This window comes from Cavia porcellus, unplaced genomic scaffold (genome assembly GCF_034190915.1).
Source record: "Cavia porcellus strain 051 isolate PalLab524CR breed Dunkin Hartley unplaced genomic scaffold, mCavPor4.1 scaffold_11, whole genome shotgun sequence".
NCBI classification, from domain to species: domain Eukaryota; kingdom Metazoa; phylum Chordata; class Mammalia; order Rodentia; family Caviidae; genus Cavia; species Cavia porcellus.
In genome coordinates, this window is record NW_026947494.1 from 7,669,600 (window position 1) to 7,812,099 (window position 142,500).

Consider the following 142,500-nt stretch of genomic DNA (forward strand, 5'->3'; position numbering starts at 1 on the left):
GGACTCCCGGGGCTGGTTTAGGGTTCTTTTCTCCAGGCCCCTCACACCCAGAATCCCTGGAAAATAGTAAAAGTCCATGAATTAGCTCAGTGGATGCAGAAAAAAGGCAGGAACCCGATTTTAAGATTTAGAGATCAAGAATGTTTTTAGGCCAAACGTCTTAGACCGCCCATTCTAAATAATAGTAACAAGAGCAGCAGCCTCAGTCCCGTCTTTCTCCTTTAAAATGGGCCATCTTTTCACCTGAAAAATACACTGCTATCTTTCCACCGGGGAACTTTTCTTCCTATAAACTAAGACCAAGACAGAACTATAAAGATTCGCAGATTCCACACAGACCCACTGCCAACAGCCTAAATATCCTCAGCTCAAACTACACAGCATCCTCCCCACGCCCTCTCTCTTCAAAAGTACCTTTAAAATTCTGCCTAATAAATCCCTTCATGCCTATTTTTAAAATGTTCTTTACACACTCCTCTGTGGCTGCCAGCTTTACAGCCATCCGGGCTGCTCCTGAACAAGTCCCCAGACTGGTCTGTCAACCCTGTGCCATGCAGCATGGGGTACCAGCGACCTGTCCCAGCCTAGTGGCTCCTTGAGTGTGACAGCTGAGTCTGCCTCAAAACTGCTGGCTAGCCTTGAGCGAGCGCACTAACCTCTGCTGCCCACAGCTCCTCATCTGGCTGATGAGAGTGGTCATCACAGTCCCTCGGCCTTCACTGGTGACACAGATGGCCTGAGCCCAGGGCTGACACAGAGTGGACACTTGACGATCGTCAGCTACTATCATGTACATGTCGTCTAAAGACACTGTTAGGATATTTTACTGGAATTTTAATTGGGAGATCAGATAGTCTTTGCTCAGTGCTATCCAAGGAACTATTGAGGGGGGGTTGTAAATTATAGAATAAATACAATTTTGTGCTGACTGGGGATGACCAGGCCATCTTGCAGCTCTCTCTCTTGAAGTGGCTGGCGGGCATACGCATCCCTGCCAGCACCCCTGGCTACGGCTGAGAGAGAGAGGCCAGCTCAGGGCTACATTCTGAATCTCCCAGACAATCTCACCATTTCCCAAGCAGTATATCAACATCATGAAATATTTTAAAATCAATAAATATGTATTTGGGAGCAGGAGGCGATTATTCATTATCTGAAAACAATAAAGTAAAATACACCTTCTACTGAAATCTTCAGGATTGCGTATACTCCAGGTAAGCATTTATTTTGGGCTGACTTTCCCATTTTCTGTCTTTTTGCTCCAGTTGTTAGTTCCGGAGGGTCAGAGAGAGTTCAGTTGTAGAGAGAAAGCACTGACTGCGGAATGGCTCTATCAGGCTCCTGTATTTAAGGAGACAGAATTGCATATTACAAGAAAACGATTGTTCAGCTACCTTTTCATTAACAATTTATCTAAAAGGAGACAGACTTAACTGCTTCTATTGAAGTGGGGAAGCAACAAACTGAATGTGCTCCATAAGGATCATGTCGCGCTTCAAACATATGGCGAGCCCTGAACACCAAGACCGCGCGTTTTCGAAATAACAGCAGGTTTGCTATTGTTTGGTGGCTGTTTAATTGAACAGCCATAAATACTACCAAAGAAAAAGGAATCTGTTACATATCTGCACAATCTCACGTGAAAGACTGGGATCATTCTGTTTTATATATATTTTGATCACTGACACATTAAAGATATGTCTTGGGGGGACCTGCCCTAGAGGTTACTGAGGAAATGCCCACCGTGAGATGCACCCTAGGTCAGCTGCTGGTAGAGAGTTTCCACGATGGACCACAGGGAAGGCAGCAAAGGTGAGGATGGAAGAAATCCCGGATGGGTGCAGGGAAATGTGGGAGGCTCTTTGCTGCGCACACCAGGGCCGTGGTCCTGGGCGACAAGATAGCAAGCCCTGGGTCTGCATTCGTCTACACAGAGCAAGGTGTGGGTCTGCGTTCGTCTACACAGAGCATCTGGGCACCTTTACTCCTGCCCCATCTTCTCAGCTCAAGGCTCTGCCTGTTTCAACTCACCAAACGACACTTTAGAAGCTTTCAGAGAGCACTGGCTAGGTGTTGGCTTGTCCCAACTTCTATGGCCAAAAGTCCACAGGGGCTAAGGTCCTAGAACCCCAGTCACAGCTCCAGGGTCCAGGCTGATTTCACTGTGTCCTGGATCAGCGTCCACTAGAGAAGCCACTCCTGCTCCGTGGTGACAGAGGACTCACTAATGCTCACTGGGGACACAGGTCACCTGTGCAGTGCCAAAACAGGAATTCCGCCCTCCTCCTTCAGAGAGAGAGACCTGCGGTCACTAAGGCAGAGGGGGAGGGAGCTGACGCCACACTGAACAAAGGATGCCCCGGGGGCCACTCGGTGAAGCTGGCCACAGGCGCCAGAAGCCCTCTGGAGAGCAAGGCGGGGAGAGTTTGTTCCCTAGCAAAGCACTCAGCATGTTTGTTTCTTTGCAGGGCATCATGCTTGCACTCCTTGTGGGGAGTCTGTCCGTGTGGTAACACGTCTGCGTTCATTCTTCATCCCCTCGCCCTCCTCCTCTCCCCTCCCTCCATTTTTAATCCTCTTCCAACCTGAGGAAGCTCTGTCTCCTTCCTTTCTGCCATCTGTCTTTTCACCTTGCTCTTTATTCTTATTTTGAGTTTCTCATTTTAGAGACTGAGTGATATTTAAACGTGTGTCTGAATTATTTCACTTAATATTACAGTCTCAAGGTGCACCCACTTACCTACAATACCTGAAGTTTGCCCCTCTCTATAGAACAGTGGTGCACCACTGTGTATAAATACATTCTCTTTATCTATTCATCTGTTAATGGACATCTAGAAGGCTTCCAAAACTGAGCTATTATGAACTATGCTGCTATAAACATGGGTGTGCATGGATCATTGTAATATGGTGTCTTTAACTCTTTCGGGGAAGATATCCAGGAAGGGAATGACTGGATCCAACAAAATTTCTAGTTTTAGTTTTTGAAAACTCTCATAGCGGCCACACTGGGGCTGTTGTTAAAGCTGTGATGAAAGGTATTGATTGAGCCGTTGTCTTCAGCACTTGCAAACTGAGGACCCCGTTTTATGAGAAGTGTTTTGTAACCATCTTTTATTCTGTCTGTAAATATAATTCACGTAAACTAAAACAGCACTCGTTAGAATGGCTACTATCAAAAACACAGGAAACAGTAATTTTGGCAAGAATATGCACAAGTTAGAACCATTGTCTACTCCAGGCAGGAATCTCTTTATTATTATTATTATTATTATTATTATTATTTTGAAGAAAACAAGACCACACAAATAAAACAGAATAGAGTCAATCCAAACAAAACACTGAAAGTGATACAGGACTTCAAAACAAGATAGCAGGAAATCAACAATGGCTACCATAATAGATTTTGTTATCTTTGAAATAGTTGCCCATACGATCAGATATGATAAAATCAAACAAAACAAAATGCAACAATGAAAAGAATGTAGAGCTTCAAAACAAGATAACAGGAAATTAACAATAGTTACCACCTTTTTTTAAACACTTCCTCCCCTTTCACTTTCCCAGTATCTGTTGTGCGTTTGGATCCCACTAACTTCTTCAGCTTTTCACACTAGGAAGACAACACGATGTTCACCCGTGGGATTCTGAACCATTTTCCCTGTGAGCATGATCTCAAGTTGCATCCATCTACCTGCTGGAGCCTTTAGGCTTTAGCGTTTTTTAATAGCTTTTTCTATTTATAAATATACCTATCTTTCTTATTCATTCTGTGGTTGATGGGCAAGCTGCCCCTGCTTTTTTTCTGATTCCCTATCACATACAGCATTTTCTTTCCTTTGACTTTCAGTCTATGAATTTCAAGTTAAATGTGTTTCTTGTATAAAACATACTGACAGATTGTTTCTCCTGATCCACTCTGCCTGTGTGCCTTTTTATCGGTGAATTGAGGCCATCTGCATTAATGGTAATGGCCAGCATGCACTGGCTCATCTCTGCCTTCTGTTTTCCTGCCATTGGCTGCCTACTTTTCCCCTCCATTCAATTGCTTGCCCCGCTTGGTGATGGAACTGTGGTCATTTTTGTCTCTCTAGAATGTCCTTCAGTATTCTTTGTAGGGTTGGTTTGGTGGTCATGATCCTGGCAGGAATCACAATGAAGCCACCATGGAAAACAGATGACATTTCCACCAAAAATGTAAAATACGACGGCCACCTGATCCAGGGATCCCACTTCCAGTGTCTGTGCAAAAGAATTCAAAGCATGATCTCAAAAAGATATTTGCCCACTTGTATTAATAGCGGCACCATTCACCACACCCAACAGCCCGAATGCCCATGGATGAATGAAAAGATCAATAAAATGTGATGTATATGTGAAGTGAAATATTATTTATCCTTAAAAAGAAGAACAACCTTGACATATATTACAACATGGGTGAACCTTATAGGCACTATGAAATAAGCCTGTCCAACAAGACAGATACTGTATGATTCTTCTTCTCCGAGGTACCTTACACAGTCAAATTCAGAGTCAGAGGGCAGAGTGCTGGTGGCCAGGGCCTAGGGTTGAGAGGTTGTGGGGACTTGTTTAACAGGTACAGAGTTTCAGACGTACAAGATGAAAACTTCGGGAGGTCTATTTGATAATATAAATACACTTAACACTACTGAATTATACACATAAAAAAGATGGTAAATAAGAAATCTAACACAGATATAATTTTTAAAATAATGTTCACAATGCCTTTGTAGCAGGAAATGCTCTCCCCACGCCCAGCCCACCCCGGCCAGCACACTTCAGCTTCTTAGTTGTCCAGGTAACAGTTCCTGTTCCAGTTCCTGATGCTCCTGTCTCTTAGCAACAGCTGGTCACTATGATACACAATGTTAAACCAATCCCCAAATGGCAAGCCATTCTGCTTTGTGCTTCCGCTTGCTTATCTTGTGTAAGCCCTAGACCATCAGAGATGGGGGCCCGATATCCCACAGGTGATCCCAATCAGTGCCCATCAACGTAAATAAATCTGCCTCCAGATCTTGGGTGTTGTTTCAGCATCTCTGCTTGCTATTGCACCCTTCCTGTGATACAAGGGAAGGAAAGAACATTTGTAGAGTGAGGAACACACATTACAAACTTTCCCAGAGGACCCAACACTGGAGCAGATGACACAGTAGTCAGCTGTGCCCAGTCTCCTCAGAACCTCCAAGAACACACAGCCACAGCAATGGATGAGAGGATCTGTTCACCTCACACACTGCACAACGCACAGTGTCCCAAGCCTGCTTCTCAGAAAGCTGGCAGAGGCTTTTGTCCTCCTCACAACCAAAACTGTCCCCTCTAGATCCCATAATGTGGCAGCCTAGAGGCAGCAGTGAGAAGTGCCCCAGCTGAGGCAGCATGGAAGGGTGGTCGGCATTGGGGAGGATGCTGGCCCTGTCAATCACACAGCTCAGGCCCATCCCGGCCACTGCAGGAGGACAGCCCGCCACACTGGGCTGTCTGGACTACAGGCTGAGGTTCCTCTCAGCAGAGTTGCCTCAGAGCTAAATTTAGATTTGGGCTGTAACTTCTTGGCTACCCAGCTTATCCCCTTCCCACTCACATCCCCTGTTGAAGAATTACAGCATAGAAAGGAGCTGTCCTTCTGGAGTTTTATTTTACTTAGAATTCTTGAAAATAAAGGTTTCAGGCTCTAAGGAGTAGTGGGGAAAGTTGATCTGCTGTTAAACCTTTAAGTGGACTGTCTAAGCTTTTTGAGGACCCCAAAGTTACTCCACACCTGCAGCCACCCCTTCTGCCACCCTCACACTATTCCAGCTTGAAGGCTCATGTCCGAGTATTGTTGCTCTGTGCTTGGTATCTCCTCTGCTGCGCTGTTGAAGGTGCAGCTACACAGAACTGTACAGCCTCCTGCAGCCTCCCTGGCTTCCTCCAGGGCACAGCAACCACAGCGTTCGGAGGAAATGGAGACAGGGAATCAGGTCACGGAGGAAATGAGATTCCCGTGCCAACTGGTGGCCAGTTAGCATAGTACTATGCTCTTTACAGGAGCAGAGGGGGCCCTTGGGCCATATAATAAGAGAGCTTTGCAGGTTCACATGCCTGTCAGTGCTCCTGACACTGACAGGGTTCGTGCATTCAACACACGGTGGTTGAACACCTACAGGTGAAAGCACATACCACAGAGAAAAAGACCTGTGTCCCCAATTCAGGGTGCTGGCTGCTGTCACAGAAGTACACAGACCACCTTCATGGACACTCGAATTGACAGTGAAAATGTCCACAAAGTAAAATGCTCACGCCCCTGAGAGGAGAGGGGCAAAGGGGCTTTTGTTCCTGCATGACAAAAGACATTAAAAACTGTAAGCAAGTTTTGTGTCTAGACAGTGCCAAGTCCAGGAATCATTATTTGTTATGCAATTTTCTACTTAGCAGAGCAGGTACACAGAATTCAATTTGGGAGTGATGTGTATTCTATTCAGTTTCCACAATAGCATCCAAATGGAGGCAGGGACAGGGGAATTTATCTTCCTGCAAATTCACTCCCTAGGGGTGCGCAGGCTCACCAGCCGGCGTCAGTGCTCGCTAGGTGGGTGGCAGAGCAGGGAGGAATTACAGCCACACAGCGCTCTGGGACTGGAGCTGCCAGCTTCTTCTGGCCACTCCTGTAATTGCAGACCAAAACCACTGCCAGGAAAGGGGAAACTAACCTGAAAAAGAAAGAAAACCACCTCCCCAGCTACCACAAGAAGCTGGCCTGGCTCTCATCTAGGGTGGTAAATCTTCTAACACAATCCCTTGGGCTAAAACATTCTACCACTCACCGCATTTCACCATCTCTTAAACTTTGAGATGTGTTTTTGCAGTCAAATTGCGTATATTTAGTGGTAGCAGTTCTCTCCCCACCAAAACCAAAACATACAAGACCGTTATTAAATGGATAATGTGTTTCATGATTAGTAACATCTTGGAATCAAGGAAATTTGGCAATTGCTGTGATTTAAAATGCATTTCCACAGAACGGGAAGCCGGGAGGCTGAGTGTGGTTTCCCGCACACAGCGTGCAGTGAGATGTCTCTAGTTCACAGGTCCTCGGCCACCCAGAGGTTCCGGTTTGCAGAACCCTGTGGGGGGAAGTCTTCCCACTCACTCCTCTCTGCACAGGCCCCACAAAGCAAGCCCCTTGGAGCCAGAGGCATCCAGCCTCTCTTTATTCTTAGAAACATTCAAAGACCAAAGTGATAGAGTCAAAACCCTGAGCTCAACCCTGGCATCCAGTGCTCACCCTTAGGGTGGGTGTAGCCCAGCCACCCCTGACTTGGGCTTCTGATGCCAACAGTCAGGGCAGGGAGTTAGATCTGTAAGGCACCAGTGACTGTCCCAGAGCTGCCTCCTGTACCACGGGAAGCTCAGTAGCAGCTGGGTTTTATGAGTGCGGGAAGATGCTGAGTGTCTTGGGAACGAGCAGCTGAGACTGCTGGTCCTGGAGGGGAATAACCGGGACACATGCCCAGCCACTGTCCTAGCCCTGGACCTCGCTGGCTCAGAGGGAATGGCTCACTGTGGGGTAGGGGTGCACAGAACCTTTCCTCCCCTGGCTCCTCGTGATTTTTAAGTTTGGGACAACTCACCCTGGATAACAAAGGGGGGCCTGGAAAAGAATCAATAATGATAAACTCTAGACATTGCTTTCCATTCTCACAATCCCAGAACACGGTGGAAGTGTTTTCTAACCAGACCATGACTAGACTGCGGAGCAAGGTTCAGAGACATTAAGCAGTACCAGAAGGGGCTGGGGACTTAGCTCAGCAGCATAAGCACCTGCCTGGCAAGCATGAGGTCATGAGTTTGATCCCCGGTACCAATAAAAAAAAAAATAAATAAATAAAAAGAAGTACTAGAGAGGTCACCACCCTGGCGGGGAGATTGAAAGGGCCAGTGGTGGCCGAGCTGGGTCTTGGTGAGGAGTTGAAGGAATCAGGTGGATGGGGACACAGTGTCATGTTTTCATGAACTTGATTGTCCACTGGATGACACTGTATGTGGGATCACGCCTTGTAAACACACTCGGGGTAGGACCTCCAAAGCCATTTTGGCAAGTGAGATGACTGGGATAGGAGTGTCCACAGCAAGCAGGCGGGTTTGAGAGGGGATTCATGGCAATGTGCCTTTCACCGCACGACATTTTCAAAATGGTCATCCTTAGTCTGTATTCCTCAGAGGAAGACAAACATCCAAAATATATCTGAAAATGACAGGGCTCCAGCTCCATATTTCCCCGTCCCTTCCCGGGTTTTATGATCACACACATCTGTGAGTGGTATTACTGCTTTTATTTTGTGGATGAAGCTGTTGGCATCTAAGTTTCTAAGATAATTAGAAAATTTAGGGGATGTGATTTAGATTGTGCATCCATCATGGTGTCGCAGGATGATTATAAAAATATAAATTTCACCCCAATATGTTGATTTAGGGCACTATGGTTTGCATGTAACCCTCTGCCCACGAGGAAGACAAATCTTGCCTTTCTTTACGCTTTTTTGGTGGGAAGTTGTTTTTTCCCAGTACTGGGAATTGAACCCAGGATTTTCTCACTGGGCTACCTCCCAAAGCCCTTTTTGTTTTGAGACCGACTATCCACTAAGTCACTAAGATGCCCGGGCTATGCTTGAATTTAGAATCCTCCTGCCTCGGCCACCCAGAGTCCTGGATCACAGCTGTGCACCACCTCACCCTGCTTCTCCTTACATTTTCTTTTGCTGGCCCCTCCCGGTAGAGAGGAGAACGAGCTGGTCTTTCTGGTTTCCTGCACATCTTCACCTTCCCCAGCCAGGTCTCCACTCAGTCACCCAAGAGAGACGGGCAGGAGGTCGCTCCCAGGCCAGCAGGCTGCCCAAGTCACCAGTGAGGTCGCCAGTGAATCAGCACCCCGGGGCCCCATGTGGGAGGAGTGCTGCCGTAACAGGGCACCTCTGCCGGGTGTCTGCCAGGGACTCAAGCAACCCTGGGGCTCCAGCAGCATGTTCCAAGGGCCAGGGAGGGAGATGGGGATGCATGACTCAAACCTGCTTCCCAGAGGTTTCCATAGCAACCACCTGGGTGTGTGCCAGCGAGAGAGCGAAATCTCACAACCCCAATCTATTCACCATAGTTTGGGTTTTTCTATGACAGAAAATAATATGGGCTTATTATGAATTTTTAAAATTAAATTAAAGTCAAATAAGACAGAAAATGGATAACCTCCAAAATCTGCTCCCTCACACACATCAAAAAAAAAAAAAATATTCCCCCAAAAAATCCCCTGCAGTGTATCCTACAGGCCTTTTTATATCTTAAAAATAGATGAGATTTTCTAATCAGTCACTTAGCCAAGTTACCACTGTGTCTTAATGTCCCAGCAGCACCCTGGCTTGTAACACATTAGAAATGCAAACCAGTTATTGCTATGCATTTATGAGTGGGTACTTTTTTATAATAATACATGCATTCCTATATTTTCCCTCCTATTTTGTTCCTTTGCCTCCGTGTGGAACACTCTCCCTGGTCCTGCATCTCCAAGCACAAGGCAACAGTTCATCAGATGCAACAGATTAAGGGACCAACCAGGCAAAGGCTGAGAATTCGCTCACCTGGTGCTTGCCAAGCACAGTGACAGCTGGGACTCCTCCAGGATGATGGTGCCATGGCTCCAGAGGTCAGATCTAGCTGAGTAGGGCTGAGAGCATCCTAAAATCCTGAGCTCTGGGAAGCTTCACCTGTGCTTATTAAAAATTACACAAGGCTTCAAGGATCCATGCAACAGCCTCCGGCTAACTTGGCTCCAGCCTCACTGGATAATGAGGACCTGCCTGATGGATGGGTGGCTCGGGGACACCACTCCATACAGCCTCGCCATGCATGAAATCTACTGCCACCTTGATCTTGGACACACACACACACACTCAGGGCTGTAACAAGTAATTCCTGCTGCTCACTGGCTGCCCATTTATGGTATCTGTCACAATGGCCAGAGATTAAAATACCAGGCCTGCCAGGGTCCACTGAGCCTCTGCAGAGCCCAGTTGAGGGTGCCTGTCACCTTCAGGATGAGAACCCCAACAGTCCTCTGCCTTCCTGCCCTTCCTTCGTTTCCCAGGCTGTGGATGACCCCATAGGAGGAACTCAAATGAGAAAGGAGACGTTCCCACCCGGAAGACACTCCGTGTGACACAGGCTTCATCTACAGAGCTGCCATTTATTCTTCTGTCACAGGAAATGCACCCTCCCCTTCCCAGTAATCATAAAAGAGAAGTTTTAGCTTCATAATTTCAGGTGAATTGACTGTAGCTGTATTAATCATCAAATTCTCAGGGCAAATCTATTCTGTAGTGATAAATCTCAGAAAAAACAAAGGTAGGAGGATGCATGTATCATTTCTGATTTCCATACTCTTCCTGGCTTAACCTAAGACTTTTATGTCTCTATTAACATTTTTATCTAGATTTGTGGAAACAGATGAAAAAATATCTAGCGTGGCACAAAAGTATAACTGAAATAAAAGCTCTAGGCAAAACCATAAACAGGAATAATCAGCCACAAAATACCTCTCCAGCTGGATAAAATAGTTAAAGTTTTGGCTGAAATATCAATTCTGAATACAATTTCAGCCCAGTAGTTAGCGGATCATTCAGGAATGGATATTTTAGTGTCCTACTTTTCAAATTACAGTGTGGAACGTTTGGCAGGAAAGGGCAGTAGGAAGAAGTGAAAAGCCATCGCAGGAGAAATGTAACATATCCAGCAGGATCTGGGGAGGAAAAGGGAGGAGGAGCCTTAGACTGGCTGACACCGACTGTGGTTTCAGGGGCTGCAGTGGCTCTGATCTTAACATCTCAAGACAGCAAGGAATAGGTGGATGAGGTAAACTTAGAAAAAATGAATCTAGCAGGACATGGGAGTGCACACCTGTAATCCCAGCACTCAGGAGGCTGAAACAGGAGGATCACTGCAAATTTGAAACCAGCCTGGACTACAAAGTGAACCCAAGACCAGCCTGAACTGCTTAGGCAGAACCTGTCTCAAAAAAACAGAACAAAAAAGTTTCTCACCACACAGAGACTGGGAGGAATCTGTGTTCAGGAGAGGGGAAGGAACTCAGAGAGACACTTTCTAACTTCTGGGCTCTGGACAAACCTGCACCGGAAGGAGCCACCATCTTTGTCTTCTGGACCCTCTGATGCTCAGACGTCCTGGAAAGATGGGCTCCAGAGTGAGCCTGCCAGAGCTGATCATGAGACACAAATGATAATTACAGGGGCCGCATTTTCTCTTCAGCAGCAACAGATGTCAGAAGAGAACAGAGCGACATCACTCAATAATGGGAAACAATCTTAGAGTTTCACACCCTCAAAAGTGAAGGCAAAAAAAAAAAAACATTGTCAGATAAATGTAACAGATATAATGGACTCTAGAGATTCTGAAATATAATCATAAAACAACTGAAACTTCCTAAAACTTTGTTTTTCCTCTCTGCTTTTTCTTTAAAGCCGCTAGTCGACCAGTCCTACTCAGCACCATGAAGTTTCTGGGCACAGTTGGAATAAAAAATGCAAGAAGTCCAGCCTAGTGGAGCACACCTGTAATCCCACCACCATGGGAGGCTGAGGCAGGAGGGTTGCAAGTTTGAGCCAGCCTGGGAAACTTGGATCTTAGGGAGACCCTGTAACCAAAAAAACTAAACAGAAGTTTTCTTCAATTTTAAGACCAAAATCACAACACAAAAGACAAGTTCCACATTTTAAGCAACAAAATGTAACCTTTGATGAAGTTGAGGTGCTCTCCTCCCCCCAAGTCGGGCTGTCCTTGCAGTCCGGAAGGAGGTGCCAGCACTGCCGCTCCTGCCCCCTGCTGCCTGTCTCCTCCTCACTAATAAGGGTTTCTGATCCTCCAGGTCAAGAGGCAGAAAGACAGGAAGGGAAGAAGGCCCCAGTGACTCCATTTCCGGAGCTCCCCAGGACTCTGGAGAAGCTGCCCTGTCCTCTACCTCGAATCTTTCTCCTGCGATTCCTGGGTGAGCGTGCTCACCTCCCAGCTGACCTTGAACTGCACCCTGTGAACTGGGAACCAAAATAAACCTCTCCTCCTGTAAGCTGCAGGAGTCCAGTATCATGTTCCACTTACAAGGAAGAAACGAATACAGACCCACAGGACCGAGGCCGTGTGTCATTAACAGAAGTGGATTGCTCTGTAAATGGTGCTACAGAAGTTATTTCTCCATGAAGAAAAATAGAAGTCATTCCTATGTCTCCTACAATAACAAATTTCAAGTAGATTAAAAATCCAACTACAAAAAGCAGTACTTTAAAGTTGTTAGAAGAAAGTATGGGTAAATACTACCTTGAGGTAGAAAGAAAATCTTAAGTTGAACAAAAAAATTGACAAATCATAAAGAAATTGATTGATTCAGTAAATTTCCACATAACAAAATGTGTCATTAAAGTGGGAAAGGAAAAAAATCATAGACTGGGATAAATATCAAATCAAATGATCAAGTCTCAGGATATACAAAAAATCCCTATAGACAATATGAAAAACACAATAGAAATATGTCCAGGTCCCAGGAAGCCCTGAAAACTAAGAAACTCACCCATGTTCATGAAAATTAAAATTTTCCAACTGAAACCCCAATGAAATGCCACCTTACACTCCACAGAGTGGCAAACAATGTGCTTCTGTCACTATGGATAGAGGTGTGAATTGCTGACCTCATTAGAGAGCGACTGACAAACGACTGTTAAAAATTGATAAAAATTACCTCCCACTCCCCCTCCATGCCACTCCTGGGTGTGTACCCAGAGAACTCTCGATGTGTGCCCAGAAATTTTAAACAGGGATATTCTGTACAGCTTTGTCAGAAACAGGGAAAAGAAAACATCACACGTTTTATCAACAGGAGGATAGATTTCTTTCAGTGTGGCTCTTTTGTGTCATAAAATACTACAAGATAGATACAGTGCGTAAACTACCAATGTAAGTGTCAATACGATAACTCCCAACACGCAGTGTTGACAGTGAGACAAGCTGCACAGTGACACTGCAGGGTTTCATTCATTTAAATTTTAAAAATGTACAACATCGCATATTAATTTACAGGTTATCAGGCAAGCATTAAAACGTGAGTAAGCAGGGAAAGGAAAGAGAAACAGCATCAGTGCGGGTGCAGACCACATCCTGCAGCTCTACTACCGCGGTTCCTTTTCCAAAGACAGGGAAGAAAACGTGGGCGAAGAGTAGGTGACACCGCTGCCTGCGGCATTCGGGGGAACCGAGTTCCAGGAATGGGAGCGGGCGGTGTGGTGGGTGGACAGCGGGTGGTCAACTTGTAGCACCCAGCTGAACTGAGTCAGCAGGGTGCTGGGTGTGCAGGGCCACCTGGGGATCGTTGATAACAGCAGAACAGTCGGGGAGCATGGGGGGCTGGGGAGTCTCCAGAAGAGTGTGTCAGGCTGGCTTTCCTCAGAGGAACTCAGCTGTTCTCATCATGGGAGGAGCTCAGGACTTTGATGCTGGGAGTGGCTGCAGTTCAACTTGAGGGAGCTCTGGTTCTTCCTCTGAGCATCACTTCCTGGCTCCGGAGGGGAAGACGGTGCCCTGTTGAATCTCCTGGAGAAGTTTGTGGCACTAGCTGATACGAACTCAGGGGGTCTCTGGTCCCTACTTAAAGTGTCGTTTCCTGACTCCAATGCAGATCCTTTATACCACAGGCACACTTTCTAGCTTCCACCGCTGACCTTGGGGCCTTCCCAGCACAGACCCATGAAACAGACTTGCATGAGTCATTGTCACGGGCTCTAGGTCTTCAAGGGGATTCATGCAGGACACTGACGTGGGATCCCAGCCCTCAGCTGGATTCTTTGGGTCTCTAGTGTGTGGACAGATTTCCTGTTCTCTTCTGTATTTTACTTTTTCAGTAACTATTATGAAATAATCCAATAAATTATGTACGCTGTATTAAATTGTTTCCCTTGCAAAGCCCGACTATAACAGGCAGTGAGAGCTAGTGTTTAATGGGACCAGTGTCAGCTTTACAGGGTAAAAGGTCTGGAGGGGGATGGTAGTTATGCAGGCACAAGAATACCAGTGTACTTAAGGGTGCCAACTCCAACTTGTACACTTAAAGATGGTAAAAACAGGCCAGTGCAATGGCACACACCTGGGATCCCAGCAGCTACTGGGGAGGCTGAGGCAGGAGGTCACAAGTTCAAAGTCATCCTGGCCAACTTAAGAAGATACTGTCTCACAATCAAGTTAAATTTTAAAAAGGGCTTGAGTGTTTGCATAACAGAGGCAAGACCTTGAGCTCTAGTATCAAAAAAGAAAGAAAGAAATTAAAAATGGTTAAAATTTTTTGTTATGAATATTTTGACACAATGAAAATTAATTAATATACAATATAATCTATGATATCAGAGCACACAAGTTTTGAAAGGAGGAGGCAGAGAGAGCAGTCACACATGACACAGAGGAGAAAGTTCTAGGTGTTATAGCTCGGACTCCAGAATAAAACCCAAGGAAGCAAGAAATTAAAATTTGGGGAGCAAAAGCTTTATTTTAGGCCAGGCCTGGTGACACAGCCTCCGGTAGCCAATTTGGAGACTGCACGCCCCAGAGACTGAAGAAGGGGATTTTAAAAGCAGAAGAGGGGGAAAAAAATTAAAAACCTGCAGAGCTGTTAAGCTGTTGACTCGTCTGGAAACTGTAAAGCTGTCCACTTAGTGCTGATAACATCAGGCGCCTTTGGTGCCTTTCAAGTTACTCCCATTCTGCAGATAAGCATTATCTCGGAAGAGCACATCTGCAATAACATTCGGAGAGGAAGGTAGAAAGTTAATTATTTTGGGACAGCTTGTTAGCAATAACATGTGAGAAGGGATCGAAAGTTACAAGAAGCTGAAACTTAAGTTTTTGCAAGGATTTGAAACTTAACCCTTTCAGTGCTTACACAACAAGAGGAGGCACATTGGTTAGGGTTAAGCCATAACATTCTTCCTATAGTTTCTTTGAAGTTAAGATTTCTTAAGAACAGCACAATTAGCACATTTTATAACAGGCACTTTTTATGACAGACCACCACCAGGTAGGGAAGGGGGTTACCAGAAACTAAAACCTAAGGTCTTTATGGCTTTTCAGGAAATTGAAACTTACCTAGATAGATAGGGAGGGGAAGAGGGAAGGGGAGGCAGTACGGTGCATTACAGAACAGAAATACAACGAGATTACTTTTTTTGGGGGGGGGGAGAACAAGGTCAGGTAAGGGTTGGGCTAACAAGCCAGTCTCCCTGCATACAAGCAAGTTACCCTTTAAACAAGTTTAAATTAGGAAAACATCCTGGTTTCCTCAGCAGAGAATAGAGAAGTCAAACAGTAATTAACAACCCCTGTTAGCTTATTTTAGCACCACATCTGTTATTTGTAGAGGGCAACAATGGTTAACATATCAATTAGGTAAGATTTTACAATTCTTTACAGAAGAGAGCATTGATTAACATATCAATTAGGTCTCCCAGAGGGAGAAGGAAAACATATATGGTATGGCCATGTTATAGGTAATTTGCTATAATACAAATATAATGAAGCTATTTTTCTTAGAGTACAACACTGGGCACAGATCCACCTGGGGACCCGCCCCACTGACAGCCAGTACTCATCCGCATAATTTGCAGGACACAGAGCAAAGTGAAAACACAGGCTCCTATTCCAACACTGATAGCCCCGTAAGCAGGGAAAAGGCATTCAGGGCACTTCCTGCTTCAGTGTGGTTTTTCCTGATTTCCTTTAGTTTTGAATCTTCGAGTCATTAAATGCAAACTAATTCTACTAGAATATTTTCCTTAATAATGCATTATTTGGGGATTTTTATTTTTATTCATGTCGGTTTGCAATACATAATAACTACATTCATTTTGGGGACTGGTACCTATACATAGGACATCGTAATCATGTGTATCCTCCCACCCTTCTCTCTCCCTCCTTCCCCCAGTCCCCTTTCCAATCTCCAAAACATCTCTCTCCCAATTTCCTACCTTGTCTCTGAAAGGTTTGGCCCAGACAGGACACTGTAGCCAGGAAAGCCACAACCGGAAGCAGGAAGCCCCATCTTGCCCTGCCCCTAGGATGTTACCTGTGACGCCATCTTCCCGCCCCTGGGAATTTACATATGGCGCCAAACCTAGGACCAATGGGCTACCTGTGTATCCCTAATGCCCGCCTTAGGTTCCACCCCAAACCGAGGTTATTTACAGGCCCCCACGCCGCGTGTCCGCCGGAGAGATCGCCGGACGCCAGCGGTGGGGTGCCGGTCATCTCTCTCCGTGTTCTCAGAATAAAGGCCGCTTTTTATTTTATATTTCTCATCTTTTGTTAATATTTTTCATCTTTTGGAAATAACTCTATCATTTGTTGCCCTGACTCGATCGGCAGGCAACTAACTCTTGGGCCACATACCCAGAGTTTCCTCGCCGATAACCAGATAACATCCTGGATTAATCCCGAGCTTTTTCCTCTCCCGAGACGTTCCTGTCGCCAGCCGCCTGCACTCCGCATCGGCCAGACTGATTTCAGGTGAGCACTCCCCGGGAAACTTTTCGCACTGGGCAGCCCCAGTGGAATGTTCTCCCCGTCTGCGTGGGTCTGTGCATTTTCACGTCCTTAGGACCGCCCAGGGCAGGGTTCTTTCTGGGCAAACCTGCGCCCACAAAATCTCTCACGTTCTTTGGGTTCGGATAGCCCAAAGCAGAGATTTTTGGGACCGCCCACACTGAAAGACCCTCACTTCCCTTAAAGCCTTGCGCTTTCACGGGCAAAATTGTTACTGATCCCACGTAGACTCCATTCTTAAATCTCTCAGTGACGACTGGAGTTTACGGTTTGAAACCATAGCCGCCGCGTGGTACCACAAATAAGTGATGACTTTTTCTGGACCTCCGGTTCTTTTTCTTGCCTGAATCAGTCATGGGAAACGTATTTTCTAACTCCCAAAAGACGCCTTTAAAATGCCTAATTTCCAATTTACGTACTCTAAAAATTAAAGGTACCATAAAAACTAAACAACTAACTTTTTACTGCCAGGAGGTCTGGCCAACCTACCCGCTTATCGGCAAGCCTTGGCCCAAAAAAGGAACATTTGACCCCTGCATTCTCAGGAACTTGTACGATTTTTGTCAAGCTGGTAACAAGTTATTAGAACTCCCTTATGTCCAAGCCTTTCTTATTCTGAGAACACGCCCATCTCTCATTAAGTCTTGTGCTCCCGCTGAGATACTTTTAGCTAAGTCTACTGCGCCGCAAACTTTTCCTTCCTGCCATCCGTTTTCCCGGCCACCGCCTGCCTACCACCAAACTCATTCCCTGCTTTTATCTCCCGCCGGACTGCTCTCTCCTCCCCCTATGCCTGATTCTCTCAGCAGCTCTAATCCCTCTCCGTTGCAGATACCTCCCGCTGTGCGATCATCTCCCTCTCCACCTTCCAGGACCCATAACTCTCCCAGCAGCTCTGCTCCTTCTGTTAGCGCTTCCCCGCAGTCTCTGACTTCTCCTGAGAATTCTCTATCCCCTACAGCATTCTCACCGCCTGCCCACCATACTAGGTCTCGGTCGCTATGTCCTTCCAGCAGGTCGCGTGATTGTTTCAGCTTGCGCGGGGAACAGTCGCCATGTTGCAGCCCTCTGCCACGTGGCATGGCGCCGCCATGTTCCGGAGGGCCACATGGCGACAGGGCGCCGCCATGTTCCCAGGCGCCGCCATGTTTTGGGTCACGTGACAGGGCGCCGCCATGTTTCCAGGGCCTTCACTGTCAACAGGCATCTCCTTGTGGCTCCTCTTGTGAACTACAACAGCCGCCCTGTTGCAGTGCACATGACACTTCATTGTGCTGCCGACAGCAGTCCTCTAGCTGCAAGGCACACAGTGAGATGCCATCTGCCTATGTTTCCCAGGGTGACCGGCAGCAGCTCTGTAGCCGCTCTACAGATGATTGCTCACATGCGCCTACCGGAAGGATGGCTGCTCAAGGGCCCTCTGCTCCAGAATCTCCTCAGGCTCTGCTACCGCTTCGGGAGCAAGCTGGCCCCAAGGAGCTTGTTAACATCCATGTGCCTTTTTCCCTTTCTGATCTATCTCAGATTACCCTTAAATTAGGTAGCTTTTCTGTTGACCCACAGAATTATATCAGGCAATTTAAATTCATTACTAATTGTTATGATTTACATTTTAAGGACATTTATAATGACTCTGGGCCTATAGCTGTGCCAGAGCAGGACAAGCATACTAACTATAACAAACTTTTAAAACAGGTCCAGAAGGCTAATCAAAACCCAGCTGTGTTCCTTTCTAATCCTCGCGCCCTGCAAGCAGTTCCAGCTTTGCTCGCTGTGTCAGGCCGCCTCCCAGCCCCTCCCCCATGCGCCGTCCCAGCCCCTCCCTCCCCTGTGTGTCGCCGTCGCCGCCGCTGCCACCTTACACGTTTCCGGGGGCAGTCCGAGCCCGCCCCTGCGCGCTACATCCCAGCGCTTGCCCCACCCACTGGGCGTGCTCTGCCGGAGTGCCGTGAAACAGCAGCTCAGCGGCTCTGCTCAGGCATGCTTTTTTATTACAATTTGGCTCCGCTCAAAAGATGCTTTTTTATTACAATTCTCAAACCATTTAATCAAGGTTATTGGCCACCTGATAATTTTACCAGCCTTGTTTATCAATCAAAGCCTTCACCAATCTCCTGTTTAACAACTAAGGTTATAAATTCCTTTTTGCTGGGAACCACTAGCTCTATTTCAAGACAAGGGTTTTCTTTAAAGTTTTATTTTATTTGTCTTGGTTCATACTACTGCAAATAACAACTTTAAAAGTAAATGTGTTCAGAATTTGACAGTATTAGATCAGTTTTGATTGATTTATTCATAAGATTGCTAAACCTTTACTGCAAAATGTTTCCATTAAAGCCTTGTTTGGTAGACTAAAGCTTTGTTAATTCTACGTGTCACCCTAAAAAAAAAAGCGATATGCCATCCAGATAAAGCCTGCTCTCTAATCTAAAATGCCAATATTAAATTCCTACATACTTACTTAATTCTACTATAGTCCAAATCCCAAACAAAAAGGCAAAACTTGACCTTCAAACCTTATAGAGATCTTAATATGGTTTTTTATATTTTTAACACTTGTGACACTTGGAGTTCTGAGACAGGTAAACCTACACAAGGTGGAGCTGCCTGCCCCCTCCATGGACCACGCTCAAATGCAGCAGAAGATACTGTGCAAGAAAATGCCCCATCCTGGCATTCTTTGAGACCTTACTCCAGGGCTACTGGACTGTCCTAGCCACCAGAGAGTGGGTAAGCCATCCTAAGTTCTAGCCCTCATAGGAAATGTCGACACTGCCAGATTCGTCACCGACAGAAAACCCGCTGCTGAAGACTGAGAAGACTCAGGGCCAGCAGCCCCCTTTGTGGGTGTCCGTCTCGGATTCCAAGTCGCACTAAAGTCTCAGGTAAGACATTCTCTATATTTGTGGACATAGAGGCCATATATACAGAGTTCTTCCTGAGTATTCAGGCTACTATATTAAGTCCTCAATCTCTATCATGGGGTATTGATGGTCAACCTATGCCATTTATAAATAAAAACAGGGCCTATTTTGTGTAGGTCCCAGTCCTAAATCTTAAAATGCCTTTTATACAGGCTGACTTAGACACACTGAGGCCTCAACAGCTTCCACCTGTTGTTGCTGGTGGACCCTTCCTCAGTGATATAGACCACCCCCTTCCTTTCTTGTTCACCAATTTGTCAGACAACCCTGGTCAAGACTCTCAGATACATTTTTGTCTTCTCACTTGGTTTATACTTTTTCAGGATACATAAAAGCCTTTCTCATACTTGCTAAAGTTCTGTTACAGCAAATCATTCCAAGGACTACAACCAGGTTACAGCGACCCATGCCTAAATCAAAGTTGCTGGACTCCCAGCCCTAAATCTCATCATTCTGAGTGGTCATCTCATCTTCTGTCGCCTACTCGTCTCCGTCTCACAAAGGCCTCGCAGCCACAGTTAACAGGCTAAGTCATGTTTTGTTATCCACTTTGGTTCCTAATTTCTTACATTCTATTAATGATCATTTTTACAGCAGGACTCTTTAGCAGTATTGCCTACAGACTCCAACGTCATGCATACCAGAGACAAGCCTTACCAACATACCGTCTTAACATTTGTGCTTTCAGATGGGGGAGTAATCACCTCTCATAACTCTACTCCTCCTAACCCCACGTTTAATTTTCAGAATTCTGCCTTACCGTGGAAATGTTTCTACCTCAACATGGTCCTGATAGAATGATAAGTCTAAATCAAAGGCACCTTTCCTTCTACCTCACCTGGGTCCTTAAATATGACAGTGCCATGTCTCCTCATAACATTTTGTCTCTTTGTTTTTCCAGTCTGACATACGTGCATTCACCAGTGAAGCTGTCCTGGCCAAAACACCTGGCACCGGCGTCTACCTGGGCATCAACCTTCATCCCGTCGACTCCCTTAGGCTCCAGTACAGCGCCCTTTGCCAGCAGGAAGTAGTTAAAGAGAGAAATCTTCGCCCCTTTTCATAATAATAACCATAAGACGGGATATGAAAGGTTTGGCCCAGACAGGACACTGTAGCCAGGAAAGCCACAACCGGAAGCAGGAAGCCCCATCTTGCCCTGCCCCTAGGAAGTTACCTGTGACGCCATCTTCCCGCCCCTGGGAATTTACATATGGCGCCAAACCTAGGACCAATGGGCTACCTGTGTATCCCTAATGCCCGCCTTAGGTTCCACCCCAAACCGAGGTTATTTACAGGCCCCCACGCCGCGTGTCCGCCGGAGAGATCGCTGGACGCCAGCGGTGGGGTGCCGGTCATCTCTCTCCGTGTTCTCAGAATAAAGGCCGCTTTTTATTTTATATTTCTCATCTTTTGTTAATATTTTTCATCTTTTGGAAATAACTCTATCAGTCTCCTTTATCTTGCTCTTCAAATTATTCATACTCTGAGTTTCTCATGTAAGAGAAACAATGCAATATTTAAACTTCTGTATCAAATTTATTTCACTTTGCATTATGGTTTTGAGATCCACCCACTTTCGTACAAGTGACAAAAATGTATCTTTCTTTATGGCTGAATAGTACTCCAGTGTGCACACAGACCACATTGTCTTTATTTACTTATCTATTGCTGTTGCAAGCCTGTTTTCATAATTTAGCTATTGTGAATTTGGGTATTGCATGTTTCACTGCCATACAATGACTTTAACCCTTTTGAGAAGATCCCCAGGTGAGATACACCTGGGCCAAATGGACTTCCCTCTTCAGTGTTCCAGGGACTCTCTGGGCTTATTTCTATAGCAATTATACTCCCTTACACTCTCACCAGCAGTGTAGAAGAGCTCCTTTCTCCCCAAGTCCTCCCCAGCATCCGCTGAGGCCTTGGTGAAAGCCTTTTTTTCTGCAGGGAGATGGAACCCCAGTGCTCTTTTGATTCAGCTCTCGCCAGTGGTCAGAGACAGAGCCCGAGGCAGGCAGCATGCCCAGCCCACGAGGCCAACGCAGGCTTCCTGAGGATAGGAAGGGCATGCTGTTAGGAGGGGCTGGTATAACAGCAGCTCCCTGCTGAGCAAATTTTTTCCACCCTTCTCCTGGGCCCACAACCTCCCCTGAGGCAATGGTCTCACTCCCCATCTGAAAATGCGTCCGCTTCCTTCCCAGTCCCACCCTTGGGTCCTGGTCCACAGGTGCCCTCAGACCTGGGGGTAGAAGGCTCCGATTTGCAACCTCTGGAGAGCAAGAAAAGGAGTAAAAAGGTAACCCCTGCTTTTGCTTAATTCACATGAAAAGCGCAAGAGGTCACAAACACACACACACACACACACACACACACACACACACACACACCGGCTCTCATCATGCCAGCAAAGAGGGACACTTACTATTCTTCCCCGCTGTGCATGGCGGTGGGGCCCTGTGATGACTGACACCTGTATACACAGCATAGTGATAACATCAGGGTACACAGCATTTCCATCTCCTTCGGATTCCATCTATTTTTTATTAAAATGTAAAACTCATACACAGTTACAAGGTACTGCGTGATATTTAATTACAATGTGCCCTGATTAAATCAGGGAACTGTTTCTTCCTCCCTTTTTTTTTCCTTTTGTTTAATTTGCAATCCTGGGGGGTTGAACGCAGGACCTTTGCACTGAGCTACATGCCCAGCCCCTTTCTATGTTTTATTCTGAGGCAGGGTCTCTCCAAGAGAGCAGAGCTGGGCTTGGATTTGCCGCCCCTGCCTCAGGGCACGGGCGTTACAGACTGATGTTTTCTTTCCCTCTCTGTTTTCTGTTTCCATACTCTCAACCACAGGTGGGATCTAGAAGAGCCGACCTCATTAAAGCTGACAGAGAATGGTGGTTCGTAGGGTCTGGGCAGAGGTGGGAGAAGCTGGCCGGCAGGAGCTGAGTGACAGGGGACAGGAAAGATTTGCGCTGGGGTCCTGCTGCTCAGTACAATGGCTATGAAAGTCATGATATGCTGTAGATTTCAAGCAAGCTCAAGAAAGGGTTCTGGATATTTTTACCACAAAGTAGTAGTAAATATGTGAGGGGAAAGATAACCTCTACTGACCTGAACATAATATAATGTGTGCATGTATTGAAACATCACATGGTGGCCCACAAATATGTACAGTTTGTATTTGTCAATTAAAAATGAATGTTAAAAGATTGCTAACTACTTAATAGGACTGCATACCCATCAGATGATTCTAGTGAGGAAACAGTAAAAAATACAATGTTCTCTCCTCCCTGTTCCTTTCTATTTTTTTAATCTCTTCCTGAAATTTAAAACAAGTTAGAAAAAGGGAATCTGACCTTTCTGTACACTATCTTAGAATAATGTCTGTTAGCCTTTTCAAAGGTGAATTTCTACATCCATTTGTACTACCTAAGCAGACACCCCAGAGGATAAATGTAGAAACTAGATTGAGATCGAAATGCTTCTTTGTCTTATTTTAATATAAGATTACTTAAATTTCAAATCCATTTGTTTTATCTTACCGAAGTGTCTAGTGTCTTGGTTGGTAAATTCTAGAGATTGTTTTAGCTTTTATCATATCTCCTCTCTAATTAAAATAGAATAAAACTAAATGGGAGTCATCGTAGTTTTCTGTTGCTATAACAAAACACCCAAAACTGGTGCTTTATAAAGTAAGACGATAATTTAGTTCATGATTCCAGTGGCTTGAAAGGCCAAACCCCACAGTGCCAGGATCTCAGCAGGACCTCTGGCTTCATCCCAACATGGTGGGTGAGTGGTGCGTGCGGAAGGTGCAGGCAGTGGTTAGGGCTTTCTAGAGGAGCAGAACCCATAGAAAGCACGTGTCTAATTATGCAAGGGGATCTATGATCCTCACAGGATCAGAGGAACAGAATCCCACAGCTTCTTGGCCAAGAATGTGGAAGCTCACAGCAAGAGGCCTGGAGGCTCCCTGAACGGTCACCAGTATCACTCTGCACTAGAAGGACAAGGAAACAGGAGACCTGGAGACTGATGTCCAGAGGTGACAGCAGCCAAGGACGGACCCACTCAGGAAGGAAGAGGGGTGCGCCCCACAACAGGGAGCTCCTCCTCCTTCCCACGTTCATTCCATCCAAGCTGAAAGCCTGTTGCTTGGTGCCATCCACATCCACGGCGAGTCTCCCTTGGCTTTGCTAAAGCACCACACAAACACAGCCAAAACTATCCTCACTCCTCTGCTGGTGACCCTGCCCAGTCAAGTTGACACATTGTGACTCAGTGGCACAGAACATGTGCCCGAGAACCTGCCTTGACAATGAAACCCATTTGAAAACAATCTGTTCTCCAAGAAACAGCAGGCACGTGAGACCTGACCGGCTCCTGAAAGAAAACTCTCACCCCTGTCAGGAGTGGTGCCCCTACACAGTCACCGCCATTGGGCTCCCTTGTGTACAGGCTCTGCCCAACATCACCACACTAGGGACCAAGCTTCTGGTTCAGGACCTTTGGGGACCAACCAGGGGGCTCCATGACCTCCTGGGAATTAGATCTGCTCACTTAAGTGTGCCAAGGTTCTCAACTTTGTCTGGACATGGGGAACCTCTAAGGATGCCCTCCTTGGCAACCACTTGAATTCCAGTGACAGAACCCAAACTGGCTTCAATACCATCAGCTCTAAAAATTCTGTCTTCCACTCTTCACAATCCCAGATTAGTAACAAAACACCGTAACAAGGTTTACCCACACAGCAGGTATTTCAACTCTACCGTAAAACCTTCCGTAATTATTCCAACATGAATTCCCTTCTTCCTCCTTTAAATTGCCATAGTATTAAATATAATTTCAGTGTTTGGCCAGTTTTTAAAGTGTTATGAAACTAACATTCACCAATACATCCAATTGTGTTTGGGAGCCTAGTGTTAATACCACTCCTCTACTAGTCACTAACTGTTACACTGTAATAAAGGGAAATTTCGTGGCTACTTCTGATATGTCCACAAGAAAACACTGGCGATGTTTTACTTTGCCCGTATATAATATTTCTGGCCTTTCCAGTTACATGTGTCAATAATTCTACCCCCCTTTTTTTCCATAAGTAGATGTGAGCTGGGGTTTTTTCTCTGAAAAAGGCAAGAGACCCAAATTCTCCAACTCCCATCTCTGTTCTGTTGAGTCAGTGGTACCAGGAACCTCACACCTCTGTCCTCTGAGCCATTCTCAACTGGAACCCTCATCATCCAGTCTCTCCTGGCCCTGGAGAATCCTTCCATGCTCCTCGTCAGTCCCTCTGCCTTCAAACTCTACCTCAGCAGCTGTTATGGGTTGAGACTGGTGGTCAGCTTAACGCCAGCTGGATTACATCAGCATGCATTAAGCAAACATGCTCCACATGAGGAGGGTTGCAGGATAAACAGGTGGAGAAGAAGGGAGGTGTTAAGGGTTGAGGCATTAAGGAGGCATTGTGGGTTCTCCTCCGAGTTGCTGTCTGAGCTGTTGGTTCTCCTGGAGAAGCTTTGGTCTTCACATCGAGCATTGCTTCCTGGCTCCGGAGGGGAAGACATGTGCTGCTTGGTCTCCAGGATGAACTCATCACGCTGCTTCCTGGCACGTACCCGACTGTGCTTGTCATCGGAGGAGCTCGGGGCCTCCGTGTCACTGACAGCTGTGGTGCCTTTCAGGATAGCCCTGCTCTTTGTTGTGAGTGTGACTTCTTGGCTCCAGCATAGAACACTCATCCCACTAGCACAGCTCCTTCATCCTGCTGGCATAGACTTTCTGGCTTCCACCGCTGACCCTTGGGTCTTCCCAGCACGGATTCGTAAAAGAGACTGGTGTGAGTCCTTCTTGTGGGCTCTGGGCCTCCAGTTGGACTCGTGGAAGGCATTGTCCTGAGCTCTGGATTTTTATCTGGACTCATGTGGGACATTGCTTTGGGGTTTAGGCCCTTGACTAAATAATCTATGTCTTTGGTGGTGTGGATAGATTTCCTGCATTTTCCTGTGTTAACTTCCGGTGACCATTATAAAAATATTATAAACTCCATGTCCGAATCCTAGTTGTTCTCTGTGTATCACCCCTGACTACAACAGCAGCCTTCCCATCTTACTCAAGGACAGTAGCCACTTCTAAGAAGCTTAAGGGAAAAACTGTATTATATGCTATCATAATATGGTTGATTTAAGTTCCCAAAAAGATATATCCAAATATTAACTCCAGACACCAGCTGCCATCTGGGACACTTCCCACTGATAACCACCATGGGCTGGGAAAAAGAGCAGCCATCCCCACGCCAGCACACTCAGTGGCCACCATCTGATACCCGTAACCAGCACTGGCCAGGAGAACCTCATCCTCCAGCCAGTCATCCTCCAGAGAAATTGTAGCCAAACCCAGCAAGTGCCTGAAACCCCACCACTCGCTTGTCCAGAAGAACCCAGGAAAATGTCAAGATGAAGAAGCAAAAGACAGTCTCTGGCCTCCAACCCATGCAGAGAAAGTCCAGGAGATGTAAACACAGAAGAGATTGGGAGTCGCACACCTAAAGTTTCTGAAGTCATGGCAACTGAAGTAAAGACACAGCTTTATGGGGCTATAAAAAAATTAGATCAGAAATACTATCTCAGGTAAAAGAAGGAATGAAAACATAATAAAAGAATTGCTGAGCATCTCTAAAGATTAAAATAGAGGAGCATTTAAAAAATAGAGGAGCATAGGAAAATGAGGGAAACCTTGGATGAACAATATAAGAAAGATTTAGAATGCATGAAATAGATTCAGAGAGATACCCAGGAAATTAAAGGAACCATTGAAAGCTGGCAAAACCACTTGAAAAAACTGAAGATAAATTTTTAGACATTGAAGACTAGTGATTGTGAAAGGAAAGATATCTTTAACAAAGAACCAGGAAATAATAATTCAGCATTTGCAGGAAAATGCAAAGAAAAATAATGTCAGAGGGATGGGTGTCAATGAGGGGGTAGAGGTCAACACAAATGAGATAAAAATCCTATTTACAGAAGTAATGGCAGAAAACTTCCCAAGCATGGGAAAAGGATGTGACATTCAGATAAGTGAGGCTTACAGAACTCCATTAGCCATAACCAAAATGAATCTACACTTACACATATAATAATGAAGACCTCAGAAATTCAGCACAAGAACAGAATATCAAAAACTGTTGGAGAAAAGAAACATATTACTTATAAAGGAAAACCTGTCAGATACACAAAGACTTCTCAGCACAAACCATCAAGACAAGACAAGATAGGAGTGAAGTATTTCAACTCCTGAAACAAAATGACTTCCAACCCAGATCAATGTACCCTGCAAAACTATCTTGCAAAATTAATGGAGAAACAAGATACTACCTTGACAAAAAACAACTGAAGGAATTCATGACCACCAAACCAGTCCTATAAAGAACACAGCAAATACCACCAATAAAAAGAAACACAGGCAGAGTGGATCAGGAGACACTATCTGTCAATATGCTTTACATAAGAAACACATTTAACTTGAAAGGACATTCATACACTGAAAGTCAAAGGAGAGAAAACAATGCTCTATGTGACAGGGAATCAGAAAAAAGTAGGGGTAGCTTACCCACCAACTACAGAATGGACAAGAAAGATATGGCATTTTTATACAATGGAAAGCCACTCAGCTATAAAGCAAGATAACCTCAAGGCTCTTGTGAGTAAATGGATCCAACTTGAGATCATGCTCACAGGTAAAATGGTTCAGAATCCCCTGGGAGAACATCATGTTGTCTCCCTCGTATAAAAAACTATAGGAGTTAGAGGGATCCAAAATGCACAATAGGTATTACGAAGTTGAAAGAGGAAGAAATGTCTAAAAAGGGAATGCAGTAGCCATTGTTAATCTATTATCTTGTTTTGAAGCCCTGTATTGTTTTCATTGTTTTGTTTTATTTTATTCTGTTTTGTTTGACTTTATTACATTTTTGGCACAGGCAACTATTTCAAAGATAACAAAATATATTATGGTAGGCATTATTAATTTCCTATTATTTTATTTTGAAGCCCTGTATTGCTTTCATTGTTTTGTTTTTGATTGATTTTATTGTATTTTGTTTTGTTGGATTTTATCATGTCTGATGGTAGAGGCAGTTACCTTGAAGGAAAAAAGAGGCATTATGGTAGCCATTGTTGATTTCCTATTATTTTGTTTTGAATTCCTGTATCACTTTCACTGTTTTATTTTGATTGGTTTTACTCTGTTTTGTTTTGTTTGATTTTATTAGGTCTGATGGTATGGGCAGTTATCTTGATGATAACAGGAGGCATTATGGAAGCCATTGTTGATTTCCTTTTGTCTTGTTTTGAAGTCCTGTATCACGTCCATTGTTTTGTTTTGATTGACTCGATCCTGTTTTATTTCATTTGGTTTTATTCTCTTCAAAATTAAACAAATATATATTAACACCAGTGTCTATGAATGTGACCTATGTGTAAACTGGGTCTTTACAGAAGGAATCGGGTTAAGATGACATCATTAGAGTGCACACAAACCCATCGTGACTGGTGTCTTAGTAAAGAGAGAAGAGACACAGGGAAATGTCACCTTAGAGCCCAGATGCAGACAGGAGTTGCAGCCCTGCAAGCCAAGGAATGCTGATGGTTACTGATCATCACACAAGTCAGGAGAGAGGTTCAGAGCAAGTTCTCTCCCCAGAGCCCTCAGAAGGCATCAACCCCCAAAACACCATCATTTTGGACTTCCAGCCTCAGGACCGTGAGAGGACGCTCTTCCGCACTTCTGTTACTTAACCACCCCCTCGGTGGCACCTTGTTGTGGAAGCCCTAGGGAATGCATATGCAAGGACAATGGTTGGCTTGTGATTCCCAAAGGTAGTGCAAACTTGTCCTCAAGTGTGACCGAGGTCTGGCACCAGACTCTGGACTCTTTCCCTTACACATCTGCTTCATTCTTCAGTCACTCACCAAGACCCTCCAGGGGGTGAGACATTGCCTGCCACATCAGGTTTGTTTCTTAAACCTTTGCGCCAGAGACAAACTGATTCAGCACTCTAAACCCTAGTTAAAACCCCTAGGGAAGGGCTCAGGACGGCTCATGAGACCCCTTGGGCCAATCAGGGAGGAAGGTGATGCTGTACAAAATGATTGCTCAAGCAAATATGTCAGAGGACATCTTCTAGAAGCTTCCAGAAGAAGAAAGGTTCAACGCTTAGACATCAACTTCATTTTTACTCTCTTCCTCATGTTCAGTTTTTCACAAGTGTCCTCTCTTAGAAATCTCTTTCTCGGGGCTGGGGATTTAGCTCAGCGGCATAAGCACCTGCCTTGCAAGCAGGCGGTCGTGAGTTCGATCCTTGGTACCGATAAAAATGAAAAAGACAAAAAATAAAATAAAAATAAAAATAAAAAGAAATCTCTTTCTCTTACACACATACACACACACTCACATCCTTGAAGTTCTTTGTTTTCTAAGTATTATTAAAAGAAACATCCAACCACACAAGGACAACTGTCCATTCTATAGCATGTTACTAGTCTTAATTTCCTATTAGGACAATGAATACACGCTCAGAGTTTCATCAGTCAGATAGTGGAATTCTATGTGGTAAAAGCCCCTTGCAACCGCACTACTCAGAAGTGTGTGCAGGAGTGTTCCTTCCATCACGATTTGATTCAACAACTTCTGTGAGTTGTGGGCTGCCTGCCCCTGTTCCTGGCTGTGGTCCAGGTCTCAGCTCAGCACCATCAGAGGGTCTGTCGGGACTCGGCCTCTTCGATTCAACTCTTCACGCTCTTTTGTTGCCAGTGGCAGTGAGTGAAGCTGATGCTGTGGCTCTGAGGTCCAGCCTGGTTCTGATCAATCACTGCACACGGTCCTTGACTTGCTTGGGGCAGCCGAGCAGAGAGGCATGAATGGTTTTAAAAGAATCCATCACTGCTCCTGACAAATTAACTTAAAACATGTTCTTCTGGCAGTGGTTCGATAGCATTGCCTTTGAACACAAAGCACAGCTCAGTGATTGATGGGCATCTTGTGAGGTCAGTTCTGCTCCTTTAATTAATGAAGGGCAAACTCCAAAATATTCAATTAATCGATTGCATTCTACAATACTATGCAATCGAATTCTATGACCATTTTGGAAATTTTCCCTACCTTTAGTATTGGTTAGATCCATCAAGACAGACAAATTCCTAAAAATCTTAAGGACCTTAAATGTTATCTCTCATCTATGCTAGTGATCTTTTGTGGAGTGGCTGAGACCCCACTCCATAATATCTGCATTCAAGGACACAGGCTGACAGACTTGCCACCATCCATCCAGATGTCACAGATTATAGTGACAGAGGATGGGAACATTGCAAATTGTGCCTTGGCTCTGAAGAGATTCTGTCTAGAAGAAATACCTGCCACTTCTGCTCAGATCCCATTGGCTAAGCAGCCCACATGATCATGCCCCTATTCAGGACTGGATCAGAGGGGCCAAAAACTCAATTCTACCATGCTGGAATCCTAGTTAAAAGTCTTAATGATAACTACAGTCCACCCCTTCAGGCCACCCAACATCCAGTTTAATTTTCTTCCCTTAAACAAAATTCACTGATTCTCTCCCCAGAAGAGATATCTCAAAAGTGCTGCCCAGACATGGATCAGGTATCTCTTGGTGATGCTCACTAGTGTCTCCATTGTCCCAGGGCAATCATAGAAACAGCTAGGGTTGGGTTGCAGAAACAATGGAAATTGATTTCTTATCATTCTGGAGGCTGGAAGCCTAAGGCCAAGGTTTTCTCCTAAGGCTGGCAGAGGGCCTTCTCCTCACTGGGTCCTCATGGCCTTTCTTCTGTAAGGATGCATCTTGGTGTCTTCTTTTCATGCAGACATCAGTCCTGTCGGACTAGGAACCACTCCTATGATGTATTTATCCCCAATTACCCTGTTAAGGCCCTGTGAGTGCAACCACACCAGAGGGTAAGGCTTCAACACATGAATTTTGAGGGGCACAGTTCAATTCATTCCACAGCAAGAGATGATACACAGTGACCAGAGCGGGCCTGGATATGATTCCTCTCATTCAGAAGGCCAGGAGCTAAGAGGTGAGTTATCTACCCCCACCCACCCAGGCTACAAAGGTAGAATGAGAAACAGACAACTCCAAGAAGTGCCCCTAATTCAGGGAAAGGGAAAATGGCAAATAGACTGTAAACCCTGGTCTGCAGCAGTCCTGAGATCCCTGGGTGAATAATGTGAGGCCTCCTTGGATGAGGACATCTGCCCTTGGTGCGGGAAGCTTCCTTACCCCTAACCCTCCAAGGCCTCTGGCACTCTCTTCCATGATGCAATGTGGCACCTCTAAGGCTGCCATCGGGGACCAGCTTCACCCAGAGGACTGCACAGCTCTCTCACTCCACACCCAGCCCTAATGCGTGGCCCAGGAATCACGTTTAGTCTTTTGGTATTTTTTAGCTCAATTTGGTGACTGTTTTGGAAGCCCCCCCTCATCACATACAACAGGCTTTATATCTACCTCATTCCAGAACACTGCATGTGCTAACAGCCACATACACGATTTTCTTCAAAGACATAGATGATTTAGCTCTTTACTTATGCATGTTAGTCCTTGAAGAAATTTTAATAATAGCGTGATGACCAAGAAAAATAGAATCAGGAAGAAGAGGCAAGAACAACCCATGGACCAACCAAAGCTGTGTGCCACTGCATCTCACATCCAGCACCTGTGTCCCACCACCATGGCACCATGCCCAAGAGAAAGGCTTAAGGGGAAGCTAAGGTGGTAAAGCCAAGGTACGAACCACAGAGATCTGCAAGGTTCTCTGCTGAACCAGCTCCTGCAAAGCCAGAGCCCAAGCCTAAAAAGGCCCTGCACAGAAGGGGGAGAAGGCACCCAAGGGCAGGGAAAGCTGATGGCAGCAAGGATGGGCTAACCCTGCAGAAAGTGGCACAAAAAGCTGAAGGGCTGGAGATGCCGAGTAAGTGTGTGCATTCCTGATAACTGTGTACTTCTGGTGACTGTATGGTCTGAAACACTGTTTTTATCAAGTTTTATAAAAATGAAGAATTTTGTTTTACTTTTTTTAAACTATGTTGTCAGCACACAGAACCCTTCATTGCTGTTTTGGGGGGAAGGAGCATATGTCCCCAGTATAGTGGCCCCCAAAGCTGGATTGATGTGGGTAAAGCACCTTTCCCTGCTAGTTTTGAGACTTCCTCTTGGCTTCTAGGAGGGGGATTCCCTGATGTTGATGCGTGTGGCCATCTTGGCGTAAACGCCCTGTGGTGTGGGGCAACTCCCGGCTCATTTCCTGTCCTCCTTTCCTCTGCCACCAGCATAGACCTCACTCCCTTAAGCCCAGAGATCTATTGGGACTTGATTCCCAAATATTGGTGTTCCCAGTGTGTCATGCAATCTGGATTTGCTGGTGACATTGAGTTGGTGTCCCACAAGAGCACTGATTTCCTTTGCTAGATTATGGATCTTCAGATTGATAATTCTGCCATTTATATTTCCTGGAAGTCAGGAAATGAAAAGTTGTTAAACAACGTGCAAAACGTGAAAGGTCAACTCTCACTCTACACTTTCCCTACTTCTGAGTCTCCAATGAAGACTTCATTGGATTTTACAGTGGCTTTCTGATTTTTCTGGTAGTCCATTCAAGTAGGGAGTTTGAAACTCACTGTATACTGTTAAGGATTTTTTGCTCATGTCCTGCCTGAAGTACCTTGATTGTTTATAAAAAGTGTCTTTAACAAAGCTGGATACAGTTTGGCTTGGAAAAAGAAAACAAAAAAGAATCAGTCAAGTGATTGTTTAAAGTAGATATCAAGATGGTAAGCTTTGTTATAAGGTTCTAGTCTTTTTAAGTATGTTTATTTTTCACACATGTGGAGAATTTCTGAACAGTTTACGGGAACAGGTTATATAATGCACGATGTAATGAACAGATACTCTGAAGAAGGAGAGACACTAAGATAGCCAGTGCTAATTCTATAGCATTATGATATAAAATCTAACAATACCATTATTCAATGTTCAAAGTGATATTAGTCTAGTCTCTTATGTTTAATTTTAGCATATGTAAAGATAAGGACAGCTACTTCAAAGAGAATCAGAGACATTATGGCAGCCATTGTTGACTTCCCTGATGTCAGGTCTTGAAGACCTAAAAAGCCTTCATCATCCTGTTCTGATTAGATTAGTACCATAATGTTCAGTATGTATTCACTGTGTGTGAAGATGGGGACAACTATTTGGAAGAAAACTACAGACAATAAGATAGACAGTGAAGATCTCCAGTGCTCGCTTCGGCAGCACATATACTAAAATTGGAACGATACAGAGAAGATTAGCATGGCCCCTGCGCAAGGATGACACGCAAATTCGTGAAGCGTTCCATATTTTTTACGTGTACCCTTACACCGCTTTGTTTTGATTTGTGTTTTTCTCTTTTTCCTCTTAAATAAAAAAAAAAAAAAAGATCTCCAGTGGACTTGCTCTGAAATCCATGTTTCTTAAAATTGTTTCCTTATGATCTGTTTTGAAATGCTTAATCTTATCCTCTTTAAAATAAAAAAAATTTTAAAGTATTTTTATATTTTACATTGAACACTTCAAGCAAGAGAATAATTATAATGATTTTAAAATGCAAGCATATCGAACCAAGGGAAACAATCATGGGCTTTATTATTATACCTAATCAATATCTAGGAATACAGGTAGACACTAAGCCAGTCAATGAATAAAATAAATAAAATAACTATGTGAATGTATAAGTCTCAGGGTCAGGGGTCATGCATGATCAGTTAAATCACTTTATCATCATGTTTTTAGCAACAAGATTCACATGCATTCCTATCATATATACATCTACTTCAAGAGTTAACTTAGACTGCTGATGCTAATAACATAAAATTATGATTTTGGGGACTTGGGATTTGGCTCAGCTCATGAGTTTGATCCCCAGTACAAAAAAAAAAACTATGATCTTTGTTACCTTAAGAGAAAATTTAGTCTAATGTAAAGAAATTCAAGAAGAAAATTTCAAAACCCTTGATCTGACACCTTCAGTGCATGCAGTACCACTGTGCTGTACACATAGGCTTAAAGAAGGGTTAAAAAGAATGCCTTCTTTACCCACTGAAGACATGAGATCTAAGAAATGGGAACTAGGCTTTCTGCAGAATTCACTAGCCATCGACATGTCCTTTTGGGACTCCTGAGTCTTGTATCTACCACCTTTAGAAAGTCTTAGCCCACGGTGCACGTGCATACACACACACACACACACACACACACACACACACTCACACACACACACACACACACAGAGAGTAATATGTGTAAGTATAAGCATAATTGGGAGTTTTGCTGCCACAAATAATCCTCTGTGGTTTCCGCCTGGCTGGAGAAGCTGTTGGTCCACATGAATGACCTACTGATGGACCTCCTCCAACTACTCTTTGGAGGTTATCAGATTTTTGTTGTCTGCAGAGAATGCGGTGTCCAGTTTGCTGGGCAGACTTCTCCCTGGGCTGACCACACACAGGGTCTTTTTCATGCTTCAGCCGCAGTAGGAGATCACTGGTACTCAGATGCCTGGTGACTGTACTGAATCAGTTACGAAGACACCACCATTCTTCCTTGGTGTCTTGATCTGGGCAAGATGAGTGAAGGGGAAATTCGCTGAATCTGCAACAATTCCACAGTTCACACTATGAAACTTATTAGCTTTGTCACTAAGAGCAACAATTTCTGTGAGACACACAAAGGTGAAATCCAAGGAATAGAAGAAAAGCACCAAGTGTTTTCCCTTCAGGTCATTGTCTTGGTTACATTTCTCTCATTGCTGGGACAAAATACCTGACACCTAGAATGAAGGGGGAAAAGGTTTATTTAGCTCACAGTTGTGGAGGTTTCAGTCCATAATCAGCTGGCTCCAAGAGCGTGACCAGTGAGGGGCAACAACACTTCAAGGCAGCAGAAGACAGAAAAAGGTGCAAGAGCAAAAAGGGAGAGCAGGCCTCTTTTCCTCCTCTATATTGTAAGCAGGCTACACAGCACCTCAGAGCAGAGGTAGCACTCACACCACCTCCACGCCCTCCTCTTGCACAGGATGAGGATGTTTACAAAGTAAGGATGCTGACCCCCACCAAATCACTTCATTAAACTTCTAAACTTCTCAAGTCGAAACAGTGTATCAGCCATTACAATCCACCCCTTGTCAACTTGACAACCAGACACATTGCTTTAAACCAGATTCCAGATACCAAAGATCTTCTTATTCTTATCATTTCACAACTTGAACATTATAACACAGGAACCAGTAGTAAGTCTGTCAACATTATATTACACTAGAACCATAACAGCTTGGACCTCAAAGACTCATCCACATTTCTTTATACAAAAGGCATTTATTTAGTCCATCTGCAAGAGTTGCCAAAGTCCAAACAGTTTCTGCATTGCTGAAACGTCCAAGTCCCAAGTCTCCTCTGCAACATAAGGCAAATTCTTTGCTACAAGCCTCTGTACTGATGCAAACAAAGTTAAACACTTCTAATATCAATGGCACAAGATGAACATTATCATTCCATAAGTTACAAATAGGCAGATACAACGGATTGGGACCAAAGCAAGTCCAAAATCCAGCAGGGCAAACATTAAGTCTTGGAGTTCCATGTGAAGCACCTAAAGCGATCTGTGACAAATTGTGAGTCCCAAAGGGCTTGGATGACACCCCTACAGCACTTCCAGTGGTTATAGCTCCCACGGCTTTTCCCTTAGGCCTGCTTTGCTCACCCCTTGCAGCTTTCTTCAGATGATCCATGTTCATGCATTTCCAAACTTCTGGGGTCTCCACTGCACCTTCGGCTTCACACTCACAGCTTCACACACTGCCCTCTCAGGAGCGCACTGCCGGGCCTCGCAGGCCTTCTGAAATTGGGGCAGAAGCCTTCTTAACCTCACAACTCTTGTATTCTGCATGCATCCAAAACCAGCACCACATGGATGCTGCCATGGCCTCCTACCAGCTGGAGAAGCAGCCAGGCTTCTGTCTCTCTTGACTGTAGAGGCTGAATACCGAGATTGCTGGGCACACTGAACCCAATTCTGAGGAAAAAAATTTCTATGCTGCCACCATTTTGGAACATGGTGCTCTGAAGCTTCCTCTTCAGAGCAAAGTCTCTCACTTTAGAGTTTTGAGGCTGCAAAGAGAGGGGCCTTGCTGCTTCTTGTGATGTCTTTAAGCCATCTCTACTTTCTTGTTCCTTCTCAGCAGTTCAAATCTCCTCTGCTTTACCTCTGTAGCCTACAGCTTTATTGGCACTTCCTTCCTGGCCAAAATCACATTTTATACCATTCTGCTGGGCTCTTTGCTCTTGATTCTCAACATAGGTCTGGCTAAAATCCTCCAACAATAACCATGCCAACTCCTCAACATTAGGCTGCCTTGAAATTTCTTCTGCCAGATTAATTAGTCTGCCATCCTTAATCTCAATTTCAGGCAAAGACTCTGGACATGAGCAAAATACAGAAAATCTCTGCTAAGCCATAACACACATTGTCTGGACTCCAACTACCAGTGCAGTTCTTCTCAGCAAAAACTTCCTATGCCTGGTCTTTACAAGCAGGATTTCTATCAGCCCTCTAGTATTCTATGCTCTGATCAGAATCTCCTATACCAAATAGCCTAAGCTGTTTCAGTGCTATTCTTTTGAGCAACATCTCAGAACCTTTCCAAACTCTTCCCACACCCCATTCCTAAAGGCTCTTGAACCACATGGTCAGATACAGTCAGCAATGACATCACTCCTCTGGTACGAAATTCTGTCTTAGCTACTTTTCTTTCATTGCCGAGACAAAATGCCAGACTACCAAAATTAATAAAGGAAAGGTTTATTGTAGCTTACAGTTTGTGGAGGTTTCAGTCCATACTCAACTGGCTCCAAGGCAGGGTGGCGTGGCACAGGGGCAACAGTTCAAGGCAGCAAAAGACAGAAAAAGCAACAAAAGCAAAAATGTGGAGAGGAGCAAATCTCTTTTACTCCCTTATATTGTAACAGGCTAACCACACACACACACACACACACACACACACACACACACACGAGCAGGTGTGGCACTCACACCATCTCTGTGCCCTCCTCTTACACAAGATGAAGGTATTTGCCAGGTGAGGATCCTAGTCCCCTGCTGGTCACTTCTTTAAACTTCTAAACTTCTCAAGTTGATGCAATATGTTAACCATGATAGTCATCAAACTTAACTCTGAATTCTGTAGTGGCAACAGCTGCACCCTTCAAATAGGGCCCATGCTGGGTGATAGCAGAAGCTTGTTATGAGGAACTGATGCTGAGGGAGAATTTTGCTTGAGGAAAGCAAGATCACGGCACATTTGCCAAGCATTTTCTTCAGGAAGCAACAGGTCTGTGCACGATAGAAGCAGAATTTCCCCAAGCAACTGTGCTCAGATGTGGAGCAACCAAGACCCAGAGCAACCTCCCTGCTGCAGCTGCCAGCCGCAGTGCACAGAGTCCCAGGCTCTGCTTTAATATTCCTTCACTGCCAAAATGTTCTCTCAATTTTATCTGCTGTTTGGGATCTAAAGCTGCTCAGCTTTTCCAACACTGTGAACCCTCAGGTTTCCCATTAATTCCTGCTTAGAATCCAACCATTCTTCTCTGACTTTGTGTCATCAAGTTCACCCACTAAAAGTCCACACTATCAACATTCTGCTTCCCTGCCTCCTTCCCTGGTGCTCCAGAGTCAGCTGGCACACAGGCCACAGTCCAAAGCGCCAAAACTTGTGCCATTGTATCATGTATCATCTTTCCAGACTTCATAACCATTTTTTTCACTGCCTACAGATTGTTCCTAAAATGAGTGATTGTCTGTTCTTGCTACTTACCCTGATCCTGGCAGCAATTTCTGTATTAAAATAAAACTAAATTATGGATAATAGCTGGAAAAATAAAGAATCATGTATCTCTCATGTTCCATGGCCATTAGGCATCAGCTGGTGGGTGACAAGGAGTGGAGTCGGCTCCGTGTCATTGTTACCAGGGGTGCAGTGTGCCAAAGACCTGCCACCTGGCACGGCTGCGGTCAGAAGAAGGGCATGGGTTCTTCAAAATGGCGGCTTGCTAGGGGATCAAGCGAAGAGTCTCTCCGGAGAATACATACTAGAAACTAAAAATGACAACATGGAGAGGGCCAGACAAATCGATAGCGATTCTTATTAACCAAGACAGTATAGCTGGAGGATTTAAAGTCGTGCTGAGACTGTGAATGCTGATAACGGGAGGCTGCAAATCCCGAGCCTTTAAATCAACAAACTGACCCGTGGACCCAGCAGGAAAAGCTGAGTTGCTTTTGGGGACCGCAGGAAACTGAGACCCGGGCCGGGACTCCAAGTAGCAGCCAGGACTGCACCACTGCACCAGAGCGGATGTACAAAGCTCTGGCATTTCAAATCTAAACGGTGCACAGATATCTGACCGGTCAGCACTGTGCCGGGAGCGCACGCTGTGCACCGTTCTGTGCTGTGCCGGGAGTGCGGGAAAGGTGTGCAGTGGTCCCGGAACGAGGACCTGCACCGGACTCTGGTGAGTACTGGGAACCCCGCGGCTGCTGGGGTTGGCCAGAGAACAGCTGGCCCGCCACCACGGGGAAATCAATAACACAGAGTCTGGTGCAGACATTTTAGCCTGGAGGCAGAAACTGCAGCGTGGTGACATCACCAGGTCCCCCTGTAGGGAGGGCTGGTGGAAGACATCTTGAATCCTGGCAGAGCCTGATTACTTGCTGGCTTCAGATCCACACAGAGAACTTAGTGGGAGACATCTTGGTTTTGGGCAGATCTGCTATTCTGGTGCTCCTGTCACAGAGAGGATTGGAAGAGAACGGCTGGGATTTGGGCAGAACCCTGTGCCATAGTGACATTACTCAGCTGCTTCTGGTACAAAGAGAACTGGCAGGAGCTACTGGGGCTAAACCAAGCTTCTGCTTGGGGCCCAATAAGCGGATACAAAATAGTCACAACTCAGTGACAACCAGAAAGTACAGCCTAATTTAGGAACTAACTGGCACAGAGACTAGAGACTAGCCTTTACCGCCCCTGCATCCCAGCCTACCCCAGATAACAGTAAATTGGGGAGGACAGCAAAAACTCAAGCCAGCACGCTTCTGAAAGGCCCTAAGCAATTCGGAGAGGGCCAGAGAACTCCAGGACAGTCTGAAAGAAACCAGAAACATGACAAGAGATAAAAATAAAAAAAAATTTCCAGCTGCCCAACAGGAAAAAATAAGCCCAGGAGAACTAAACACTGAAGAGAACAAGCATAGTAACCATCCACTACTAGACACAGCATCAGCCGAAATTAAAAAGTACCTACATGATCTCATAGAGGAATTTAAAGCTGTACTCCTGATCCAAGTGAGGCAAGATATAAAGAGATTAAAGAAATGACAAGCCCCACCCAAGAGAACACAGATAGAAGAACTGAGTAAATCAGAAAAGAAAGAGAAGCATCTGAAGAAGAATTTAAGCATAACTTAGAATACATGAAACAGATCCAAAGAGAATATCAGGAAACTAAAAACTCCATTGAACATTGGCAAAATGCCTTGACAGAAACTAAAGACAGCCTTCTGAAACTTGAAGAGAGATTTAGGGCATATGAACGTGAAAGAAAAAGCCTCTTAAAAATAACAAGGAACCAGAAAGAAGTAATTCTAAAACTGGAAGATGACAAAAAGATACATAACCTAAGAATAAAGAATGTGAGTGAGGAGGCAGGAACATCCAAAAATGAAATACAAAAAATATTCACAGATATATTAAAGCAAAATTTCCCATGTATAGCAAAAAGAAATGATATCCAGATAAAAGAAGCATACAGAACACCAGCTACCTACAACCAAAACAGATCTACGCCTAGACATATAATAATCGAGATCCCAGAAATCCACCAAAAAAAACAGAATATTAAAAGCAGCCAGAGAAAAGATGCAGGTTACCTATAACGGGAAATCTATCAAAATAACAGCAGACTTATCAACACAAACTCTTAAGTCAAGAAGGGAATGGGGAGAAATATTCCAAGTCCTGAAAGAAAAAAATATGCAACCAAAGTTCATATATCCATCAAAACTCTCTCTAAAAATTAATGAAGAAATAAGATACTTTCAAGACAAGGAGGAACTGTGGGAGTTCGTGGCCACCAATCCAACCCTACAGAGAGCGCTGAAGGACATTACAGAGAAAGAGAGGAAGAGATATCAGGATTCCAGCAACAGTGGCAGAGAGGCCTCAGTGAACGGGACAGACAATGGAATGAGGGAATAAGGTGGACAAATTATAGCAGAAAAGTGGAGTAGCAGACATGAGGCAGAGACGGTAAGCTAGTCTTTAGTATAGACAGCTCTGAAACTATATTTTAAAAAAAAAGCAGAGGTCATTGCTAATGGTGTATACCAATTTAAAAGACACAGTAGTCCTAGTGCCATATTTAGATTGAATTTAATTTGTTCTGGTCTGTCCACTCATGTCAGATTTGAGGACACAGACCTCTAGAACCAAAAATAGCAGGTTATACCATGGTAACTATCCTTACTTTCCTATTGACTTAGGCTGAAATCCTGTATTACTTACATTGTCTTACTATGACTGATCTTAATTGTATCTGAATCATAAGACTATTGGTTGGCCTTGACTGATTCTATTTGAAATTGGTATGCTTGTTAGAATCAACCCTAAAAGTAGAGGAAACCACTCTGAGCATGACAAGATGTAAAGGATATCCATACTGGTATGAATCAGTAACAGCTCTCAAATCCTACAATGCAGTCAAAGTTAAGTTTTTATAAAAATAGGTGATAGTATGTTTAACTATAATAAGCCAGTGTTGTAGACAAATCTATTGAAAATAACAAGAGAAAACATAGTAGCTACAGAAGATCATTTATATTGTAGTTTTATATGTCTTATCCATTGCATGTTTTTCTAGGAAATTGTTTTGCTGTCTTGCTATGACTTGGCTTTCCCTATAATACAGAGAGGATAGATATATAGGTAGAAATTCACACATGGGTTTTTTTTTCTTAAATTATTTACGGAAACAGATTATATAATGCAAGATGTAAGGAACAAATACTCTGAGGAAGAGATGCTGAGAAACCCGAGGCTTATTTTGTAGCATTATAATATAAATTCTAGCAATCTATTGTTTGCTGATTAGAATGACATTGGACTGGTTTCTTCAGTTCAACTTCAGCATATGCAGAGATGGGGACGGCTATCACAAAGAGAATGAGAGATGCGATGGTAGTTGCTATTGTCTTCCCTAATTTGGAACTTGAGGACCTAAAAAGACTTCATCATCCTGTAATGATTTGATTAGTTCTATAATATGCAATAAGTATATATTGGGTGAAGACAGGGACAACTATTTATAAGAAGCTAGAGACAGTTAGATAATGAAGATCTCCAGTGGACTTGCTTTGAAATCTGTATTTCTTTAAATTGTTTTTTATTTTTTTTTAATGTTCTGTTCTGTTTTGATATGGTTAATCTTACCCTCTTTGAGATGTAAAACAAATGTGTAGGACTGATAATCATATTACTGAGCTCTTGTTCGATCATAGAGCAGAATGGTTTGTAGGGTCACCTTTTTGAATGTCATTCTAAATACTTTAATTCTATAACCTGAACACCTATTTTGAAGATGACAATGTGTAACTTATCAACCGGCAATTTCTTACCTTTTGTTTGTCTGTAATTTTGTATTATTTCTACCCTTTTTTTTATCTCCATGTATTTTTTTTCGTTTCCTTTTCTTTAAATAAATTAAAAAAAAAAAAAAGAAGAAGGGCATGGACTGGTGCACTGGGTCCCAAACACTCCTGCCCGTGTCTCATTGGACAAATCAAGTCATATGACCTTGCCTGATTTCAAGGGTGTGGGGAGTACAATCTTACCTTCCCTGGACCGTGCAGTACCAGAGAGAAGTAAACAGTCCTTGCATGCACACCCTCAAGATCTTTGATGAAAGTATTTAGAAGTAAGTTCCAAAGACTGAAAAGAGAAATTCATACTGACTCAGATATATTTCTCCTGCATATATTCCCAGAAACATTTTTTCCCACCAACTATAGCAACAGATGTGTACCCATGTTTACACCAGTGCAGTTCACAACAGCTAAACTCTAGAAACAGTCTAGAGGACTATGGACATATTAATGAATAAAGAAAATGTGACATAGATAATCAAATCAAATGTGACATGTGTAATATGTGACATATATAATACAAATATAACAAACTGTGACATATAGAATATGTGACATATATAATATAAAATGTAACAAAGAAAATGTGATAAAGAAAATGTGACATATATGTTATATATAATATGTAATATTTATATTTATTATTCAGCTGTAAATAAAAATAAAATCATGTCATCTGCAGAAAACATGGCTGGAACTTGAGTCTATAATACTAAATGAAATAAGTCAGACATACTAAGTTAAATGTTGCATGGTTTCTCTTATAAGGAAATCTAAAATATAAATAACTAAAACAGCAAAAGTCCAGACAGACCATAGGAAACAAAAATACTCTTTGGGGATGGGAAAAAGGATCAAGGGAAATGGGGTAGAAGGGAAGGAAGGAAGGAACTGAGAGTGAACAAGACACGCCACATACCTGTGCTGATCCCTTAAAATGAATGTAACTACATGCATTGCAAACATGCACTAATAAACGTACACTGACTTTTTTTGGGAAAAGGGTACTTGGAATCAAACTCAGGAGCTTCCACTTCCCAGACAGGCACTGTGCCGCTGAGCTAAATTCGCTGCCCTGATTCTGTTTTGTTTTGTTCTGTTTTTGAGACAGGGTCTCACTTATAATTCAGGTAGGCCTTACACTCACTATGTAGTCCAGGCTGGCCTCAGACTCACAGCAATCCTCCTGCCTCAGCCTCTTGAGTGTGATTTTAAAAAAGAAAGAAAGAAAGAAAGAAAGAAAGAAAGAAAGAAAGAAAGAAAGAAAGAAAGAAAAGAGAAGAGAAGAAAAAGTTCCAAACAAATTTTCCAGGAGACTATATCTAAGCGGGGCACCAGACTTCATTTCTATGTGTTGAGAATACCTCAGGCCATTTCCCAGAGTGATCCTGAAATGTGAGGGGAAAAAAGAAAAAGAAAAAAAGACTTGTGTGTCCTAACAAAGTTGATAAAAGGTGGGTGAAAAGTGAGACCGCTTTCTTCACTGAAGAACCACGTAGCAGCCGCCCCTCGAGCAAGGAGTGTACCTGAGATATGCTTTAGCAGCCTGGCCTCTACGTCTGAAACCACCAGTCAGTAAGTGAAGGTATACTGTGGTGTGCCTCGGGTCCTGTTTCTCAGGTGAGTTAGCTCTTGTGGAAGCCATGCCGTGGTGCCCAGAGCATTTCCTGCAGCTAGAGAAGGCATCTCAAGTGCCGGAGCCAGACCTCACACGCAGGTGTGGTGCTCTGTGCTCCTTCCAGGAGGGAGGCACCTGCCAGCTGGGGCAGTGCGGAATGGCCCGGTGTTCCTGTGTGGACACTCAGCCCCACAAGCATTTGCCTTGCTTCCTGCTTCTCACCGGTGATCTGGCAAAGGCACGAGGGTCCCTCTTCTACACAGTGCCAAAGTGGCCCTTTTAGAAGCTCTCTTCCTGTAAACACGCCCTATCAGGCACACTGATGTGATTTCTCTATTGAGGACATCTGCTCCTGCACTCCATAACCCCCACAGGCCCGGCCGAACTCACCTGTGCAGTCCCACTCAACCTGCCCTAGGGCACCTCCTCAGCCACCGTGTGACCACCATGCCCTGGTTTTCTCTACAGAGCACGAGGGGGCGCCCTACCCAGGTGCACCTAGTCACCATCGCATTTATGACGTTAGAAATGCAGCCTGGTTTACCCCCTCCCCCCAGCATTAACTGCATCGTGAACAGTTTAGCTCTGGAGACACACTCCAGGATGAGCTTCTCTCTCTGTTCTCTTGCCTTAAGTACTCCAAGAACATTAGGAGCAGGACCGTGCACCGTGGCTGCGCCTGCTCTGGGCCTTGTGAGCGAGACTCAGCCAGCCTGCCAAGCACACACACTCGCGAGGCTGCAGCCCCGCTCATCAGTGAACAGCATGAACCACACCTGCTAACTTCGTGCGGGCTCCAGTCAGAAGTCGCGACTTATGCTGTCTCTACGGGCTGATAAATGCTTCGATTCACGCATGAGCCACCTGGGCCATATGTAGGCAACTCAGCTACAATTGGAACTTTCTATTCCAATTTTATGGAGCCCAGACAAGCAGTGCCCCTGATCTCCATCCATCCCCATTCTCTGCTGATTAGGAGAATAGCAGCTTTTAATCTTCAGAGATATAATGTGACTTATAATTCATGGTAAAATTTGTGGGAAATTGCTAAAAATGATCCTCCCAAGCAAACATCTGTCTCCATCTCTCTTTAAATAAAGGTATCAGTCTCTGGCGGTGCCCTGCCTTGCTTAAACACCCTCAGAAACAGGGCATGGGGCTTGTGCTTCTCAAACATTCTCACCACATCACCCTAAGCAGGAGGATGACAATACCAGAAGGGAATCCAGGAAGTGTTTCTGAAGACGGGTGAAATTCCTGTGAAGAAGCTCCTATTTTCATATGGCAGTGAGGGTGACTAAACTCAGGGCTATCGCACAGGGTTACATCCCACACCCTTTTTTTGAGACAGGCTCTCACTAGTTGCCCAGCCTGAGCTGAAATTTTTAATCCTCCTGCCTCAGCCTCCCAGCGTACTAGGATTACAGATGTGCACCACCACACCCGGAGATTTTCACTTTAAAATGTAAATACAGGGGCTGGGGATTTAGCTCAGTGGCGTAAGTGCCTGCCTTGGAAGCAGGCAGTCGTGAGTTCGATCCCTGGTACCGGTAAAAATGAAAAAGACCAAAAAAAAAAAAAAAAAATGTAAATACATTGTGTCCAACTCTTTAGATACTTATGATTACTTCACTAAAATAGTAAATATGAATTGAAGTACTGACAGCACTCAGGATCTAGTCAAAAACCAGAAACCACACCCCCTATTTTAACAGAGAATGTAACATTAAAAAGTTAGTTAAAATATTGACACCTTAGAAATGTAAAAAGCACAACACACTAGAGCTGGGGAGCCGAGGGATGAGCCCTGGAAGCAGAGAGGAGAGGCCCCCAAGGGCTGGGTCAGTCTCTAAGGTGGGGCCATGGGTGTCTGGGTTGGGGGCTTCTAAAGTGACGGATAAGGCTGGTTGTGACAAGCAGGCACTGCTACTGAAACATCTGATTTTTCCTCTAAGTAAAGATCTGTCACTGGGCCTCAGGCTCAGGCACAGGAAACCGGAAATAAAGCACTTCCGGCTCAGCCTGGCGGGCGCCATCTTGGCAGCGCCTAGGAGGCGGCGCTGGAGAAGCAGACACGTGTGCAGAGTCCCAGCTCCGGCAACACCAAGTGACCGTGAGAGGGGAGGGGTGGGGCTGAGAGGCAGTAACAACACCCAGGGCCCTGAGCCACGTCCTAACCCTTTTTTAATGTTTTTATTTTGAGACAGGGCCTCACTCAGTTACCCTGGCTGGCTTGGCACATGCAATCTGGGGCCGCAGCCTCCTGGAGAGCTGGGGTTACGGGGATGCACCACCCACGCCTGCCTTACTCGCCTGTTTTCGAAGAGCGGTTCTAACTGAGCTGATGCTAGAAGAGGATGTGCCACACTTCATCAGCCCCTGGATTTGTTTACTTATTTTGGTCCCAGAAATCAAACTCACGACCTCATGCTTGCCAGGTAAGGAAGGCACTGTGCCTCTGAGCTATCCACAGCCCACCCCGGCGTTAGATGCCTCTGCCAGCCCAGTGTGAGCTGGCTTAGGAGGCAGTGAGCAAGGTGCAGGAAGCCTGGCGTTCCCACTCCTGGGCTGCAATGCTTCTATGACCAGGACACACCATTTGCTTGGTTACCTGTCATAGAACATGGGGAGGTGGGCCTAGATTCAATTTTCTTAAAAATCCTTCCCACTTTTTTCTTTAATCCCCAGAGATTATTATGAGAAACGTCACCTTTTATAAGTACTGGGGTTTTCTGTTTGTTTTGTCTTTTTGAGATAGGGTGTCACTATGTAGTTCAGGCTGACCTTGACCTCATTTTGCAGCCCAGGCTGGTCTCAAACTCACAAGGATCCTCCTACCTCTGCCTCTCAAGTGCAGAGATTACAGGCATGCGCCACCAAGCCCAGCTCTTTAGAAGTATTGTTTTTACAAAGGAGGACCCCAAAACAAAGATATCGCTAAGACCCTATCAAGAGGGAGACAACATTGAGGAGGGAAAGAAACTAGAATAGATCTGTGCCCAAGAGAAAGCTGTGAGGATGTAGAGATGGGGCAGGCAGGCAGCGTGGGGGAAGTGGCTGGCATGTCTGTCACTCTGACTACTCATCTGTGATTTCTAGTGCTGTGAAATGGAAGTTTGTAGCTCAATAATCCCGTGCAGACCCAGGATGAGATGGGCGCCAGCCAACCCTGGGGAAAGCCAGCCTTTCTTTCGTGGGAAGGAATTAGAGTCGAACACCTAATCCTCTCTTCCCTTCAGGACGATAAGAGACTTGTACATATTGCCACAAAGCATTTCCTGACACCCAACTCCCTTCATATCGATGAAATACTCTGTGCTTCTTGGCAGGGTGATGCTATTTCAATGCATCGTATGTATGACTCCCTCTCTTGCTGAGGGGCGAGTTACTTCTAATCTGATCCCAGGGAAGACAAGTGAGTACCATGCCATAGACAACGCTGCGGCTGGACCTCGTGTGTGTAGCGTTGATGCCAAAACACTTGTGCCCCCATAACTCTTCCAGAAAGGAGTCACAAATCACTTGGTAATTAAATATCCTCTTCACGATAGCATGCATGATTTAACGAGGGCCAGGCCCATCATAGCAGATTGTTAATCTCAGCCGGCAGGGTGTTTTTTTCCTTTGTTTCACTTTCAAAGGTTTTTATTACTCTAAGATATTTGGTAATATTCTTTATTAGGCTGATAAGTTTTGAATTGCTTTTCCTTTTATTATCACATTAGTTCCTTCTTAATGGTTTTACCAGAACTCAGAAGTCTCCCGAGTTTTAATAACCTCTCCTTTTTCAGTACTTATAGTGATGGAATTAATTGTATAAAATCATGATCCTTCACTGAATATGTCACTGGGCCAAAAGAAGAAAATTCAATAAGAAGAATTAGACCTTGAAGAGTGATTAACAATTCATCTTGCTACAGATTTTTCACTTTAAGACTTTGCAGGAGCACAATTTCCTTTCTTTCTAGCTCCAGCAATATTCTTTACACTGAGGAATACTTTGCAGTTGTCTGGACTGAAGGATAGTAAAATTAAACTTTTTAGACATTCATCTGACTTTTTTCATGTATATTACAGGCTTCTTTATTCACAGAATATTCTCTCTGTAGCTATCTTTATTTAAAGTGTAGACAACAATAAAATGAACTAAAGGAAAGTATTCAAGGTATCAATTAACCAAGATTTATTAGTATTTTATTTTCCTTGATCCATGGTGATAATTTTAATAAATGTCTACTAGTTAAAGGATAGTAGTCAAACCTCTATTAATTAACATGAATTAATATTAAAATAGCAAAATACCAGCTATGAGAGAACACAAAACAATAAAAATTTTTAAATTATCTGTTATCTTAGGTATTATCAAACAATGAGACTCTCCAATGGAAATAAATAGTTAAGTTTTCAAAAGGAATAAAGAACTCAATGCCCACTTACAAGAATAAGAATTGGGCACATTAAAATTATAGTAACCAAAAAGAATTATTACCAATTACCAAAAGAATTATTACCAAATGAACAATGATTTTGTATGATCAGAAACTCCCACTTTTATCAATGTATAGCTGGGGAATATATAGATATAATACATTAATGATAGTATTCTTTAGACTGAGGGATACTTTGGAGAGATATATATCAGCTAAACCCTCCACACCAGCAGCAAATTAAACCCTTACCCTCATGTCAGAATTTCCCTTCTAAACCTAACACACAGGGATGTGCCATCAGTGTCTCTTAGCTGAGTGGGTTCCATCAGGTAAAAGAGAACTGAGCCCATCAAACATAAGTCCTTCGTGCTGCAAATTTTTCAACTCATCAGTAATTGGTGGATTTGATCTTTGGGGAGCTGAGTTATTTCTGAAAGTATAAATAAAAAATTATTAAGGCAATAACCAAAGGCACAAACTATTAATAGTCTTCAATGCGTCTAAAACCAAACAGTTTTTAACTTCTTCAAAAGCATCATATAAGTAAATAGCTTCAGGGCTGGGGATTTAGCTCAACGGCATAAGCACCGGCCTTACAAGCAGGCGGTCGTGAGTTCAATCCCCGGTACCGATAAAAAAATTTAAAAAATAAAGTAAATAGCTTCGCTAGTGAACTCTACATTGTTTAAGCAAGAATTAACATCAGTCCTTCATAAACTCTATGAAATAAACTTCAAAAAATCCAAGAGGCAGGAACACTTGGCACTCATTTAGAATCCAGTAATACCCTAATTCCAAAACTAGACAAAGACATGAGAAAAGACAACTGCAGACCCGTCTCTTTTCCGACATAAACACAAGTTCTACAGAGTATCTACTAAAAATGTATATGAGAAAGCAACGTCCAGCAATACATGAAAAATTGTTCACTATAAACAAATACGGTTCATCCTGGAGCACAACTCTGATTCAATATATTAAAAAACTATTGATGTAATATGCCGTACAAATAGAAGGAGGAAAGACCACATGATCATTTCAAAAACCATAAGAAATGAATTTAATAAAATCTGACACTATTTTATTAGAACACTCAACACACTAGGAACAGAGGCACACTTCCCCATACTGATAAATAATATGTGCTCCCAAAAGCCACAGATAGAGAGACTAGGGACTCAGCTCAAGACCACAAGCGCCTGCCTGGCAAGCACAAGCGAGGTGGTGAGTTCGATCCCTGGTACAAAAAAAAAAAAAAAAAAAAAAAAAAAAAAAAAAACAGAATTAAACTTAATGCCACAAGACTGAACCAAAAATAAGACAAAGATTACACTTATCATTTCTATGTAATGTTGTACAAAACACCCTGGCCAGGGAAATAGACAAGAGAAAGGAATAAAAGCATTGAGATTTGGTCATATAATCTTGTGAATAAAAATATCCTAAGGGACCCATAAATAAGACATTAGGGCTGGGCATGGTGGTGCATGGCTATAATCCCAGCGCTCAGAAGGCTGAGGCAGGAGGATCGCTGTGAGTTTGAGGCCTCTCTGGGCTACAAAGTGAGCTCAAGTTCAGCCTGAACTACAGAGCAAGACCCTATCTCAAAAAGCATATATATATATATATATATATATTCCAACAAAATACATACAAGATTTGCATGTTGAAACTATGACACCAACAAAAACTTTAAGACCTAAATAAATATGAAATGTCCCACATCCATGAAGTAGAAGGCTCAAGATTGTTAAGATAGTTTTCCTGTTGAATCTGTAGACTGAATGCAAACTCTGGAAACCCAGCAGACTAGGTTTTTTATGTAATTGACAAGATGGTTCTAAAATTTATGTGGGAAGGCAAAGGAACTGCAATAGCTCAAAGCAATTTGAAAACAATACAAAGCTGAAGATTCATTATCCACTTCAAAGATTTACCAGGAAGCTGCAATTCTGAAGACTGTATAGTATCGAATAAAATACAGATAAGGAACTCGATGGAACATAAGATCCAGACCAGAAATAGACTCAAATATATTTTGTGTGTTGCTCTTCAACACAAGCGCAACAGTAATTCAGTGGAAAAAGAATCATCTTTGTAACAAAAACCACATACAAGGAAATGAAGCTTAATCCATACCCCCGCACTCTAGTGAAAAGTAACCCGAAACAGACCACAAATATCAATGCAAAAGCTAAAATCATAAAACTTCATAATAACATTCAAAAGAAACTTTTGTGACAAAAGTTGACAAAGATATTTTAGATATAACACCAAAGGCACAATTCATAAAGGAAAAAATTGATCATCAAAATTAGAGCATTCTGCTTTGCAAAAGACATTGTAACTCATGAAAAAAAGTCACAGACTGCGAGGAAAGTATTGGAAAAGAACACGCCTGATAAAGGATTTATATTCTAAAGATGTAAAGAAGCATCAAAACTCAACAATAAGTAAATAATGCAATTTTTAAAGCAGGTAAAATTTGAATGGAGGCTTCACCAAGGTGATAGGCAGGTAGCAAACAAGCATATGAAAAGCATCATGCAGGAAATGCAAACTTAGATCCTAATGGGAAAGCAGCAGAATCAGTTAGAAAGGAGAGGAGAAAGCCAGGGCCAGATGAGGACGCAGGGCCCAGGGACCCCGCGTGGGGCTGGCAGGAACCTCAGAAGTACCCATGCGGTGTGGCAGTTCTTGAACAGCTAACACACTCCCCAGCAACCTACTCAGAGGTCTTTACCCAACTTCAACAACAATATGCAGTCACAAAAGAAAACTTGTATGCAAATTTTTATAGGAATCAAACATTATGCAGCCCAGTGTGGTAGTGCACACTGGTAATCCCAGCACTTAAGCGGCTGAGGCAGGAGAAGCATTGCAAGTTCAAAACCAGCCCCGGTTACAAAGTGAACTCAAGGTCAGCCTGAACTGCATAGAGAGACCTTGTCTCAAAAAGACGAAAAAAAAAAAATCACGATTGTTATTCATAATAATCAAAACCTAGGAAAAAGGGAGCAGGCCCTCTGGAGGCCATGTCCTGAGGAGCCCCACAGAGCCGGCACTTGTTGAGCTAGGAGAGCTGGTGCTGTGTCTCAGTGTGCAGACAGGAGGACAGAAGCCTTGTTGTATTCAGTGGGTTCAGGATAAACCCCAGCCGCGGAACAGTCCTGGGTGGCTGCACTGCCAACATCCCCGTGTGGAATGGGGAAGGCAGAGCCACCCAGTCACATGGACACCCGCAGCTGGAGCAGACTGGAGGGAACTCTGCTGAGAGGCAGCAGCTGGGACCACCCCGACTCTGCCGCAGTGGCCACAGCAGCACAAGCAGGCAAGCACCCTCGGCCTGCGGCCTGCAGCGGGACAGGGCACCCCCACCCCACCCTGTGACCAGCAGGTAAAAGGAGTCGGTGGTGTAGAATGGAAAAGGCTGTGCAAGGCCCAGAAGGAGCAAGCCCGGCTCTCCCTGTGAACAAACGGACTTCGAAGATGTCTAGGGAGTGCTCCACTTCACATCACGATACACATCCTTCTCAGCTGCAGCCAGGACGTTCTCCAAAACAGACCAGGCACCAGCCCGTAGAACATGCTTCAGTAAAGGCAGAGGAGCTGGAAGTACCCATGCACATGATCTGTCCATAGCACAATGAAATTGGCAATTAATGGCACAAGAGACCACAGAAACAACATAAACACATGGAAATTAAATAACACCCTCCTGAACAAGCAATGGGTCACAGGTGAAATTAAAGAAGAAATTAAACAGTATCTGCAATTAAATGATAATGCCAGTACAACATACAGAACTTGGGACACAATGAAAGCAGTCCTAGGAGGGAAATTTACAGCGATGAATTCTTACACCAGAAAAACAGAAGGATTTCTAATAGCCAAAGGGTGAATCACAAATTTCTAGAAAAAGAACAAACCAAACCCAAACCTTGTACAAGCAAGGAAATTATAAAGATTAGAGCAGAACTTAATGCAATTGGGGATGGGGATTTAGCTCAGTGGCATAAGCCCCTGCCTGGCAAGCATGAGGTCATGAGTTCAACCCCCGGTACCGAAAATAAAATAAAATAAAATAAAATAAAGAAGATAATGCAATTGAGACTAACAAGACAATACTGAAACTCAATTAATCAAAGAGTTGGTTCTTTTACAGGCTAAATAAAACTGACAAACCCCTAACGAACTTTACCAAAAGAAGAAAGAAAAAGCCCACATTCAAGCAATTAGGAATGAAAAGGTTAGAATCAGATGGATCCTGTGGAAATACAGATCATCTGTACCTACTTCAAGAACATGTTCTCTAATAAGAGTGAAAATACAGAAGAAATGGACCGATTCCAACATACATATGAATTGCCACAGCTGAATCAAAAATATATAAAAATTCTAAATAACCCAGTTATCAGTCAGTGAAGTTGAAAATGTAATTTAAAACTCACCAACAAAGAAAAGCCTAGTTCCTGATGGATCGCTGCTGAATTCTACAAGGAATTGAGAGAAGATCTAATGCCACTACTATGAAATGCTTTAATAAAATTGAAGGAGAAGCAGTACTCCCTAATTCATCCCTGGAAGCAAGTATGACCCTGATACAACACAGATAACCAACAGAACTCCAGGCAATCCCCCTAATAAACACAGACGCAAAAGTCCTCAAAAAGATTCTGGCAAACAATGCAGCAAATCATCAAGAAGATTATTCATCATGGCCAAGTGGAATTCATCCCAGGGATGCAGGGATGGTTCAACATATGCAAATCAATACATTTAATACACTACAGTAAGAAAGCCAAGGACAAAAACCACATGATCGTCTCAATAGACACAGAAAAGGCATTTGAAAAAGTCCAATACGCATTCATGATAAAAACCCTACAGAAAAATTGGAATAGATAGTCTTTATTTCAATTTGATAAAAGCCGTCTATGACAAGCCAACAGCCAACATCGTACTAAATAATAAAAACTGAAAGCTTTTACTCTAAAACCAGGAAAAAAGACAAGGATGTCCACTGTCACTTTTCCTATTTAAAATGTTCTAAAAACATTAGCTAGAACAGTTAGACAAGAGAGCAAAATAAAAGGAATAAAGACAGGAAAGGAACAAATTAAATTGTAATTATTTGTGATGACATTATATTCTCCATAGAAGACCCCAGAAGTCCACCAAATATTTGTAGGCTTACTAATCAAATTTAGTTTCTTAGCTACATTCTAAGTTAACACTCAAAAATCAGCAGCATTGCTGTACCACAATAAAACAAACAAGAGAGAATTTAAGGTAGCAACACCTTTCATAGTAGCTTCCAAAAAACTTAAATACTTAGGAATCAATCTAATGAAGGAAGTAAAAGATCTATACATTGAAAATTACAATACTCTGAAAAAAAGATATCAAAGAGGATATCCAAAAATGGAAAGACATCCCTTGCTTATGAGTAAGAAGAATCAACATAGTGAAAATGGTCGTAATCCCAAAACTATTATACAGGTTTAATGCAATCCTGATCAAAATCCCAGTAACCTACTTCAAGAACGAGAAGAAGCATTCCTAAAATTCATCTGAAAGCAGAATAATTCTGCAAAGGCCATCCTGGGCAACAAAGACAAGACAAGGGGCATCGCAATCCCTGACTTAAATTATACTACAAACCTACTGTGATAAAAACAGTGTGGTACTGGGGAAAATCCCAAACTTAAGGATCAGTGGAGCAGCTTAGAAGATGGACAAACAACTTCAAATACACCCATCCCTTATGTTTGTCAAAGATAAGAGTCAACACCCTCACTGGAAAAAATAAATTCTCCTTAATAAGTGGGCTGCAGCGCTGGGGATGAAGCTTAGGGGTAGAGTGCTTGCTGAGCATGCACACGGTCCTGAGATCAATCCCCAGTACCAACAAAGCAGTGCTGGAAAAACTGGCTTCCCACAGGCCAACACTAAAACTAGACCCATGTCTCTCACCAAGCACTAAACTAATGTGGAAATGGATCCAAAATCTAAACATTAAAATGGAAACTAAACCTCCTGGAAGAGAGCACAGGTGGGACTCTTGGAGACCTAGGTGTAGGCAAAGACTTCATGAGCAAAACCCAGATCACCCAGGAAATAATGCAGAAAATCACCAACTGGGGTCTCGTTCTATTAAAAAGCATTCACACAGCAAAAGCAATTACCATTAGAGTGAAACAACAACCCACAGAGTGGGGAACAATTTTAGTCAGTTTCCCTCGTACAAGGGGCTAATATCTAAAATATATAAAGAATTGAAAAACTCAGACCCCCAAATTTAAAGACTCAATCCAAAAAGGGGCGTCTGAGATGAACATGTACTTCTCAGAGGAAGAAATACAAATGGCACATAAATATATGAAAAAATGTTCAGCATCACTGGTCTTTCAAGAAATGCAAGTCAAAAAAAAAAAAAAAAAGAAAGTCTGAGATTCCAGAAAGAATGGATGTCATCAAGAAACCACCCAATAACAAATGCTCACGGGGCTGAGGGGAAAAAGGAACCCTCCTCCACTGTTGGTGGCAGTGCAGACTGGTGCAACCACTATGGACATCAGTGTGGAGATTCCTCGAAAAACTAGGATTTGAAGTCCCATTTGACTCAGCTTTTCCGTCTCTGAGTATTAACCCAGAAGAACTAAACACATACCACAGCGACATATGAGCATCTGTGTGTATAGCAGCACAGTTTGTAATAGCTAAATCCTGGAAACAACCCAAACGCCCATCAACCAAGAAATGGATTTTTAAATAAAAGATGTGGTTGAAAGCAACGAGCCTTCCTTCCTGGTAACTGGCAGCGGGATCGAGCCTCGGGCACACCAGGGAAAGGACAAGTCGGTGTCTCCCGTGAGCCACCCCCACCCCCATTAGCAACTGGAAGATGTGGAGGTCAGCCAGAGTTGACAGCAACCAAGGGACATAAAGCAACCAAATGCTCATTGATTATGTGACCTGGGGCCAGAAGTCTTAGCCTCTCCTGGGAGGAGACCATATGCAATACAGCAAATGTGGAGGATTTCCTTCTGTCTGCTCTTTGAAGGCCAATATTGTTCTGTTTTGCTTTGTTCTGATTAATTGTTTTGTGCTATGCAATATTCTTTTTTGATTATTTTTATAGCGTTCTGTTTTGGTTTGATTTTGCCATACCTGATTGAATGGACAACTATTGTGAAAATAACGGGATAAACAATGGCACCTATTACTGTTATCCTGGTATCCTGCTCTGAAGTTCTGTACCAATTTCACTGCACTGTCTCAGTTGGCTCTGTTCTGTCTTGCTTTATATATTTTACTATCTTTAAAATTTAAAAAAAGATTTGGTAGTTTTATATAATGGACTACTACTCAGTAATAAAGAAGGATGAACTTGAGACTTTTATAAGAAAATGGACACACCTGGAGACCACACTCTTAAGTGAGGTAAACTGATCACACATATACATTAATTTTCTGGTTTGGGAAACCAAAAGTATAAATAAGGACCAAAGTGCATAATCGCTATCTTGAAATAGGAAGAAATAGTTCAAAAGAGAGGGAATGGGGAAGGGAGGAAGAGGAAAGGAAGGAAGGAAAAGAAAAAAATTATAAAAGAAGGATACAATGGAAGCAAAGCTTTATAAATAAGGAGGGGAAACAGGGCTGAAGAGAGGGGAGGGGATTGGAACAAAAAGGGGATTCAAGATATCATGTAAAGATACAAACTCCCTATGGTGAATATGATCATTATGTATATCTAAACTGGACCAAGAGACTTAATTTTTTTAAAAAAAACTATGCCAGGCACGGTGCACACACCTGTAATCCCAGCACTCAGGAGGCTGAGGCAGGAGGACTGCTGTGAGTTTGAGACCAGCCTGGAATACATAAGCAAGTTCAAGCCCAGCCAGCACTCACAGTGAGACTCATCTCAAAAAAAATAAAAAACCTAGGCATAAGCTTTTCTGCTGATGAATGGATAAATAATCCAGGTCCCTCTATACAACGGGACCCTACTCATTAAAAAGAAAAAAATATTCAATAATATGAATGAATTTCAAACGCATTTCTCCAAGTAAAAATACTTCGGTTCCAGGGCCTGCATCTCTATGACGCCATGCATATAACATTCTGGGAAAGGCCAGACTTCAGGGACAGAAGACGGATGGATGGTCCCCAGGAAGCAAGAGTCGGGGGGCATCTGAGCTCAAAGGGGCCAGGGCATTCTGTGGATAATGAACTTTTTCTATCTTGGTTTTGATGATAGTTATGCCATTTTATGAACTATCAAAACTCCCAGTGCTGTGAACTAAAAAGGGCGAATTTTTCCCTAGGTAAATTATACCTCAGTCTTTATGTGTGTGCCTTTCACTACCCGTCATTAGCACCATAAAATACTAAGTTAAAACGTTTCTATGTAGCACTTACCCATGATGGCATTACCAGACTACACTCAGAATATATTTCCCATTTCTTTGGACAGATTTTGCTTGTTTTTCTGAAGAAAGGATTGAACACTGAAGGAAAACTATCATAAGGCCTGCTTTGAAACTTTCCCCTGCTCAGGGTGAAATATTGTCAGTACATTACAGATCACTCCCTTCAACCTTCCCTTCTCGTACATAAAACCCCCTTCTTGTTTTAATCCCATCAATAGTTCATTTGCTTCTGGGAAAGAATCCATCATAATCAGTCCAAATTATTTCCATGTTTGCTCACAGTTCACAGAATCTGACCCACAAATAATAAAATATTTGTTTGTTGAGAACAGTTTAAACATAATCCATTGTGCTTAACAGCAAAGTAATTCTCTTGAGGCCTGAAATAAAAGTCAGACCCTTCTGTTTTGAATGGAAACTGTCCTTAAATGATTTCAAACGTGCCCATATGAGACAGCATCTAATAAAAGCCAGCCTCACGAAATAACCGCCCAGTGACTGAAGATACAACATCACTGCATGTGGGCAAAACTGGAGAGAATAAACCAGACCTCAGCCGGGCACCGGCCCTCCTCGGAGAAGTGCTGAGCGCTGGAGCTGCTCTTCTTTCGGCCTAAGCAGGAAGAGGGCGGAAGCAAGGAAGCTCTCCTTGCTTTTACTGGAAACAAAAGGGGTGCTGATCAGCAGACAGGCCACAAGACAAAACATGAAACACAGAGTAACACACAGGCGGGGAAGCCTGGTTAAGTGTGGAGGGTCTTCACTGGGGGCTGAGTTTTGCAATTAAATGTTGCATTCAGAAAAAACAGAATGGGGAAAGAAAAGACCTGATGTCCCTTTGGGGACGGGCAGCACACATGGAACACACCAAGGCACAAACCCAAGACGCGGGAAAGAAAAGGCAAGGGACACTGACCTCGAGGGTCAGAGGGAGGAGGAGGGGAGCCGGTGGCTGCAGCCCTGGATGGAAACAGCTGCGGAGCAGAAAAGAATGGACACAAAGCAAAGCACCGATGTGGTGAGTGGGACACGGACAGCTCGATCTGGGAAACCTGTGGCCCCCAGACACACACTGCAACTGAGAAGTGATACATGAAAAACTGTTAGTCCGGGGCAAGGGTCTGCTAACTACTCATGAGAGAAAACTGAACTCTAACTACTCAAAGAGGAAACTTTTTCATTAAAACATCCACATTTTGACCCACTTAGGAAACAACTAACATTACTGAAATTCTAGTTACCAACAGCAAAAGGAAAATTTTTAAAGACAGAACAGGGATGGCCATGCATTCCAGCCAGAGTTTTTCAGTGCACAGGAAGATGGTCCTGCCCATTACCTGCTCTAACACATCGACTCACCCAGCATCCGAGGACCCCACAGTGCCCAGAGATGGGAGTATCTGGGTAAATAAACAAACTCTTCCTGGCCACATAGAGAAACTGTGGAACAGAGAGCCGCTGGCGTCTGAAGTGTGAAAATGTTGTGAGTCTTGAAATGGTGAGAGAGACCCAGCACGAGCCCGGCTGAGAGTCCCGATTGTCTGTCCTAAAAGTGCAGCCAGAAAAATAAACACAGAATCAGTGGCTGGGTGGTCGGCGTCCCCAGATCTGTCCTGGAGCAGAATCCTGGAGGACTCCAGAGGGCGTAGATGATTGTCCGGTAAGAAGCGTCAATCCTAGGTAGGGGGTATTGATAATCCCAAGCCTCCATTTTACCCCACGGGGAAGCATGCAAAATTAGCCATGGTGAATTTGTGGTCCCCGACAGAGGCTGACTCTCAAAACTACAGACAAAAGGGAGTGTGATGCTGACTTGAGGAGACAGCAGAGCCTGGGAGGATTCTTCACGTCCACAAAAAGGGAGCCGTGGCCACAGGAGACAGGGTGGGTCACCGGGGTGGGAGTGAATCACATCAGGGTGATTTGCTTTATTTCTTAAATTTTACATTTATTTACCTACTATTACTTCTATGACTGAGCTGAGGATCAGCCCTAGGGCCTTTGTACTGAGCTGCATTCCTAGTCCTTTATTTGTTATTTTTGAGGCAGGGTCTCACTAAGTCACTAACGTGGCCATCAGTCTGGCCTCCCACGTGTGCTCCTCCTGCTTCGGCCTCCCAGAGAGCTGGGGTCGCAGGCATATCCACCACTCCTAGCAATTAGACTTAAAAAAAATCCTACAACTCCAAGAGCACTAGGCCTAGGATGACGAGGAATGGTGCGGCTGGTGCAGCAGGATGGTGCCCCCCACCCCGGGCGTCTTCCCCTCCCCACGGAGAGTCTGAGATGCCCCCGCTGCTCCCGCAGGCTGCCAACCTGGCTACACCCTCGTCCCGTGACCTCGGAGTCAGACCTGAAAAACAGCAGCGGGAAGGAGCATCGCCCAGTAGAGTCCAAACCTAAGGACAAGTCCTCGGTGGCGTGGACAGGGCACCCTGGATGGCATCTGTGTCTGTCCGGGTGGGGGAGCCCAGCAGGAGGTCTCAGGTGTCCATTCACAGCGCAGTCTCTCTCCAGGTGTGTGGCTGTTCTCCCCAGGGACAAAGCTGAGACGGCTGACACGGAAGGTCCACAGGGGCCATCACCTGTTCCAGGGGCCGCATTACAGTCCAAACGGCCTAAAAAGCCACAGCAGTGGACCAAGCTAACACGATGACCACTTTAAAAGACTTTATTGAGGGCTCTTCACTTCCTTCCACCACGTGAAACCCCGCTGGGTCAGACAACAACTGCACTTCTGTGGTTTGCACAGAGCACGATGTGGGCGTGGGGGCCGAGAGGGAAGGTCCAGGCCTCTCCCAGGATGAGCCAGAGGACCTGGGCTCTGTTCTCCTCAGCACTGAGGGCTGCCTGACTGCAGCAGCCACGGGAGAAAGACAGTTTCCACGCTGGCTGGTCTGGGAGGCAGCGTCTCGTGAAGAATGCACGGGAAAAGGCGACTTACGGGATGAGAGAGGCCCAGAGGCCGGCCCCGTCTCATAGTGAACGTTTTAGATTTGCCCAAAGTGCTCTCAAAGGTGAAATCAGGCCAAGAGATGAAAAGTGCCAAAAATAAATAAATACATAGAACACAGGTTTCACCTGAATACAGGAAGACATTTCTAACAGGAGCCGACGTAAAGCAGGTCACCTTAGGAACCAGGCGGCTGCCTTAGGAACCAGGCGCAAACAGCCAGCCCGGGATACATCTGTGCAGGACTCCAAAGCCACCAAAACTACTCTGCAGACCAGAGCTGAGAACCTGAAAGTTCCAGTCAGTGCCATCTGTGTATGTCACTTGCTCTTCTGCCCAATACATCCTTCGTTAGATAATACAAATAGCAAAAGAGAAATTACTAGTTGGCTTTTTGTTCCTGTCACAAAACACCCAGCGCAAACAAATTCTAAAAGGAAGGGTCGATGTTAACTCACTGTTTTGGGGCTTCAGTCCACGGCCAGCTGGCTGGAGTGCTTGAAGCCTATGGTGAGGGTCAGCATGGCAGAGGACAGCTGCTCACCTCACAGCAGCAAGAAGTGGGGGCAGAACGAGCCTGAGAGGAGGGGTTTGGGACTGGCCATGGTGCCCTCCTGCCCCTGCACACCCCAGGATGCATCCCTCAGCCTGGCCCCAACACTTGCTTCCCCTACCCCAGTAGCATTGCTGTAGTCAGGGGATGTACACAGAGAACAATCAGGATCAAGACATGGAGTTTACAATATTATTTTTATAATGGTCACTGGGAGTTAACACAGGAAAATGCAAGCAATCTATCCACAACACCAAAGATATAGATTTATTTAGTCAAGAGCCTAAACCTCACAGCAATGTCCCACATGAGTCCAGATAAAAACCCAGAGCTCAGGACAATGCCTCCCACGAGTCCATCTGGAGGTCTAGAGCCCACAAGGACTCATGCCAGTCTCTTTTACGGATCCATGCCGGGAAGACCCAAGGGTCAGCAGTGGAAGCTAGAAAGTCTATGCCAGCAGGATGAAGGAGCTGTGCTAGTGGGATGAGGGTTCTACGCTGGAGCCGAGAAGTCACACTCACAAAGACCAGGGCTATCCTGAAAGGCACCACAGCTGTCCTCAGTGACACGGAGGCCCCGAGCTCCTCTGATAACAAGCACAGTTGGGTACATGCCAGAAAGCAGCGTAACGAGTTCATCCTGGAGACCAAGCAGCACGTCTTCCCCTCCGGAACCAGGAAGCAATGCTCGACGTGAGGACCAAAGCTTCTCCAGGAGAACCAACAGCTCAGACAGCAACTCGGAGGAGAATCCACAATGCCTCCTTAACACCTCAACCCTCAACACCTCCCTTCTTCTCCACCTGTTTATGCTGGCAACTTTCCCCAGGTGGAGCATCTTCACTCAATGCCATGCTGATGTAATCCAGCTGGCGTTAAGTTGACCACCAGTTCTTAATCCATAACAAGCATCATCAAACTATGGCCTCACCCATGGATGAATCCCCTTTATGAAGGGAGAGTTCTCACAATCCAGTCACCATCTAAAAGCCAGAAGCCTTCAGACTCTGAGGGGACACTTTATCCTAACCATAACAGAGTGTGTTGGCTTTTATCTGTTGGGCATAACCAGTCCTAAGTTAGCACTGACTTTTCAGGCAAAGCAAAGAAGGACAAATGAAGGGGGAGGGCAGGAGCAGGGACAGCTGGAGAGGGGCCATGGCCAGGAGATGGGGGTGGGCTGAGGGGAAAGTGTCACCCCGGAAGACAGGTGTCGGCCAAAGCTGCTCCTCTTCATCCCACGCCATGTCCTCTCCTGTCCTCTCCCTGTCCCGCCCCCCATCTGTCTGTTTCTCTCTCTGTTTAGTTCTTTGAGCTGCTGACTTAAACCTCACCAAGTATGATTCTGTCTTATTAGAAAGATACAACAGGATGGAGGAGGAGAAGACTTGGAGATCAGACAGCATTTACCTGAGAGGAGCAGCTGAAATTCAGTCCTGCGTCCTGTGTGCACTCAGCTGCACGCTGCATGCAGTGCCCCCAAGCCCTGACTGCCAGAGTACCGGGAACCAGTATCCACAGCACCCCTGCAGTCTCAGCCCCACATCAGTGTGAAATGGTCATCTCTTGCACATGGGCGTTCACTTCTGCATCTTGCATGTGAATCAACGCTAATCTTCCATCTGAATTGCAAATGGTTAAAAAATCAATTATTTTATCAGGAAGTCATGAATACACAGAATAAGAACACAAAAATTACTTTAAAATGTACAATAAAGGAGAAATGCTCTTCTCACCTCTTGCCCTGCCTCCCACCCGTGCTCCCCAGGGGTAAAAGCCAATCACTTTATTATATACTCAAAGATTAATTTTGGTAGAATATGCATGTGTGTGCATATGTGTGTGTGTGTGCTTTTGTCCACATAGGTGTGTGTGCAAGCATGAGCACGTTTTTACATCAGTGGAAGCAGTTGTCATACACCTCTCCCCCTGGGCTTTGCCCTTGATGGCAGCCTGCAGTGCTGTGACCTGTTGCTATGACACCAATTACCTTCCACACCGCCACTGCTCAGAATGACGTCAGCGCAGCGTGGATGCCCTGTTGTCTGTCTGCAGTTTTCCTCAACAAAGGAAGTGTAGCTCTGAATCGTGACAGTAGAATTTGAAGCTTCAGCAGGCAAGTAAGTGGCTCTTGGTGTGTGGGGCCCTTTCTGCTGCATTTTTTTAAGAAAGCAAAACAGAAAGAAAAAGAGTAGATACAGAATTTCAAAATTAAAAAACAGTGGCGTTAGGAAATTAACACTAGCTAATATATTGCAGTGTTATCTTAGCAGTAGTTGCTCAGATTACAAGATCTAGGTATAAAAATAAACAATGACAAGCACACACTGTTCTTTTTGATGAACAGAGGTTGATATTATAGTTATCCATCTTGCATACAAATACATACCTACCTTTCTTTAATATATACATAACTTTATATATGTTTACCAACATACAAACAATCTTTTCCTTGGTCATTTCTCCTTTCCCCATCCCAGCTGTTCTTTCCTTTTTATCACGTTCTTCCCCTTTCATTATCACAATATCTGTTGTACATTTTGGATCTTATTACTCTTTCAGCCATGCAGCAAATCATTAAGATTATATGTCACCATCAAGTGGGATTCATGCCACGAATGCAGCGATGGTTTAACATAAGCAAATCAATAAATGTAATCCACCACATCAACAGAGCCAAAGACCAAAATCACATGATCATCTCTACAGATGCAGAAAAGGCTTTTGACAGAGTCCATCGCCCATTCATGATAAAAATCCTACAAATTGGAATAGATGGTCTTTATGCCAATCTGATAAAAGCCATCTACAACAAACCAACAGCCTGCGTCATACTAAATGGACAAAACCTGAAAGCTTTCACTCTGGATCAGGAAAAAGACAAGGATGTCCACGATCACCACTGCTGGAAACACTAGCCAAAGCAATCTGCTGCTTTTTAAGCAGATACAGAAGGAGTGGCTGATCTCCCCCAGAAGCACCCCTGCCTTGCTCTGTCTTGGGCCTGAGGCACAATGGCATGGATGGCAGGTAAGCTCTGTGGCACTACTTGTGCCCAAGAACCTTGTAGGTCCCTAAAGTGGCATCCCATGCCATGTCACCCTTCTCTCCTGAGGTGCCTCAGTGTCACTGAGCCACCCCGGGCTATCAAAGCACTCCGCCCACTACGGTGATCGTTTCCATTAATGCTCTCATCCCAGGGACTTAACAATACCTAACACCCAGGCTAAAAGAGGAGAGGTTGATTTTGGTCTAGTTTATAGAGGTCTCAGTCCGTGCTGAGCTGGCTCCAAGGCAGGGCCACAGCAAGCAGAGGGGAGCCACTGGGGTGCTGGCAGAGAGCAAAGGGAGGAGGCGGGAGGGAGACAGGCCTGTCTGGGTCAAGGCGCAGTGACAGGTCTTTCTGGTCAGGCCCCACCTCCCAACAGCGGGTCAGTTGTAAGCCCCTGAAATCCAAGCACAGCGGAGGCTTTGGGAGTCGTTTTAGGTCTAATCTAGACGCAGGGATCCCAGTGCTCTTGCATCTGCCCATTTTCAAGTAGGCAGAATAATTCTGGTAAATCTGCTGCTCCTCCATTGCCTCAGGCTTGTGCTTCTAACTCAGAGGCCACTGTGCCCTCCGGAAACCAGCTGAGATTCAGGACACATGCTTGGGAGGTACTCACAGGCTGCTGATACCCAGGCTCACTAAGCAGATGAGGTTAATCCCACAGCAGTGGAGCCCTCGCCATGGCCTGGCCACACAGTGGCACAGAGGACGCTGCCTGGACCTTGGCATCACCAGGAAGGCCTGGGTTCCAATCCCAGCTCCACGACTTCCTAACTGGTGCACATGTCCTGCTAAGCGTATGACTGCCTACCTGACTCAGTTTAGCCAACTAAGAAGTATCTTATCTAGCCTTCAGCTAGTAGGAGAATTTTGAAATGTGTTTAAAGAGCTATAACGTGGTATAAAAACTCAGAATATGAAAGCTAGGCTTATAATTTCTGGACTATGAATTTTCACTCGCCATTAATACTTAGGATCAAGGCAAATCTTACAGTGATTCCAGTTTGTCTTTCTGAGCAGTCAGGGAGATGTCAGAGGGGTGGGTAGACTAGAGTGAGGGCCAGAGAGGAAGCAAAAGCCTGACAATAATTTTCAAATTAATCCTTCAGTCTTTCTAAAATCAAATGCATAGTAAAGGGTTTCTTAAGAAAATGCCAGTGCCCTTGGAAATAGCAATGTCATCTAACACTGAATTCAAAGACTAGCACACATGTGAAAAATGAGGTCGCATGGGACAGTGATCCAGGGGAAGTGCCAGAGGGTGGCGCGGGTGAGCAGCACGGACCACCAGCGAGGGGAAGCTTGGCCTGCCTTGCAGTTTTGCTGACTGCCAGCCAGCTCTGCTTCCCTGGTGTTGTACTCAGGGATTGGGAGAAGAACAATTAGAATCAGGACACAGAATTTATAATATTATTTTATGATGGTCACCCAGAGTTAACACAAGAAAGTGCAAGAAATCTGTCCAGAACAATAAAGACACAGAATATTTAGCTGAAGGCCTGGATCCCACAGCAATATCTTGCATGAGTCCAGATGAAGACCAAGAGCTCATGACAATGCCTCCCACGAGTCCAACTGGAGGTCTAGAGCCCACAAGAAGGACTCACACCAGTTTGTTTTATGGATCTGTGCTGGGAAGGCCCAAAGGTCAGCAGTGGAAGCTAGAAAGTCTATGCCAGCAGGGTGAAGGAGCTGTGCTGGCAGGTTGAGAGTTCTATGCTGGAGCTGAGAAGTCACACTCACAACAAAGACCCAGGCTGTCCTGAAAAGCACCACAGCCGTCCTCAGCAACTCGGAAGTCCCAAGCTCCTCGACAATAAGAACAGTTGAGTGCATGTCAGAAAGCCAGCGTGATGAGTTCATCCTGGAGGTTAAACAGCACAGGTCTTTCCCCTCCAGAGCCAAGAGGCAATGCTCACTGTAAGGACCAGCGCTCCCCCAAAGTGAACCACAGCCCCTCTCACCAACAACGTCCTGAGCTCCTCCGAAGACAGTGGTCGAACTCACACTGGGGAAGCCAGCATGACAAGCTCCTTCAGGAGAACCAATGGCTCCTAACAGCAACACTTAGCAGAACACACAACACCTCAATGCCTCTCTTCTCATTCTCCACGTCTCTATTTATGCAACTTTCCTCAGGTGGGACATCTACACTCAGCACCATGCTTTGATTCCACTGGCTTTAAGTTGACCACCAGTTTTTGATCCATAACACCTGGGATTTAGCCCAATGCGTTCTGCCACCCTGACAGTGTGTGTGTATCACAGCACACCCTGTTGGAGCTCACCGCCCGGACGCAGCCACCAAGTCCAGAATACCCGTGGAGTTTTGTGACACCACTGTGACACTTGGATTCATTCTTGTTATACATGATTTTTCCTGCCGATTTTCCATCCCACAACATGACAGAGAAGAAAACTAACCTGATGTCTCCCCTCCACCCTTGAATGCAGCCTGGTGATCAATGAGCCATCGCTTTATCCATCCTCCCCAGAGAATGTTCCCACTGCAGTATTAAATTAGAAAAATAAGACATCTAATTCCCCTCACCTATAAAAGTTATACGATCTTTTTGCTCATGTTCAATTTGCATCAGTTCATTGAGTCACAAGTGCGCCAATTCCGACATAATCATAATGTGTCATTATGGCAGACAACCCAGCTGGATGGGTGAGGAGTCCTGCTTGGAGGCTCCCCAGCTCCCCGCAGCTTACGCCCTGAGGTGAGGCACTTGGCTGTGCAATTTAGGCCCAGCTACCCTACATTTGTATAAATATTCACTTTTATGCTTAAATATATGGGCCTTAGAAGTCCCTCGTGTTCGGTACCCACTGGAACAAGGAGACTCTTCGGATCACGAAAGTCTGTTTCATGATGGAGTTCTTCAGAACCAGCTCACTCAGCCTGCTCAGGGGAGGCCACGGCAGTGACCCCTGGGCTGTGCCCCTGCTGCCTGGCAGGAGGGGGGTCCGGGAGGAAGGAGGGCCCGCCAGCCTCAGGACCCTCTCACTCTCTTGCCACTGCAGGTCTTCTGGCCTCAACCTCCTGCCCTTAGTTCCTATTTCTCTTTCCCTGTTTAGGTCCCTTTCTCATTGTTGAGACACAAAACCTCACTCTTGCAACTTAGAAGAGAGGTTATTTTGGCTCACATTTCAGTTCGCAGTCAGCAGACTCCAAGGGGCGGGGAGGGGGCGTGGTGAGGGGTGTGTTTGGGGCGTGACTTTGTGGCAGGGGCTTGGTGGGAGTGGGGGGCATGGTGAGGGGGTGGCGGAGAGGTGGAGCGCTAGGAAGAAAAATTGCTCACATCCTGGGCGCTGAGAGAAATTGCAGGAAGGCGTGGGGGCGTCACATAAACCCTTCCAGGTCATGCCTCCAGTTACCCTCCTCTTTGGACTGCACCCACCTCCTGACAGCAAGTCAGCTGTAGCACCTCCAGGACGCGATCACCTTTCCAATGCCCTACCTATGAACACACACGAGCCTTTGAGGAAACATCTAGACAGAAACCATAGCAATCCCCAATCTCTCGGCTTCCTAGTTACAATTCTTCCCTGGCCAGCCCGTAGTGTGTCTTGGGCTCAGACGCCCAAGCCCGGACTGGTCATCTGGGGCAGGGATGGGACACACTGCATGCACATACGGCTCCTCCCTTGACAAGGCCCAAGGGAAGAGAAGTGTCACTTAGAAGCACACCAGGCACCACTCATGCTGTGCCCACCAGGAGCTTCAGGAACAATCCCCTGGCTTCAACCAGTAGAGTTAACAAAACTGAGTTCGCTCCAGCTAAATCCTGTGGGATGTTGTTATAGGCAGTGTTTACAGGGGACTAGATTTAATACAGAACATATAATTCACAGGGTTATTTTATAATATTCACCCAGAGTCAAATGCAGAAATCTGTCCACTAGAGACCCAAAGAATCCAGCTGAGGACCTGGATCCCACAGCAATGTCCTGCACAAGTCCACATAAAGACCTAGAGCCCATGGCAGTGTCCTCCATGAGTCTAGCTAAAGGCCTAGAGCCCATGACAATCTCTCATGCAAGTCTGCACTGGGAAGGCCCAAAGGTTAGCGGTGGAAGCTAGAAAGTCTGCACCAGCAGGATGAAGGATCTGTGCCAGCAGGCTGAGGAATCTGCACTGGAGCCAGGAAGCAATGCTCAAAGTGAGGACCAGGGCTCCCCCAAAGAGAACAGCAGCCATCCTCTGTGACAGCGGAGAACTAAACTCATCCCACAGTGAGAACAGTGAGTTCACATCAGGAGGCCAGTGCAACAAGCTTCCCCAAGAGAACCAACAGCACAGCATCCGGCCCTCCACTTCTGCTTTGATGCAGTTGGCAACAACCCTCAGGTGGGCCTTCCACATCCAGCACCACGCTGATTCAGTTCAGCTGGGCATTACAAGCTGCCCATTAGTTAATCCACCACAGCTGTCATGGACTCCAGCTTTCCTGAAATTGCACCCTTCATGGGTGGAGTTCTGATTGAATTTATCTTCATGCATCAGCTCCCCAATATTTTGACCACCTTGTTTTTGCAAAACCAACATAAACACAGCCAACATCTCCTGTTTGTAGGGTGCTAAATTTGTCTGCGTGGTGTGAGGCACCCTCACAGCTGAAGGCTGCTTCCATACTGCACAGACCCTGCCTGGAAGCCGAGCAGGGGAGCCAGGCGGTCCTGCTACACTGCAGGTCATCTCAGGACTCCAGGCTGCAGCAGACAGCTCCCTTCTGCAACATCTCCACCAAGTGGCCATCTGGCCTCAGCTCTGTCTCCAGGGAGAAGGAAGGCCACACATTCTAACCCGAAATGACTTCACAGAGACTTTACTACCTCATAATCGAGCTTCAACTGCTGCCATCCTCTGAGCATCTACCCCAATGACCCTGGTTTGCTCTCTAAAACCAAGCAGAACAGTCTAATTCCACAGAAGCAAATGAATACAATAAAAATCTCATGTTCCCATGTCAGACTGTCACTCTGAGCAAGATGGCAATGACTCCCTGAACTTAAATTTAAAAAATAAAAAATGGAGACGATACCACCTCCCCAGGATGACGAGGGGAAACAGCACATGGAACCCCTGTTGTTATGGTTTGTGTCTAGCTGTGCCCCCAAAGCCTCATGCAGCTTTAGATGGGGCTGTTTTGGAGGCTGAATCTAGAGTGTGTGACTGATTCATGGTCCAGTGCTAGGATTAAGGGTGGGTGAGTGCTGGCTCAGTCCACTGATTGGACCAGCACCACCCCAATAGAAAGAGGCTAGTCTCACTTCTCTCCGTTGCTGCTTTTGCTCTCTTCCACCATCACAAATTGTTGCCTTCTTCCAAGTGCCCCCTGCCTTGGAGCCAGCCAATTATGGACCTCTGCAAACTATGAGCTAAGTAAACCTTTTCCCCTTTAACTTTGGATGTCAGGTATTTTTATCTCAGCAATGAAAGAAAAATAACTAAGACACCCTAGCACTTCCCTCTCCTCTACATAGTATTAAATTTCAGATTAAACAAGTCCCCCAAAGTCTTGTGTGTGTGTGTGTGTGTGTGTGTGTGTGTGTGTAAGGTGGATGGATCATGGGGTGCTGTACTCATCAATGGATTCATCTACCGATGAGTCTGGTAGCTGACTGTGATAAGGAGGGGCCCTCAGGATGTGACCTGGGAAAGTGTGTTCTGGTCCCTGCTCCTCCCTTCTCTCTCTGCTTCCTGGCTGCTCTGGATTGAGCAGCTTTCCTCCATCACGCTCTTCCACCTTGGAGGCTGTTTCTGCCTTGAAGCCCCCTCACACAACATGGACTGAACCTACTGGAAACCATGAGCCACATAAACTTCCCCTCCTTTAAACTGTGAGTACAATGTAGCAACCAGAGAGCTGACTAATACACAGCAACCCATCAAATACTGACAAACCTTGCCATGCTGCCTTTCAACATCCTTTGCTCCAAAGGGGACAGTTACAACCTCTACAACTGTGCCTCTAAGAATGTCTTCAAAACATCCAGAATTCATTTCCATTTATCCACATGGCTTCTTCTGTTTCCTTTTCCATTTTGTGTCTAAATACCATCCATCAAAGCCATTGTTAGTGTGGGGCTAGAACATGGGAGTCAGGAGCAGGAGCCCAAAGGAGTCTCCTCCCAGGAGGCCTCCCGAGTAAGCACACTGCCGGCTGGAGCCCAGTAGTCACCCACAGGGGCCCAGCGGTGCTTCGGGAGCCAACGAAGCCCAACAACACCGACCACCACATTCACCTCCCTTCCCACAAGCCGCCAAGGAACGCTTCTGCAACAAGGCTTCTGCTGCTCTCTTTCTTCATGAGCGCTGAGGAAACATGGACCAGGGCTGGAGAAGACAGGTCAGAGCTGACTGGCTCCTCTGAGTGGCCAGCTCCTACACACGGAGGTCCTACAGCTGATTTCTCTCCAGTGCGGAGAGCCAACTTCTGCCTAGGCAGACCTCGGCTGAGGCTAGGCTGACACTCACCCCTTCTGCCATGTCCCCAAGAATGGGACACCCTCCCAAGGTGACTGGTGTCCCTAAGGAGCCATTTGTTCAGCTTCAAGAGCCTGGTTCAATGTTAGAGTCCTCTTAACTTGGTGCAACACCCCAAATAACAGTTCTGGGGACTCCTCAATGAATGGCCCCTGGCCCTGAGAACCCCACGCCTCACACTCTCCAGCCATCCCTCCCAGCCTTGCTAGAAAACACTGCCTCCTGCACTCCTGCTGGCTCCCTCACCCCAGGTCAGCCTCCCAACTCTCCTAGCTCCAAAGTCCCTGAAGGTACAAGTAACACACATGGAACAGCAATGTGAAACACTATGGACACACCACGTAACTTTCAGAGAAGTCCTGGGGGGGCGGGGATTCCAGGTTGGTTCAGCAGCTCAGCACCATCATTAGGATTGGGACACAGTCTTCCTGTCTGCTCCATATCTCAGCTTTCAGCTCCGCCTTCCGTCATGGCTACAGAATGACTGCTAAAGCTTCCAGGATAGAGCACATCCAAATCCTGCAAGGCGACACACTTCTGGAGCATATCAGTCTCTTAGCAACAGAGACCCTTCCCAAAGCTCCTGCCAGACTTCCCTCCAATTCCCAGCAGCAGCTGTGCACGTGCCCACTGCCACCCAACCACCCGGGCACCTGGGCACCCATGGCAAAGAGGGAGGGATCAGAAAAGGGGTCGGGCCCATCTTCCTGAACACGCCAATGCCTGGCCTGAAAACCTGAGGATTGTGCTAGCAGGATGGGGCAAATGGCTGCAAGGTCAGAAGCAAGAAGGCTGGCCCACCTTCTTCAGGGTCCATGAGCATCCTCTGCTCCAGGACGGGCTGCCTGGGTCAGAGGCCAGTGAAGCGTCCTGCCCAGCTGGGTGAGGACATGCTACCACCATGGCCCAGATGACGGCTCAGTGAAGCACTGGGTACACGAGGTCAGGTATGGTTCCAAGAGCCACAAGACATGCCACAACCGAGTGTTTCCTGTTTGTGCAACTGTCTGTTGAGATTTAAGCAGACTCCTGTCCTGTGCTCCATGATGATTAAGAGGTCTTTCCCACAATGCATCAGCCAGGGCTAGATCACCCAAGACTGCGCTAAGAACACTTGTCACACCCCAGGCTTACCAGACTCCTGGACTGCACAACGTTTCTGTCTTCACAGACAGGTGGTTCACGGCTTCAGGACCAGGGAAAGGTCTTTGGCAGAGGGATGGTGTCCAGCTGGGTAATTTAAATGTCAAGAATCTTGCTTTTGTCTTCTCTAACTGTGACTTGCCAGGGTGTCCACTGTGTCCCAGCAATGGGAAACAAACACAGTGTATCCGGAGGAGTAACTCATTTCTAAACCTTCAAAAGTGGTTTTATGTGCACTTGGTAGGGCTAAAGATTTGAGGGAGTGTGAACACCAGATCCTGCCAAGGGTCTAATGAGGCCTGCCTGGCACACTGGGGAACACGGGTCATATCCTGGGTACCACACGTTTGGAGAAAGATGCATTTAGAGGCGAGTGCTCCTAAAACATTGGCCCAGGTGTCAATGGGAACCCCAAGATCCAGACTCCTGCTGGGAAAAATGTCTCCTAGACTACCATCCTTCTCCCTTCCTGCCAGCACTTTACAACTGAGCTGTATCACCAGCCCTGTACTGACTCTTATTTGATTTTATCAAGTTAGCACTAGCCTCTGGCTTCAGTCTGTGTGGATATTTATGAATCTAACTTTGGCATCAAACACACTAGCTCTCATTCCCTACCTTGTGTCATAAGCAAATTTCATAAATGTCCTTAATCAAATAATTGATAAAGAAAAAGAAGCCAGAGGGAAACACCTTTATTGCACACATTAATTTACGAACCACAATTTTACAAAGCAATTCCAGATCCCACAGAGTCTGTGAATCACAACACCTCTACAATCTTACTCTGAGGTTGTAGGACAAAGCAACTCCTAGTTCTTGGAAAGCTAAAGGAGAGACTCAAAAGACAGCAAGTTATTAATGACTGCACAAAGCTGTAGGTCTCTACAAACCCACCAGAGAAACTTCTGGAAAACCTGAAATCTCCAGTGCTCCACAAAACCTAGGCTCTACCCACCACACTTGCATGCAGGAGACAACTATGGGGCTTTCTCTAAGTGTGCCCAGGAAACCTACAGGACTGGCTAGAGTGAAGGATGACAAGGAGAGACAGACATTCAGAACTATCCTCCCACCATGGGGGAGGACTCATTTTTTGTGGGATACTGCGGCCATTGGGGAAGAGGTGGACAGTAACAGCCAACCACACAACAAACATCCAAAACAACACAGCTGATCCACGGAACTGCAACTTCTTTCAGAGAACTTCATACGTAGAAACTTGCTTATTTTTTTCCCTTTTAGAACAGGGATTCCATGAGGCCAGTGGCCAGCATGTCCATTCACTGTGGGATGACAAGGCTTGTTACAGGGTGGATACTCAGAACAGTGAGTGGGACGGATGAAGGACTGAGTGGTCTCACACGGATAAAAACCATCAAATTGATCATGTTCTTACCAGTTCAAAGACTCGACCACCTGTTTTTATTGAGTCTCCATTAAACCAGCTTGGTATTCAGGTTATAATGAGCAGGAGTTCCATTCTTTCCTAAGTAAAGATCATCTGAGCCACCACGCCATGTTCATTTTTTAGCTGTATAAAGTTTTTCTCCTCATATACAAAGGGTTCCCTCCTCTTTATTCTAAACCCATCAATTCTCTTCTCATAAAGGAGAATATTAAATGGTTACTCTCATAAAATGAAGAGGCATCTAGCAGAAATAATCTGCCACTTCCAACATCCTTAAGTTTTCCTTAGTGTCTAAAATAATAAATGCCATTTTTACACACCAAAGCACAGACAATGTGCTGTGAGCTTCACCAAGTGGTCCCCAGTTCCCGAGCAGTGTTTCACTGTTCCAGCACAGGATGCTCAGAAGTTGAGATTCAGAGAGAGAAGCCACTGTCCGAGGCTCCTGCTGCTGATGAAGCTGTACCTATGTGGGTTCAAATAAAGCTCACGTTCATTTATTTTATGCTTTCTTTCTTTCGGAAGAGTACTAGGGTTTGAACCCAAGACCCAGGCAAGCTCCTCCTCCATCCCCTAAGTTGCCAGGCTGGACTCAAGCTTGTGACTCTCCTGCCTCAGCCTCCAAAATGGGATTACACACATGTGCTTCCACACTTTGCTTGCTTTACTCCCTAGTCATTACCAGTTGCTCCATCGTACCATGATGCCTCTCTGAATACTGTATTTCATCGTCTATTGTACTTCACATAGAACTGCACCAAGATGTACGGCACTGCCAGTCAAAGCCACGAAATGCCTTCAATCGAAGGTATCTGTTATGGTTGAGTCTAAGTGGCTTCCCAAGCTCATGCAGTCATGGAGGCGGCTCAGTCTAGCGATGTGATTGGCCTATTGTCCAGCACTGGGATTGGTGGTGAGAGTGCTGCCCCTGCCCAGGGCAGAGCCGGCACACAGTGTAAGGGAGGGAAGGAGGCCTGCTTTCTCCTCCTTTGCGCTTTGACTCCTGCCATTTGTGCTGCCATGAACAGCTGCCCCTCAGCTACGTCACTCTGCCTTGGAGGCAGCTGAGTGTGGACTGAAACCTCCAACAGTGTAAGCTAAACAAACCTTTCCTCCCTTCATTTTGGGCATTATGTATTTTGTCTAAGCAATGAGAGAAAAGTAAGTGAGACAGTATGTCACAACCCCAGATGTGTTAAAATTCATGTTTATACACACACATTTGCACACACATACACACACACAAATATACATGTTAGACTCAATAACACACAACAATCTACTATCTTGGAGCAAATGATTTCTAATGAACGTTATACATACAAACACTTCTCTAAATCCTCTAGAAAATTAATTTTTCCATGAAGTACAGAAGCGATAAATCTTAAGTGTGAATAAAGTTATAGGAGTCTGTGGTCATTCACCAATCCGAGCTCTCTTTATAAACTGTCTTGTCAGCTGTGGCATGGGCCACAGTTTACAGTGTCCAAAGCCGTGGATGTCCTCCCAGCCCCTGACCACCACCAGGACTCACTCACATTTCCACACATCCTAGTGCATCGGATGTGCATGCCCTTTTTTTTGGATATTCCATTAAAAGTGGACTTTAAATCTGCCTGTTTTTCTTAATCTCTGTTTGTTTCCTCCAAAAGCGAAGGAAAGCAACAGTCATTTCCAACCCACACCACCACATCTGCACAACCAACTGAAGATGCTGCTTTCAGGGCCGCTTCTCCCTTGACCTGAAAGCGCTCACGTCGTAAGCCCACACGGTGTCCACCCCGTGCCCGGTGACGTGTGCTGGGGTCCAGTGCGGGAACGGGAAGCGGCATGCGATGACGCGCGCGTCGTCCTGGAGTTCAAGTTCCAGTTTCTTCTCCAGCTGTGGCATCTGCGGAGACAGCAGCGTTACTTCTGCAGGTGACCAAGGAGGGGAAGAGAGGCCCAGGGCTCCATGGGGTCAAGAGTCCTGGAACGCACTGATAAGGAGGATGCTTTGGGGCATGGATGCTTCCCCAAACAAGCAGTACCCAACAGAGAAACATCAGCGGCAGTTACAATAATAGCTTCTGGCCGGGCATGGTGGCTCACGCCTGTAATCCCAGCACTCGGGAGGCTGAGGTAGGAGGATCGTTGGGAGTTTGAGACCAGCCTAGGCTACAAAGGGAGCCCAAGACTAGCTTGAATGCACAGCAAGACCCTGTCTCAAAAAGACAAAATAATAATAATAATAATAGCTTCTGGTTCGGGGATAAAACATGCCATTCGTAGCAGGCTTTGAATACAGATTTCCAGTTTCCTGACAAAATCATGATATAGCAGTAATGAAAATAAAACAAAATGTTAGATTATTTATCTACTTTTCTATTTCACCACATCCTGTCTCCTACATGTAAGATCCATTTTTAACACCTCTGAAGTCAGAATACAATGCATACTAGACAGTGTCCTAGAATTATTACAGGCCGTGCTTTCTCATTCTCAGCAGCAATGGTGCATCTTAATATCTAGAGCCCAAATTTTAGTTCATCATCACAAATTAGAACCAGGAAAACAAAGGTTAATTCCAGGAAGGACACAAAAATCTGTATTCTTCTAACAGCCAGTAAAAGGTTCTTTCTATTAGAAAAAAAAGTGTTATTTCTTGAGGAAAAAATTAAGCAAAAAATGAGACAATCTGTGTTCTTCCAAAATGTCAGAGGTTTCTCATGGTAATTTTGTTCATAAAAAAGATAATTGTAAACTTATTCATATTACCATTATTCTTTTCCCTTTTATAGTTTCCTTTATTTCCAAATGATTGTCATATGCTAAGTCAAGATAAACCTAAAAATGAAAGGAGCTATTTCAATCATAAATCTACTGACTATATATAAATATGCAATGAATCTGATTCTTAATATCATACACAAAGAGAAGCAGTGGTGTGTCATGCCTAATGGAACTCAAAATTATTCACACAATCATGGTTTCAAAGTGACACAAACTCATCATGTTCCAATTACAGCTTCAAAACTCTAAACATGAGTTAGAACGGGCTCAAAGGCGTTAGATCAGCCACCCCAGTGTGAACCGAACCCAGAGACCCGTGCACAGAGTACGCATCAGACAAGCGCTCCAGCACCAAGCCACAGCCCCTGGAACCAGACTCCGCCAGGCCCTGCTCACACTTCACCCACCTCAGTTCAAGACAACTCCAAGCATCCTTCCTCCCCGCACCTCTCTCTCTGCCCACTAATCTTCTTGACTAAATCCCACAATGCACTTGGTTTGACCACCTCTTGCCAGCCACCCACCCTGGTCCACAAGGCTTCACCAGATCCACAAGGCTCATAAGCTAACTGCAGCCCCACCACATTCACACAAGGATGCTATCCACACAGGGACACCACCACAAGGCAGACCACGGCCCCTCAGGCCAGCCCGTCTCTGCATGCCTCTGCTCTCCTGTCAGTGGCTGCTGCCCCCACAAAGGCCAGTGATCTTCATGACCACATTTTCCCCCGACTGTCCCCTCCTCTACATCACCCTCACCGGCTCAGTGGTCCCAAAACCCCCCATTCATACCTTGCTCAGCACCTGCCTTCCATTCCTAGCAGAACCCGTAAGGACGATTCCGTCAGCTGTTCTCTGAGGTTATGAAAGTCAACAGCCTGCAGGGACAGTGCCGGGGAAGGGCCTGGTGACGCCTTCCGCACCTGCTCACCACAGGTCACCAACTCATGACTCTGCACCCAGCAAGGTGGCTCTGGGGGTCAGGCAGTCCAGGGGGCCAGAATGGACCTCAGCCACAGCTCCCAGACCTGGCCCACAGCACATTGCCAACCATGGGGATAAGTCCATGCCGCATGACAGGAAGGTGGCCCTGGAGTGATCCTTGGGTGATCAGGGATGGTGACACAGAAGACAGCTGGCCGTGAGTGTCTAGCCAGTGTCACTCCTGTCGGCAATAAGGGCAGCCCAGACTTTGGGTAAAGGGGCCTGGGGTAATGAAGGCCCACAGGACACAGGACTGCCAGAAGCGTAGGCAGGAAGCAGCCAGGGCCACGCTGGGGTGTGGGCATCACAGTCAGGATTTAGCCACAGATCACAGTATGGTCTTTACCAGGTCACGATCAGTCTGCCCCGAGTTCTGCAAAGGGGCTGGTGTCAAGCTGGGTATTTGCAGTCCTGGTACCGGCACTGCAGACCCAAACGGGACTCCTATGCCTCCTGCGCCATGATGTTAGAGGCCCCAGTGCTCTATGCCAGCTCCAGCTCCACCTGCGGCTCCAGCCCCAGAGGGAGGCTCAGTATAGACAGCAATGGTCTAGAGGTGGAGGCACAGACAGCACCGGGGCCTCCGCCACCAGCTACCACAGGAAGCTCGGTGGCACCGAACTGCCCAGGCAGGAGAGACTCTCAGGTCCACGCGGCCCAGAGCGCAGCCCGACGCTGCGCACAGCCTGATGGAGCCTACTCGGCCCTCCCAAGTGCCCGAGGCCATCACAGGGCGTGGACACAGCGGCCAAGTCTCCTGCTCCACGGAAGGTGGCTGCTCCCCGCTGTCCAGGCTCAGGGACGTGCTCCGGGCCCTCAGCTCACGAGACCCGGCCAGAACCCAAAAGCACTTCCGGATCCCTAAGACTCCTGCTGCCCCTGAGCGCATGGCAGGAACCCGGCCTACACTGAAGGCTGGACAGGAAGCCACAGCCCTTCCGAAGGCCGCTGCTGCCCCCCACTGGGGCCAGGCAGCCCTGGCTCCTCCCCAGACCTGGGCTCAGCGTCCAGCACGGGCCTCCCAGGAAACACAAACGGTGCGGTGCATGGGATTCCTGGGAAAATGGTTTCCACGTCAGAAGGAAAGCCCAGACACCGCAGCGCAGTACACCACCACCAAACTGCCACACTGATTCTGTGGCCCCAGGTGTTCAGAACGAGGATCAGTCTCTTCTGCATGTTTTCTCTTCCAGACTAAAGCACAGACAACCTAAATTTGGTCTTAATCTCAAGCCCTGTAAGAATTATAAACACGCAGACAGAGCCCTTCATTTCTAAGAGCAGACAACAAAAGCATTTCTAAATTGTCTTAAACAATGAAAGAAATCGTAGTTGTGCACGCCTGTAATCCCGGCACTCACAAGGCTGAGACAGGAGGATCTCTACACCTCCAAGGCCAGCCTGGGCTTGCAGATGGGCTAGACAGTGAGCTCGACAGCAGCCTGGACTACACAGCAAGATTCTGTCTCAAAAGAAACAAAGGAAAGAAGGAAGAAATGGTAACACACTGAAGATCCTAACAGAATGAATTCCACACGCACTGAAATTCTTACATAAAAATGAAGGCATGAATAAAGCAACATAGAAGTAAATTTCCTTTTCTAAGGTTAAAAACAATCTTGTCGAGCCAACCCAGCAAACATCAACCCCCACCAACACTACTACAGCAATAATTACAGGCTGTGGAAATTACAAAGCCATTTCTCCCTCGGGTCTGCAAACCTGCAGTTTGTTACAGCAGAAGCGTCCCGCCCCGCCCATCCTGCTGATGGCCAAGGGACCGTTTTCAGTACAGTTCCGAGGTTTCTTCATTTGGGAAAGTACATAATCCAAGTTCAATATTCATTCAGCTCCTCCGCAAATCGGTCAGCTGAGGTACAGTGAAACTAGTCAATGCTTATCCACCCCGAAAATTATCTTCCTGCAAAATTGGAGGAAGAGCCATTCAAAGGGAACACACCATAAACCTCCCCAAGTGATATCGGCTGGCTCGGCTGGCTGCGGAGGAGCAAGCAGCTGTGAAAATCACAAGCCACCCACACCTCCTAAAGCAGTTTTTGAACTGGAATTTTTAAGGCTCAGGGACATGGTTGAGATTTTTATCTGAAACAAAAGTTTGAAACTAGGACTCAATCTCCTACCACGGAGCTTGTCAGGCCCTGGAGTATTTACTAAACCGCTGAACTGAAGACCCGCATTCTCAGACCCTCGTCTGCCAGAGGAAGGGAGAGGGGCCACCTGAGGGTGTGGAAGGAGCCCAGAAAGGGTCACACTCACCATCTGAGGCACCCCGAAGACCACGACGTTTGAGTACTGGGAGAAGGAGACCTAGGGGGAAGAGGGAAGTGAGGGGGAGGTTATTCTAGAAACTCAGACTCCAGCTTCCCTCAGCTCACGGAAGTGAGCGGCAGTTCCCCATCTGCCAGGGTGGCTTCTGGAGAAGCAGAAGAGGAAGCACGAAGCACAGAGGCTGCGCTCACACTGCCCTTGGTGCCAGTCCCGTCCGCCCACTTCCAGACACCTCCCTGTAACTCAGCTCCCACCCCAGGTCCCTGTGTCAGAAAGGCCAGCAAGACCCAGTGACCACTCCACTCCACATGCACAGAATCAGCTCAGCAAGGACACGAGGCACAGCTGGGCATGGTGGCGCTCTAATTCCAGCACTGAGGAGGCTGAGGCAGGAGGAACCCTGTGAGTTCAAGGCCAACCTGTGAGTAGTGAGTTCAGAGCCAGCAGGGGATAGGAAGTAAGATTCCACCCCAAAAAGCAAAAGCAAAAACTTCAGAGCTACCTGGGCTTTTTGTCTTAGTTTTTCAGAGCCACCAGTTTCACGTGAACCATCCTTAGAATTCTAATCCTCCCTTCTGCTCTAAGTACTATGTAAAATGTACAATAAAATGGTTGAAAAAGTGGGGGAAGGCTTTGCCAGTCAAAACTCTTATTGCCCAATAAGTCTTATTCACTCTGTAGTGACATCACTCGGTTATAGATTGTATGAAAAACAATACAAGCAAAACTCAAGTGAATTTTCATAAGCTACTGATGACAATATTACAGTGGGAAAGTCTTATTTAAAAATATGTAGTATGGAGCATTTTTAAAACAAAACTACAGGGCTTTAGAGAGCACAGATACATTCTGAAGAATCCCGCTCTTACGAGGACCAGAAGTCACCGGGGCAGCCTGGTTGGTGGACACACTCTCCTCCCATCACCCATCTCAGCCTCTGTCTGAACACACAAGTGTGCACACAGACGACAAGAAAAGAAGAGCTGCATGACTTACACAGAATAATTTACACAGCACCTCCCAGGGAGATGCAAAATCTCATCACTTCATAACAAACAGAATCAGAACATTTCAACTTAGTAAATAACTTGGTGGGATTCACATGACCTATCCCAACGATGGCAAACCTTTCAGAGCTTTCAGTGACATCAACAGCCTACGTCGGCATGCGTGCCACAGGTTCGCCACCACTGCCCCATCCTGTTGAGAGCGCTAAGCTTCAGCCCTAAAGCTGAACCTGCCTGCAAAATCTATCAGGTTAAAATGTAAACACATTTCACCATGGCACAATATTCGCTTGGATTTTTTAAGTATTTTTCTCTTAACAAGTCTTTCAGTGTTTGTGATAATAAAATTCTTGATGACTATTATGAGGGCCATTTTCTACCTTACATACCTTCCACAAATCAGAAATATAAAATGAGGTTGAGCCACGCACGCCTTCTCTCCAAGCCCGGTACCGGGAGTACCAAACCAGCCAGGGATTCAGCTCATAACCCACCGCTGTGAATCCTTCCTTTGCAGCGGCTATCACCTAAGGAGGGGCCAAGACACATCACAAACAAGAAAAATCAATTCCCACGGTCAGGTGGTAAGCTAGTTTCTTACTTATTTACAGTTTATCATCTTAAAATATCCCATTACAAGAGGGGCTGGAGATTTAGCTCAGTGGCAAGGGCACAGTCATGAGTTCGATCCCTGGTACCAATAAAAAAAAAAAAAAATCCCATTACAGAGCACATGTTAGCTGGGTGCGGCAGTGCACACCTGCAATCCCAGCTCAGAAGGCTGAGGCAGGAGGATGACTCCCAACTCGAGGCCAGCTTGGCTACAAAGTGAGTTCAAGGCCAGTCTTCACTGCATAGTGAGACTCTGTCCCAAAAAAGACAGTAAGTAATTAGATAAATAAATAAGCACTAGCGGTTGTCAGAACCGGGGGAGAGAATGGTTTGGGGAACTACTGCTTAACAACTTCAGAGTTTCACCGTGAGATGGAGAGCTCTGGGGAGGAGGGGTAGCGATGGCTGGGAGAGAACTCACCCAAAAATGGGCAAGGTGGTAAGTAGGTGAGACAGAATGCATATGAGTATGTTCCAGCTGGGGTCAAAGGGAAGCAAGTGGCCAAATGTCTGACCCTTCAGCTGAGTGGGGGCTCACCACCACCTCTTCTTCATTTTAATTCTGCAATACCCCACAGGAATCCCAAATATAGAAATACGAGAAATGCAAAAACATGAAACTATCACTGCAGTCCCTTCTAACTACACAACCTCTACTGGCCACGAATCTGAACACTTATTTGATAATTAGTAATGAATTGCCCTTCTTTTACCCAGTATTTTGCATTTTCTCATGTAAGAAAAAATTAAATCAGAGAGGCAAGAATTCCACACATGTGCTGGTGGCCCCCAGCTTGGCCACGCACCCGCGAGATGAAACAGCCCTTCCCAGCCGTGGCTTCCAGCCGGCAGGCCCTCGCGCTCGGTGTTCCTACCAGAAGCTGGGCTCCGGTACCACTCACCACGCGCCCGTCGCCGCTGCCCACGTCCACCAGGGACCCTCGCCTACGCCGCAGCATCTTCACCACGTTTTCGATCTGCTTGGCAGTCGCTGGTACGAAAGGCAAACAGACCTTGCGGAGGGCGGGGGTGAGGAACGGCGTGGCCACGGCGTATAGGGCCACCAGCGCCCCGCCGGCGACGCCCGTGAGCAGGAGCCCCCAGCTGGTCCGCTGGGAGCCGCCAGCCTCCGACCTCGCGGGGAGATCCGGTGCAGGCTGCCTTGATCCCCCGTACCCGTCTCGGGGTGCACCTGCGCGAGGGCAAAGAAAACAGGAGGGGCACAAGCTGAGCAGGGACCAGGACGCTGCGCAACTGACAAACAGATTGTTGAGCAGGTCCGACTGCTCTGGTCTGAGGCAGTCATAATCAAAAGGCAGGATTCCACAGTGAGCCCACACCGGCAAGGCTAAGGTGATGGGGGAATATACTCCGCACTAACAGATGCGCGAAGGCCAGCGTGTGCACACCTGCAATCCCCGCACTCCGGTGGCCAAGGCAGGAGGAGGCCACGAGTGCCAGGCTGGCCTGAGCTTCGCAGTGCGTTCAAGGCCAGCTGAAACTGCACGGTGAGACCATCTCAAAACAATTTTTAAAATAAAAACCTGAAATCTCTTCTTCCCAATATACTGATTTTATGTGTGTCTCAGAGTCATCCTAATAACATAGCACAGTTTATGCAGTGGCTGGGCATAGTGGCACACATCTATAATCCCAGCACTAGGGAGGCTGAGGCAGGAGGATCACCTGAGGCTAGCTTGAGCTACACAGGGCAGCCTGAACTATGTAGTAAGATCCTGTCTCAAGAAACAAAAAATTGATCCAGTAATTTACTAATTCAATGCCCGTTTGTACAAATCATAACCACAAACTCCCCACTTTTATCTTTTGAGTGAAGAAAGCCTCATAGATAAATGAGCATGAAAATGTCTGTTGCCCTATTTCAGTACAGGGAAGGATTCCACATCCATGTGGTCTGACATCTGTAACTGAGTGGCAGAAACACAATTTTGAAGTAACAGAAGGAACAAAAATCAGGCTTACCAAACAAGTACAATAACAAAGAGACCTCCTAGAGCAGATCAAAAAGAACAAAAGATAAGTCACTTCTGCACTATCCCAGGCATGGAATAAAGCACACAGATGCTGGTCACTGACCATAGAGAAATCGATGTCGCCCTACGTCCCCTGCTCTGACTCATCCCCACCCGGGAGAAATAAGGACTTGATACTGATTCCTATGGGGACACAGGAGCAGGGCCACACTGAAGACCACTGCAGCGATGCCAGCTGGGTCACTTTACTCCTGGAGTGACCCCCAAATCCCCTCCCTGCTGAACCCCTACCACCCCCCTGCAAAGCGGGCCCCCCCATGTGAAGATGAAAGGAGTGGGTGGTACAGCATTCAGGACCCGGACAGGTACATGGGAGGCAGAGAAGCTCTCAGCTGTCACCATTTACACACACAACCCCACAGGAGCTTGACCGTCTTCCCCAGAGCAGCAGCCCACCAGCCAGCAAGGGGTGAGGCCAGTCCAGGGGAACAAATGGAGAACCACAGAGCAGGCATCTGCGGCTTCACCATCAGTGAGGCGTTCGGCTCACAGCCCAACTGTGGCGGTTTCATAACTGCTTGAAGAAACTGCCACGTGAGATGTGCAAAACACTCGTGTGTGAGCACACAGTACTGGAGGAGAGAATTACAGCAGGGCAGCAGGGCTGCCGTCCTCCTGGACGCTCTGAGGTATGAGCAGTGCCCTTGTTTTCCAGCAGCTCCTGACCTAGCCTAATGGCCTCAAGATGTGTGTGTGGGTGTGTATTACTGGGGACTGAACCCGGGGACACTCTATCCCTGAGCTACATTCTCAGCCCTTTCTTAAAATTTTATATTGAAACAAGGTCTCAGTAGGTTGCTGAGGCTAGGTTCAAATTTGCCATCCTCCTGCCTCAGCCTCCCAAGTGGCTGGGGTTTACAGACGTGCTGCTGCTGTACCTAGTTCCGCGGTATACCTTCTATCAGCTTGGCATTTCTTTGTATGACTGAATGGTATGTGACTTTTTAAAACCCATTTGTGCAGGGACAGGTTATGAAATTCACACAAGTCAGGTGATCTTAATTTCCCCTGCATAAACATGGACACTTCCACTGAAGCAGACACTGGCTGGCATGCTCTCCTAGGCACAAGACTTGTGGGCGTCAGACCCTGGGGAACAGAGAGGAGAAGGAAGGCTGAGTCCAACAGTGGGACCGGCGAGTATTGGCAGAGACGGAATCTGAGCCAGGGGCAAAAGAAATAAGCCTGGAAACCACAGCCAGGTGGTGGGGAACCCTTTGCTGAGCACAGGAAAGCTTGGCTCTGAATATCAGGATGTGTGTATTTTATTCTGCGTACAAGAGGACAAAACAAAGCTACCTTATTTACATTTTTAAGAAAGATAATACCAGGAACAATGTGTCACCTGACAAAAATCATATTTTCCTTCTTAGGTTCTTATGCCTGCAAGTTTTTCAACCGCACAAAGATTTGTATGCAGAAACCAATAGCCATACCCCTCGGCTTGCTTTTAAAAATGTTACTATGTAAATCCAATGCAACTATACTGGTAGCTCTGTTCAGTGAAAGCTGTATTTTTTAATCAATGAAAACCAGCCCCTGAAAATTCAAACTTAGAATCAAGAGTATTTCTTTTTTTTTTTTTTTTTTTGTCTTTTTCCTTTTTATCAGTACCGGGGATCGAACTCACGAGTGCCTGCTTGCAAGGCAGGCGCTTATGCCGCTGAGCTAAATCCCCAGCCCTGAATCAAGAGTATTTCAACAAATCCTTTCGATGGACCATTGCTTAGATTTGCAAGTTTACTACAATGTAAATAAATGGTAAGAGATTTCTGTCAGATGTGCTCTACTGAACAATGAGCCATTCTATTAAATAAGGGCTGTGGTGCCCACTGACCACGTAGGGACCCACTCTTACAAGTTAAGAACAGCACAAGCTTAACTTGTGCTCTCCTGTCCTCCCCAGGCATTGCCTCTAAGGACAGATTGAGATCAGCTAAAGTTAGAGGCAGATGTACAAGATATATAAAAACTTACACAGGGTTCTTCTCAATTTCAAAAGGAAAAGGCAGGAACGCGGTCACTGGGGACTGTGACCAGGCATATGGTTTAGGTAGGGTTTATATTTGAAGGTCAACATTTAAGGACCATTTGCTGTGCACTTGAATATGCACGCTAGTTTAACAACTACAGAACGTGTGCCTTAAGAAGCCTTCTTATACTGGTCTGGTATCATCTGTGTCCTTTGCTATATTAAGAAAAAACACACACACATGCAGTTTTCTAGAGGTTGTTTTTTTTTTTTGTTTTGTTTTCCTTTTGGCCTCTGGGGCTGGCCCTCAGCGATGTTCCTGCCTTGGTCTCTAGCATGCTAGGATTACAGGCATGCACCACCACACCCAGCACACACACTGTTTTGACAAAAAAAAAAACTGCACATAGGATACCATTAGACATTTTCTATATTTCACAGCATGTGAATGAGTAAATGGTGGCAAGATTTGTTTTTCTGAATAAGGAAATATCAACTCAGCAAAACAGAAATGGGTGAAATGAGTCCCAACTACAAAATCTAAAGTGCCCTTGGACTCATGTGCCAGTATCTCACTATTCTGTGCCAATAACAAATATTCTTTAAGAAATAATACATAATGGGCCAAGGGTTTAGCTCAGTAGCACAAGCGCCTGCCTCCAAGTGCAAGGTCGTGAGTTCCGGCCCCGGTACCAAAATAATAACAACACATAAAATGCTCTTGGAGCCTCCCTCTAACACTAGTGAGGCAGTGGGCCAGATATTTGCAGAGGATAATGGATCACAGATCATCCAGTGACAGATGCAATTCTTGGTCCGCAGGCCAAAGCTAAACAAAACTCAGGCAAACACTTCAAAATTTATTGAGTACCTAATAAGAGCTGGAAATAATATGACAGTAGGGGTGAGGAAACTGTAAACTCACAGTAAATCTAAGTGAGGTACTAACTAGTTGGTTACCTGAAAACACTTCTCTAATGAAACACAACACAGGGGATAAACACCAGCCAAGAATGGTGGCACATGCCCATAAATCCATTCCTCATGAAGCTGAGGCAGGTAGGTCCCTACCAACAAAGACTACAAAGCAAGATCTTGTGTCTAAAAAAAAAAAAAATTCAGTTATGGTGACACACATCTGTAGCCTGTAGCTTCAACATTCTAGGAAACTGAGGCAGGAGAATCACAACCTGGCAACTCAGTGATCTCATCTCAACATTTATAAATACAAAAAGGGCTGAGGATATAGCTTAGTGCAAATACCCTTGGTTCAATCCCTAGCACTGCCACGATTAAGAAAAGAAAAAAGGATTTTAATAGTGGGGCCCGTGGGGATTCAGAGTAAGCTGTTTGTTTTGTGGTCTTTTTAAACACTGCGTCTTCCTTTGTAGTCCGTGTAGTCCATGTCTTAGCTACATCTGCTTCACGAAGAATGGGGGGTATGGTATGTGCCACCATTCGCGGCTGTGTAATCTGTCTCTTAGAATCTGTATAACCTAGGGCACGTTACTGGATGATGTGTGCAAATGAAGGGTTCGACAAATACTTAAAACACTGCGTGTGGAAGACTAGGCACTGTTCTCCCTGGCTCCTTACAACAGCCCTGTAAGAGGACACTCCCTGCTAGTACAGACATTTCTGCACACAAGAAAGCTGAGGCACAAAAAGGCTGACAGTTTCCCGAAGACGCTGTGAGTAGGCGGCCGGGCTGTGTGATGCCCGGCAATGACAGCGATCCCCGCAGGTCACCAGGCGCCTGCGACCTCAGCCAGCCCGCAAGCCTAGAGGGACGTGCCCGATCGTGACGACAGATCCTTCCCGAGAGCCCCCCAATTACGCCTGCACGCCATCCCAAGAAATCCCCTAGTCCCTTCCCCAGGTCTTAAGGGAGCCGCCATGCCGTTCCGGCCTCACCTTCTCCTCCCTCCATCGCGAGATTTCCCTGAGAATAAAATACGGAAGTGGATTCTACCATCTTCTCGGAGCCAGGGCGAGATAAAGGGAGAAAAGGTTTCAAAGTAAAAGAACTTCTCGTGGGGACACACTACTCAAAAACTCGGTAATTAAGCTTTAATGTATGACTAAATTCTAGTTACTCTTGGTTCTGAGAACTAAATGTTCCCTTAGGGTCTTCAAGCTCACCCCCTACAATTTCTTGAATGATGGAAGTTTCCAAAAACCGCTAATTCCAGAAGGTACTGTAGGGCGTTAAACTAGTCTCGGTCGACAAATAAATCTCACAGTGCCTGCACTGCGCATGTGCAAACTGCCGTTTCCTCCGGCGACAGGAAGGCGCTTTCTCAGTTCGGGAGTGATCACCGCGGGTGTGCGGGAAAGTAAATCTTGCAGCTACACCATGACGTCCGTAGGTACCCTTGCTTTCGACGAATATGGACGCCCTTTCCTCATTATCAAGGATCAAGAACGCAAGACTCGTCTTATGGGACTTGAGGCCCTCAAGGTAACGGCCCGGGATCCGTTTGCAGTGGGATGAGGGGAGGCTGCCGGAGCGGTGTTTCTGCGCCTGCGCAAGTTCAGGAGCGGTTTGTTCAGCCACACGTGCTGCCGGGAAAAGTCGAGAACCCTCTCCGCGGCAACCCCGGTTGCAGTCGCGCACCCCTACTCCCCCAGCTCAGCGAAGATCGGCAGATTACCCCCTAGTGGGAAGGCGGAGCTCGGATGGGTCCCCAGCGCCCTTCGGAGCGAGGCCCAGGGGCAGTTTCGTTCCATCCGCCAGCAGGTTTCTTTCCCGCGGTGCTGCAGCCCGGCCGCCCCGCCGGGCTGGGTTTGCGTCAGGCCAAGCAGGAAAGCCGAGCTGGGTCACCTGTCCCACCAGGGCAGCACGTCCTGAAGAAACGCAGGCAGATTTGCTTTGTCATTCATCCAAGTTGTCATTTGCAAGGTAGTTTTTGAGCACGGCACAATCCTAAATCCCGTGTCTTAAAAATAAATAGAACACTTGGACAAGAAAGTAATTTGCAAGCGTGTAAAATGGATACAAGTAATGCTAATCATAGGCGGGGTGAGAGCAGAGGACCACATAGGAAGGGATGCAGGTAAGAGTGGAGAGAACTCTTCCACATTTGATAGCAGATAGATCAGAGTGGAAGTGCCATTAGAGGAAGAAGACAGCTAAGTATTGGGGCAGGAGAAAAATCATTTTTAATTGAACACAATCCGGATAGTGAGTGGTGCAGTGGGAGTCATCTCTGAATTGAGAGAGAAAGGAAGAGCAGAGAATGCAACCATTGAAAGAGTCCAGATGTTGACAGAGATGCAGAGGAGGGGTGCTTTGAGAGGGCCCTTAAGGTTTTGAGACAGGGTCTCACTATGCAGTTTAGGCTGGCCTTGCACTCACTTCATAGTCCAGGCTGGACTCGAACTTTGAGCAATCCTCCTGCCTCAGCCTCCTGAGTGCTGGATTACAAGCCACACCTGATTTATAAGAGGCTAAATGTTTGTAATACATACTATTTTTCACCTAAAGAGATCCACAGTTTCTAAAGTAACATAACTTTCATTTAACACTATAATGAAAAGTGTGTTAATTTGAATTAGCTTTTTTGTGCTAATCTCTTGGATTATTGCATGTAACCCTCACACTGAGATCCTGGTACTGTTACACAGAATGGGAAACTGGGGACCCAAGTAGGTGCAAAATTAACCAGAGTCATGTAGCTGCTAAATAACAGGACCATAGCTGGACGTAGTGATGTACTCAGGAGGATGAGGCAGAAGAACCACAGTGAGCTCAAAGCCAGCCTGCACAACACAGTGAGATCCTGTCTCAAAAAGTACTGGAAGGTAAGTAAATAACAGGACATGATCGAAACCCATCTCTGTCCAGGTCAGAGCCAGTGGTCTAGAGTAGGATTCTCAGCACGTGACCAGCACATTCTTGGCTGTGGAGGCCTCTCCTGTATGGCATGATGAGCAGGGATCCCTTGCACTCTCCCCACTGTGTGCCAGGAGTGGCCATCCCCCTTTCAGCTTTGACAGCCAAGATGTGTCCAGCTACGGAGGTGTCTTTTGGGGACAGACTGTCCCTCCTAGTTAAGAACACCTTTCCTCTGATGAGTATCCTTTTAGATTCCACATAAAAGTGTAACTTTCGAAAGTGTTTAATGGTCATGGGGCCAGGATTTTCATAGCCCGAGTGAACTGTGTGTGCTTTGAAGGTGCCAGCTGAGTGGCCTGAGAAGGCTGCTGGACACGTGCCTTGGAACTGCTTTAAAAAGCAGGTCGGGGTTTTGATGGGTGAAGGCTTTCTGTGCATTGGTACCTCGAGCCCAGAAGACGAGTTTGGTGTCAGAAAGGACCTGGTTGTCAGACTGGAGATGCTTGAAGAGCTGAAGCTCACGGCCTTCGGTGTTGAGGTCTAGGAGTCCCATGCTCTTGGAATTGATCCCAAACATTTCTCTGTCCAGATATGGCAGCAAGACCTATTTCCCATATTTTTTAGTCAGTGATGGCAAACCTTCTAGAGCCGAGTTGCCTGTCGGCAACCTGAAACCCGCTTACCTAACCCAAAACGGCAACACTGCAATGCAACCTAAGTGCCCAGCAGCTAGGGCAGTGGCAGGCAGCGTGGCTCGCGTGCTGACAGGGCCCTGTGTGCCCACGTGTGCCACAGGCTCAACACCACTGTTGCACAGTGTGGACATCAAGATGTCAGGGTTATGGGATGGAACCTGAGCGACCGTGTCATGAGAATTAGATGCTCTGGGGGGCTGCTGCCCAATTTAGGGATGTATGCTTGGTCCCAGCCTCATGGAATTACAGCTGCTTACAGAGAGGACCGAAATGCATGAAAACCTGAGGGCAGCAGAAGGAACTCTGTCATAGCAGTTGACTGTGTCACCCTGAAGTTCCAAAACTTCACCTTATTTTTTTCCAAGAAATACTAGTCTTTCCTTTGGCATTTAGAATCTTAAAGGTAATAATGTGTTGAGAGTCTTCAGTTGTGTGACAGTTCACCGTAATTTGCCTTAAAATGCAGCGTTTAGCTAAGGAAGGAGCTGTGTTCTAAAGTTGTGACCCGAAACGGCAAACTTAAGTTCCTGTTTAGTGCAGTACTCAGTCTACAGCGGCTGGTGCTTCATGCTGAGATTCCTCTCTAGAAACAGAATTCGAATTTCTACCTGCCACTGAGTTTAGTAGCTAGCTGTGGTGAGGAGAAATACCAGCTGTCTTAATTACACTAACAGTAATATTCTTGACAGCACCCTTTGATCTGTAGTTGTATGCAACTGGAACTTCACAGGTTGAAGATTTTTAGAGTGAAAGAATAACCAGGTGAAAACAGTTGTGTACCTGATCATGTGCCTCGAAGAATCCCCATTGCTAAATTCCCAGCCACTGCATAGAACTTTCCATCTTTGGAAACTGATCTTTCTAACAACTTCCATAGGAAAAGTGGCTTCTGTGCTTGAGCTCCATAGTGGCGTATGACTGCATTTCCGCCGTGGGCCATAGTGCGAGAGCTTGAGGTGTTGGGTGTTCACAGTTGGGAGATCCATAGGCGCGCCATGGCTATGTTCCCTGCCATCATAAAATGGAGAGAATCTGCTCGGCCGACATGTACAGGGCTAGGTGAGAACACAAGCAAAATCCTTGGTTCTGTTTGTCTTCCATGAACATTGCCTCCTAAAGCTGGCACAAACCAAATGGAACAAGAACCAAATCACTCTTCCCCGTAAGGTCAGCAGTGAGCCTAACCATTGATTTTCTTTGTTTTTGTAGCCCAGTCTGGTCTCGAACTTGCAGCGATTCCCTTGTGATTCCCTTGCCTCAGCCTCCCAAGTGCTGGGATTACAGGCGAGCACCACCACACCTGGCCTAACCCTTGAGTTTGAGTCAGTTCTCATCGAATTCAATTTGCAGACAAAATAGTGCAAAGATTAAGTTCATGAATTGAGGAACCACTGTAGTTTAAACACATTTGGAGCTAGACCTGTGCATAGTCTCTTAAATGTCGAAGGTTCTGGAGTACAGAAATTCTGTCATAAGTGACTTTTCTAATCATCAGCTGTGTACTCCTAAGTATTTGAAATTATGTGTAATTATTTGCTTTGTTTGTTTCATTTAGTCTCATATAATGGCAGCAAAGGCAGTAGCAAATACAATGAGAACATCACTGGGACCAAATGGTGAGTCTGACAATCCTGGTTTTTTAATAAGTGTCAGATCAGAGCACTCAGTAAAATCTCTACAGAAAAGGACAGGGTGGGGTGACATCCTACTACCTCCCCTAAAATAGCCAGAGTATCAGTATGCATGCATTTGTGGGGGAGACTTTGCCCAGTTAGCATTTTTTTCTTTACCTTTTCTCTGGTCCCATTTAGATGATTACAATATGTGGCTTTAGGTTAGCCTAAACCATCTCTGTGTAGGTATTTCCTGTGTGCTGTAAATTGCACAGATAAGTGCAGGCTCGGCACATTACTGGCTGTGCCCCGGCCCTCATGCGCCTTCTAAATCCTGCTCCTTCTAGGCCTGGATAAGATGATGGTAGACAAGGACGGCGATGTCACTGTGACTAATGATGGGGCCACCATTCTAAGCATGATGGATGTTGACCATCAGATCGCCAAGTTGATGGTCGAGCTGTCCAAATCCCAGGATGATGAAATTGGAGATGGGACCACAGGCGTGGTTGGTAAGCAAAGACCAGTTACCTTTTCCCATTTAGGAAGTGCTGTAAAAAAGGCGCGGGGCTCAGGGGCCTGCTGAGGCTGCCTATGCTGAACAGATCAGGAGAAAACAGACAAACCCAACGTGAAGAGAGTGCTGTGGACCGGTGGCCCAGACTCTCCCTAGCAAGGTGGAAAGGGGGCGGGGGCTTGGGCATGGAGCAAGGATGACCCTCGGGAGGGTGAGATCCTGGAGCAGGCGGTAAGGGGGCTTAGTTGTAAGGTGTGGGTGTCCAGCCAACCTCTGGCTTGCATGGGCCGAGTTAAGGGCAGAGAAATTGTCTTGAGTTATGTATAAACTATATAACAGTGTACTCAGGTAACCAAACTTCTTTCGCTTTTTATATTTTATTACAACACATAGAAGGTGCATCTCAGCGGCAGACAGTCCTCAGTGCTCAGGCTGTTGGGCACAGGGGCCCTGTGTTTCGTGATTGTGGCGGTCAGTGGTCAGGCGCCCAGTGTGGCTGCATGGGAGAACAGAAGTCCTGGTTCTGCACCCCACGCTAAAATACAGAGTGGTGGTGTCATAATTTCATACCTGATTCTCAGACAGCTCAACAGTGACAGAGTTTGGAAGCCTGTGTGGAGAACACTTGGGGCAATGTTAAAGTACTAAGAGTGCTGTGGACATTTTTTCCCGAGTTTGAACTGTTTGTGATAAAGAGTTGGGGAGAACTGAAGGGCTCCATCCCTTTAAGGTTCCCTTTTCTGCAGTAAATGAGGGAAGGCAGCGTTGGCGTGGATGCATGATAACAGATTTTCGAGTCTGCTGATGTCGGGGATTCACTCAGTAGCGGTCCCCGACCCGGAAGTGTGATCATCATCCTCCTCCCCTTGTATGATGTCCTCTTGCCTTACGTCCTTCAGTCGCTGTGGGCTGCACATGGACCTGTAAGGAGAAGCCAAGGCTTCTACTGGACGGGGACGGGGCTCCTGTCGGAGCTCGCAAGCGCAAGCGCCAGGATGCCTAACCTCTGGGGTCGCGGCCGGTTACACTGCCTGGGCTGCACCCAGGGCTGACTCAGGCCGCACTGACTACCGTCTCCTTGCAGTCCTGGCTGGCGCCCTGCTGGAGGAAGCCGAGCAGTTGCTGGACCGGGGCATCCACCCCATCAGAATCGCCGACGGCTATGAGCAGGCCGCCCGCATTGCCATCGAGCACCTGGACAAGATCAGCGCCAGTGTCTTTGTGGACACAAAGGAAACCGAATCTCTCATTCAGACGGCGAAGACCACGCTGGGCTCCAAAGTGTGTGTATCATGTTGGTACAACACTACTGTGAGGGGCCGGGATTTAGCTTAGCAGGATAAGTGCCTGCCTGGTAAGCGTGAGGTCATTAGTTCGATCCCCAGTATAAAAAAAAAAAAAAAACACTACTGCCACACGTCTCCCAGGGTGCCGTTGATTTGCTGGTTCCTAGGGTTAGCGCCATGATCACAGGTGGGTGGTATATAACTGACAAAGTTTGTCACTATGCTTTTGCTTTTCTTAGACCAGGGGAAGATGTGTATGTTTTGTGTTTTTAATCAAAAGCTGATTTTGCTGATTGAGTTACTGTCTCCTTTTGACTGTGTTTATAAAATGTACGCTTAATGTAGCAAGTTAGTCTGATTCGCAGTGGACTAGGTAAGAGTCCGGTTTGGGTGTTTGGAGACAGGCTCTCACTTTGTAGTGCAAGCAGAACTTGAACTTATTGTGTCACCCAGGCTGGTCTTGAACCCCTGATTCTCAGGGAGGTTGAGTGAAGGCCTTGGTGATGCATGTGTGTGCTTGTCTGTCAGTCTGTCCGCATCCCAGCAGGGGTGACTGACCACTGTGCAGTAAGCTCTGGTGCACTGTTGCCTCCCACGCTGGAGTTGCACACAGCAAATCTAGTTTTGTGAGCCGAGACAGCTTGCTTTACATGCCTTCATAGAACAGGTAAAGAGCTTCCCTGCTGCACATGCTCAGTCAGCTGGCAGTGGCCAGGGCGTCCACCCTGAAGCAGAGCACTGTTGTCACCAACATGGGGACTCTCAGTTTTTAGTTTCATGGCTGTCTGTCCTGGGTTCCAAGTGCTAGACTTCCAATTGTAGATTTTTCTAAATGCTGATGAGCTGTCAAGATTATTCACGGCTTTCAGAGAGAAGCGTCATCCTCCATTTGTATTTGGTACATTTCCCATTCTACTTTGAACTGCCAGATGGCCACAGAGGGGTTTTCTGTTTAGTAGTTGTTTTGTTTTTGAGGCACGGTTTTACTACGGAGTCTCGGCTGGCCTTGAATTTAGTGATGTATCCCGGACTGACCTTGAACTAGGTGATCCTCCTGCCTCAACTTCCAAGTACAGAAGTAGTCTTTAAAAGTAGTGCAGTCTTGGAAAAACCCTTGAAGAGTGCTTGCTGAACTGCACAGGTCTTTCTGTACATTCAAATTGGAAAGATCCAGTGAATTTCACAAAACGAAAAGTAAAACGGGGGGGGGGGGACCTTCCCCTCACCCGGGTTGAGAGTCTTGCCACTGTGGAAGGGGCAGCTGATGCTTTTCCTTTCTGGAAAACTTGCATGGCCAGGTGTGGTAGGGTCTGAGTCACATGGTACATCAGGGTCCGCTGCGGTTGCAGTCATTGTGCAAAGTTCTGCTCGTCCCCATCAGGGTCAACAGCTGTCACCGACAAATGGCCGAGATCGCCGTGAACGCTGTCCTCACCGTGGCCGACATGGAGCGCAGAGACGTGGACTTCGAGCTCATCAAAGTGGAAGGCAAAGTGGGCGGGAGGCTGGAGGACACCAAGCTCATCAAGGGCGTGATCGTGGACAAGGACTTCAGCCACCCGCAGATGCCCAAGGCAGGTTCTCACCTTCGCAGCGCCGCACCGTTGGGGCTCGAGGGTCCCCCGATAACACGATAACACGCTTGCTTTCCTTCCCAGAAAGTGGAAAATGCCAAGATCGCCATTCTCACCTGTCCCTTCGAGCCACCTAAGCCCAAGACCAAGCACAAGCTGGATGTGACCTCTGTGGAGGATTACAAGGCCCTTCAGAAGTACGAGAAGGAGAAGTTTGAGGAGATGATCCAGCAGGTGGGTGATGCCAGTCGGGCTTCTCCAAGGAGGCGGGGTGGGGCGGGAGGCAGGATTGCTGAATAAATGCAGGCACTCACCTGGGCTGGCGTCACCCTGACCGCATCATGTGGGTGCAGGTAATGGGCAGGACGGTCCGTGTCGGTCTTAAACCATAAAACATAAAAACAGTAAGACACAGTAAAGCATCAAATGGCACAGGAACAAGAAGTCTGATTTTTGTCCTCAAATAGTCACACATAAAGATGCCCAGAGCCTTCCCGGTGGGTCCCTGATCCATGTCACTGCTGGCGGCTCTGATTTGAATTGATTGTCCCGGGGCTGGGGATTTAGCTCGCTCAGCGGCATAATTGCCTGCCTTGCAAGCTGGCAGTCGTGAGTTCGATCCCTGGTACCGATAAAAAATGAAAAAGACCAAAAAAAAAAAAAAATGAATTGATTGTCTCATCACGGGCTTGTACCACTTCCCGGGGGCGTCGGTGACTACAGTGATGCAGAGACAGGCAGGTTGGTTACCAGCCCCGCTGTCATCATCTCACAGTTCCTTCAGGAAACCATTAAAACGGTATAAAATGCAATGTGGCTAACTTGTGGTCCAGCAGTTGGAAGTGCATATCATATACCCCAGCGTGGGGTCCTTGTAAGACTTCTGGTTAAAATTCAGAATTAAAATATTAAGCCTTGAAGAAATGCCAGAGATGCTTCTTTCAATAAGATAAATTTGGAATAGATGTTAGTATGAATAACAGTATATTTTGGCAGTAATTATTCAGATTCAAGCAACTAACTAGGTACATCTGGTTCATCTATAGATTTACTGTATTAACAGACCAGTGAAAGCGATTAGTAATTCCAGTGGTGCAGCTGCCCTCTGGGCCAGCTCCACATGTGGGTCAGGCCAACAGGAGTGTCATAAGGGCATTGTGTGTGTCCAGCCAGCCCGAGGGGTCAGTGCCAGTGTAGGGCTGAGCACTGTGGGCGGCCATGCCTGTGTTGTAGTTGGTCTCAGGAAAGAGAACAGGATGGTGAGAGGGCTGCAGGGTGACTGGAGAGACTCAGTGCAGGCCACTGCGGGACAGAGCCACCACTGGAGGGAGAGTCTGGGGACAGGAGTTGTCAGGACCCAGCCAGAGTGTGCTCAGTGTGGCCGGCCGGGTCCTCCTGTGGCAGGCTGAGCTGCAGAGGCAGGGTGGAGCCCGGAGGGGTGGCTGAGGTCTCCTGCCCATGAGCAGAGGTGAGCAGTGTTGGTGTCACCCTCACTTTGGTTGTGCTTCAGTCCCACACAAAGGCCTCCCGTGTGTGAGGCTGGCGGGCTCCTACCCCTTCTGCAGGGACACGACTTGCTAATGCTTCTTTGTGCTTTGCTGATGCATTTCACGGCCAGGTCACTGTTCATGGCTTTTTTGAAAATCTGTGGTCCTTACTGGTCAGCGTTTGCTACCTAAACTGACAGAAAAGTAGATACCTGCATTTCTTCCCTTCCCACTCACATCCCACTGTGTCCCCCATGTCACTGACATGCTGGTTTTTCCCAGATCAAAGAAACCGGTGCTAACCTGGCCATCTGCCAGTGGGGCTTTGATGACGAAGCGAATCACCTCCTCTTGCAGAACAGCCTGCCCGCCGTCCGCTGGGTGGGTGGCCCTGAGATCGAGGTAAGCACCCCAAGCAAGGCTTTCCCTAGATCGGTGAGCCTAAGTCAGGACAGGACCCTGTGCAGGTGGGCTCAGTGCTCTCTGAGTGAGTCCACTGGCCACCTGGTCAGGAAGGCCTGCTCCCGGCCCCAGGGGCACCACTGCTTTGTGCCCCTCACTGAGGAGTCTCGGCAGGGTCCTGAGGTGACCGCTTCCCACCAGGGCCCATGGGCCAGAGGTGCTGTACCCAGAACAGTGGTGCAGGTGTAGAGGAGGTCAGGCACACTGTGGTCTGACTGTGGCATTCACCAAAACCACCTTTTGTCCTCCTCAATCCCACCCAGCTGATCGCCATTGCGACAGGAGGCCGGATCGTGCCCCGGTTCTCAGAGCTCACCCCTGAGAAGCTGGGCTTTGCTGGGTTGGTGCAGGAGATCTCCTTCGGCACCACGAAGGACAAGATGCTGGTCATCGAGCAGTGCAAGAACTCACGGGCAGTCACCATCTTCATCAGGGGCGGGAACAAGATGGTGAGGCCCTGCCCTGCCCTGCGTGCTCCGGGCCTGGCTGCCCACAGTGTGCTTGACTCGTTACCGAGTTAGAGGGGGGCACATGGGCGTGGCACGGGCAGGAGCATCCATTTCGTGCTGTCCCTGAGGTGAGAACAGATGCGCAGTTAACCAGCCATTGCCGCTGCCCCGGAGCAGATGGGCTGCAGGTGGTGGGACCCTCCCGCCCCTTGTCCACCTCTGACCAGGGTTCCAGTGGGGCTGTTGGGAATTCCCCTGCCCAGCAAACCTCTGCACTGACCCGGCAGTGTCAGGCACAGGGCCCCACGTGGATCTCGGCCATGCTCAGGTCCCCCGCTTCTCTGCAGATCATCGAGGAGGCGAAGCGTTCCCTTCACGACGCCCTGTGCGTCATCCGGAACCTCATCCGGGACAACCGTGTGGTGTACGGCGGCGGTGCTGCCGAGATCTCCTGCGCGCTGGCCGTGAGCCAAGAGGCCGACAAGGTGAGCGGGTGCAGCCGCCCTGCAGAGGCCGCTCGGCTATCTCTGTCCTGTGTCCACTCCACGTCCCCATAACTGAGCCGGCAGCTCATGGCCCCATGCTCACTGCCATCCCCACCCCGCAGTGCCCGACCCTGGAGCAGTACGCCATGCGCGCATTCGCGGACGCGCTGGAGGTCATACCCATGGCGCTGGCCGAGAACAGTGGCATGAACCCCATCCAGACCATGACCGAGGTCCGTGCCAGGCAGGTGAAGGAGGCTAACCCCGCGCTCGGCATCGACTGTCTGCACAAGGGCACTAACGGTGAGTGTGGGTCCACGCTAGTGACCCCGGGGCCCCGGCAGATTAAAGTGCATTTCAACAGCAGTGACCTGGTCCAGGCAGCATCTCCAGAGACCAGGCGTCCCAACGTCCAGTTTTAGAAAGTGACTCTCTTCTCAGACTATCAGAGTCCCACGACCCGTGATCAGCTCTGAAGCAGGGTCAGCTCCCAGCTGGCAGAGGCCGTGCCCTGGGGAGTCCCCTCCACCTGGGGGGCTGCGGCCTTGCCCTCGGTCTGCGGTTTCTGGCTGATCAGGCTGCCGGGTCTGAGTCCTGGAATCAGCTCCCCGTCCCTGTTGGGAGTCGTGCTCCACTCAGAGGAACAGGTGTGCTTTGTGTGTCATGCACATAACAGGGATGGTGTCAGCATCTCAGGACCCCGCTGCCAGCACAGTTGGGGTGTGGACATTGTGGGGTGCTGTCATGGGTGCTTTTCCCTGTAAACAAGGAACAGGACCCCACCCCGCCATGCACAAACCCCCTCCCAGCAGCTGTCTGTTACCCAGACTGAGGCCAGTGTTCACGGGGAATGAGAGGCAGCTGAGCCCAGGGGCCACGTGGCCCGCAGGGCAGTGTGGTTTCTGAGCTGGGCTCTGGGACCCGGGCCACCCCTGGCGCCCACTCAGCGGCGCTGTAAGGGTTTACTGCAGTTGGGTAAGTAGACGCCTCCTATTGATTCCAAGTGCATGTGCTACTTTGGGCATTTACTTGTGTTTCTTCAGATATGAAGCAACAACACGTCATAGAAACCTTGATTGGCAAAAAGCAGCAGATCTCCCTGGCAACACAAATGGTTAGGATGATTCTGAAGATTGACGACATCCGAAAGCCAGGGGAGTCTGAAGAGTGAGGAGAAGTGGCGAGGTGCGGGAGCGAGATCCACTCCTTGGCGAAACACGTGGGCATCTGTGGCACTGCCGGTTATTTATTACTCTGCGTTTCGGAGGCTGTCGGTGCCATGATAAAAGTAGCCGTTTGGTAACCGTGGTTCCACTTGCTCCGAGCCGTGAGCTTTTGTAGTCATTAAAGTGGTCTCAAGTTTGGGAAGTGTTGGCTATAATGTTGAGTAAATGCTGCCTTCACTGCAGGGGCTCGAGGCGGTGTTTCTCACAATCAGATACATGGGCAGCATTGGGAGGCGAATAGGCTTGATCCATGCCCTGCGGGGTGCCCCTCTGTGTGGACCTGTGTCCAGCACCGGGTCTGAGCTGCAGGGAGCTGGCCAGGACCCCCGATGCCTGTGTGAGGGGACCACGGGTGGTGGAGACAGAGTGGACTGCCTTGGTGATGCTTAGGAGGCCCCTGGGCCATCCTGGGTTTGTTTTCTCCAGTGAGAAGGGCAGGGCAGGGAGGGTGCTTTCCTGTAGCAGTGCAGAAGCGGAATGACCCAGCTCGTGTTTCAGGCCCAGGCACAGGCGCACACCTGTCATCCCAGCACTGGGAGACTGAGGAAGGAGTCACCGTGAGCTCAGCCTGACCTGTGTGGTGGAACGCTTCTCAAAAACAGTTTAATACCATAGCAGACACAGATCTCCCTCCCTTCCCCTGGGCACTGCCCGCCTTGTCCCCAGCAGGTCATCTCCACCCGTCTCAGACCATTCCAGGGGTCTCCACAACCCAGACCAGCCACAGGCAGGGCGAGCGAGGTTCCCCAGGTGTACCTAACTTGTGGTTCATGACCCCCGACTCGCACCTGGTGCTAAGCTACACCACACGCACACTGACTTCCCCAGGCTGTTAGGTGGTGGGCCCAGGGGGCAGCCCAGGCCTGGCTGTGCTGGTGGGGTAAAGCAGAGGGGCGCACACACTAGGGAGACTCAGGTATGGCAAGGCAGGAAGCCCCAGGAGGACTCAGGTGCACAGCAGTGCATTGGCTGGGGCCCTGCCTGGCTTTCAGTCTGTGACAGCTCAGAGCCAGCCCCCCCCCCCAAGCTCAGGTGTAGGTGTCATAAAGTCCAAATGCAATGCCACCCAGCAGCGGGTCTGAGCTGCTGTGTTGTGACCCTGCACTAAGCAGACTGCACTGATGCCTCAGGGCTCTGGCTGCATTCCCAGGGTGCTCATCTGGGCCCCTCCAGCCACCTCCCCAGGAGGAGCCAGCTTTCACGACACCTGGTAACCCTCACACTGCGTGGGATGCAGTGCCACGGCCACCATGTCAGGTAGTGTGATGACCCCTCACCTGCATGCCCTCAATCCACCTGTGGTACAGCCCCTGCCATAAGCCAGCTCGGGGTGACAATCTGTACCCCAGTAAACGCCCCCATTCTCCGTAGCTCCCCACTACCTGTGACACCTGAGTAACTGCCACTCCAGGCTCCCAGAGAGCGCCCCCTCAGTCAGCCCAAAACCACATGATAAGACAGGCCCCAGGATGTCTGCCCATGCACACACATGCTCCTCGTCAGGCTGAGTGCTGCGTGCCGTGGGGTACCCCTGTGGTCCCAGCTGCTCAAGGCTGAGGTGAGAATCACCTCACAGTCACCTGGTGTCAGCCTGAGCAACACCACAAGACAGTGTCTCAGTCCACAAACCAAAGGGTCCTGGGAAAAGCACTGTAAACACGTGTGACCAAACCTGGAGCCTGTCAGGGTGAGAGGGGGACACAACAGCTCAGCAGACTGAGGCAGGACTGGAAGGTCAGGCCGGCCCGGGCACCTCTGCAAGCCTGTCTCAAAGTGGAAATGGCTGGGGATGTAACCGGGTGGCAGTGAGGTCCCCAGTGCCTCGAAGCAGCATCGCCAACCCAGTGGACGCAGCAGCCCAAAGTCTGAGACTCAACACCATGTCTGGGAAAACACCCTGGCAGGGCACTAACCGGGCCATGGTTTTTTTTCTTTTAGCTCAAGGGGAAGAAAAGAGCAACAAAAACCCAGCTCTTAGTTGGTGTCACCAGGTCGGTAGAACCTTTATTTCAGCATCATGGATTGAGAACTTGAGTGTACTTAAGAGCAGGATAACTAGGGAGAGCTGATGGAGGCCTGGGCTTGTCCTGACGGGGTTCTCCACGGGTGGCGAAGGATGCAGCCAGCTCACACAGACAGGCCCTCATAACCCCATTCCTGCTCCCATTCAGGTTCTCCAGAGACTGCTAGCCCCTTAATGTCCACTTAATACACATGCTCAGGGTGATTTCCATGCATTAACATTTTCTTCCCAATTTGTGTTTCAGATGAAACAAACTTCAACATCCTTACATTTTTTTTTTTTTTGTCTTTTTCTTTTTTATTGGTACCAGGGATCAAACTCTTGACCACACACTTGCAAGGCAGGCGCTTATGCCGCTGAGCTAAATCCCCAGCCCCTACATTTTTTTGCAACTAAAAAAGAAAATTCCAATGAACTAAGTACAGAGGCAAATTTCCAAATGAAGCGATTTAGAAGTTTGCACCCAACCGCTGCTACACGTACTTATGCAGCCACTCGACTAGATTCCGCCTGGCCTCGTCGATGTAGGGCTTGTCGGGCGCCTGGCAGTCCTCCTTCTTGCGGTGCACGAAGCCGTGGGTCTGCCCGGTGAAGGTTTTCACTTGGTGTGCCACCTTGCAGTGCTCCTTCAGCTTCTGGGTCAGCAGAGAGACCTGCCAGGCAGAAGGGTTGGTGATGGTGGGATGTGAGTGTGCGTGTGGAATCGTTTTAGTAGAGACATTCGGTACCGTACACAGAACAGTGTTCGTGTACAGAGGCATTATTCTTAACAGATAGATTCAAGTTCACTGTCTGTCGGTTCTAAATGCGTTTATACGGACTGCAGGAGCTGATCAACAGAAAGAGGGGCAAAATAGGCAAGTGCTGTATGTCACCAGATCCCCTTGGTAACGGTGCATCCTGTACATCTGCGGTGGGTGTGTGTTCATGAGGACATCACATCAGCTTTATAGTGTAGACCTACTCCACAGCCACACCAGGTTCTCTACTGCTGACCTCATAACTAACACAGTGCTCAGCACTGACAAAGGACAGCAATATGGAAGTGACAGGACAGCAGTGAAGATGTCCTGCACGTATGCTGCCCTGGCCGGGTGTCCAGGCAACCTGTCACAAGCTGAAAATACTCAAGATCAAACCTGCATCTAGGGCCATGGAGACGCAGCCCAGCTGCAAGACAGCTTTGAATTCAAGAGGCCTGAGTAAGGTTCCCAGAAGCATCGAAAGGAAGAACATGCACCTCCAGTCATGGGCTATGCTCCTGTAAACCCTGCCCCTTGGGCAGCTGGGGCAGGGGGACCAAAAGTTGAGCCTAGGCTGGGCTAGTATCATGCCTCAGAATCAAAAAGTCCCAACAGCCCAGGCATAGCTCAGCACCCACGGGGTTCAGTCCCCAGCACTGCAAGACACTGAGTCCGGGTGAGGGGAGACAGCCTCCCTTGGTCACCCAGCACACCAAGCACTGCCTTTGCCCCTCACGGCCTGGCCTGAGGGCACGGGACCTGGGCTGCCAGGCCGAGCTCAGAGCGAGGTTTTCACTGAGCATGAGTTACTAGTAAGGATTTCCCAGTGACTGGTAGTGTTTTCTTCTGGCCAGTACCGGAGAGCAAGCCCAGGGGCCTCTAGCACGGGCCACACCCAGCCTCCCTGGTTTCCATTCTGAGAAGCAGCCCCTCCACGTGGCCCAGGCCGGCCTTCAGCTTCCAGTCCTCCTGCCCCAGCCTCCGCGTGCAGGGTTACAGGTGTGCACCACTTCACAGCTGGCAAAGGAGCAGAGCCTCGCAGATAGCCTCTGACACTCACCGGAAAGACCGAGAGGTGTTAATGCAAACGCACGGGGTGGGACGGCCTTACCTGCTCCAGGGGAATCACAGGGTCTTTCTCACCAAAAATGAACAGCGTGGGGTTCTTCAGGTCATATACGTCTTCAGAATCCCGGACAATGCCTGGAAAAAGGGGTCCAGGCAGTCACACTCATGTCCCCTGCGTCCAGCTCGGACTTCCTGCCACGGCACAGCACGGTAAATCCCACCTGTCCAGGAGACAGGGTCCCAGGAAAGCCGCCCACGCCCCTGGCCGTGCTGGCAGAGCCGGCGCCCTGCCGCTGGACAGCCTGGCTGCCCTGGGCCCAGTCCCACAACTCCACGGCGCGATTGCACACAGCAGCCAGCAGGTGGCGCCGCTGCCGCGGCCGCTCAAGGGCGCCTCTGCGCTCGCTCACGAAGGGTTGGGTCCGCGGCTTACTTGCTTTTGTGTAGGTAAATATTTAACAGGGCTTTTCAGGTGCTAAAAGTAGGCGAAAGTACCAAAGAGAGAAATCGTTAAGCTATGTAAACATCATGGTACTGCACACATTCGCTAATAAAAAATAAAAAATGGAAGTGTGGCTGGTGAAAGACCAGTGCGTCTGTGAGAGGCAGTGCGGACTGTAAAGCCGTGTTTTGCATTAATTTTTGCAGATGTTGCCTTGAAACATTGAGTTTGAAATAATACTACATTATGTGAGTACACGGCTGTAAAAAATAAGAAGCATAGCTTTGTAATACACTAATATAAAAGCTATGCAGACTGGACATGGTGGCACACACCTATAATCTCTGCACCCAGGAAGCTGGTGCAGAGGGATCCTGTGAGCTTAAGGCCAGCCTGGACTACACAGCTAGATCCTCTCTCCAAACAACCACACATAAATGTTTTAAAAGCTTTGTTCTTTGGGGGAAGTACTGGGGATGGAACTCATGACCTCATGCTTGCCAGGCAGGTGCTTATGCCCCAGACCCCTTTTATTTTACACGCTCAGGAGGCTGAGGCAAGAGCATCGCTGTGAGTGCGAGGCCAGCCTGAACTGCATAAAGAAACTCAAAAAAATAAAAAAAAATTAGTAATAATTTTTAAAGCCAGGTGTGGTGGTGCATGACTATAATGCACTGAGGCAGGAGGATCACCATGAGTTCAAGGCCAGCCTGGGCCACAAAGTGAGCTCCAGGCCAGCATGAACTGCACAGCATGACCCTGTCTCAAAAAGACAAAAAACAAAAAGCAAAACCAAGAAAAACTTCACGAGTATCAGTGTAAAAGCTTCATGATGTCTTCGCTGTCATGAAGGCTCACGCTGCCATTTCTGTGGCAGAGGGGTCTCCTGTCACCGCCGCACCTCTGGCCACCCTGAATGTTACCATGTCTCCAGTGGGTTTTCCTCCCATTTCCGTTGCATGTGTGTGTGCACAGTGGAGCCGCCCCAGCGTTCCCTCAGCTGTCTGCTCAGGGGCGGATGCTGCACATGCAAGAGCCTCCAGAGGAGAGGCCGCCCTGTGTCCCAGCCCCAGACCTGGGACCTCTGCTCTGTGCTCAGATCCCCAAACCCCTTCCCGTGCTGCCCCCAGCAAGCAGCCCGGGTGAGGCCAGCCCTGCCCATCACTGAGAGAGCCCCGAGACTCACCGTAGACAGACACCCCCGCCCTGATCTCGGGGTACTTGGTCATCACGTGGTGCACCACGATGCCCCCCCAGCAGAAGCCCACGATGCCGATCCTCTGGGCTCCACACTGCTGTTTCAGGTAGCGCAGGACGGCAGCGACCTCCCTAGAAGAAAGGAAGAGGGGCTCAGGAATCCAGGGTTCCCTGATGAACCCCTGAAAGGGCAGGGCTAGCACGGATTGGTTAGCTTATACTTCTAGCACTCAAGAGGCAGAGGCAGGAGGATTGCAGTAAGTTCGAGGCCAGCTTGGTGTCCACATAGTAAAACTCTGTCTCAAAACACCAAAAAATAAATAAAAAAGTAAAAACTCTATGGCCACTTTTTTCTTTTAATCGTAACAGATTTATGTGCACGTACATAATACATCGTGCCACTGTGCGCAAGCAGTTCTTTCCTAGTTACAAAAGCAGTGATTAAGCCAGGCATGGTACACACTTGTATCCTGGCACTCTGGGAGGCTGAGGCAGGAGGATGACAAGTTCAAAGCTGGTCTGGGCAACTTAGCAACTCAGTGAAAGCCTGTCTCAAAATAAACAAACGGCTGGGGATATAGACACCGTAACTCGCATCTGAGGGTCCCCCAAAGCCTCGTGTACTCAGGCGGGCTTTCGGGAGGTAGCTGCCTCGTGGGGCTGTGACGCTGGATTAAGGTGTGTGGTATTGGGTTAGTCCACTCTCTGGGGTTAGTGAGGTTCTGGACGTGACTGCATGGACTGAGGGAAGGCAGAAGCCGCATCCTGGTGTGGATGGCATCAAAGGACAGGCGCACCGGCTGCTGCTGCCGCTGCTGTCCCCTGCTGCCTGCCTGCCATGGACTGTTTCTGCCCTGCCATGCCACCAGCTGACTGCAGGCTGAAATCACTGCAAACCTGAGCTAATGTTAACCTTTCCTCCTTTAACTTGTGGGTGTTGGGCATTTGTGTCCCAGCAATAAGGAAGTAACTAAGACAGGAGCTCAGTGCAAAGGTCCTGAGTTCACCCCAGGACCACGAAAAAGAGAAAGGTGGTGATTAAATTTTAAAATGTAAGGCATGAATGATCATTTGGGTCATTTTGCTTTGAATTTTCCTTGTCTATAGGGAATAACTGCTTTACTTGGGAGGGCCAAGAACGAAGGTGACATTTCTATTAAAATTTTTAGACTTAAGGGATGCCAAGCCATGTTCACTACTCAGGTCTGCTCCCATTTTCTGGAGATACCATTTTCTGGAGTCCATCTCTGGACACCCCTTGCCAGCCACATCATCTAGAGGGCCCTGTCTCTGGTTCCTGGAGTACAGTGTGCCGCTCAAGCCCGGCCAATCAAGACAGAAAATCTCCTGACCACAAGGATTGGTTCCAGGAGGGCTTTCTGAACCAATAAGAATCAAGAGAATAAAAATGAGATTTGCTGGGTTGTGGGGAGACAGGTAGTGGAAGGCCAGAGCAGCTGCAGCCATCTTGCCACCCAGAAGCGATTGATAGATGCCCCAGAAGGAAGCCAGCACACACAAAGTGGAGCTAAGTGATGTGGGGAGAATGAGTCCTGGAATCAGCTCAAGCCATGGACCAAGATTTTCTTGAAACCAGGAGCCACCGCTTTCATTTGATAAACCAGCAGCTCTCTGGATCACTTATGTACCCAGGATGGGTCCCTGTCACCTCTCCCACACCATTCACTTGGCCTCCTGGCAGGAAGGCCTTCAGACTGCAACACCGGGGTGGGGCCAGGCGAAGTCCCCTCCCAGGGTGGGGCAACAGTGGAGGGTGGGTGACCCTGGGGTGCTGCCTGCCTTCCTGCCTGGCTGTGGTGACCCTGGGGTGCTGCCTGCCCTCCACCCGGGCCATGGTGACTCACTTGTCCACCTTCCTGGCGTCTCTGGACTTGATCCACTCGGGGAAGGTGTTCCAGTCCCCAGAGGGGCTCCACGGCTCCTTCCCCACAAAGAAGTCTGGGACGATGGCTCTGGAAAGTACAGAAGTTCACAGATTCTCATTTCTGGCTGGGCCCTGGTGTGTTTGTCTTCAGGACCTGAGGAGGTGGCCACTCGGGCCCCAGAGCAGGGAACCCTGCAGCTCTCAGGCACCTCTGGCTGCAGCTGGCCAGACACTGGGTCTCACAAGCGCAGGTGCTCGGCCTGCGGCAGCCCAGGGACAACCAGGCCCAGGAGGTGACAGGGCCCATGGGCGCGGGGGCTGGGGAATGAGATGTTCCAGCGTGGGGCTCGGGGGCCAGGCACAGATGGCCACAAGGGTTCCTGCTATCCCAAGAGTCCCCCACCTTGTCATCAGACTCAGGCCAAGGGCACCTTTGGGTGGCAAAGCCAGTCACCATGACCAAGCACTTTCCCAGCCTCCGCCCAGGCTGCCACAGACACAAGAGGGCAAGGTCTACGGCAGGTTCTAGAAGAGGCCACAGGACGGAACATCCAGACTCATGAGTCCGTGTCACCTCCCCTGTCACCCTGGAAGGCAGGGGCCAGATTGGCTCTGACCCGTCCTGGTTCCCGCTTCAGAGGGCTGCAGCCTCCTGCACCTGGAGGAACCTGGCTCCTTGTGCAGGACCCGACAGACAGCGGAGCCTGAGTCAGAAGGCGTTTCCAGGCATGTTGGCCCCAGCTACAGGGTGGCTTTCACAAGCCTTGCTCATTTTTAGCTTTGGGGTGGGGGGTAGGGGGCAATGGTGGGCCTGTGCAACCAAGCAAGGGGTCACTAGTGAGCCCCAGGATGTGGGCTTCAAAAATATGAACAAGATCATTATGCGCAGCTCAAATAGACCAATAAAACCTGATTGAAAAGGAAAAAATTTTTTAAATGCGTTAGAGCAAAAAGACATCACCATGCCCCCTCCTGCCCACCCCTCTGATGAGCGTACTGATCCCATCTTCTCCGGCTTTCCTAGCAGCTCTCCAGGCCCTGAGTGTTTTGGGCTGCGCTCCTGCCCTTTCATAGTCATCCTGCCTTTGGGGTCGAGCCCCAGGGCTCCCAGGGACAGATCCAGGGAATGAGGCAGAGGAGCACAAGATACCATGCTCTTACCTGCTTGCCTTTCTGTTGGATGGCGCTCGGCAGCAGCAGTCACTGCATTTTTGAGCCTCCCTCATTGGGCTAGACAGAGGCGCCCTGCAGCACCCTCCTCAGAGCACCTGAGACCTCTGTCTCAAAAGCCCAGTTTCCTGAGCCACAAAGCAGTGGCATCACAGTCCCACACCAAGGGCTGCTGAGGGGACTGGGGTCTGGGGTCCCTGTCAGTGCTGTGGCTAAGCTGGGGGCACTCAGGGTCCGCTGTCACTCATTGACCTGAAGGTGAATCCTTGCTCCTCCAGAGAGAACCCAGGGATGCAGACATGGGAACCGTGGAGGGGAAGACAGCCTCCCGCTCGCACGGGGCTCACACCATGCCACAGCGGATACCAGGCCTTCCCTGCAGCTTCCCTGTGCAGGAAAAGGGGCTGGTACACCTCACATTTCCAGGCTCTCCTTTTGTGAAAAGCAAAGGAAGCTGGGGAAGAGCTGCTCCGGGTTCGCAGGCTCCCCGCTTTCTGAGGCTACAGAGAAGAAAGAGTCTACACACCCCTATGCCCAGGGCCCAACGCAAAAAGCACGGCCATCTGATCAGGCACAGGCATCACCCCCAGGGGGTGAGCAGGGTCCCCCTGTGCCATGTCCAGACCCGTCCCAACAAGGCAGGCTATGATCCTGCAGGATGATCCTCAACGCCTGGCTGACCACGCTGGCCCAGGAGCCTGGGTCGGGGCAGGTGTGGGTTCATCTCAGCCCCCATGAGTCTGCTTATGGAGCCCTGATATAGATGTGGAGGAGCCAGTGTCCCCCAGACCTGCTAGGCCAGGAACTCCCAGGGGAACCTGAAGTCCAGGGATGGACTGGACGGGGGCAGGTGGCTATGTCACCCCATACAACAACTGTGTCCCCTCGACATTGGGCAATAAGGAGCAGCTGGTGTGAAGGAGAGTGCAGCCCAGCTGGCTTTTGCTTGTGTCTTTGTGAATAGCATAGTCATAGTCAGGTTTTTGTTTCTCTTTCTTTCTGTCTGAAAGGAACCAAATGGACCCCAGAAACATACATGAATTTAAGGGAAGAAACCATTTCATACGTACGTGTATCCATTTCCTGCGATCAGGTCGGCCATGTACCTGGTGTTGGGCAGCTCCCAGCCAAAGATGTCCTGCACCACAATGACAGCTCTTCCCTGGTCAGCTGGGGGCCGGGTGATGTAAGCCTTGATGTGCTCCACCTGCACCTCGTGGCCCATCCCCCCGTACTCCAGCCGGTGGCCGATGTCGCACGGGCAAGGGTTTGCTTCGTTGGCCATCGTGGGTCCTGCAGTCAGCCAAGCCAGGAGAGAAGACACGTGTCATTCTGAATGGCCCAAAACTACAGGTCACAGAACCAGTACACCAACCGGATTCCTGGGGAAAGGTTCATTGCAACCCCGTCTACGGCACTTATTGTGGGAAAAATTGATAATTTTAGCGGTGAGAACGTTCCTAAGGACCTGTTTCTACATCAAACGCTGCAAACACAGATTCAGTGCAGCCAGTTATCAACTCAAACCTCTACGGTAGTGCTTTCCAGAAAGGTGACCCAGGTACGCCCAGTCCTGCAGAGGGCCAAAGCCAGGAGGGAAGCTGAGAGCCAGACAGGGAGATGACAAGAGACCAGTGATGTGGGGGACAGCGCCAGACCCAGAGCACTGCTGACAGTGGCCGCCCCTGCAGTGTGAGCTCCCCAACGTTCACATCTGGGGCGGGGGGCAAAACAGGAAAACAGGGTGTCACCCAGGCATAGAAGTACTGAAAAGATGCTCATCTCACCCTCAGTTCTGAGTGGGGTGGGAGCAGAAGCCATGCCAGGTTTACATCGTCCCCCAGTGTCACACTGGAACGCCAAGGCCGAGAAAGAACTAGAACAACCGACCCCAGGCCACAGAAACCGCAGAACTCCAGATCCACTTTGCAGGGAGACTTCTGCACCCCAGGCCGGAAAGGTCAGCCTGGCCCAGTCCGGCCTGGACATCACTCGGAAAACCACCCTCAGCAGTGACAAGCAGACCATCCTCGCAGAGCCAGTAGCGGCCGTCACCGAGGGCAGACCTGCAACAGTGCCGTCAACCAAAACAGGAAGCAGGGAAAAAATAATTTAAAATGTGTTAACTGTGAAGCACGAAACCTTTGCATAAATGCTGAACCCAGGTAAATGTGAACACATCAATCCGCTCATTAGGGTGGACTCTCAGACTGGACTGTGTCTAAAACGGGGGTTCAGTCTAGAGAGAAGGCCAAAGCTATGAAGGCCACAGAAAAGGAGTGGATCCCAAAGGGGTCACTGAGACGCCTCTCAAGGCCCTAGAAACACAGGACAACCCAGATCGGAAATTAACAGAGGGAAAGGAAGAGCAAAATCGGTGCAGAAACCAATGAACTGGAGATTAAAATAACAAGTCAGGGCAGCAGTGAGCCAAAGAACGGGTTTGGAGAAAAGAAGGAAAGAGGGTCAGAATGGAGAGCTGGAGGGAGGGATGGTGTGGGACACTGGGATTCAGAGATGATCAAGATGTGACATGCGTGTCCCTGTGTGAGCCTATGTCCTGAGTGTCACAGACAGGTACTACTAGGGGAGAAAAAAAAAAAAGTGAGGGGAAATTGTCAAAAGTGAAACTAGAATTCATTCCATCAAAAACCTGGAACACTTCCTCACTAACAAGCAGCAAGTATTGGCTTCCCTGCAGAGCCCAGTGGCTACCAAACTCCCCGCACACCAGCTGTGATGGCTGACATGTGGACCTCCCGGCAAAGCCTCCTGGCTCTGAGTGGGGCTCCTGAAAGGTGATTGGGTTACCAGGGCTCCTAACTGGCTGGCTATTAGGAGGTGAAGCCTGATTGGAAGAGCTGAGTCACTGTAGGCGTGGCCTGTGAGGGTCTAACTCCGCCCTCTTCCTGCTGCCCTGCCAGGGACTGTTTCTCCTCTGTGATGCCCCTCTGCCTTGGAGCCAGCCAACTGTGGACTGAGCCAAATCACCCTTTCCTTCTTCAACTTGTGGGTGCTGGTATTGCATCCCAGCAACAAGAAAAGAAAGGCACTAACCCACCATGCAAGTTTCCACTGCAATTTCTTTGTAGTGCTGCTAATTGAGCGAGGGCCTCCCATATGCTAAGGCAAGCACTGTATCCCTGAGCTGCACCCCCCAGCCCCCAAGAGAGGTTTTACATAAAAGATGTTATATAAGTGTGATGAAATTATAATAAAAACTCAAAAGACTTAGAGCTGATTCACAATGAAGGAACACTAGCAAAAGCTGATACACTCAATGCACTGGAGTGTAGAGAAGGGATATAGCTCCACAGCACAGTGCCTGCTTGGAAGCTCAAGGTCATGAGTTCGATCCCAGGTCAGTACCAAAAAAACAACAACAAAGAACTTAGAGGTCAAAAAACCAAGATAAACCCCATCTGAGTCCCTTCTGCTGCCCTGGTGAAATGGATCAACTAGCAGCTCATAAACACCAATGTGCAGTTCTCTCCTTCTGGAGGCTGAGAAGCCCAGGATCAAGACCATAGCAGACTCCGGGTCAGCCACTCTGGTTCCCAGGCAGTGCCTTCCCCCTCCTCGCCAGGGGAGGACAGGGCCACACCTCTTTCCTAAGGACGCTGGCCCTGTCTAACAGCTCCTCCAACCTGACTGATCACCCCTTGCACCATCACCTTGCGGGTTAGGCTTCCCACAGACACATTCTGGAAAGGACACACTCTCTGAACACAGTGAACCCAAAAGGAAAAATAAGGAAGGGAAAATCAACAGTAGAGAAAATCCTGCAAGGTTAAAATCTGACTCCTTGAAGAGTTACACAGTAGGTATATCTCTAGGAACACTGAAAATAAAGATACACACACACACACACACACACACACACACACAGTGGGCCAACCTCTGGAATGAAAAGTGACATAAGATGTTTTCTCTAACGGGGCATGGTGGCACACACCCCTAACCCCAGAATTCAGGAGGCTGAGGCAGGAGGGTTGTTGTCGGGGCCCAGGCTGTGTGACCTGGATCCTGTCATCTCCAGGCTGGTGCTACATTGCTTTAGGGTCAGAGAAGCCGGTGGGAGGCCGCCGTGCTTCCTGGATGCACAGAGAAGGCTCCTGACCACAGCTCCTGAGGCTGGGTAACATCTGCTGGGGTCGGAGGGAGGAACGAGCTCCACTCTGACCTTTCCCTGTCTGGGGCGGCCGCTGCTCCACACAGAGCACCCTGGTGGCTCGCTGGGGCTGCAGGCCAGATACAGAGACTGGTGAGCCTGTCTGCTAGAGTGGGGCCAATCTGGGTCCCTGTACCTTGAGTGCTATCTTTTGTCATTTTTTCATTCTCAGATGTCCCCTCACTGCACAGCTATCCAGGGGTTGGATCAGCCCTTGATAGATCTTCAGGAGTTCAAAGCCAGCTGGGCTGCATGGGGAATTCAAGGTGAGCCTGAGCTAGAGAAGAAGACCTTGTCTCAAAAAATAAAAAGAAAGAAAAAAATGTTTTTCTCCGTAAGGGGCTAGGGTGTCGTGCCATGGTGGAACACATGACTGGCGTTCATGAGGCCCTGAGTTCAATCCCCAGCCTGCTAAACAAGCATGAACCAAAAAGCCAAACTCTGTAATACTATAAGAAATTAGTAGGGGCCAGGAATTTAGCTCAGCGGCGTCAGCGCTTGCCTTGCAAGCACGAGGTCATGAGTTCGATCCCTGGTAGAGAGAGAGAGAGAGAGAGAGAGAGAGAGAGAGAGAGAGAGAAAGAAAGGAAAGAAAGAAGGAAAGAAAGAAAGAAAGAAAGAAAGAAAGAAAGAAAGAAAGAAAGAAAGAAAGAAAGAAAGACACGCCCGTTATCTTGAGGGAACTTCAGTGAGGTCCTGGTACAGACTCAAGAGCTGATATCAGAGCCATGTGAGCGGGCAGGGCAGGGGCACAGGTGCCAGCTGCTGTTCCACACTGATATTAGTTTTACAAGTGGGATAAGGTGCAGTTGCAGGGCTCACGTAGGAGGGTGCTCCTGCCCACAGAGACATGCCCTCGAGCCCTGGGGGTAACATATGGCACTTTCTACAGTGTATCCTAGGCTGGATCATCCTTCATTGGCTCATAACATACACACGAGCACCGCACACCTATGGATTCACAAAGGGATCCAGCAAACTGCCAGGAACCACAGAAGCCAGCAAGCAGTGTGCGTGTGTTTGCCATACTAATCTTTCCATGTTTCCAAGTTTCAACCTTTCCCACAACAGCCAGTCAGAGTTGGGAACCCAGTGGGCAAAATACTCACCAACCCAAACAATAAAAAAAAGTCAGAACCAGGTGTGGTGGCACACACCTGTCATCCCAGCACTCGGGAGGCTGAGACAAGAGGATCCCTTCGAATTTGAGGCCAGCCTGGGCTACAAAGTGAGATCAAGGCCAACCTGAACTGCATAGTGAGACCCTATCTCAAAAAGACACAAAAAATCATGCATAGATTTGAATTTGCAAGAAATAAAATAGGCTACATCTTAGATATGAAAACTGGGCAAGCCGAAGGTGAGAATGAGAAGGTTCTGTGACCCCGCCCTTAGGAATTTAGGTACAAGATTCCCAGATGAGATCTGGACACAGGCTCTGGGATGCACTGCAAGTAAACAGGTGGCGATGACGTCGGGAATGAGAGAAGGGGCCTCAGTCACCCACTGTAACCCACAACACTAGAAATGAGACGGGTCTGCATCACCATAGCAACAGATGAAGGGCGAGCACCGGGATGAAATGCAGCAGAGGTCGGGGCTGAGCGTCTGCATCACCTGACATCCACACGTACAGCGAGGTGCGGGGCGCACACCCTCATTCCAACACGGAGGGAGGCAGAGGCAGGAAGATCACAGGTTCCGGGCCAGTCCAGACAACTCTCAAGGAGGCCTTGCCTCAAAATAAAAAGTAAGAAAGGGCTGGGGTGGGGCTCGTGGTGGGGCTTCCCTGGGGGCCATGCCCAGCCCTGAAGACAAACTTGTGTGTCAAAGTCGTAGCTCCTGTTTGCAGTTCTGTTTGGAGGGAGGGATTAATGTTAAGTGAAATCATGAGGCCGGGGTCCCCGGTCTTGTGGCATCAGTGTTCACATGATCACTTGAGAAGGGACACCAGCAAGAGTCTGTCCTTCCAGGATGCCGTGCACTGAGCTAGCGCCATGCAAGAATGCACGGGAAGGTGCCCGTGTGTGTGTGTGTGTGTGTGTGTGTGTGTGTGTGTGTGTGCGTGTGTGCGTGTGTTTTGTTTGTTTGTTTTTTGAGGCAGGGTCTCGAAATGCAGTTCAGGCTGGCCTTGAGTTCACATTGTAGTTCTGGGCGGTCTGGACCATGCAATGATCCTCCTGCCTCAGCCTCCTGAGTTCTGGGATGACCGGTGTGTTCCACCACGCCTAGTTTATGTGCGTGGTTTTGGTTTTGGTGCTGCGGTGCTAGAGATCTAACCCAGACCCCACACACGCTAAGCCAGCCCTCCACCACGCCCCAGCCCACCGCAGGGAAGTCTGAGTGGCCGCTGCATGCACTGTGATGGCAGCACCCAGGCTGGAAGCCAGCACCTCAGAGCCCGAGGGCGCCCACCCACTCTTCTCAAGCCAGGAAGAGGATGGAGCATCTGTGCCTGAGGGTCCTGCGAGGTAACAGGCCACAGAAGAGAACTCATAAAAGGCTTTAAATGTAAAAGGCAATGAAGTTAAATTTTAAAGAGGGTTTGGAGGAAAGAAACATCACTGTCCTCTGGCTTATGATTAGCCCTGCAGAAACTGCAAGGTCATGCACACAAAAAAACCAGAAAGACCGCAAGACTCTGCACAAAAGTCAAGAGCTTTCTTATCCATGAGGCATCAGAGAACGGCTTTGAAAACAGTCATGGCAGTGCACACCTGGAACCCAGCACTCAGGAGGCTGAGGCAGAGAATCATGAGACCCAGTTTCAAAACACAAAGGAAAATAAACGCAATGTTTATGTAACACCACCAGATACCAACATTTGTCAGATAAGGATACAACGCTAACAATAGATGTCCAAGTCATTTAAAGGAAGCTGACTGTTTAATACCAAGGACAGATAGAGAACTAAGTAAATGAAGGCACACAGCATGCTAACATCAGTGACTCAAACAATCGGCATCTGAGGCCTTGGATACAGCTCAGTGGCGCAGTGTCTGCTTAGAAAGTGCAAGGTCCTGAGTTCGATTCCTGCTACCCACAAAATAAAAATTAAATAACTAAAGGAACTTTATTTTTAAAAAAAAAAAAAAGAGTCAGTGTTTGTAAAGATGCCACCTTGCTTCAAATAAACCTCTAACTTTGGTGCAATTACAACCAAAATTCTAGCAAGGGATTTCATATTATTTATAATAAAAATTATAGAAGAAGAGTAAGAGGTAAGAATCATGGAGACGGCCCATCAAAGTGCTACAGTAGCCAGGGATCGTGGCGCACAACTGTTAATCCCAGCACTTTGGGAAGCTGAAGCAGGAGGATCTCAAGTCTGAGGCTGGCTTGGGCAATTTAGCAACTCAAAAAGAGAGTTTTTTAAAAAATTTATTTATTTATTTTTGGTACTGAACTGAACTCAGAACCCTGGGCTTGTCTGGTAGGCGCTGGGCCACTGAGCTGTATCCCCAGCCCCAAAAAGACAGTGTTTCAACCAAAAGAAGAAGACTTGGGGTATAGTTCAAACAAAGGCCTTGGATTCAAGCTACAGAGCAGGAAACAAAATTAAGAGCTACTTACTTCTGGAAACACAGATAAATCAATCAATGGAACAGACCCAGGACCAGAGACACAAATCCGTATATCCACCCAGCCACTCAGAAAGACAGGAATGGGGGCACCTTCGGGACCCACCCGCGGGAGGCGCTGGGCGGCCGCAGGGACTTCAGAGACCTCAGCCTGAGCTGGGGTCTTGGTCCTGGTGATGGGTGTGACACGTGCGTTGCTGGTCCTGGCCGGGCTTTCCCAGTAGCTCTATCTCTCACTGAACCAAGTTAACAGGGCAGGAGAGGGCTCGGAAGGGACACAGGGCCAGCAAGAGGATGCTGGCGGCCGGAGCCAGGCAGGTGAGCCACACCAGGGCCAGGGTCACGGTGGGTCTGCGGAGGACCGTGCAGAACAGCGGGGCAGGAGGGGGGCGCCACCGCGGAGCACAGGAGGCCCAGGGGACCTCTGCCCACCTCCGCCCCCAGTCCAGTCAGGTGCTTAGAAATCCGAGTGGCAGAAACAAAATGAAACTTCTCGGAGAAAATGCGGTGCTTCTCCTTCAGCTGGGGACCATTTCTTAGGGGAGACCCAAGCCATGTACACCGTGAAGAAGACGCTTCACACATTTCATCTTCTTTTTAACCAACCATAAAGGGAAAAGCATTGCACTCAGGAGGCTGAGGCAGGAAGATCACAAGTGCAAGCCTAGCCTGGATAACTCAGTGACTTTGTGAGACTAGGGATGCTGCTCAGTGCAAAGGCCCTGGGTTTAACCCCCAGAACCCCCAAAAATAACTACACCTGAATGATTCCTAAGTATATGGAAAGGTACTCAAGGTCACCAGTGCTTAAGGAAACTGCCAAGGCACTGCACAGCTTGCAGACTGACTGGACGCCTGTCACCACGGAGAGAAAGTGCCCTTGCAGGGAAGGCGGGTGTGCATCCACGGAAACCCAGAGAGCTGCTAGCACGGCCAGCCAAGTGGCAGATGAAGGAGATCCTTGCCTGCTGCAGGACACAGTGCTGGCACCAGCAGCCCAGAAGAGCAGAGGGTTAGTCTTACGGTTTGCGGGTTTAGTCCGTGGCTGGCGGCTCCAGGGCAGGAAGAGCGGGTGGGAGGGCCTGGCGGAGCATACCCGCTTAGCACATGGTGGCCAGAAAGGAGAGGAGGGAGCCGTGCAGAGAGGAGGGTGGGAGGTAACAGGAGGACTTTCTCAGTGGCGTTAATGTGGTGGAAGCAACGTAATCGATCCCTGTCGGTGACACATGCTTGTACTCCCAGCTACTGGGGAGGCTGAAGCAGGAGAATTGCAAGTTGGAAGCCAGCCCAGGCCTCGTGATGCTTTTTGACACTGACTCAAAGTCAAACATAAAATTATTTTAAAAGGATGGAGGTGTAGCTGCTCGTGAATGGCTGGGTTCAATCCCCAGTATCACACACTAAAAGAGAGGGAAGGGGTCTTTGTAAATGTATTGAGCTAAGATAAGATCAGCCCAGTGCAGTGGCATACCCCTGTGATCCCAGCATTCAGGAGGCCGAGGCAGGAAGATTGCCGTGAGTTTGAGGTCAGTCTGGGTGACATAGTGAATTCAAGGCCAGCCTGACCTACATAGTGAAACTCTGTTTCAAGATGAAAAAAAAGAGAAGAAAAGAAAAAATAAAAACAAATGGAGGCCTTCTCTCAGGCAGGGGAGAAGGCCACTGAATTCCCTGAGAGACAGGCAGTCTGTTCGTTACTGTGACTTACAGAGCTGCAGAACCTCTGGGATACCAGGACCAGGGCCGGAAGCAGACAGCCCAGCAGGCAAAGCTGTCTGTGACCGGGACTTCTCCACCCACACCCCAGATTCCTTCTCTTGTCCCTCGACCTACAGAAGAGCAATGTGGTTGTGGTTGCCTCCTCTAAGGGGCAGAGGCTCTTGCATCTGATATGCCCGAGGGGTCCTAATCACACGTGTGTCAAATGAGGCTTTTTTTGGGGTGTGATGGTGCACCCATAATCCAACCTCTCTGGGAAGCTGAGGCAAGAAGATCTCAGATTCAAACCCAAATTGCACAATTTAGCAATTTGGTAAGAGCCTGTCTCACAGTTTAAAGAACAGCAACCAGGCATGGTGGTGCAGCCTATAATCCCAGCACTCGGGAGGCCGAGGCAGGGGGATCACTATGCGTTAGAAGCCAGCCTGGGCTACAAAGTGAGTTCAAGACCAGCCTGAAATTGAGACCCTGTCTCAAAAAGACAAAAAAAAATTGCACAGGCCCAGGGTTCAATCCCCAGTTCCAAACAATGGACGCTTCTCAGGGTAGATGTGTTAGGGCCACAGCATGGGCTCTATGGGATCAGGCCTGTGATCTCCAGTTTAGGACACTTGGCACAAGAGTGGCCGGGAAGGCCCTTGCATAGGGAGCACACCTTGCATACCTGGCAGCACAACCTGCGACTTGCGGCAAGCTTCCACAGTAGCTGCACCACAGGAAGCCCCCCAACGTCCCTGTCAACCTGGTGCAAGACCCACGCCCCTGAGCACGGTACAGCCCGGTCCCCTGGAGAGCGGGCCCAGCACCCACTGGCCTGGCACTCAGCAGCACCTCCACCCACCCTCGATGCCTACCCGCACCTCTGCAGAGTCAGGGGAGCCAGCAGGGCCTCCTGCCCTGCAGCCCGCAGCCCTCCCAATGCATGCAGTCAACTTCCTGACCTCCCTCTTGAACCCCTGAGGACCTGCGGTTCCCTCAAGTCTTGCTCCTACCTTCAGTGTAGGAGCAGCAGCGGCCACAGCAGAGTCAGAGGGGGGCGGTGAGGTGTGACCCAGGTGTGTGCCCAGCTTTATAGGCCACAAGTCACACTCTACAGGGGACAAAGTCCCCCACCAGAAGCAGTCAGCAGCGCCTTGGCAGAGCGGAACTGTGAGAAGCACAGAAGTCTGGGCTGGGGCTCCAGGTCCCCCCAAGATAAAATGACACCGAGACGCAGCGTCCGAAGCGGAGGCTGCCAGGCTGTTTGCCCTTGCTGGTTAAACACTGCCAGTGCTCAGAACTGATTTTCAACCCTGCATTGGGGAAATTGGGCCAATTCTTTAAAAAATAAAAAGGTTGAGTGACCACAACTGTGCTCTGCATAGAGCACGGGGCTCCCATGGCTTCCCCCCAGGAGCTGCATGCCACAGCCACAGCCTCTGGGCACAGGCTCGCCCCTTCCCGCTGTGCCCGGGGCTCATCCTGGCTGCCTTCTGTTAAAAGGGCTCTGAAAACAACAGGTGGCCTTTCCTGTCGGTGGCAATCTCAGGACTCGGTGTCAGTCAGCAAGGCCTGGCCCCGGCCCAAGTTGGGCCGCATGCTGCAAACTGTACTCTGTCCCTTGGCTGGCAAGGCCACCGCAGCTAGGGTGTCACTTAACAGGACAGTGCTGTCTCCCAGACAAGGACGCCCACAGTGTGCACCGCGGCTCCCTGCAAACCCGCCCACGGCTCCCCAACTTCAAATCCGAAATAGCCCCCGCAGAGGCAGGGCGCCCTGCACCGCATGCCGTCCTCAAGGCTGGACTGTGTGTGTGCAGTGTGACTTTCAGAGTGCGGCCGCGGGGCGGGGTGGCTTCCAGGACGGTGCTTGCCTGGCACCCCAGGCCCCAGTCGGTCCCCAGCGGCGGAAACAGGAAGGGAGCAGCAAAGTGCACGCTGAAGGGAGAGCGGACTGCACCATGAGGCTGAGCTCCCCGCGCTGGCCAGGCAGCCAGACCAGCCCTCCTGTCCCTGCACCCTGCCCGCCCCCAGCGCCCCGCACCTACCCTGTCACCCTGTCCCGCGCCTGAGGACCCTGAGACACGGAGCCTCGGCGACACAGAGGGGAGGAGGGAGGGCGGAGCCGGGGAGCCCTGGCTGTGACCCAGATTCCTGTCCCGGGAAAGCCCGGGCCACCGGAGAGGAAGGCCGAGCGGGGAGACTGCCAGCCTGGACTTCTAGGCCCTGGCTGGCTCCTGGGACATGTCATTTCTCCACTGTGAATCACTGTGAGACTAGTTTTTAAAAATAAACTACTATACATTTCACACATCTCACACACACACACACACACACACACACACACACACACACACAGAGCGAGTATACACACCCTGAATTTTGTGTTCTGGTCCTCTGACCCAGGCTGGACTCCCAACACTCTGGGAGGCTGAAGCAGGAAGATCACAATTGGAGGTCAGCCTGGGCAACTTACCGAGTCAGGGAGACCCTGTCTCTAATAAAAGGACAGCTGAGGACATACTCCCATGTGAAAGTCTAGGGTTCAAGCCCTGAGAGAGGCAGGCAGGTCGGGCGAGGGCGCTGTGGCTGGGCAGTGAGACTGGTTTCAATGGACGGAAGGGGAGGATGAGAGGGCCAGGTGCTGGTCTCTCACTGGCACGAGGAAGCGTGGCCATCAGCAGGGGACACCTTCTCAGACCGGAGGGGAGACTGCAGCACAAGACGGTGCGTGCTGGGCACCCTTCTGGTGGACATGGTTTCCTACGGCCACAGAGCTGCCATGAGTCTGCTCTCTTGTTTGTGTGCTTCACTTTTGTTTGTTTGTTTGTTTGTTTGTTTGTTGGTACCGGGGAATTCATGGCGCCTACACCACTGAGCTAAATCCCCAGCTGTGCTTCCCTTTTGAGACAGGGTCTCCCTGTGTTCCAGGCTGGTCTCAAACTCACTGTGTAACCCCGGCTGGCCTCCCACTTGCAGCAATCCTCTCGCCTCAGCCTACCCGGTGCTGGGTTCACAGTCGGGCGCCACCATGGCCAGGAGTAAGATTTCACAAGCATCTTTCAACATCTTTGAGGAGAACAGATATGACTGGTTACAGATCCTTTTTCTTCATGTGCTAAATTTAGCTCCCCAGCATGGCCACCAACTTCTGATTTAACAACATGGTTATTAATAGACTTATCTGCACCAGCTCTGCAGCAGCTTGCGGGCCCACTGGTGAAGTCGTGTGCACTTGTGCAAAGGTGTGTTCTGCTTGGGAACAGTGCCAGGCCTGGGCACGCTCAGCAGTGTGAGAGCGTTTGTCACCTGTGACCCGGGCCACGGGGAGACCAAGCCCGTTCCTCACCAAGCCCAGGTTTCTCAAGACCAAAGCTGTGAGCCCATGGAGGTGATCTCTTTCCACTCTGCATCTGCCTACAGACAGGTCCGGGTCTCCGGACTCAGTTTCCTTAGCTGTGAAACAAAGGGTTGTGCCAGGTTCATGCCCCAAACCTCAGCAGGCACTGGAGTCCCCGGAAGGATTGGGAAACTGCAGTGTGCTGAGCCCTAATGCCACAGCCTGCTGTCCGGAGGGTCCCTGTGGACCTCAAGACACCGAACCGCTGGGAGACTCCGACATGCATGTGTGATGCTTCCTGCGGGGACTCAGCTTGCGTGACAGCTACCGTGTGCCTGCGTCCACGTCCAAGACCAAAGGGAAGGGTCCTCCTGCAGCAGAGAAGGTCACTGGGGAAAGCTCAGCGGCCACTGGAGCCTGAGAGCCAAGCCTGCGCCCAGGCTCACAAGCCCATGGCTCCCAGAGCCACACATGCCCATCGGAAGGTCTTTTGGAAGGTGGCTGGATCTAGGGTGTGTGGCCAGGGCTCAAGTGTGTGTGATGACTACATGGGTTTAGCACAGTTCCGGGTGTGGATTATGGAAGCCCCACCTGGGTGTGGAGGTTCACAGCCCGGATGGAAGGAAAGCAGGCTGGCTGGCCACTGCCTGCCCCGCCATGGACTGTTTCTCCTCTGCCAGGCTGCCCTACATGTATGGACTGAAACCGCTACTATGGCAACCTACAATACACCTTTTCTCTTTTACCTTTGGGTGTTGAATATTTTGTCTCAGCAACGAGAAAGGTAACGAAATAGCCTGAGACTCCACCAAAGGAGCCAGGAGCAGTGCCCATTCAGGATAGGGCTGCAGCTGCTCGGGGACCCCCACCCTGGGAAGGCGCAGCCATCCAGACCAGCACTGCTCCACCAACCTGAACCCGGAAATACACAGGAATGGGACCCGGAGGGGGGCCCAGCCCTGCCTGGGCCAGCACCACGCTGCCAAGCCACCAGAGCGCACTGCCTGTGCCTGTGTCCTGCTCTCATGTAGCTTTGTTCTGAAAGTTCCTGCCCCCAGATTCTGACACTGAAACCCTAACCCCAGGGTGAGGGTATCAGCAGGCAGGGGTCACAAGCACAGACCCTGTGGGAATGGGCTGGCAGCCTACAGGAAACCCCAGGACAAGACAGACTCCCTTGTCCTCGAGCTGGAAGAAGCCCCTCGCCATGGTGGCGCCCACTCATAATCCCAGCACTCGAGGGCCGAGGCAGGAAGATTGCAAATTCCTGGCCAGCTTGGGTTTTTTTGTTTTCTTTTGTTGTTGTCTGGTTGGGGGGATTTTTTTGTTTGGTTGGTTGATTTGGTTTTGGATTTTTAAGGCAGAGTCTCACTACCCAGTTCATGCTGGCCTTCAGCTCTCAGTGATCCTCTTGCCTCAGCCTCCCAGCTGGGTACATAACAAATTCAAGGCCAGCTAGGACCACATAGCAAGACTTTGTCTCAAAAATCAAAAATAAATAAATAGTAAGAAGAAGGCAGTCATCAAACCCCAGCCCCAAAGGCAGCCACCACACGGAAGGTCTGTGTGTTTCCGTTCAGGAAGCCCTGATGCATCAAGCCAGCCTCGGCCAGCACAAGTCTGCCTTTAAATGGCTCTGCCCATCACAGTCTGAAACGTCGGGCTTGAATTATTGAACATATTGGGTTTCTCTGCAGTACTGGAATAATTAAAAGTCGCCAAAGTGTTTCGATCCGGAGCCAAGTGAGGACCAGCCCTAAACACAAAACCTTCCCATCTTAAGCCGAAGTGCTGGACCCACACCTGCTGCCCCAGCTCTCCGGGAGGAGGACGCAGGAGGACTGCAAATTCTGAGCAATTTAGTAATTTAATGTCAGAATTTTAAACATAAAAGGGCTGAGGATGTAGCTCAGTGCGAGGGCCTTGGGGTCAACCCCCAATACGCCCCCCAAAACAAACAATGAACAAAAGCGCAAACTGCTTGTCCCACCCAACAGGACAGTTTCTCGGCTTCACCCTCTTTATTTTCAGACGCACGCAGCACGCCCGCTGGTGAACGTTTACCCGGATTCCTCCGCAAGCAGCCAAAGCTCCCCCTGCGGGAGCTCCGAGAGAACGCTGGGGTGCCCCGCGCTCTTGGGGAGCGAGGCCCTGACTCAGCAGCCTGCTGGTTACTCCGCAAAGCCGTTCTTTATTTTTATGATGCAATCAGAAACTAAATTCCGGGATCGGTGCGAGTCCAAGCTGAGCTAGCAGCAGGGCAAGGCTGAGGGTTAGCGGACGGCGGCTCTGCTCCGCCCTCACGGCTCACTCCATCGGGGTCGGGAGAAGAACTCGGGGTCTCAGAAACCAGGGTGGGAACCAGAGACAGTGCTGGTGAGTTTCCAGCCTGGAGATGCCCCGGGGTGAACACGCCCCGAGGTGAACAGGCTCCGGGTGAACATGCCCGCCTCACAGGCTGCACCGGCTGGCTCCGAAGCCAGCTGCGCAAGTCAGAGGCCTCTGTGCAGGATACGCCGGATAGAGAAGGAATTAGCTGGCTTCTTGTGGGTTTCTGGGCCAGTGAGCCATCTTGCTCTACCTAGTAAGAAAGCCTCGTCACTTCTTTTTTTTACTGTTTTCTTTTAAGAAGTCTCACTGTGTAGCCCAGGCCCACCTCCAACTCATGGAGACCCTCCTGCCTCAGCCTTACCTGTGCTGGGATGGCAGGCCCAGCTACTTTTACTTTTTATTATGAATATGTACAAATTTGTGGAAAGCTAAAATGAATGCTGTGAGCTCCCATCAACCCCAAGTCTAGTATAATTATTGCTGTTATTTGTTTCAACTCTTTGTCCTTTAAAGTATAGGACTTGTAAATTTTAAGGACATTTTGCAGTTTAATAATCCCATGGTCCGTCTCTGGGGGTCCACCCACTGAGAAGCACCCCTATTCTCTACCACAGGACCCCAACATGCTGTGTGACCAGAGGGCACAGAAGAGAGCCAGCACACATCATACCAGCACTCTGGAGGCCAAAGGCAGCTTCTTTTATCTCCACAGTCTCTTTTAACCTAAAATGACCAAGTGGTTAAAACACGTCCACAAATGCTTTGATTCTCCCATTCAGAAGCTGCAGCTTAAGAGGTAGAAAGGGTACTAAGTGACTCACTTTAAAATATAGAATGTAGGCAGGTGTGGTGGGGCATGCCTATAACCCCAGCACCCAGGAGGCTGATGCAGGAGGATCACTGAGTTCAAGGTTACATAGTGAGTTCAAGGCCAGTCTGAAATGCTCAACAAGACGTTCCTTAAAAAAAAACCCAAAGACCAAAAATAGTAAATAACTTAAAAATCAAATGTGGTGATAGTGACAGCTTTTGCGCTCTGAGACAAACTCACCAGACAGCACTGCATCTTCTTCTGGGAGAAGGGTGAGATGGGACTTGTTTTCAGTCTGGGTGGCAGACGCCCTTCACTCAGCCCGAGATCTCATCCGGATGGAGCCAGTGCCCCAGTGAGCACCCTGGGGTGCATGGCTTGGGAGTCCCCAGGGACCAGCAGGCACACCTGTGGGTGTGTCGTGGAGCATGGTGGCCTTGGTCCCTGGCCCTTCCTCACTGGCTCTGTGTAGCGAGAATTCTGCTCTGCCAGTGCCCGAGAGCCCAGGTCACCGTGCTCAGGGTGCCGCACATCCTCTGCACGAGAGAGCAGAGTTCAAAAGCCAAAGTGTGGTTTCACTGTGCCAGCTTCGCTTCGGCCCTTTGCAAGGTCGTCCTTGCAAATTCTGTGCGGATGATGCCCGACCCAGCTGCGGACAAAGGCTCATCTGGGTCCTTCACGCAGGCCTCTGCCGCCTTTGTGTTTCCTGCAAAGGAACACTCAAATTTACAGAGCGACCTAAGGGTATTTGTTGGCTCAGGGCCCTTCCTGATAATTTTTTTTTAATCAGTACTGAGGATCGAACTCAAGACTGCATGCTTGCAAGTCAGGCGCTTATGCCGCTGAGCTAAATCCCCCCGCCCTCCTTCCTGATAATCTAAGAAGCTCTTGTCTCCACATCTTTGATGTAAACAGATGCAATAGTGCATTACTAAATCCCAGTGCTCTGGGAAGCCAAGGCAGGAGGATTGCAATTTCAAAGGCAGCCTGGGCAATTCAGCAAGACTCTGTCTCTAAATAAATAAAATAAAAGCAGGTTACAAATAAGGTCCCATCCCCAGATTCCAGGTGTTAGGACACACATTTGCCATCATTTATGCAATAAAAAAGGTTAAACGGTCCCAGGCGTCCACCTGAGGATGCATCCAGCTGTGTGGTGCAGGCCTATGACCCCAGCACCCATGGCTGGACCACTGAGGTAAGAGTGACAATCGTCCTAAACTGCTGGACCACAGATGCCCTGAGTCCATGTCCCCTGAAACCAAAGAGTGAACTCCAAGCGAGAAGGGAGGTGAAAGGAGGAAAGGGTTATTGTGAGAGCACTCCTGAGAGACGGCGGGGTCCCACGGGGTCCCACTGAGGCTCTCAGTCAGGGGTGATTTATACAGCAAAGTCCACTGTGGGTACAGTGGGAGTCAAACGCTAAGCGACCATAAGATGACCAGAGCGGCCGCTTAGTTCACACTGACCCAACAGCAAGGCGGGGTGCACGGCAAGGATATCTGGCTGGCGTCCCTCACCTTGGCTTCCCCGTGACTTCTAACACAGGGACATTTCGGGCAGGGTGAGTCCAGGTGCTCTGGGCACACAGCGGGGTGTCTGAGGCACACCTGCCCTGGCCTGGCCTGGCCTAATGACAGCTCCGCTTCTCCCTCAAGGCACACTGGTTCAGCCTCTGTGACCATCCTGAGGACAGGCCTCCTTCAGATGGGTGTCCAGACACAGTTTGGATATATTCTCTTCTCCACTGATTTCCTCCAGGGCCCATGCCTGTCACACTGTCTCTTAATTTTTATCTTTTTTCTTTTTCTTTTTTTTTTTTTGAGACAGGGTCTTGCTATGCAATTCAGGCTGGCTTTGAGCTCGCTTTATAGCCCAGCCTTGATCTCAAACTTCCAACAATCCTCCTGCCTCAGCCTCTCAAATTCTGGGATTAAAGGTGTATGCCACCACACCCAGCTGCCTGTTAATTTCTACCTAATTTGGCTACTTTAGAAGGACCACCCCAAATTCAAGGTCAGCCTGGGTTACCCTGCCCCTTAATGAGACCACAAATAAAACAGTGTTGGGACTGCAGCTCAGGGAGGGAAACCTGAGTTCCCCTGGCCTTACAGGCAGGCAGAACGCCATAATGGGGTAAGCTGGCTTGTGCGCTACAGATGGAGCCCGGCCATAGGAGCTGTTAGCTGACTTTCTAGGGACTCAGTTTTCATTCTTTAAATGTTTGTACCTAGAACAAAGCTTCTAAAGGTGGCCGGTGCACTGCTCAGTGGGAAACCACGTCAGCTGATGCCGCCCTCCAGTTCTTCACAAATCGTCAATTCACCCCAAATGCAGGGTCTGCTACACAGCTTTCCAGAGAAGCTCTGCAGACCCTCATGACACTCCCCAAAGGTTCGAGGTCAAATCAGGTTGAAAATCTGAAGCCCTTGTTTAGACAGTTGTGTCTGACCAGAGCAGGGCAGAGGTGTGGAGCGGGACCTCTTGGAGTCAATGGACCCACTTCCGCTTGCTGTGGGGTTGCTTTTGGGTTAAGCACCTCTGGGTAACTCACTGAGGGACTTCTCCAGAACCTCCTGCTGGTGGGGCACTGATGCTGAAGAGAAGACCTGAAAACCAGGTTTGTTAGGCAGGGGATGGCGGGGCTTGCCTGTAATCCCAGCACCCAGGAGGCTGAGGTAGGAGGATCACAAGGTTGGGCCCAGGCTGGGCAACTCTGCAAGATCCTCTGAAGAAAGGAGAGGGAGGGAGGGGGAGAGTGAAGGAAGGAAATAAAGAGAAAGAAAGAGAACAAGAAAGAAGAAAAGCGAGCACTGGAGCTGGGGATACAGCTCAGGGCAAAGGCTCTGGGTTTGATACCTAGATCTATGAACAAAACAAAGCAAAAAACCCCTCTATGTAGGGCTAAGGGGGTAAAGAAGGGCAGAACGCGGGCTTAGCACGCACGAGTTTGAGTCTATAGCACAGCAAAAATAATCCAGCACAGCAACTATACCTACGCCATTTCACACAAGTTATTTCTTACCTGTGTATTCTGCGCACAAAATACAGACTCCTAAGCAAAAAGCTTGTTTCCATATTAGTGTGCCAAGCGGGGTTTTTTGCTTTTTGTTCCTTTTTTTTTTTTAAACAGAGCCTCACTATGTATAGCTCAGACTGGCTTCCAACTTGCAGCAAGCCTCCTACCTCAGCCTGCTGAGTGCTGGGATTGTGGCCGTGTGCCCAGTGTTTTTTTTTTTTTTTTTTTTTTCCCTCCTTTCTCTATGTAGTTCAGGCTGGCCTTGAACTTTCTCTGCACACCAGGCTAAAAGCAACCTTTCTGACTCAGTTCCCTGAGTGCTGGAGTTACAGACATGCACCACCAAGCCTGGCAGACAGAATCCGGCAACCCGAGCAGAGAGAAAAAATGCATTGAGGGTATTTGCACTATTGAGACCAAACTGATTCCAGAGGAAACAGAGGAAAGGGTCAGCTCTCAGGTCCAGTGCCTGCCTTCCAACTCTGGTAGTCACTTAGTAACCATTTGCCTTTGACTTTGGGCAAGTTCCTAAATTTCTGTTTTTGTTCTGTTTTTGTTTTTGTCTTTTGAGACATGGTCTCACTATGCAGTTCAGGCTGGACTTGAGCTCACTTTGTAGCCCAGGCTAGTCTCAAACTCACAATGATTCTCCTGCCTCAGCCTCCCGAGAGCTGGGATTACTGGAGTACACCACCACACCCAGATAAATTCCTGAATTTCTAACTCAGTTCCTGCTCTAAAACATGGAAATGTTTTTGTAAGTGGAGATCACAGGCAGAGCCGCACTCACAAGGTTGTCACCAGTGATAAATTCCTTGAGGCGCATGAAGGACTCGGGGACCACCTGGTTTAGAGATAGATGTCAGCTGGTGGCACTGTGCACCCTCAAACATCTGGTAATGGGGATGGGGTGGAGGTCAACAAAGATCAGCCTCATGCAGAATGTGGGGTGTGGGGTCCAGGGCAGGAAGGGGAGTTCCCACAGTGCCAGAGTCGCTGGCACCCTTTCTGCCTGGAGCCAGTGAGCTGACCTCTGCTGGCTCTGCAAAAGCAACATTCATTATTACCCAGTAGGCACGGAGATGCTGAACCTCAAAGCCAAGGAGCAGAGAAAGAGTAGCCTGCCCAGCACGAGCCTGGAAATCCAGTGATGGCTCTCACCATGGTTCGGTCTGCACCTTGAGACCTGCGATGACATCTGAGAAAAACTGATCTAGTTTGGAGCAAATGTAACCACATAATCTGGTTTGAGACAAACCTATGCAGCACAGTGACTCTATCCTGGGCCAGGTGGGTTGGCCCATGACTGGCACTCCTGCACAAAGGAGGCTGAGGCAGGAGGATGGCTGGGAGTCTGAGGAAGCCACTCTGGAGTGCACAGAGAGAGCCTGTCTCAAAAATCAAAAACAGAATGGAACGTGAAGTTTCATGAAGCACAGCACACCCTCACATCAACTCTGTCCTCTCCCTCCACACACAGACACCTAATGCCAGTGGTCACACCTGGTGTGTTTAAGACTAGAGGTAATGCAAAGGAAATGCTCACCTACCCCTCAGAAAACTACTGAAGAAAACCCCTAGAGTAAGAGAGGAAGTGTCGTAAGCTACTGTCTAACATTTCTGCTATCAGAGTCCAAAAAACTCTGAGATAAACACTCCAGTTTTCTGAGCTAAATGAAGGCAGGCTTACAACAGCTGTATTTATAGCTGCCCCGACCTGGGCCTGAGTATCTACTGAATACATGAACAAGCTCTATTGCACCTGCACAGTGACGGAGGCGCTAGTAGGAACAGGACCACAGCAGTCATGCAAGGTAAAGCCCAAGGCAGGAGCAGAGCAGAGTCGCTCTCAAGACATTCTGGATGGAAGGTAAGACTGCAGGACGAGGTCCGGGGACAGAGTCCAGGGAAAATGCTGTTTGGATGTGTGAGGTTCTGGGTCTGAGGAGGAGTTCTTATGCTTTTCTTTTTTGTTTTTCATACTGGTGATTGAACTCAGGACCTCGCATTTGCCAACCAGGTGCTTATGCTGCTGAAAATTATTATTACTATTGTTATTATTATTGTTTTTGGTATCAAGAATCAAACTGGTCACCTCATGCTTGCCAGGCAGGCGCTGTGCCACTGAGCTATATCCTGGCCCTCCATGGGAGGAACTTCTTAAGAAGTCCTTGGGGAAATCTAGACTGGAAGACACAAGGTTTCGTATTTCCTGCAAGAAAGGTCAGGACAGAGGGTAAGGAACACAGTACAGGGAAGTATATTTTTCATTCAGGCTGGCCTCAACCTCAGGGTTCCTCCTGCCTCAGCCTCCTGAGCCTGGAATTACAGGCATGTGCCACCACGCCTGTCTGGGAAAAGGCTTTCTTTTTGGAACTGCACGGTCTGCTCACGTAGAGAGCTACTGTGGAGAAAGTCTCCATGTCCAAAGAGCTCAGAAAGGGATCAGAAAGAGAGAATGGTTCTGCCGATGAAAACCATGGCAGGGGGGAGCGGCAGCCGTCTCCAGGTGGGAGCTGGGAGCAGAACAGGGAAGCATCATCAAACTCCTCTACGGCTGCTTTTCTCCGCTCCTCAGCTAGTCTTTGGTCCTAGTGACAAAATTTTTCCGCTAAAGTGGGTACACACTAGAGTGATTTAGCAGTCAAATCTAAATGCATGGGCATCTCCTTTCTTGGGCACTCCTCGAGAGACCTCGAGAGACCTCCAGCTGGTTCTCAGGAGGCGTGGACGAGGTCCCCCGAGGCCTGGGAGCGCAGTACCACCTCTCGGGACCGGATGTAGAGGTTCTCCAGGGATTCCTGGAGATTTGGGCAGTGTGAGAGGATGCAGGCCCAAGGAGAGCTTGCTGTCCCGAGGATAGCCCCACCTGCGTCCTCCAGGGTGTATTTTATCTTGCTTTTCCTCTTTTACTTTTTCAAATAAGCTCTGCCACTGCTTTTTTGTTGTTGTTGCATTCTTCTTCTTCTTCTTCTTCTTCTTCTTCTTCTTCTTCTTCTTCTTCTTCTTCTTCTTCTTCTTCTTTTGCCACTGCTCTTTGAAAAATACAAATAAATTCTTGAACAACTTTGCTTTTTTTTTTGAAACAGCGTCTCACTAAATTCTAAACTGAATTCTCAATTGCCCGGACTGGGCTGGAACTTGTAATCCTCCTGCCTCAGCCTCTGGGGATATCATCTATGGGAAGGGACTGGGATGCCATTTGTATTAGTTATCTAATGCCATCTACAGTGTCTGGGCTCAGACAGCGGTGGAGAGGCTGAGGCTGGCAGGCTTCCACGGCCTCCTCTTCATGGGCCTGGGGTGTGGCTGTGAGCCGATGTGCTGTTGCTGTGAGGTCCCTGGTGCTCCCCAAGATTGGAAATGGAATCCACAATACCCTTACGGCCTTCTGGCCTCAGAATTTGTACAATTCTACTGCGTTGTATTTAGAGCAAGTTCCAGGCCAGCCCACAGCCAAAGGGAGGTGCGACAAGCCCCTGTGAGGACCAGGGATACCACTGACCAGGGGGCAGGACAACCGCTTGCCACACTGTCACTGCTGACACCTAAACTCACGTGAGCACTGTTCAAGTGAGCTCTCAGCTCAGAACCACAGGGTGGGTGAAATCAGGCGGAAGCTCCTATGCGGTGTAGCTTCAGGGCAGCCAGCCCTTATTTTTAAATTTAGTTATGGATGAGTAACAGAAACCTACTTCTGTTTTTTTAAAACAGGGTTTTAATCACCCACAAAGAGAAACGTACTGCAGGACACATCCACTGTGTTAAAAGCCCTATTGTTATGTAACTGCAAGTCAGCTTTCTTCAGCTTCCTAAGGTCTACACACTTCACAGGACCGTAGGACTATGAAGGGATCCGCTCCCCCGGAGAAGATGCAAGTAAAGTGGAATACAATCCGCACCGGGAGAAGGCTGCCCAGGTCCCGGGGTGGAAGACGCGGGCACGGACCAGGACTGTCTTCGACCAGGTGGCTCACACTCGGTCCCTTGTCACTGCGGCTGCTGACCCTGTAGTGCTATGGTAATGAGGGGCGATGCTTGGATGGGGCAGGGCCCACGCAGAGATCCGATCACCCGTGCAGGCTGGGGCAGCCCAGGAACCGCGGAGAGGAAAGTGCCACGCGGAAGCATAGCGGTTAGGAGCCTGGCGGCCGCACGAGGCCATCTGCTCCAGCCACCCGCCTTGTCTCACTCTCCAGGTTCTTCCCACCTGGGAGCCTCTGTGCTAGCGGTTCCCTAGCTGATGTGAATTCCAACCCAAGGACACGTGGGTGCATAGCAAACTTCAGGGCATCCAAGCCTGGACGTGCCCCGTAACCTGCCCCCAGCAGCCCCCAGCCCAGAGCTGCAGACTCAGCTCAATTTGGCCCTGATGTCAGAGTGTGGGTCCTTTCTGTGAACCCCTAACCTGTGCCCATCCTGGGCTGGAGGAGACTCAGCACCACCCCTGCAAACGGCGGTCCTACTGGGACAGCGGGTAGTGCCAAGTTCTGGGAGCTTGAGGGCCAGCCGAGGAGAGGAAGAGGAGAAAGGACGGCTTTTGGGGGACAAAACCACAAGTCTGCAGACTCTGAGATGCGTTCTCAGCTGCCAGCAAGGAAAATGGCAGGTTTTCCCTGCGGTGCGGTCAGGACGGCGCTGCCGCAGAAGCGCAGCTCTTGCCGTGGAGCACCAGGCGAGGCCGCGGCAGGGGTCTGCAGCGCCGTCTGAGTTCCACATGCTCTCCTGCGGCTGACTTCTCTGCACGCAGCTGGCTGCTGCAACCTTGTGGTTAAAAGCCTCAGGAGCTGAGCTTGTCAGGAGTGCAGCCAGTGTCAGGGCAAGGCTGCGCTTTCTCCCTGGAAACGGACTGAAACTTTTTTTTTTTTTTTTTTTGTAGCCCCCGCCCGCCGCACAGACTGAAACTTTTTTTTTTTTTTTTTTTTTTTTTTTGCAGCCCCCGCCCGCCGCACAGACTGAAACTTTTTTGGCTGTATAATGCAGGCCAGCCCTCCAACTCACGGGAATCCTCTCGCCTCAGCCTCCTGAGGGCTAGGAATAAAGGTGCCCACCTGGCTGTGAAACTTTTTAAAGTTTTATAAATTGAAGTGGCTCTCCCTTCTCTCCATTGCCTGCTGGGTCTCCTTCTCCGGCTTCGCCCTCCCCACGGCCTGCTCCCACATATCCTGGGTTGGCTCTCAGGTTTCCCTCGCCCCTCAGACAGGGCTCCGGTACTCAAGCTGACCACCGGCCTCCGGCCTCCCCTCCCAGGGCTCTGCACGGAGCTCAGTGCAGAGCTGCGCCTGACGCCTTCCCCATCCCAGTGCCCAAGGTGACCCGAGCCCACAGGAAAGTCCCGTCTCACTAGCAGAGCACTGGCCCTGTGCCTCAGTTTACCCTCCCAAACCCGTCTTCTCTCTCCCATCCTCCTCTTCTCATCCTGGCCATGTCCATCAAGCACCCCCACGTGGCTGGGCTGCAATCCAAGCTGTTCTCTCCTCACAGAAAGCTCTTCCTTGATGCGCTGCCTAAACGCCAGGTCTCCCTGGGAGGAGGAGGAGGCAAATATTATTTCAGCTGCGAATCCGCCTGCTACCCAGCCCGTGCGGTTCCCACAGTCCCTGTGCAAACATCCGCAGGGGGAGGAGGCCTCGCTGAGAGCTGCCCCCGTCCCCCCACCCCACGCCCTCTTGCTGCACGAGGATGTTTATCAGCGCATGCTCGCCGAGCCAGCAGCCTCTCTCGGTTCCCTTTCCGGCCCCACCCGTGGTCTCTTCCCGCCTGCCCCACGTGCAGGCTGGCTCGCTCCAGCGCAGCGTTGTGCAGACGCTGCTTGCTACTGGCCCCGCTTCCCTCCTCCCAAAATAGCTAAAAGCAAGTCTCCCACTGACGAAGAGGGGGAAGGGGCATCAAAAGAAGGAAGATGTGACATCCACGTGTGCCAGCGCCCCGGTCGGATGTAATCATTGTGGGCCACAGATATGTACTGCTGGGAAAAAAAATTTAAAGTCAAACATAAGTCAGTCTTTAACGGTTCCTCAAAATGTTAGACTCGGCAGTTGCACTCTAAGATACGGAGCCCAAAGAACTGAAAACGTGTCTCAAAACTTTATTCGCACATGCATGTTCATGACAGCACTATGGATTTTTGGTTGTTGCTGTCTGCTTCTTTGAGATAGGGTCTCGCTGTGTAGCCCAGGCTGGCCTCGAAGTCACAGCGATCCTCCTGCCTCAGCCTCCTGAATGCCCGGATCACAGGCATGTACCACCATGCCTGGCTATCCTGGTATTATTTATAATAGGTAAAGAGTAGAAACAGCCCAGATGTCGCTGCATGGAGGAAGAGCTGAGACTAGGGTCTAGCCACACAACGCACCGTGTGTCTGCAAAACGGAATATATTTGGCAGCGCGGGCTGCAGTACTGACGCATGCTATGACCTGCATAGGCCTTAAAAATGCGCAGAGGCAAAGGGGCCATAACACAGGATCCCGTGTTACCTAACGCTGTGCGTCTGATCAGCGGGCGTGGAAAGCAACTCTGGCAGGGGCTGCTGCAGGGCTGGGCGGTGGCTCCACACCGTGGCCAGCGCGCACAGCCCCGCCTTTGGCGCAGTGCTGCCCAGCAGGGTCCGTGCAGCCAGGCCTGGCGTTCTGCTCCCTAGGAGAACGTCACCTTGGAAACACTCCAACTCTTCTCCCTGTGGTCACTTCCACTTCCACTGTCCCTCTGCCAGGGGAGGTTAGCAGGGGTCTGCAGCTCACATCCGGCAGGAAAGTGGGCAGAGGCGCCCTCAAGGCCAGAGCTTGCACAGCTGAGACAGTGGTGATTGCTCCAGTGTGCTGTACCCCAAGGGCTGCTACAGTCCTAGACAGAGACCACCAGATGCTCAAGGAGGTGCTTCGGCATCTTACCAGCACCTCAGCAGCCGCAGAGGACCTGGTCCTGGGGCTCAGGGTCCTGGGTTCCATCCAGGAGCAGCCTCTGAGCCCAGGCTACAGGAGGAGACACGAGGCAGGGGCCAAGAGAAAGGGAGACAGAGAGCTGGAGTCTGGGGTGCTGCTTCCCGCTGACCAAGTGGAAGGTCTGGAAAATGGCAAAATTTAGACTCAGCAGAGATGTCAACCGTGGTGGGGGAGGAAAGAGCCAGACCACAGCATCAGGAGCTCCTTGGAGGGGAGAGCTGGGAGGCCCAGGTGACAAACCACCAGGTGGGGCTGGACTGTGGCTGACGCCAGCTGCAGGGAGGGCGGAACCAGGAGCTGGAGGTGGACAGAGTCCGGCTGGGCTCCAGCCCAGAGCCACCTTGTCACACCTTGTCACACCTTGTCCCTCTGAGCCCTCTGCCCAGATGTCAGCAAGCATACCTGGTCTTCCTGGCCGTCTGCCTGACCAGGGTTTTTGCTGTGACGTTAACAAAATAATCTGTTATTTACTTTAATGAATATAGAACGGGTTGTGCTAAGGTAGCATTATGGCCCTCCCATGATGTTGACTTATAAACCCCAGATGCACACACGCACACACACACACACTTCTGAACAAAGAACTGGACAACGCACACAAAAAACAAAGCAAGGTTTTGCATTTATTAAAGGTGGGGAAAGAGGGCAGCCCACTCGGGACCCCTCTGTCTCTCTCAGATAGAAGCTTTTTTTCCCTCTCAATAAATATATTCTGCTCTTATCCTCCATTATTCCTAAAATTCATCACATTCCCTCTAAGATCACTGGACAGAGATAAGAGTTTGCTTTTGTTTCAGAGACTCTGGACTGGGATTCTTTTAGTAAGGAATGTTGATGCTTCAAATTTTGCATTTTCTTTGCCCATTGCTTACTTTTAATATAAATTTCTGTAAAATGGGTTTTACTTAATAAAACCAGGACTCCTTCCACCGTTTAAGTGGCATTAGGCTGGTGGCCAGTCTCCAAGACTTGGAGGACAGGTTTCACTGCGACAGACTGGCTCTGACCCTCCTCTACACACTAGAGGACATGCCAAGCCTGTTCTGCTTTAGTTTCCTTTCTTTGGCTTTACTAGGATCCACCAGCTCTTGTCCAGAAAAAAGGTTATATGACAGATGTTGAGGCCTGCACTAACTATACCCAGTGATGCCTTAAATGACATAGCAGCTGGTCCCTCTCTCCTAAAAGTAAATGTTACCTGAGCAAGTAACCTTATTGATTGACTATAATTGTGTCCAATCTCATGTCCACCTTGTGAGTTCCTTTGCGAGTTTCCTCTCAAAAAATATATTCTGCTCTTTAAAAAAATAAAAAAGTAAAAAAAGTAAAGGTGGGGAAAGAACCATGCTCTGCAGGGTAAGAGTGAGCCACGCACAGGTCACAGAGGCCACCACGTTAATGGCGGCCATCTTTCTTTTCCCTCCTTCAGGGCAATACACATCTGGGTCAGCCTATCAAAACCCTGCTTGATTCGCACGCCAGAAGAATGGAAGATAGCTCTTTCCGATTGGTCCTAAACGCAGGGCTTGGATCTCTGTGATTGGTGGGCTATCCCTATTTGTTCAGCCCATTTGTCACACCTTAATCGCCTGCTTCAGGGCCAGTGGAGGTCACCATGTCACCTTGGTTGCGTCCTCCTGGCACTTATCCAGTGACAGAATGGTGAGCTGTAGGGGCTGAGAGGGTGAGAAATGGGGCCTTAGCGTTTAATGGGCACAGAGTTTCAGGTCAGCAGGATGATAAAGTGCTAGAGATGGGTCCTGGTAATGGAGGCACAGTACTGTGAATGTAGTTAATGCCATAAATTGTACCTCTAAAAGTGGTTCCACTAGGAAATTTTATACTGTGTATATTTTACCATGATAAAAGAAATTTTTAAAAAACTGTAACTTCTCAGAACCAGACGCACAGGTGCAGGCCTGTGATCTCCGCACTTGGGAAGCTGAGGCAAAAGGGTCACCAAGTTCAAGGCCAGCCTGGGCTACACAGTGAGACCCTGGCTCAAGAAAACAAAACCACAACAAAAAATTGCAGCTTCAGAAAAGTAGATGTTGGTAGATGACTACCAAAATGACGAGTAATGCTTTCGCCAAGGTTATGCCTTTCTTTCGATGAATGTGTTATGCTTATGTAAGAAAATGTCCTTGGAGGGCCGTGTACTGGGGTTGAACCCAAGCCTGTGGCACCGAGCTGCGTCTCCAGCCCCTTTTTTTTGATACCCAGCATTGAACTCACTGCCTTGTGCTTGCCAGGCAGGCACTTGTGTCACTGAGCTAAATCCCCAACCTCCAGCCCCTTCTTATATTTCACTCTGAGACAGCGCCTTAGTAAGTCACTAAGTTTTTAAGGGTGGGCTTGAAGCTGCACTCCTCCTGCCTCGGCCTCCCAAAGTGCTGGAACTGCAGGAGTGCACCACCACACCCGGCTCAGAAAATGTCCTTTTAAATAAGTATTTAGGCACTGAAGTATTTAGGCCAAGTGTCAGGTCTACAGTCTGCTCTTAGTTTGGGAAATTAATTTACAGGAGTTATGCCAGGAGGAGAGAAACAATGGTAAACAATGTGGCAACACAGTAATATTTGCAGAGGTAGGTGAAATGTAGGGACTATGTCCCTTGGGTTACAGCTTTTATAAAAACTTTAAAAATTGTTTCAAAATAAGCATTTTTAAAAATCAGAGCCTAGCGTGAAAGTGCATGCCTATTATCCCAAGTCTCAGGAGGCTGAGGCAGGAGGATTGCTGTAAATTCCAAGCCAGCCTGGGCTACATGGTGAGTTCAAGGTCAGTGTGAACTACATAGCAAGTCTCAAAAAACAAAACAACAAAAACCAAACAAACAAACGAAAAAAACCCAAGCAGGGCAAAGGTTGGCGAGGAAAGTCAGGTCCTGCCTCACCACGAAACAGGCCCTCTGGGGATCTGGGGACAGGACAGCTATCCCGGTGGGCTCCTCTTTCTCTCCTCGCCCCTCCTCCGCGGCCAGCCCAAGCCTTAGAGTCCACAGAAACACAGCTTCACGCACCTTTGAAGACCTGATTTACTTTGCTTGTTATTTTGTTGCTAAGCAACATCATCTAAGCTGCACCACCCAGAGAGGCCGATCATTAACAGCCAGCATGAGGGGCGCCTGGAGCCAAGGCCAGGGAAAAGGACAGAAAACCCCACGCCCCACCCGCCCCACTGTCCCTGCACGGGGATGGGCGAGGGGCCTGGAGCTCCACGGACCCTGTGGAAGCTAGGGCCCCTCTCACGTGGGTGACGGAGAGAGAGGGTGGCTCCCTGCTCCCTGCTACTGCCTCTGTTGCCATAGCAACTGCTTCCCCAGCACTGGCATTATTTGAATAGAGCTCCGTGGGTGTCCGGTAGTGACCAGAGTGTACTCTGCCTTAGTAGGAAACTGATGAGTCATTGCAGAGAAAGGCAGGTTGGGGGAACGTGGTCTGAAGGAGCCCCCCTCCACCTCCCAACCCCCAAGCCAACCTTAAGACCAGGGAGAAACTAACAAAGCTCACCAGATGAGCCCAGGCAGGGGCTGGGGAAAAACCCCATGAAGGGCAAGGAAGGTTTAGGTGCTGCATAAAGGCCCGGTGGGCTCACTGGAGAGGGGCACCCCAAATCCCAGCCCCAGCAAGTCAGGCAGGGCAATGCTATTGATTCCGTTCTGGCCACTCTGCAGGACATGTCCTGTGGCTTCCTGTATGGTTGCTGAGGCCAGGGACAGCTCTGTGGGCTGAAGGCCCTGGCTGTGGTCTGGTTTGGCTTGGTTTTTTGGGTAGCTAGATGCTGCGGTGCACATCTGTCATTTCAGTCTTCAGAAAGCTGAGGCAGGAGGATCCCCACAAGTTCAAGGCCACCTTAGGCAACACAGGGAGTTCAAGGAAAACAAACAAACCAAAAACCAGAATCTAAAAGCAAGGTGGATAGAGGGAATGGAGATTTCACAGGTAAAAATGACATGTATGTGCAGTCACACATTTTAACATTCGTCATCAAACGGAAGATTTAAACCTCAGAAATGTACTGATTCCTTCCATTTGGACCTCAGTAACCAGCCACGGTGAGCATGGCACGGATTCCCCAGTGCTGGTGTAAAAAAAGGTTCTTTCCCAGTAAAGCCAGACAGCAGTTTCTAATCCAGCCATAACATTCTTTGAAGACAGAAATCAGCTCTTAGACCTGCGGATCTGTTACATCCAGGACCTAACAGAACAGACTGCACAGAATTGCAAAAAAAAAAAAGCTTAGAAGAGGATGATCACCTTCATCGGCTCACAGTGCAGGGACGGCGCAGGCCGGGCTGAGCAACCAACAGCCCAGTCCTGGGAGGACTCACAAAGAGTCTAGATCCTTGAGCCAGAAGGTCCAATGTCTGCTGTGACCTTCGTCCTGGATTCAGGTGGCCTCCTCCTTACTATATGAGGGGGAGAGAGAGAGAAAGAGTGAGACAGAGACAGAGACAGAGACAGTTCTCTCAGGGGCCACACGCTGTCAACCTGGTCTACACCTAAGGACAGGTTCCAAATGCGCCTGCTGGGGCTGGGGCTGAGGGCTTCAGCGTATGAAGGGCGGAGGCCAGGGTTCAGTCCCTAACGTGGTGAAGTAAGATGCAGCATCAGGCTTACTCGTTTCCATGCCTAAAGCGGGGAGCGAGGCCAGATGCCCCCTCAGGTTCCAGGTCTTCGGTTACAGGCTGTAAGGAAGAGGTTTTCTCTAGAGCAAATGCAGATGCGCCATGATTTACAGTAAGGTCACCTCCCACAACTCATCGTGAAGTGAAAATAGCATCAGCCGAATACAAGTTTAGTCCACCAGGTTGATGGACGTCGCACACAGCTTAGCCCGCTCTACCTGGAGCATGCTCAGAACACTGACATCGGGCTGCAGGTCAACAAACTCATCATACAAAGCCTCACTGGAAATAAAGTGATGGATCTCATGTCGCTGAGTATTACACTGACAGTAAAAATGGGCTGGTTGTGAGCTACGCTTTTGCACCATGCAAAGTTGGAAAAAAAATTTTTAAATGGGGGCCATTTGTATACAATTTCAAGTTAGAAGTCAAAATATCAGATGATGATATTTGTTTAAAGAGCCCCTAGTGGGGCATGGTGGTGCATACCTGTAACCTTGGCACTCCGGGAGGCTGAGGCAGGAGGATTGAACTCAGCCTGGGCAGCTTCACAAATTAATAAGATTTCATCTCAAAAAGTGGGGCGGGGCCTGGGAATGTACCTCAGTGCAAAGATAAGAATCCCCAATATTGAAAAAAATAAAAAGGAATGAAAGATTCTTGAATGAGAGAAACACTCATTTCGGTCCCAGAGAACCGGTACTGAGCTCTGCGCATGGCCTCAAGCAGCCCAGGAGGTGGGAACCAGCCAGCACTGCCGTCTGCACTGGCGATGTGTTGGGCTACCTCCTCACCCGCTGTGCTTGCTTTCTGTGTCTGCTGTCACTAATTGCCACCAACGAGGAGGCTCAAAACAACACGATGTATTCTCTTTCAGCTCTGGAGTTGACAAGTCTGAAGTCAGGTGCAAGCAGGGCCAGGCTCTGAGGAGGAAGCACCCCTGGTCCCTTCCGGCTGGGCTCGGGGTGTTGGCTGATTATCTTTGGCCCTTGGCTTCATCTCTCAAGCCCTGGGTCTGACTTCACACTGCTTTCTTCTCTGTGTGTCTGCACCCACCTCTTGTCTCACTCTTCGAGGACATCTGTCTTTGGATTTATGACCTGCCTGGATGACCGCAGAGGACTTCCTCATCTCAAAACCTCTAACTCATTACATCTGCAAAGATGTTTTTGCAAATAGGCCAATCCCTAAAAACTGTGGGAGATTAGGGGGTAAACATATCTTTTGGGGCCAGTATTTTGTCCACTACACCCATCTCCTGAAAGCAATGACATCAGAAGTTTATGGTTCACCTTTGAAAACATGTGCTGACCACACAGATTGATGTTCTGTGTTCTGGAGTTCAGTCATAAACTCGCTCAGGGGAGCCCTGCATTTAGCACAAGAGCCATTTACTGCCAGCATGGCCATCTAATTTAACATGGAAATCTAATACTGATTTAAAGGATTCCTGAGCCAAAGGAACCTTTGGACACCAATGGACTGTATTGAAATCCTATCCTTTCAAGCGATGCTACCAGGAGGTGGGGCCTTTAGACAGATTAGGTCCTGAGGGTGGAGCCCCCATGCATGCAATTAGTGCCCTTATAGGAGACAACTTCTGCCATGCAAAGATTCAGTAAGAAGGTATCTATGGATGAGGAAGACTGCCTTGCCAGATGTTGGGAGCCGCGGCCGAGCCCGGTCGCCTTACTTGGCGGACGTGAGGCCTGTAAGAAAGAGCAAAGCCTGAGCTAGATTACCCCTCCCATCGAGTGAGCCAAGTTGGCGTCTGCTTCCTGCCCCCTGATTGCCCTGGCGACTTAAACAACCCGCTCTGTAAGATAGTCTGCCTAGCAACAACTGATGTTAGCCAATCAGCCCGCATCGTGCGCTTTGAACTGATTGGCCACTGTTACCCTATAAAAGTAAGTGCCTCTCCCACCACAAGAGAGAAGCACAAAAAGAGATAGAGAAAGTCCACCGGTAAGAAAGGACTGGTGGCAGAGCAGAGGCCTCGCGGGGCCCACGCGGAGACAAATAAAGACAAGGTTGCACACCGCCAGACTTTGTCGTGTGTCTTTCCTGCCGTCCGGGAGCGACACCGACATCTGGTGGCCCGTACGGGGACCTGATCACTCCCCTCGGTGGTGTGCAACGCTCCAGCATGGTGCTGCCGGACAGGTGAGTGGGGGATAAGCCTGGGCTCTGGGTGGCGCGCACCTACAGGGCTTTTAGACTCCCCTCAGGCTCACGCGTAGGTGACGGGTTCTCTAAGTCACACGCGGTGAGTAACAGCCCTCAGAGGTTGAGGATGGGCAATTTACCGAGCACGGAGACACGGCCCTTGGTAAAGGCCCTTAGAAAGCTTTTAAAAGCTAGAGACCTCAGGGTAGGTCAAAAAACACTGGAACTATTCATAGCAGAGGTAGATAGGGTGGCTCCCTGGTTTTTACCCACAGGGCATTTAAACCTGCCGTCATGGGAGAAGTTAGGCGGGGACCTCGCCTCGGCGGAATTGGGAGGCGATATTTCGCCGGCTATTCGCCCCCTGTGGGAAATGATACATGTGTGTCTTGAAGGGGAGGGGAAGGGGTTCCCGTCGGCAGTTAGAGACGCGGAAATCATGGACGCACGCAAGGCTTTTGAGCAGGCAAAGTCGGAATGCTCTCAGGAGGGATCTGTCCAGGGGGAGAAGATCCAGGGAAAGATAGAGGACACCCAAGCTCTGGAGTCCTCCGACTCAGATAGCGAGGAGGAACCAGAAGGTGGGGCAGGAAGCCGAGAGGCCCGAAACCCCTATGCCGAGTTGCGCCGTGAATTGTGTGCGTGCGCCGCTCGAGAAAAGCAGAGAGAGGAGAAAGGACCCCCGAGCGCCCTCGGGCGGGGAGGAGATAGAGAGCCATCCGCTCCGCCCTGGAGCTCATTTCCAGAAGCGGTTCCCCGCCGAGAGGCCGCTACAGGGGACCCTCCCTTCTCTCAGCCGGCACAGGAAGTGACGCCCCGTTCCACTCTGTCGCGACCGCCGTCCTATGACGTCGTGCCGCGGGGCGGACGGTATTTTCATGGGCGGTTATGGAAGGGTGAACGATGGTTCGGAGGGGATCCACCGATGCAAGGACTAGATTACGGTCCTTATGGAGTATATCCTGTGCAAATGGCCCCAGGCAAAGGGCGCAATGTTTGGGAACCGTTTAAAATAAAACAGATCAGAAAATTAAAAAGCGCTGTCACGACCTTCGGGCCCACAGCTCCTTATACCATAGCTATGCTAGAGAATCTTGCCTCTCAGCCTCTTACACCGGGTGATTGGATGCAGCTGGCCAAGGCATGCCTTCCTTCGGGTAGTTATCTTGATTGGCGAGCATGGTACGCAGAGTTCTCTGCCGAGCAGGCTGAGAAAAACGCCGGTCGAGGAAACAGGGGCTGGGGATTTAGCTCAGCGGCATAAGTGCCTGCCTTGTAAGCAGGCAATCGCGAGTTCGATCCCTGGTACCGATAAAAAATAAAAAATAAAAAATAAATAAATAAATAAATAAATAAAATAAAAAACAAAAAGGGGGAGTAAGCCAAGGCCTACCCCCAAAGGCACGGTTAAACTTAAACAGTGAAAATTGCTCCCCAGCTATGGCACATTGTACCCCATCCCCAAAAATAAAGGATGGGTTAGATGGAAAGATGTCCTGACGGGACAATGGATGGGCCCGGATCCGGTGGTTAGCTGGAACCGAGGCGCGGTTTGTGTCTTTCCGCAGGGACCGGGACGAGAACCACTGTGGGTCCCAGAGAGGTTGACGCGTGCGACAAGTCCCTCGACTGAAGATCAGGCCTGTTCCACCAGAGGCCAACCGCAGACCCAACAACAAAATGAGCCCTAAAAGAACTGCAGGACAATCCCTTTTTGGGGGCCTGGAACGGCTTGCTCCCCTATGTGCTACCCTTGTTAGGCCCTCTATGCTCCTTGTTCTTGCTCCTGCTTATAGGACCATGCTTGCTCCGATGGGTCACATCATTTATTAATGGGCGCCTTGCGGCGGCCCGGCGTCAAGTACGCCTGGTTGCCCATGCGGCCCTGGCAGCAGCCCGTGATGGGCACAATGACCCCCAGGCCTACGCGTGGCTCGCTCGGTTGGCCTACAACCGAGTCTAGATGTGGTGGGTCTCCCGCACTCCTTCCCTAATGACACCGCACAGCAGGGTAGGTGAGTCAATGACGGGTAAGAGCATGCCTCCCCAGCACGACTCGACCTAAGCCAGGCCCTACCCCATACTGCACGAAAGCCGCTGGATTACTAGAATCTGCCCAGATCTAGATGCCTCTCCGAGGGGATCACACGGAGGGGCATGAGTGCATGCCTATGTGCATCCAGGTTCCGTCCAGTTCACTCCTGGCCCTGGAAAAAGGACGAGGGTCTCAAGGCCTTGGCGGACCCAGGGACGGCCGACCAGGGTCCAAGCCAAGGGCCTACGGTGGGCCTCAACACAGGGCATAAGCCTCTGCACTCAATCCAGGGCGGGCTGCGATGCGTACATTCATTCAAAATAAATAAAATAGGGGGAGATGTTGGGAGCCGTGGCCGAGCCCGGTCGCCTTACTTGGCGGACGTGAGGCCTGTAAGAAAGAGCAAAGCCTGAGCTAGATTACCCCTCCCATCGAGTGAGCCAAGTTGGCGTCTGCTTCCTGCCCCCTGATTGCCCTGGCGACTTAAACAACCCGCTCTGTAAGATAGTCTGCCTAGCAACAACTGATGTTAGCCAATCAGCCCGCATCGCGCGCTTTGAACTGATTGGCCACTGTTACCCTATAAAAGTAAGTGCCTCTCCCGCCACGAGAGAGAAGCACAAAAAGAGATAGAGAAAGTCCACCGGTAAGAAAGGACTGGTGGCAGAGCAGAGGCCTCGCGGGGCCCACGCGGAGACAAATAAAGACAAGGTTGCACACCGTCAGAATCTGTCGTGTGTTTTTCCTGCCGGCCGGGAGCGACACCGACAGCCAGACACCAAATCTACAGGCACTTTGATGTAGGATTTCCTAGCTTCCAGAACCATGACAAGTACATTTCTGTTGTGTATCACTACCCAGTGAGTCCCATTTGTTCAAGCAAATAGACAAGACAGTTAAATCAGATGACTTTCTCCTCTCAAGGTGGGGACTTGCTGATGCATTTATCCCCTGGCTCTCTGGAACTCGTCCAGCTCAGCACCTTGCAGAGTGCTGTGGGAGACAACTGGAGTGACTCGCCTTGAATGCAGAACAATTGCTGCAACTTTGATTATCTGGAGACATTTCCTTAATGGACAGAGCTGGCTATGGCATTCCGTTCTCTCTTCAATTGGCTCTAAGCATTGCAAATAAGGCTAGCTGAGGTACTAGTATATAACCTCTAAAGCCCACAGTCTCCTGTTTCCTCTCATAGTGCTCTCTGCAAAAGATATGAGCACAGCGGGATGCTAGAGCCATTAGCTCCAGGAATGCCAACTGGGTAACAGCTTCAAGGTAAAGAGGCTATGACTCCCCAGGGCACAAAAATTTACATATCAGAAACTGAAGCAACAGCCTCCCACAAGAATTCAGTTGCCACCTTAATTGAATTACACAAATTGATCCTTCTGCATATTCTTATCTCTGCAATTTACAGAGATGCTTTTCTCCCCACCTGGCCAGCCAGCTCAAGTTACTCACATAATTTCTGCCATCCTCATTGTCACTCATCCCTGAGCCACCCCCTTCTTCACAAGACAATGAATTCAGGGAGAGGCCTAGGATCAGGGCCTTTATTGGACCTAGGACCCCTCGGCGCCCTTAACTCGGAACATGTCTTGGTGTCTTTACTCTCACCATGGGTTGCACTGGAGGTGGTAGGTTGGAATTAACTTGCTGGGATTCCAATAATGCCTCAATGGGATTACAAGTATAATTTTTTGGATTGTGAGGAAAATTAAAAAAGGAATTATGATTCTTGGATAACTACTCAATATTTGGGATTAAAATAGAGTGCATGCTGGGTCCTCCAACAATGTGAGGTGACTTCAGGAAAGGCTCAGTAGTTAGACGTAGGAACAGCACAGCTGACTGTATTCTTGTGAACACACTGTCGTAGTTGAAAGTAGCCCAGGTAAAGGAGGAAGCATTTGTCTTAATCACTTTGTCATTTCTGAAACAAAATACTCAACACCCGCTAGTTAAAAGAAAAGTTCATTTTGGCTCACAGGGGTTAGAGGTTTCAGTCCAAAGTCATGTGGCTCCAAGGCAGGGCAGCATGGCACAAGGGCATCACAGAGGAGAAACAGTCCCTGGCATGGTGATGGGAAGCAGAGAGAGATCAAGGGAGTAGGAGGGAGACTGAGCTTCTGGCCATGCCCCAGCAGGCAACTCCTCCAACTGGGTTTCCCTCCCAACACCTCATGTAACGACAAACTCATCTGTGGATGAATCTACTGATGAGTGTCATGCACCAGGCTACAGTAACTTTCCCACAGCCTCTCCTCTGAGCTCCTGCGCTTTGGGGGAACCTCCATTTGCAAACCATAACAGCTTCAGAGGTTTTGGTTCATGATTGATTGGCTGTGTTGCTTTGAGGGCTGTGGTAAGGAGAAGCGTCATGGTGGAAAGGTGTGGTCGAGAAGTGTTGTTGGCCTCATGGTTCTACAGGCAGCTGAGTTGGTTAGAAATATTATAG

At 48.3% G+C, this 142,500-nt stretch overlaps 3 protein-coding genes, 3 long non-coding RNA genes and 1 other non-coding gene across 8 annotated transcripts; 3 read left to right on the forward strand and 4 right to left on the reverse strand.

Annotated features, from left to right (window-relative positions):
* Positions 1 to 14,676: 14,676 nt before the first annotated feature.
* Positions 14,677 to 43,453, reverse strand: LOC134477982 (uncharacterized). Its single transcript, XR_010050320.1, has 3 exons — positions 43,381 to 43,453; positions 41,562 to 41,658; positions 14,677 to 14,836 (listed from the first exon to the last, which is right to left on the reverse strand). It is a non-coding gene; the product is annotated as an uncharacterized LOC134477982 (long non-coding RNA).
* Positions 32,882 to 32,988, forward strand: LOC111755899 (U6 spliceosomal RNA). Its single transcript, XR_002790436.1, has one exon. It is a non-coding gene; the product is annotated as a U6 spliceosomal RNA (small nuclear RNA).
* A 1,553-nt stretch (positions 43,454 to 45,006) lies between the features above and the next one.
* On the forward strand, positions 45,007 to 46,495 carry LOC134477983 (uncharacterized). The gene is made up of 3 exons (XR_010050321.1): positions 45,007 to 45,103; positions 45,198 to 45,428; positions 46,320 to 46,495. It is a non-coding gene; the product is annotated as an uncharacterized LOC134477983 (long non-coding RNA).
* Positions 46,496 to 47,193: 698 nt separating this feature from the next.
* On the reverse strand, positions 47,194 to 65,782 carry LOC134478053 (uncharacterized). The gene is made up of 4 exons (XR_010050395.1): positions 64,383 to 65,782; positions 61,360 to 61,522; positions 60,780 to 60,991; positions 47,194 to 47,850 (listed from the first exon to the last, which is right to left on the reverse strand). It is a non-coding gene; the product is annotated as an uncharacterized LOC134478053 (long non-coding RNA).
* Positions 65,783 to 70,733: 4,951 nt separating this feature from the next.
* Positions 70,734 to 85,177, reverse strand: Atpsckmt (ATP synthase c subunit lysine N-methyltransferase). Its single transcript, XM_003466716.5, has 5 exons — positions 85,073 to 85,177; positions 80,035 to 80,324; positions 78,910 to 79,047; positions 77,502 to 77,552; positions 70,734 to 73,356 (listed from the first exon to the last, which is right to left on the reverse strand). Exons 1-5 carry the CDS (start codon positions 85,131 to 85,133, stop codon positions 73,186 to 73,188), a joined length of 711 nt encoding a protein of 236 aa, XP_003466764.2. The 5' UTR covers positions 85,134 to 85,177; the 3' UTR covers positions 70,734 to 73,185.
* A 234-nt stretch (positions 85,178 to 85,411) lies between these two features.
* Cct5 (chaperonin containing TCP1 subunit 5) lies at positions 85,412 to 96,932 on the forward strand. Its single transcript, XM_063257962.1, has 11 exons — positions 85,412 to 85,619; positions 89,247 to 89,307; positions 89,652 to 89,816; positions 90,906 to 91,104; positions 92,489 to 92,685; positions 92,770 to 92,915; positions 94,451 to 94,570; positions 94,894 to 95,079; positions 95,427 to 95,564; positions 95,687 to 95,867; positions 96,608 to 96,932. Exons 1-11 carry the CDS (start codon positions 85,416 to 85,418, stop codon positions 96,733 to 96,735), a joined length of 1,725 nt encoding a protein of 574 aa, XP_063114032.1. The 5' UTR covers positions 85,412 to 85,415; the 3' UTR covers positions 96,736 to 96,932.
* A 1,832-nt stretch (positions 96,933 to 98,764) lies between these two features.
* On the reverse strand, positions 98,765 to 117,002 carry Cmbl (carboxymethylenebutenolidase homolog). Of its 2 annotated transcripts, none has more exons than XM_003466705.5 (6): positions 116,816 to 117,002; positions 106,389 to 106,611; positions 104,129 to 104,236; positions 102,253 to 102,395; positions 100,668 to 100,759; positions 98,765 to 99,466 (listed from the first exon to the last, which is right to left on the reverse strand). In XM_003466705.5, the coding sequence occupies exons 2-6, from the start codon at positions 106,601 to 106,603 to the stop codon at positions 99,287 to 99,289; spliced, it is 738 nt and encodes a 245-aa protein (XP_003466753.1). In that variant the 5' UTR covers positions 106,604 to 106,611; positions 116,816 to 117,002; the 3' UTR covers positions 98,765 to 99,286. The 2 variants fall into 2 exon arrangements, with proteins under 2 accessions (XP_003466753.1, XP_013004735.1); XM_013149281.3 differs by lacking the exon at positions 116,816 to 117,002 and adding an exon at positions 115,782 to 116,099.
* Between the last annotated feature and the right edge of the window lie 25,498 nt (positions 117,003 to 142,500).

What these genes read in the sequence shown, in the direction of transcription:
- Atpsckmt (XM_003466716.5), bottom strand. Translation starts at nt 85,133, where the DNA reads ATGGTAGAATCCACTTCCGTATTTTATTCTCAGGGAAATCTCGCGATG. An exon ending in CGCGATGGAGGGAGGAGAAG is followed by an intron (nt 80,325 to 85,072) that starts GTGAGGCCGGAA and finishes GCCCTCGCGCAG; the next exon opens with GTGCACCCCGAGACGGGTAC. An exon ending in ATATTTCTGATTTGTGGAAG is followed by an intron (nt 77,553 to 78,909) that starts GTATGTAAGGTA and finishes TCTTCCCCCTAG; the next exon opens with GTCTCCTTCTCCCAGTACTC.
- Cct5 (XM_063257962.1), top strand. Translation starts at nt 85,416, where the DNA reads ATGTGCAAACTGCCGTTTCCTCCGGCGACAGGAAGGCGCTTTCTCAGT. An exon ending in TGGGACTTGAGGCCCTCAAG is followed by an intron (nt 85,620 to 89,246) that starts GTAACGGCCCGG and finishes TGTTTCATTTAG; the next exon opens with TCTCATATAATGGCAGCAAA. An exon ending in TGGGTGGCCCTGAGATCGAG is followed by an intron (nt 94,571 to 94,893) that starts GTAAGCACCCCA and finishes AATCCCACCCAG; the next exon opens with CTGATCGCCATTGCGACAGG.
- Cmbl (XM_003466705.5), bottom strand. Translation starts at nt 106,603, where the DNA reads ATGGCCAACGAAGCAAACCCTTGCCCGTGCGACATCGGCCACCGGCTG. An exon ending in ATCGCAGGAAATGGATACAC is followed by an intron (nt 104,237 to 106,388) that starts GTACGTATGAAA and finishes TGTACTTTCCAG; the next exon opens with AGCCATCGTCCCAGACTTCT. An exon ending in GGCGGGGGTGTCTGTCTACG is followed by an intron (nt 100,760 to 102,252) that starts GTGAGTCTCGGG and finishes CCCTTTTTCCAG; the next exon opens with GCATTGTCCGGGATTCTGAA.